The sequence below is a fragment of the Haliotis cracherodii genome, unplaced genomic scaffold (genome assembly GCF_022045235.1).
Source record: "Haliotis cracherodii isolate W230 unplaced genomic scaffold, xgHalCrac1.p SCAF_20, whole genome shotgun sequence".
In the NCBI taxonomy this organism is placed as follows: domain Eukaryota; kingdom Metazoa; phylum Mollusca; class Gastropoda; order Lepetellida; family Haliotidae; genus Haliotis; species Haliotis cracherodii.
This window is the reverse complement of record NW_027266276.1, coordinates 9384069-9499021: the sequence shown is the minus strand read 5'-3', so window position 1 is coordinate 9499021 and position 114953 is coordinate 9384069. Positions and strand designations below refer to the sequence as shown.

General features: G+C 41.0%; 1 protein-coding gene across 2 annotated transcripts; it reads right to left on the bottom strand.

Moving 5' to 3' along the window:
- Positions 1-9758: 9758 nt before the first annotated feature.
- LOC139470299 (excitatory amino acid transporter 1-like) lies at positions 9759-108617 on the bottom strand. 2 transcript variants are annotated; one of them, XM_071252660.1, is made up of 8 exons: positions 107839-108617; positions 45527-45569; positions 38501-38645; positions 32853-33036; positions 30541-30774; positions 27585-27779; positions 14513-14647; positions 9759-13447 (listed from the first exon to the last, which is right to left on the bottom strand). In XM_071252660.1, exons 1-8 carry the CDS (start codon positions 108357-108359, stop codon positions 13282-13284), a joined length of 1623 nt encoding a protein of 540 aa, XP_071108761.1. In that variant the 5' UTR covers positions 108360-108617; the 3' UTR covers positions 9759-13281. The 2 variants fall into 2 exon arrangements, with proteins under 2 accessions (XP_071108761.1, XP_071108762.1); XM_071252661.1 differs by having other exon boundaries at positions 38516-38645.
- Positions 108618-114953: the final 6336 nt, after the last annotated feature.

The following is a 114953-nucleotide window of genomic DNA, read 5'->3' as shown; positions in this document are numbered from 1 at the left end:
TATGAATGTTTCATTGACGTGTTGGTCGAAAATATACCGAACAAAAACAGTAAGGTATTTTGGGGGATATTTTTTTTTAAAAATTGGGGATATTCATGATCCCTAACTTTTTTGTTTAGTGTATGTGTACATGCTATTGAGATGTGTAGACATGTCCTGTCATGTAACACTCTACGGGCACTTTCCCTTGACCATCATCCCGAGGCAAGCGTGTCCACAAGCCGATATCAAAGCCCAGTTACTACCCTTGCCACATCAAGGCCACTTTTCGTGGTTCGATCCTGGCGCCACTTCGCGTAGATCACGAGTTGTTCCCCTTGTACGCGGTATCCAATCAAATTGCTGTTCTTATCTCGTATGGCTTCACAAAGATGGCGACTACCAAAGGCGACGAACTAGTCGATCCGACAACGAAAACATTCGCGATTTCATCATTTATAGGCAAAAGAGGGCTCAAAATATGAAAAAGACATTCGTGTCACAACGACTTTCGTACAAATATGTACCAGTCGTGGATGTTGATTTTGAGAAACGTTCTCTGATTGGACTATCGATATGTGCGATAGTCCAATCATATTTAGCACAGGAAAGTGGGCTTGATGTGGCAAGGGTGGAAACAAGACTTTGATAAAAAGGCTAGTGGACGCTCTTGCCTCGGGAAGATGTATCTGGACACACTATTCAATTTTTGAAAGGGATACTGATATTGCACGCTGTATGAATAACATAGGACTAATATATGGATATTTTGATTTGTTTTCTTATAGTTGATCCTCAATACTTCACGGTCATGTATACATAACATCGAGTACGTGCCGCTCCTACCCGTGAATCTATTTGACCGATAAGAGATGTAGTTGTGATGTGTGTTGTGAATGATGCTGTTCATAATAGAATCACCTAAACCCTTTCCATATTCATCAGAAATGTCTACTGAAAGCTAAATCGGTTGTACGATTCCGACCCTATCATGAGCAGGTATTTATGAATCACTATCAAATAGTGATGATACCAAGTGTTCTCGAAAAGGTGGCATCCGCCACAAACACATGCAATCAAAGTCATTTATTCCTCTGAAAAACAAAGCAACATATGGTACACGTCAAAATCGGGAATTGCATCGGACAGCATTTTTGTCACTGATGCGTCAAATTCTGAAATATCTTCAACATGACTAACCCGAAACTTTTCAAAAGCCTTACAGAGGCCATGACTGTTGTAACCTTGATCAAACAACCTTGGAATAAACGACGTGTGACTCACGTAGAAAGAGCATGCTCGATTGTACCTGGAAAGTGGAGACCCCAAAGTCTGGAGCTGTTGGAATATTGCTGGACCATCTTCCCAAGGCAAGCGTGTCCACTAGCCTATATCAATGCCTAGTTTCTACCCTTGCCACATCAAGGCCACTTTTCGTGATTCGATCCTGGCACCGCTTCGCGTAGATTGGACTGATCATTCAGACTCCCTCTTGCTGGAACCAGGACGTGTTCGTTGGTTACAAATAGCGGCTGCACCGCAAATCGGTCGTATGTATTCACGGGTGACGGAAGAACATTCCTGGAACCAGGCTGTGGTTCGTTGGTTACAAATAGCGGCTGCACCGCAAATCGGTCGTATGTATTCACGGGTGACGGAAGAACATTCCTGGAACCAGGCTGTGGTTCGTTGGTTACAAATAGCGGCTGCATCGCAAATCGGTCGTATGTATTCACGGGTGTTAGAAGAACATTGCTGGAACCAGGCTGTGGTTCGTTGGTTATAAATAGCGGCTGCACCGCAAATCGGTCGTATGTATTCACGGGTGTTAGAAGAACATTGCTGGAACCAGGCTGTGGTTCGTTGGTTACAAATAGCGGCTGCACCGCAAATCGGTCGTATGTATTCACGGGTGTTAGAAGAACATTGCTGGAACCAGGCTGTGGTTCGTTGGTTATAAATAGCGGCTGCACCGCAAATCGGTCGTATGTATTCACGGGTGTTAGAAGAACATTGCTGGAACCAGGCTGTGGTTCGTTGGTTACAAATAGCGGCTGCACCGCAAATCGGTCGTATGTATTCACGGGTGTTAGAAGAACATTGCTGGAACCAGGCTGTGGTTCGTTGGTTATAAATAGCGGCTGCACCGCAAATCGGTCGTATGTATTCACGGGTGTTAGAAGAACATTGCTGGAACCAGGCTGTGGTTCGTTGGTTACAAATAGCGGCTGCACCGCAAATCGGTCGTATGTATTCACGGGTGTTAGAAGAACATTGCTGGAACCAGGCTGTGGTTCGTTGGTTACAAATAGCGGCTGCACCGCAAATCGCCCGCATGTATGGAGGAACGTAGTGTATACAAGACCGTGAAATATGGGTGTGATTCTGGTGAACCTCTTTAGGTCAGCTACACCAATCAATTAGTCACATTTACCTAAGCACCGGTAACATCCATATCGTAATTGGAGTGTTATACATTCTGCAGGTGAATATGTCTTGAATAGTCAGTTGAGTGATAGATGTAGTACACCAAGCTGTGTTCGTTGGATGTTATAGTCATGAGGTCGAATATCTTACCAAAATAACCTTTTGTGTGTAGAAAAGGTTATGTAGATTGAAAACATTTCATGGGGCCTTATTATAATTCCTTGGCATAACCTGTCTACAACGTACCAGACAGGCACGGTAAATTACTTTAGTCCATTAAGGTAAAGTGTGTTCGTCAGTTTTAAGGAGTCAGGCTCTTGGCTCCTACAACAAGATGATTCAGCACTAGATGGAGGGTGTTCTTTTGTGCAAATGAATCCTAACAAAGGATCGTTCAATAATGGATGAGGGTATCGATGATCGATCTGTTTTGAATAAGTGAGTCATTATGCGTCAAGAAGATAACATTTTGATACCTAGATTATTAAATAATGGTTAGTATTGAAGGTATTCTATATAACGAAAATATAATCATATCATACCATGTGATCTGAGGCAGCGCAATTCTCTGTACAGAGTTGTCTCCCTTAGCCGTACCAAGATCCGCTGATCAAGGGTTCGAATCCTGGATTTGTCCTTTATATGATCCTTGGTCCATCAGCAGAATGTAAGTACTCGTGGTTTTACCAAAGAGGTAAACGTCTCCGACCTGTGCCACTTGCAGGTTTCCTCAAGACAAACACGTTGTAAGATAACCGAACCTCTATTCCAAGGAACGAATGAGAATCATTCTCGCTTCATTCCCATGTGGCCTAGTCGTCTAAGGCGCCGCAATTCGATGTTCAGAGTTGCGTCCCTTGGGGAAACCTATGATTGTGGGTTCGAATCTCGGTTCACCCCGATTATGTTTCTAGGTTTGTCAGCACCATACCCGTGCTCGTGGGTTTCACCGAAGTGGTAAACGTCTGAGACATGCATCACTTCGGGCTTTCCTCCCACATGCCTTCATATAACTGGAATACTGTTCAAAGCGGCGTTAAACCCAACTCACTCACTCACTCAATCACTCATTCCCATGTAGGGCACGGGTGGCCTAGTCGTCTAGGGCGTCGCAATTTCCTGTGCACACCAGGAACCTATGATCGGGGTTCGTATCCAGCTGAGCCCTGATTATGTTTCTAGGTATGTCAGCACCATAGGCTCGCGGGTTTCACATAGGGCTTCCCACCCATATTTGGCTGACACGCCGTGATATAACTGGAATACTGTTCAAAGCGGCGTAAAACGCAACTCATTCATGCTTATTCCAATATCTCTCTGTGGTGGAGGCCTCCGTGGTCTAGTGGTAGAGCGTCCGCCCGGAGATCGGAAGGTCCGGGGTTCGATCCCCGGCCGCGTCATACCAAAAGACGTTAAAAGATGGTACTTGTTGTTACCCTGTCTGGCGCTCGGCATTAAGGGGCTAAAACAAGGACTGGTCGGCTCGGAGTCAGTATACCGTGTATGAGTGGGGTATTCATGTTAAACTGCGCTAGCACTATAAATCGGCATCAGTCCGGACTAGTACAAGCAGCCACACACACACACACGTGCAGGCACGTCGCTATATAAGTGCAATAATCTTGGACGCGACGTTAAACCCCATTTCACCTCACCTCACCTGTGGTGAAGGCCAGCCTTACCAAGAATGATGTGGCTTCAACGGTCATGCTTGTTAAGGATGCGAACGCATGGGGGGATGCTGCAAAATAGGCCTCACGGTTGTCGTAAAACAGACTAGATGTGTGATGGGTGTGTAACAAGTGATTGCTGTGTCTAATGGAGGTCTAGCTCATTGTGTGTAAGCGAAAGCTGACAACGTAACAGCTGACATGATACATGACTCAACGTTAACTCTCACACCCACAGTGTTTCATCAATGTTTTATGCTAAGCGAAGTCTAGAAGAACGGCGATATCATTGATATTTTACAAGGGCCTTGTGGTATTTTGTGCTGTCTTTTGTCAATTCAATGTATGAAATGAATAAATTTATTCTCTTAATATTCTGTTATTCTTCGTTACTTTTGTGAATGAGTTATTACACAGCGTAGGTTTATTGTGAGGCGAATCTCACAAATCTCACAAATCTCACAAATCTTCATACAGTAAACTACGTTTATAACGAACACGGTTATAACGAACTACGGTTATAACGAACTAAAATTAGTGGTCCCTTTGAGTTAGCTATAACCGTAGTTTACTGTATGTATATTTTATATAATCTGTGTGTGTGTGTGTGTGTGTGTGTGTGTGTGTGTGTGTGTGTGTGTGTGTGTGTGTGTGTGTGTGTGTGTGTGAGGTTCGAAACTGATCCGTGGTGGAATCCCAGATCTATTGCAGATTCCACATATGGAGCAGATATTGGCGTTTACTTAGATCTATAACAGATCTATTATGTAATATCAATAAGTGGTATTTTCTACAGCGCTAAACGTCGTATAGATTCATATATATTTGGCGGCAACCCGGTTTTCATTTTTGGATAATCTCATACCGGTTTCGGAAATAACAAACATGCCTACTGCCTACTACTACATGTACTAACACCGCACTCAACAATATTCCAACTTTATGATGGCGGACGTCAAGTCTGGGCCAGACTATCCAGTGATTGACATCATGCACATCGATCCACGCAATAGAGATACGATGACATGCATCAACCAAGTCAGCGAGTCTGACCACCCGATCCCGTTAGTCGCCTCTTACGGCAAGCATGGGTTGCTGAAGACCTATTTACCCCCGAATCTTCACGGGTGTGTCTACTGCATAAGACGTTTTAGACCCAAGGTCCAAGTTCAGGTACCAACTGATGCATTAACACTTACTTAACACAGTACTTCCGGTCGGATTTATCCACTTCCGGTTTCAGAAAATACATACGTTTATTGTCCTGTTGGATCAAATCAGACACTATCATGGTCAATAGGAGGGACATTGAAGGGACGTAACTCTGGTGGCGCTACGATCCAGCCACGAAATTCCAGCAAAGTTCGGCAAGGGTGGAAACCTGACTTCTGGAGTCAGTTAATACCCTTGCTACAGGAAGATGTTCTGGTGATGACTTCTTCACTTTCCAATGACTATGAAAGACACAGGCTTACCCCGATTGGTCTGGTGCACAGGAAACCTCCGTAGATGTACAGGCAGTGAATGGGATTTATTTACACATTTTACACACGCTTCTTTCAATATCCTCCCCGATATCTCCGTTGAACTAAAAACTACCCAATTCATAAGGGATGGGGGGGGGGTGGGGGTGGGGGGGGGGGGGGGGGGGGGGGGGTGGGGGATTTATTTGTACTAGTCGTTTTTACATTTCTGTAAATGTTGGTAAATCAGTGGCTATTTGACTAATATTGAACCATATCAGATCATCAATATACCTGAAACTTGTACCTGCTAATCCGAGCAGGACCCGTGAAGATCTTTAGCAACCCATGTTTGCCGTAAAAGGCGACTATGCTTGTCGTAAGAGGTGACTAACGGGATAGGGTGGTCGCTAACTTGGTTGATGCATGTCATTGTATCCCAATTGCGTAGATCCAGACTCGAGAATTTATAGACCGCCGTCATATAGCTGGAATATTGTTGAGTGCGGCCTCAAACATCAAACAAACAACAATCCGAGAAGAAATTCGGACTCACAGATTCAGATCTCCAAGGAGGAGACACCAAATGGTGTCAAACGGGATGCCTACTCCTTGCCTTCGTGCTCTAACCACAAACGTCACATACTATATGTTAACTAGGAGGAAGTGCAATATTTAACAGTACAGTTCAGACATGTCATTTGCTATTTTCATTGCTATTGTTGCCCATGTTCCCAAGAAACTGCCATTGTGTAATAAGTATATACTTAGCAGTAGTAGTAGAATGATCCTTAAGGTATGACACGCATGAATACATACATCACCCTCGTGTCTTTTGATATCAAATATATCCAAATGAGTTGATAAAAGTGGAAAAACTCCGAGGCTTGTCTGGGAATCATTACAACAAACAAACATCTGGGGATCGTTAGTACTATTACATGTGGTGTACAAATAGGTTGAAAGATGTTTGAAAGGACTTGTTCACGTTGTTTTTGTACATTCTAGCTAAATGTTCACTCACCTAATTCAAGGTATTTGAAATGTGTGCGTTCGTGATCAGTTTCGACACATTATTTCAAACATATCGTCGAAATATATGACAATGCATAAGGGCTGGTTCATCTGTCGATATGTCGTGAACCTCATGCAAGAGCTTCATCGAATTCATAGGAGTTGTCTCCCCTGGTACGGCCGAGCACGTTGACCCCGATCATAATGCAATGCACTCATCTAAGATCTCGAGTTTTGTTGAAAATACAATAATGAGACCACAATGCGGTGATAACCTTTTGTTGAATACATATGAAAAGCGAAAAAAAACCATTACCATAATCATAGGAAATATTTACTTAAAGTTAAATCTCGCTGAAAGATTCCGACTATACCATGAGCATGTGATCAATAGTCACTTTTAAATAGTGATGACATCAGGTGTTCGCGAAACTTTAGGTGAGCGTATCCTCACAGGTGGTACCCGTCACAAACACTTGCAAAGGCAAATCAATTGTTCATCTGGATGTTCGCCAAAATGTGAATGGATCCTTCTCCACCATCTGGGACCATGTTATGTTTCATTTAGGAGCAATTTTGAAAATCAGATTCATACAAAACTGAATTTTGTAGTTTATTATTTTTTTCATGCGTTTAATGTCACGTGACCTATAGGGTACAATCCGTATTGTGCACACGCGTATGATATAACTGAATACTATTAAAAGCAGCGTTGAAAACTATTTTAGGGAGCGAACATTTAGCATGGAGGGAAGGTGTGTGTGTGCTGATTCTTGTTAAAGACGGAATATCTTCTCGGTCACTGTTTCACGATCGTCCTACTATTATCTATTTTCTGTATATTTAATGGAGGTGCCAACAAATTGTTTTCCATCCTCCGCATATGTTTACGTCCTAAACAGCTCGAAAATGATTAAATTTGTTAAACCAGACACCCAGAACATCAGAAGGTCGCCTTCCTCTGTCACGTACTTTCAGGGAACAATTGACATGCCTTTGCATGTGTTTGTGACGGGTGCTACCGGTGGGACAGGATACGCTCACCTTTTCGCAAACACCTGGTATCAAAATTATTAATTGATAGTGATTCATAAACGCATGCTCATGAAATAGACGGAATCGTACTGTCGACTTTGCTTTATGCAGATATTTCTATTGGATATGGAAAGGGTTTTGTAGCTTTATTTAATAATGTTATTATTGTTGATCCCATGCTAGTTTGATCCCGATGCCTTCATCGAGCTAGATGTTAAATGTTTCACAGTGGAATAGAAAATTAATAGCTTTATCATTTGCCGCTTGTCACGCAGAAATCACACATATATAACTACGTTTGTAACGAACACGCTTATAACGAACAGACGGATATTACGAACTTAACTTTTGGCCCCGGCCATTTGCTGTATAGATGTTGTATATATGCATATAACGAACTACGGTTATAACGAACTAAAATTGTGGTCCATTTGAATTCGTAATAACCGTAGTTTACTGTATAATATTCGATGGCTATTCTCAGTAAATCGCCTTTGCTTTTCCACCACTGAACAGGTTAGTGTTCCTACTGCTAGTCCTGGTTTATACCGTGGGGATTCCTGATAGAATTGGTGCCAGCAACCTATATGCTGGTACCCCGATGTGATTCCGGGCTACACTTTGTCCCCTGCAATCTATGCTGGTCGTACGATGCAAAAAAAACTAACTGATTATTTCATCAAGCTCGGTGACTTGGTCGATAGTGTGCCCGCGTACCCCGACAGCGTGGCTCTACGCTCAAAATATCGATCACTGGATTGTCAGATCCCTACTCGCTTATTTACTTGCAGCCGTCATATAACTGGCGGGCAGCGTCAAACAACGTTTGGATTGAATGAGTGAGTTGGGTTTAACGCCGCTTTTAACAGTTTTCCAGTTTTATCACGGCGTGTCAGCTTAATGTGGGAGGAAAGCCCGAAGTGATGCAGGTCTTAGACGTTTACCACTTCGGTGAAACCCACAAGCACGGGTATGGTGCACGTACTGACAAACCTGGACACATAATCAAACCCACAATCATAGGTTTCTGGCGTGCTCAAGGGACGAAACTCTGCACAGCGAATCGTGGCGCCTTTGACGACTGGGCCATTCATGCCCCCTCTGTGTTTGGAAGAGAACTGGCGCTAAATCAACCAACGCCATACTGATGCAGTACCATAGAAACGTGCTTTTCTTATATACCAGCTGGCGCAACTTTCCCTGGTTGTGCTGGAAATATACACCTAGTATAATGTCCACAGAAGATCATGTTCCAAAATTAATGTCCTCGACTGTTTCAAAACAGGATAATTGGTTTAACGTCGAGTCCAAGATTATTGCACTTATAAAGCACGTGTGTGTACGTGTGTGTGACTGCTTGTACTCGTCCGGACTGATGCCGATTTATAGTGCCAGCTCACTGAGATACCATGCCGTACTTTAACATGAATACTCCATAACGTTGTTGAGTGGCATTTAGAAGATTGAGTATTAAGTAAGGATAAGATATATGGATGAACAACTCCTTTATTACAATTAGGTGCGACGTTTCGGTGTAGGTTCTAACACTTGCTTGATAACGGTGTTAGAACCTACACCGGAACGTCGCTCCTAATTGTAATAAAGTTGTTCATCCATTTTTCTTATCTTTACTTAATGAATACCCCACTCAGACACAGTATACTGACTCCGAGCCGACCAGTCCTTGTTTTAGCCCCTTGTCGAGCGCAGACAAGGTAACAAGAAGTACCATCTTTTAACGTATTTTGAATCGAACCCCGAACCTTCCGCTCTCCGGGCGGACGCTCTACCACTAGACCACGGAGGCGGTCCTATCAAATACATGTAGTTATGACACCAAATGTTCGCGAAGAAGTGAGCATATCTTGCCCCACCGGTTCAATTGGACAAAAAACACCTGAACATTATGATAAAAGTCAAAATATTGATTGCATCCTACATAATGTTTTTCACTGATGCATCATGGTATCTCAGTGAGCTTGAACTATAATTCGGCATCGGTCCGGACTAGTACAAGCAGCCACACAAACACACACACGTACATGCACGTCGCTATATAAGTGCAATAATCTTGGACGCGACGTTAAACCCCATTTCACCTCACCTCACTGATGCATCAAATTTGACGACAGTTAATGAATAATAACTAAAGAAAGCAAGGTACGTTTTAATACTTTAATGCACTCTACAGAGTCCTACATAATCTAGAACAGGATGAAGGAGACACAACACCATGGGAAATGCGCATACTAAACCATTGATACTATCATATCTATTCACTGCAATGACAAGCTCCATTCACATTATATGTTAACTGACAGTTCCTTTTATCGCAAGCTGAACACTTTATATTTTAAGTTCTGCTGATAAATCGGGCATATTATAGAAGGACAACCTACGCTTTGTATTACCGTCTCATTTAAGAGAAATATTTCAGTTTTTAATTTCATAATTTTATGATGGTTAGCGATGTCATATGATCTGCAATGTCATTCAAGTGTCTGGATATTATTGGTATCGGTTAGGTCAAATTATCATTACAAAATTGATTTGAAATAACACTTACAAATATAATGTGCAGTAAACGTAACATTCATATGAAAATATATATACAAATGTAAACTAGTTGTTGCTCATTAAATGGAATGAAGAGAGTGATCTAAAAATAAACAACAATTCTAAGTAGCACCAATCTAATAATCTAAAAGAGAAATAAACATGAAACATGTGCAGTTAGTTCTGTAGATAATAATTACTCTAAGCATAAGATTTGTGAATTGCTGTTTCATTACACATCAAGGACATTCTTGAATGCAGAGAAGACACATACAATCCGACTTGGTATTCGACGTATTTCAGTGATGAATCTAACAAGAACAAATGACAAATTGCGAAGCTATTGACATTTTGATGATTGACACAAACTAGACGGCCTATCGTACTTGCCATCACGTGATCACATGTATGTATAAGCAACGCTCTTGTCACACAAAAAGTGCAGGGTTTCATGTTGTTTGCAACAATACAGGATATCAGTATATGGGTCCTTTGTTTATGTGTTCATTGAACACAAAGTCCCAAATTAATTCCTTACGACATAAAGGCAAACACAATATTATGAAACATCTGAAGTAATACTATCAGGAGAAGTTTGCGTGAAACAAGGGTGGTCTTAGAACAGCACCCTGACAACGTCCTTTTAAGTAATTTGAGGAAATGTACCACACAATGCATACGATGTATGTAATTTGTATTAAATGTTGTTTGTTTGTTTTGTGCTACTTCAAATCATAACAAGATAAAAGGGTATATGTTTACTCATACAACAAACATAGTGTATGACATAACAAAAAATGACAAACAATGCTTATATACAGTAAATACACCCCCGACAATGAGGGTGGTGATCCTGAATTGCGTCAACATATCAAAATATAACATGGGTGATAACTCAATAACGTATCTTAAAAACTCTAAATAACAAGGTTTAATATCAATAGTGCAACTGTAACGGCAAACACCATATAAACGTATAAATTCTAATGTTTGAGAGAATGCTGGTAATTCCACTGAATATTCCGAGTACAAATATATGTACAATTATTAATAATTATTAATAACGGATTTCTGTAATAACACGCACAACAAGAAAAAATAGAAACAACACGTGACCTATTGGAACATGATTCAATGTGTTTTCCAATGAAACATTTTTTAAAAACTGCCAAAGTAAACTTCAATTTTGTGTTTGGAAAATGTGAAATTTCTTTGAGTTAAGGTTTGATTGTCTAAACATAAGAAGGCATCGCTTCATTACATACATTTAATCATTAATTAACTTTAATCAAATGAATGATCCAAACAAACACATTGCGAACTGTTTCCGTCATGAAACCCTCAAGAAGAGATCATGTATAACGATATTATGACAATAGAATAGATGGTGACGTGCTCTGGAGCGACATATATTCCGAAATATTAACATTTGGTGACTTTTCATAAAGAAGAACCTTTTGAAATGGATTTTTGTTTATTGTTTATTTTTTTATTTTTCAAACTGTCCATCGGAAGGACCTTTATCTGTCTACATTATCTTCATGTAACAAGTGTTCTAACGACAGCAATATGACATATGGAAACTGATGGAGACAGTATTCTATTTCGTTATCGTTAAGGTATATGAAATGGCCTTAAGACATTCTAAATGTGTATGATTCATCTAAACTCGACGTTAACAAAGCCAAGGAGGATGTTCCAGAAAACAAAGCTATGGGGTGATTTAATGGTCTTTGATGAGTATATAGCTACTTCCAATAATATTTTCACAACCTTTTTGCCAATGGAAGAATTTCAATCTTCGAAAAATATCAGGGGAAAATATAATTGGTTTACTTTTGCAAGTATGATATTACAACTACATATACGCATATAAATATTGAAGAAATGATAGTAAAATTCATATATCTAAAATATCAACAATGAAAACTTCCATTGAAAGCAGATAAAAATATCATAGAAATAATATTCATATGTTCCGTGGCATCTACGTCGTTGTGTATGACGTCACAACCATATCTATTATTGAGTACAACCGTATTGAGTACAACCGTATTGAAGGTGTTCAGTACAACCGTATTTGACATTTCTCCCAATCCATGACCATTTGGCATACAAAGTTTGCCGTATTTCAAAATGTGCATTCAGTTCGCCTCGAAAAACACTATATTCTTTAGAAGGTTTTCATAGCCCCATTTTCTTAGACAAATGCAGTGAAAATGAACGCGTCTGCATCTAAAAGCATGCTTATCCAACTCTCTTTTAATTGAAACAAACGGAGCCTAGCATATGTAGATATGGTAACAAGAACTGAGCAGTAAATGAAAAGACAGGTTTTACATGCAGATGCAGTCTCCATATCACTGCCAGACAAAATCTTTAAAACTTTACACAGGCGTCCTAGGCCGTGTGTCCTAGACATTATGATACATGTTTGAATTTAGTTTTGCAGCTAGAATAAGAAAGTTGAAATTAGTAAACGATATTACGAAAAATCAATAAAACACAAAAAAGCAATACCTCCAGAAGTCATTACCTGATGCCCTTGGCGGTTTATACAAATGGTTATCAATATAATTGCAAAATGCAGCTTTGATATTACAGTGTAAATTCCCTGAGGTGCCCTGGGAAGTTTCATGTTAAGACCCTCTTTGCGTGCAACAGTCGACTCTCGCTATCTCGAACATTCACATTTCAAATTAATTCTCATCTCGAAATGACCTCATGTCCATGCCTCATCTGATTGCTCGATGTATTTATTTTCCCGATTTCGAGAAAACGAGAGTTCAATGTGTATAGCCTTTGTGGGAAATGACAGACTGTTATCAAAACCTGGACTGAACCTAGACTAGCCTTGCCTAGATGCATAGAAAACTAGTTGGCTTTCTCTTCTACCTCCCTGCATGATTGAGGGGATCTGGCAACAAATCATTCCGTTTACCTATCATTTAACATCGATATCCTTCGAGGGGCACTTCTTTCTGACTTTCGGCACCGCGAATAAGCAATATGTGTACGCACATGCGCACAGCAATCATCTTTCGTTTTTCGCTGCTTTCGTTTTGACAGAAGGTCAACATGGCAGTTGGAGACATTGCATATTGTTTATACGCATGCGGTGCGTGACGTCACTTCCTTTACACAGCAGTCATGGCGTTGCCCTCGTGGCCGTTGGGAACCTTCTCGGGGTTGGTGTCGAACATCTCGTGCTCTAAGGGAGGTAACTCGTCTTTGGATAGATGGTAGACCAGGCCCGCACCAAGACTGTCTCCCATTACGTTGATCATTGTCCTAAACCGGTCCCTGTAAGATTAACACAGACACTTATCAAAATGCTTGTTCTTCTTTTGAAAGGACACTGTCTTAGGATGCAGACGCGACGAGGTAGACTGTTTTCATTAATCGATTAATATTCCAGTTGGTAAAAGAATACATAATTTAAAAACATAATAAAAATCCAGTTGGTAATTTGATTCCAGACCAGACCTTCTGCAACATAAACCTTACTTCTATAGGTAGGTATTACAAGCATGTTGTCACTGAACACGAAGTTGAAAAGTTTATTCATTCAGCATTATTTCAGCTAGGCATTATCATAGACTTGCAGACAGTCCCTGGACCAGGCGAATATGTGACTGACAACATGAAGGCGGATCACCACCAAAGACACAACAATCAATCCGATCCCTGTATTAGGTCGTTTGTTTTGTTTTGTTTGTTGGTTGGTTAACGACGCTCACAGCAATATTACAGATATAAAATGTCTGTACATAATCGAGTCTGGACCAGACAATCCAGGCATTAAAACCCAAGGCATCGGCCTACGCAATTGGGATCGATGATATGCATCAACCAAGACAGGGAGCTTTACCACCGATCCCGTTAGACGCCTCTTACGACAAGCATAGTTCCCTTTTACGGAAAGCATGGGTTCTGAAGACCTATTCTACCCCGGATCTTCAAGGTGTGCGGGACGATGTAAATTGAATGAAAATATGTGCTTAAATCTTATTGGTTGAAATTGCTTGATGGGATCCCCTTTCACTGCGTATCAATACTAGGCATCCCCAAAATACAAAATACAAATAAGCCTGGTCCTGTAACACGGAATCCCGTGATGTCATCCACCTTATCATGATGTCATCGTATTCCAGAGTGACACCATGGCATTCCAGAGTCAAGCGAGAGAAAATTGTTAACAATTGAAACCTTCGGGTGTCACTGGCATTCCGAATAAACTGTCCAGTACTCAAAATCTGAACACATAATGTGTTTATCTCCTAAGTGAGGAATTTGCATTTTTCTAAATTGACATCAGCATTTGACTTGAAAATCTAAATACGTTCAGTCGGAAGTATAGTTACTCACAAGAACCAATCAACGACAAGAATAAGAGTGATATCGTCGACAGGGAGTCCCACTGCTGATAACACAATCACCATGGTAACCAAGCCAGCCTGAGGGACCCCCGCGGCTCCAATGGATGCTGCCGTGGCTGTGATACTAAAAAAGAAAAGGACTGATATTACAACGTGTAATCAACGTGTTTCAAACTATGAATTTAAATGCATATCAACGTGATTCAAACTTTGACTTTAAATGCATATCAACGTGTCTTAAACTATGAATTTTAATGCATACAAACATGTTTAAAAAAAGAAGAATTTGATTGCATATCAACGTGTTTTCAACTATGAATCTGAATGCATATCAACGTGTTTCAAACTATGAATTTGAATGTTTATCAGCGTGTTTCAAACTATGCATTTGAATGCATATCAGCGTGTTTCAAACTATGAATTAAATGCACATCTTCGTGATTTCAACTATGAATCTGAATGCATTTTAACGTGTTTCAAACTATGAATTTGAATGTATATCAACGTGATTCAAACTTTGACTTTAAATGCATATCAACGTGTCTTAAACTATGAATTTTAATGCATACAAACATGTTTAAAAAAAGAATTTGATTGCATATCAACGTGTTTCACACTATAAATTTGTGAACGCATATCAACGTGTTTCAAATTATGAATTTGTAAACGCATATCAACGTGTTTCAAACTATGAATTTGTAAACGCATATCAACGTGTTTCAAACTATGAATTTGTGAACGCATATCCACGTGTTTCAAACTATGAATTTGTGAACGCATAACCACGTGTTTCAAACTATGAATTTGAACGCATATCAACGTGTTTCAAACTATGAATTTGTAAACGCATATCAACGTGTTTCAAACTATGAATTTGTAAACGCATATCAACGTGTTTCAAACTATGAATTTGAACGCATATCAACGTGTTTCACACTATGAATATATGAACGCATATCAACGTGTTTCAATATATAAATTTGAAAACATGTCGAGTTTGAAACCATCTCGCACGTCCAAAATACGATCATTGTTATGTGAAACCGGATGCAACTTTAATCCTCGAACATTCAGTGTTACAATTCATTTTGATACAGACCCTGGACCACACTCTCTTCATTGCGGAAGTGACGTCACCACCTCTACAGCACCCTTAACAAAGCCCCGAATTACACTCGTTTGTGAGAGTAATTTGATAAGACGGTTATTTTCAGTGTCGTGCTAATCGAATCAGCTCAAAACCCCGCTAACGCATACCAATAGGCTGATCCTTGTTAAATGACATGTTTATCTAAGCAATGTGGCATTCATGAAAATATCAACTTTTTCCTGTCCTGAATTGAGAATAACATGCTATTTGACAAGACAAAGACAATGTTCTGAGAAATCTGCGTGATCTATCTTGAAGTGAGGTGAGGTGATATTGGGTTTAACGTCGCGTCCAAGATTATTGCACGTATATAGCGACGTGCATGTACGTGTGTGTGTTTATGTGGGGCTTGTACTAGTCCGGACTGATGCCGATTTATAGTGCTAGCCCACTGAGATACCATGCCGCAGTTTTAACATTAATACCCCTCAGACACAGTATATTGACTCCGAGCCGACCAGTCCTTGTTTTAACCCCTTAATGCCGAGCGCCAGACAGGGTTACAACAAGTACCATCTTTTAACGTCTTTTGGTATGAGGCGGCTGGGGATCGAACCCGGACCTTCCGCTCTCCGGGCGGAAGCTCTACCACTAGACCACGGAGGCGGTCGATCTATCTTGAAAGCCATAGTGGCATGACTGTTGTGTTTCACTTCCACAGTCCCCCACGCCTGACGCATAGTGATATTGAGTCACCCCCTTGGAAGAACCACAGGACTACTAGTTCCCTTGACTACCTGTTAGATGACTGAGTGATTGACTATTGTTTTGTTAACTTTCATCAATACTATCCAAATTAAAAAGAGTAAAACTTTCCATATTTATTGATAAAAAGTCAATTTTTCGGTTCATAAAATGTTCATACTACACAAAAGTGTTTTATTTGATGTTATTTTTTCCATACTAAAGTATGTGCAGTTCATAACTTTGAAAACCTGCAAATAAGTCCATACAACATTCACGTATAAAATATATATTTTTGTAAAATGAATATCTGTAGCATACAAATAATGACAACAAAGGCGATAAAACCCTTTCCACAGTCCTAAGAAATATCCTCTAAAAGCAGAGACGATTGTACGAGACTGACTATGTCATGAGCATGTGTTTACGAATCAGTATCAAATAGTGATACCAGGTGTTCGCGAAACTGAGCGTATCCTGCCCCATCGGTGGCACCTGTTACAACCACACGCAAAGGCAAGTCAATTATTCACGTGGGAAAAAAACGCGGGACACATGGTACAAATCAAAATAGGACATCAGACATATTTTTTATCACCGATGCGTCAAACTGGGAATATATCGTTTCAAAACCTTTACTGATGCCTTTGATTATAGTTATTCTCATAACGTTTTAAGAAAATATCTAATGACACTTTTTGAAATTTTCGAAGAAAGAGTGTCCTCAATTGTACCTCGACAGTTGTCTTTTGGGGAGAATTGTATCACTCGGAATCTATATATCAATTTGAAACAGATGGGGCCGTTTCAGGGCTCACGTGATCAGATGAGTTAATAAGTTGAAGGGATCAGTTATTTTGACAATGTCAGATCTCTGATATACTTAGAGCTTAAGCGTCTTCGACAAATTTACTTATTTTGATTTTGGCAATCCGAGCAGAGCTTCTGACCCGTGTGCATAAGGAAACAGATCAGCCATACTGGTAATAGGGCAGAATGAAACACCAAGGGTTAACGTTACACTTATAACCCACATTGAAAGCACTAGAGACAGTTGACCTGAAATAACATCAATTTAAAGAAACAAACAGTGTATATGTTGATTTCACATATGAAATTTGTAGCGGAAATATATCATTCATTTTCAGTTATGAGGTGAGGTGAAATGGGGTTTAACGTCGCGTCCAAGATTATTGCACTTATATAGCGACGTGCATGTACGTGTGTGTGTTTGTGTGGCTGCTTGTACTAGTCCGGACTGATGCCGATTTATCGTGCTAGCTCACTGAGATACCATGCCGCAGTTTAACATGAATACCCCACTCAGACACAGTATACTGACTCTGAGCAGACCAGTCCTTGTTTTAGACCCTTAATGCCGAGTGCCAGACAGGGTAACAACAAGTACCATCTTTTAACGTCTTTTGGTATGAGGCAGCCGGGGATAGAAACCCGGACCTTCCGCTCTCCGGGCGGACGCTCTACCACTAGACCACGGAGGCGGTCGCTTTTCAGTTATATTCACCCATCAAACATTTAATTTTACAAGATAAACGTTTTCATCAAAAGGTCTAAAGTGTCACTGAAATAATTTCTTATACTAAATATTCTGATGAATCGTATGACCTATTCATAAACCTCACATGGATATTCATGTTTTCTCTTGCATATATTCTTTCAGGGATTCGTGTAAATTGAAACTATCAAATACAAATGTTAAAATTTGGCAATGAAAGATTTGAGAGTTTTTGTTTCTTTTTATCCTGAACCATACCCTTTCTTTTCAGAGCTGATACCTGACGCAGATGCATTGTAATACATGCTTAAACTCACTGATTAACAAAATCTAATGCCTTTTTGGAAGGTAGGTTTTGAAATTCACATTTTAAATGGCATTTATTCTTATCACGTTACTGTATGCTCAATTCATCTATTACATCTTGACAACGAGAACGGAATATTGATATTGATTTCTCACATGAGGTGGACAAAAAACCCAGGAAGGAGTAACCAGCATAAGCTCTGAATTCCAATGAGATAAATCTAATTTATCTTCTTCAACACAAAAGCAACCTCTGTCTCTGCGGAGTATAAACTGTTTATTGTATAAGGTGTACAGACCGTTAAAGCTAGAACGTAGGAAATTAGCTGCTGCCACCATCATCATGTTATCACTATCATATTTTTTTCATCATCATGTTATGATTAATACTCAAAACAAAACGTTAACGTTAATTCCTGTATATTCGTGGGTAAATAGCCGTGTTCTTGGAGACTTACATGAAAAATAATTTTAATAAATTAACAATTTTGGAAACAAACAAGATACATATGACGGATTACACCCAGAACTGACTGGATCTTCGTGTGATATGCAGCTGCAATGTTTCATGTATTTAGATAAACTTTTATTCTAAAAAACATGTTTCAGTACGTTCACCCGTTTCTCTGTCATTAAATTGTTTTTATTAAAAGTCAAAAATCGATTTTTAAACAGATTCCAGCTTACAAGATTGCCAGATATTGCCTTAATGAATAGATTTTATGGCTTTCATATTAGAAGTAGCAAATGGTGAACAGATTTAATAAACGGAATAACGATAATGTGAGGTTGGGTAAGGCTCAATATTCACTCGTTACGTGAGTGAGTGAGTGAGCATGGTTTTACGCCGCTTTTAGCAATATTCATGCAATATCACAGAGGGGGACACCAGAAATGGGCTTCACACATTGTACCCATGTCGGGAATCGACACTCGTTACGCGTGTACATTTTACTGATTATGATTATCATCACGACAGGCTGCTTACACCTCCCCAATGACTCAATTATTCAAGACCCATGAAGGTCAGGGGTAGAATAGGTCTTCAGCAGCCCATACTTGCTGTAAAAGACGACTAACAGGATCGGGTGGTAAGGCTCGCTCACTTGGTTGATGTATGTCATCGTATCCCATTTGCCTGGATCCATGTGTATGATGTCAATCACTGGATTGTCTGGTCCGGGCTAGATTATTAACAGACCGCCGTCATATAGCTGGAATATTGCTGAGTGCGGCGTTAAACAACAAATAAACAAACAAACAAACAAACAATTACTCAATACCAAAACTACGTTGATACAATATCTGTTACTGAATGCTCATTTCAAGAACCAGGCTTTGGAATACAATGGCAAGCTTGCAATTTATTTACAAATTATATCATTGACCTGGTTCTGAACCTCAGTGGTCCTATGTCTTCGTGAACTGCAAATGACGTTATTAGATCGGAGGAGCTATTGCAGATAGATGCTCAGGTATACCCCAACGCATCATCTCAAATACATAGCAACAAATGACCATTTAGTCTTTTCATGTTAATAATATGACATTTTATGCAGAATTGATACTTTTTGGAGTTAAAGAGAACATAAAAACAGATAAAGTGTTTAATGTACTGTTACTTATTGCAAAATTCTATTCATAGATGCAAATTCAAAAATACAAAACCTTATTTTCATGTATATAAAAAGGAAGCTTTTTCACGATACAACATTGAAAAAGATATTGCTTTCAAGACAGGTAATCAACAGAAATTCTATGGTGCTTGGATGCTGTATCATCAACTTTTCGAAAAAGAAGAGCAGCTTTCATCCTTATGTTAGTTTTATACTTCAGACTTTAATGTTTTAGACCATGTACCTTCCTACACTGCAATATGATATATGAACTTTAAAAGTTTATGCTTACTTGATATATGCAGTATGTTTGTATTACTACAGTGAATGTGTGAGTGAGAAGTGTGTTATGTTCTGTAAAAAAGTAAGATGTACTGATAAGTTGTGCTGTGTGTCATGGGCTTTCTGCTGCCCTGGGCGGAAGCACATTTTAAGTAACAGGTACATCTTTTCAAAAACAATAAAATAAAAAAGGAATTTGAAACAAAAGTTCGTATCTTGGATAATTTATGTACGTGTATGTGTATACTTTTAACTGAATCTCTGAAACTGTAGTTGAAATAGAATACAATCGAACTGAATAATTGGGATACAGTCCCCCCCCCCCCCCCCCCCCCCACACACACACACACACCCCACACACACCCCGCCCCACCCCATCACCCCCAACCTACACACAGAGACATATAATTTACTCTAACAATATAAAGCGTCATTTATTGGTGAAGGCATCTTACAAGAGCACTGTTAACATCCACTTCAAACAGTTCCGCAAACCTATGACGTCGTCCCCCTTGGTACAGTAAACTACGTTTATAACGAACACGCTTATAACGAACTGACCGATATAACGAACTTATTTTTTAGTCCCGACCATTTGTTGTATAAATGCTGTATATATGCTTATAACGAACTACGGTTATTACGAACTAAAATTAGTGGTCCCTTTGAGTTCGTTATAACCGAATATATATAGGATACATATGAGGAGGGTTTGCAGTCACGTTGATACTTCTCTGCATGGGATGGTTACACGTTGCGTTGATGGGTTGATTACATTGATTGTACCCACTCCTACCAAAGAGAGACCGCCTCCGTGGTCTTGTGGTAGAGCGTCCGCCCGGAGAGCGGAAGGTCCAGGGTTCGATCCCGGGCCGCGTCATACAAAAAGACGTTAAAAGATTGTACTTGTTGTTACCCTGTCTGGCGCTCGGCATTAAGGGGCTAAAACAAGGACTGGTCGGCTCGGAGTCAGTATACTGTGTCTGAGTGGGGTATTCATGTTAAACTGCGGCATGGTATCTCAGTGAGCTGGCACTATAAATCGGCATCAGTCCGGACTAGTACAAGCAGCCACACAGACACACGTACATGCACGTCGCTATATAAGTGCAATAATCTTGGACGCGACGTTAAACCCCATTTCACCTCACCTCACCTACCAAAGAGAGAGTTGAAAGATTTCGAAGTTTAGAGGTCATCATATCTGCACACGGCATGTTCATGAGTTGGAATAAGGACATATGTTAGAAAGGAGTACTTTGACCACAATAAAATACTAATGACATCTTTATGATGTTATCCCGTCATTTCCTTGTTAATCTAAATTTTAAATTATTCTTTTTCTATATCTTTTGAAGTGAAGACATTTCTTTGTTGGCCTATATGACATTACATCGCAGACCATAATAAATGTTTTGTCATCAAATTCTCCTGACAAAGTTATCTCATTCAAACATAATGATGCCTCTTACAAAGAAAAGCCATCCTCTGGTACCGTTATAATCACAGGTCGCCTTCTCCGTGTGAATATATATTTATACGTTTATGATGATTCCTTTATGGGACTTCACCAGCATAATTGGTTATTAACTCAGCATGAGGTTTGTATAAAAACCATTATCCACCTTTACCGTACCTCGCAACAGTGATTAGATGTAGTCGAAACAACAGAAGTAACTATAGCCATTAACAACCACAAATAGCACCCCTCAGCAGGAAGACGACCAACAAACATTGATAAATGTGACCTTTAAGAAACAAGAGACCAGTAATAGAAATCTCCTCTAAAAGGCAATTCTGAGTATCCTACACAAGCGAACATCCGGGGAAGAGCTAATGGTTTCTTTGTTCTTTGTGCTAACGACAGCGCTGGAACCACCATGATGAGTGGTGCCAGTAAAATGCAAATCATTAAACATAACGATCACTACCTAGGTTCCAAGCATCGATGACCCGATGACTACGTGGAACAAAGGCATTCTATTTACCAGTTTATATGTTTTCTTTTTAACGCAAGCCTTATTCCTTATCGTAAATTTTCCAGCGATGTATCTATTTGAAATATTCATGTAATGTAGTGACTACTTAACAAAAATGGTTTATTTGAAGTTTATTTATCAACACACAAGAACTTGCAGTTCAAAAGTTTCAATTCCTGCAAATATATGTTTATACAAAGTCTGCACAGCATTCATGTATAAAATATCTATTTTTGTAAATCAATATTTGAGGTAAAAACAACAACAATGATAATAGAAGCGACAAAACCCTTTTCACGTTCAGAAGTGATATACGCTAAAACAGATGATTGTGCCATCCGACTTCCCCATGAGCATGTGTTTAAGAATCATTATCAAATATATCAGCAATGATGGCAGGTGTTCACGAAAATGCACGTGTAACTGCGAGAAAATGTGTGAATTATATACGAATGCATTGAGAGCTACCTCCAACACGAATCAATACTCCTAGCTCCACATGGCTTTTGTACTCCAAGGGACTTAACTCCACCTCGCTGTAGATGAACGACGGAACGGTAAACACGGCGCTTCTCTCGTAAAGTTTCGCAGACACTATCCCTTATTGGATTGATTTTAGACCAATCACCATTATTCTTCAAACTAGGATCTGCAAATACTGTTTGCCCAACGAACTATCATAGCGTCCAGATTGATCGTATCGGGGCGGGGGGTTTCAGTGATAGCCCAAGGTTCTCTGGGTCTGTTCCTATCCCTGCAGATAATGGGATTTTCTGTGTAAGAGACCCAGAATGCATGTGACAGTGCTGAAATAATTGATTGTCTTTGGCATGAGTAAAACTCGACTTTTTCCCCAAGACAAGGAAAGCTTGATGATAAATGAAGTAAAACTAGTTGACAGTTTACCCTATTAGCCAAGCAAGCCCTACTCTGCAAAGGGAGATAATTGAATTTTCATGATTTGCTTTTATCGATTTTAGGAGATATCTTTCTTAATAGGCATGCAGTTCGTGAAGAAAAAAACATGCATTTTGGTGCTTTGTACAATACAAGACCAGACGAATGTGCACGTGTGATAGTATTGATTTTTCTTTTTCCAGAAACTTGAATAGACAGAGAACGGGTATAAATATTACATAGCTACGTTTATAATCTAAATGCACAATCTCAACAATCCTCACTTATTTTTGCAACTTAGAAATCAGTCACCTTTGAGAAACACCAATCGATGCTAACAGTGGTAGGATGTCTCTAATATGTGTAGCAATTCTGGTAATATTGATTTTCGTACAAAAATACAACGTACCCTCTATAACAAATCAACTTTCATGAATAAATTATCCTTAACGTCAGCACCTTCTAAAACTGTTCGCCACCAGAGAATCACTTGATAATGAGAATGCTATGAGTATGTAAACCAACACTCAAAATGATTGTTTTTGTTCATTTCCATTACGAGTGTTCCTTACACACAATAACCCGTCATATTTGGTTGTTCTTGTCACTTAAGCATAGAATAGATTACTTCTTTTTATAGATCGACTGCCTCCGTGGAAGAGTGGATTGAGCGTCTGCCCGGAGAGCGGAAGGTTGCAATTGGTGGTTCGATCCAAGGCAGCGTCATACTAAAAGACGTATGGTACTTGTTGTTACCCTGCCTGGCGCTCTGCATTAAAGGGATAAAATAAGAACTGGTCGGCTCGGAGTCAGTATGCTGTGTCAGTATTTGAGTGGAATATCCGCTAGCGCTATTGGAAACGTTTGGGATAGCACAAGAAGCCACACACACAGACACATGCATGCACGTTGCTCCTGGGGTGCAATACTATTGAACCCGGCGTTACACCCATCCACCTCCCCACCGCAAACTTTTGTAGATGAACCAACTTCATCTTGTTTTTATATATGATAATGTTATTCGTGTTGTTTTATTGTTTAACGCCGCACGCAGCATTATTTCAGGTGTATAAAGGTGGTCTGAAAATAATAGAGTCTGAACCTGACAATCCACAGTTGATATTGTGAGCGATCCACGTCGTAGGGGCTCGATGCCACCTTATAAACCAAGTCACCAAGCCTGACCACCTGATTCACTTGGTCGCCTCTTACGATATCAAAATGTTCCTTTTTATGAAAGATGAATATGGTTCTTTGTACATACTATCAACACCGCCGAACACAAAAAAATTTGCGGACTATTTTATCCAATTCTCTATGCTAAATTATACACTTTGAATTATCTGAATGTTTAACTGATCATAGAGACTAGATAATTAGATTTTTAAAGAAGAGCCAACTCCAACACTTGCAAAAACAACAAAAAGACGTCTTATGGGACACCTGGCATTAAAGGTAGATGCGTCATTGTAAGACCCGATTAATATAAGATGTAAAATGTTGTTCGTGAATAACGTTACTGTGCCTTATTAAACCCTCGGGGGATTCCCTACGCCGCGTTGGAAACCCGAATGGTTTTCACTATCACGGAGAAACCATAAGCGTCCCAAGACTCGTCCAGGCATAATGAACGTCCGCGCTTCGCCATTTTAACACCGCTTTGATAAGTACCTGGAGAGTTAGACTTCTAAGGCCAACCGAGGCATTAATCCGATCATTATTACCTTGGGGTGTCGTTATGTTGTCCATGTGATCACGGCTCGTGACTACCTTATGATAAAGAATTGGTATACACGCGATGCCATAGTTGGCGGCTTCGATAGGACTCCAACGACAGTTTGTCACATTGTCGTCACGTGATCTCTTTACCGACCCCCTGCAGATTAATAATGTTCAAAGTTGGCTAATCATGGACCATTCCAGTACCGTTAGTGAGCAATTTTTAATTAAATAGCATCTATGTCGGAGTGTCCAGCTGGGATCACACTACCTGTGACCATTAATCTGTCTCTAGGTCATTGTCCTGGCACAAATTATTTATGTGTCTCCAATATCCTTGACAGGGACGTCAGTCTCCGTACCACCGCTCTGCTGAGGAATGGCAATAAAATACAAGCACTCCATCCCGTCATTTATCTAGGGGATTGCATTTAATGTGATTGTCTTTCATGCTGAACCTCCCTAACCGCCTCAGTGGTCTAGAGGTAGAGCGTTCGCCCGGAGAGCGGAAGGTACGGGGTTCGATCCCAAATCTGCACCCAGTTCCATCTTATTTGTTTGTGTGTTGTCTAACGCCGCACTCAGCAATATTCCAGCTATATGACGGCGGTCTGTTAAATAATCGAGTCTAGACCAGACAATCCAGTGATTGACATCATGAGCATCGATCCACGCAATTGAGTGAGTGAGTGAGTGAGTGAGTGGGTTTAACGCCGCTTTTAACAGTATTCCAGTTATATCACGGCGTGTCAGCTTAATGTGGGAGGAAAGCCCGAAGTGATGCAGGTCTCAGATCCAAGCAATTGAGATCTATGACATGCACTAAACAAGTCAGCGAGCCTGACCACCCGATCCCGTTAGTCGCTTTTCACGGCAAGCATGGGTTGCTGAAGACCTATTCTACCCCGGATCTAGACCTATTCTACCCCGGATCTTCACGGATCCGTGAAGATTCCGGGGTAGAATAGGTCTTCAGCAACCCATACTTGTCGTTAGAGGCGACTAACGGGATCGGGTGGTAAGGCTCGCTGACTTGGTTTATGCACGTCATCGTATCCCAATTGCGTGGATTGATGCTCATGATGTCAATCACTGGATTGTCTGGTCCAGACTCGATTATTTACAGACCGCCGTCATATAGCTAGAATATGGCTAAGTGCGGCGTTAAACGACAAACCAACCAACCCATCTTCACGGGTCGCATCCCTTTCCATTTTGGATGGAGTACAAAACATAATGAAACAAAAACACTCAAAATGGGAGACGTCTGTAGATACAAAACGTCAATGACAGAGGACAACCAGTCTCGAGTATCTGCCGAAACAGAACAGGGAACACTGTAATGATATGTATGCATGAATCACAGAAATCAGTGCTAACACCATGTGTTCCCGACGTCATGTCGGTTGGGTCCATACTTAACATCCTCCATAAAGAATAATCTCTTCACTGCCAGATCTAGAAGAGAATACTTGTTACGTTTTCCATAGTATCCCGACTTCAAAGGTAGAAACTAAACCGCTTCTATTCAATCGATCCAAACTAATCTATTCGAAATAAAATCCGTAAACCATCCCAAAAGAAAAATGCAGAACATGACATGTTTTCAAAGTGGAAGAGTGATGCTGATGCGTGTTTCAATCCCTCTTAATACAACTAGTTGTATCTGGTAGTATCACTTGTCTCGCACTGTGAGGAAATTAGTCTGAGGAGCTTACGTTGAAAATGATGGATGTAACTAAACTTGTTTGTTCCCATTGTTATCAGATCACTGCCAAGGCTTGTTCCACGCACCTGTTTATTATATGGAACTGGTTCAAAAGCCACAGTACCCACTGACAATTGCCAGCTCAGAGAGGAAATTTCCTGCCCGACTTGTATTTAGCCACCGACCCGCAGGAAGAAATGATGGGCAAATATGATTAATATTTTAGTGTCTGTGGACAAGTGGAATATTCATAAGAATGGAATAACGTTCTCCAGATCGGTGTTATGTCAGTAACCACACTTCTTATTCCCGTGTTTATCATGCTGTGAAAGACGTCCCGGATGAGACTGTGAATGAATTATTATCTATTAAGACGGGAGGATGGAGACTTGGTCCAGATTGGACCGATTTCTGATAAATATGAAACATCAACGCCGGAGAATAATAACCACTCTCGATCTGCGGCCGATACAGATTGCGTTGGTGTAAAAGGGCAGATATCAGTGACAATTATATGACTGGGCAACCACAAATCAACGATGACACATCCTCCACGCAATGCACGGACCTATCACGGTTGTTATTGTATAGCATGGACGTGTGGCCAAATACATGTTGTTGTTTACTCCTAAACAAGAGATCATTTAAACATTCAACATTTATGTCAGTTGACTGTATGGGACGAACCTATACATGTATGCCGTGCCCCCCCCCCACCCCCACCCCCCCCTCCCATCCCTTCCCTGCCCTCCCTAACACCCATCCCCCTTGGTGTCGTAGGTTGGATGGCCTAGGCTTTGACATTTCCGTCTATGACAGTTGACATTTCTGTCTTTGACAGTTGACATTTCTATCTTTGACAGTTGACATTTCTATCTTTGACAGTTGACTTTTCTGTCCATGACAGTTGACATTTCTGTCCATGACAGTTGACATTTCTGTCTATGACAGTTGACGTGCCTTTGCGTGTGTTTGTGACGGGTGCCGTCGGCGAGGCAGGATACATTCACCATTTGGCGAACACCTGGTATCATCACTATGTGATTATGAATCATGAACGGATGTTTAGGATACAGTCGGAATTGTAAATCGACTCCGTTTTTGGCAAAGATTTCTCATAAATATGGAAAGGGATCAATCGTTCATATTAACAAATTGGAAGGGCAGCTGAAATAAGAATAATCCCATGCCCATAATAATTTACCTGATAGTGACAACCTTTCCAAAGTCCATAGACATGTGGTTGACTTGGGCAATGAAGAGTGCAGCTACAGCCTCGTAGAGCGCGGTACCATCCATGTTTATCGTGGCACCGACTGGGATGACGAAGCTGCTGACTCGAGGGTCCACGTGGTTATTGTGCTCTAAACAGTGTAATGTCACGGGCATGGTTGCCGAGCTGAAACATAAGGACAGTGTTAAGCTATGGGTGATGAGTTATAAGCTGGTTCTGAGTCATTCGGGCAGTTAGTACGTGGGTAATCAAGCGGTTCTCTAACCAGTGTAGGGCGGTCGGGTAGCCTAGTGGTTAAAGCGTTCGCTCGTCACACCGAATACCCGGGTTCGAATCCTGACATGGGTACAATGTGTGAAGCCCATTTCTGGTGTCCGCCGCCGTGATATTGCTCGAATATTGCTAAAAGCGGCGTAAAACCATACTCACTCACTCTAACCAGTGTAAGGCTAGCACCTTCTTTTGAGGTGAGGTAAGGTGAAATGGGGTTTAACGTCGCGTCCTACATTATTGCATCTATATAGCGACGTCCATGTACGTGTGTGTGTTTGTGTGGCTGCTTGTACTAGTCCGGACTGATGTTGATTTATAGTGCAAGCCCACTGAGATACCATGCCGCAGTTTAAAATGAATACCCCACTCAGACTCCCACGCGACCAGGCCTCGTTTTAGCCACTTAATGCCGAGCGCCAGACAGGGTAACATTAAGTACCATCTTTTAACGGCTTTTGGTATGACGCGGCCGGGTGTCAAGCTGGTGATCTACTGACTTACATGATCACATGGTCTGCCCTAGACTATTACTAAGTCACTGAAACTATGTCGTTAAAATATTTCTTCGAAAGAACCTTTCCTCTTCTGCTGTGTTAAGCAAACTAGACTTGGTTAGTTTGATCTAGACTTGCAGAGGCTTTTAGTAAAATAAAATACCTAAAATCATACAGGTACAGGAGTGGGTCTGCCCCTCTGGTGTAACCCTTGACTTATTTGCCTATAGTATTAGTCGCTGATATTAATTCACGTGGTCTTATTGTTTTATTTATTCGCGTGATCTGAATGCTTTTCCGTTACCGTGAACGGTCAAATGTATTGGTACTAATTTGATAAGATGAACACTTTCAATCTCAAATTGAAGTTCCCATATTGCAAATATTACACAGGAAAAGGCACCAGATATTTTTTGCGGAGCAAACTAGGGTACCAAATAGTTTTTGGTGGCGTAGGAGCACTGAACTGATTCACGATGTAATCAAACACCTACATGTATCACATGCCGACTGGCAGGCCCATTAAAAACACGAGGTAAAAATATCCTTATATCAAAGCTGATGTAAGCAGCTCATGGTATTGTCCATGTGAATTTGATTTTACGCCGCTTTTAGCAATATTCCAGCAATATCACGGCGGGGGACACCACAAATGGGCTTCACACATTGTACCCATGTCGGGAATCGAACCCGGTCGTCGGCGTGACGAGCGAACGCTTTAACCACTAGGCTACCCGGCCGCCCCTTCATTGCACAGTGTAATAACAGAAATAGTTACACGGCTTGACAGAATGGGTAACGAACAAATAGGAAGCCCTTGTCCCCAGTACCAGCTCGGAACTAAATAGAAATATACTCCATGCCATCCAAACAATCATCGGATGTCACAGCTACAAGTATTTTGCATTAGCTCGTCGTGAGGAAGTTGTTCCCTGGCAATGTCGGATCGGACATAACCATTATACTCAGTCCTTCCTATCAGAATGAGAAAACACTCCACAGGGAACACCCTGAGATAGACTACTTTCTTGAAAACATACATGAATGTTGGGGCTTTGCGTTTGTTAAATGATTTATTTGTAAAAAAAAATTGCCATTTTTTCTCTTTCTAACTTTCTGGTTGTAACTTTGTACAAGAACGTACTCAGTAAAGACAGATATGAAATATGTGATTATGCTATATGAAAAAACTTCAACATGTTGTTGTTCATTTACATAAAAATATTCTGGAATTATGTTGCAGTACTTTACAAAAGGTGATGGATGGTCGGATAGCCTAGTGGTTAAAGCGTTGGCTCGTCACGCAGAAGACTTGGCTTCGAATTCTGACATGGGTACAATATATTAATGTGTGAAACCCATTTTTGGTGTCCCCGGCCCTGATATTGCTGGAATATTGCTAAAAGTGGCGTAAAACCATACTATCTCACTTGGTAAAATTCCAAGATACTCAGTCCTTTGTGTATACAATAGCAGTGAGTGAGTATATTTTTACGCCGCTTTTAGCAATATTCCAATTATGTCACGGCGGGTGACACCAGAAATGAGCTTCACATATTGTTCCCATGTGGGAATCGAACCCGCTTCAAGCTTCTATAGACATAATTTACAATAAATAAACATTATTGTTCTCAAATCAGTACATGTGTTATATTGTAATATGAATTTTTAGTTTTCCCAGCTTTGTTTAACAAATAGTGAGTGAGTGAGTTGTGTTTAACGCCGCTTTTAACAGTATTCCAGTTATATCACGGCGTGTCAGCTTAATGTGGGAGGAAAGCCCGAAGAGATGCAGGTCTCAGACGTTTACCACTTCGGTGAAACCCACGAGGACGGGTATGGTGCACGGGTATGGATTCGAACCCACAATCATAGGTTTCTGGCGTGCCCAAGGGACGCAACTCTTCACAGCGAATCACGGCGCCTTAGACGACTGGGACACCCGTGCCCCCTGCATACCGAATAAACCATGGGCTACTTTAGAAAGGGTAAAAGCAGCTTGGCACGTGGGGCACGACAAGAAGCTATAGTATGGATGTACACTAACGGTAATCTAACGGTAAACAAGAAGGCATGTCATACATGTATAACAACAGGGCCGAACTGTCATCAAGCCTGGCCCTAAAAGAGTATAACAAAGTGCCCCTATCAGCACGCACCTCGATGATGTCCCGAATGCAGTGGCCATAGCTTGAGATATGCCGTAAATGAACCTGTATGGGTTTTGCCGCGTACAGAGGACGTAGAGCCCAGGCAGCACCACGACGCCATGCACGGCCAGACCACACAGCACTGTGATAAAGTACAGCCCGACCTTTCCAAGCAGAACCCCGAAATCTTCCATCTCAACGATCTTAGCTGCGATGAGGAAGGCGATACCCACGGGAGAATACCTGTCCAAACATTTCAATATATATCTCTCATCCTGGTTTTAATATAAGGGTAAAGGAGAATTCTTACGGAAACCTTTTAGGACCATTTGTTTTTTCTTTTTTTCTTGAAATTTCAAGATACTAAGTTGAAATTTCAAGATACTAAGTTGAAATGTCAAGATACTAAGTTGAAATTTTAACTTAGTATCTTGAAATTTCAAGATAGTATCGAAAAAAAAAATAGAAAAAAAAAAATGGCCCTTAAAGGCTTCCGTAAATTCTAGTCAAGAAGTACAGTTATAGAAAAAAAGCCATAAAATCGCATTACTTTACCTTCCTTAGTAGGAAATAGACAATGTATACAAGGTACCCAAAGAAATGACGTGTGACGCAGCGAAAATAATAGCTATAGACTTTAGCAACATTTTGCTGTTGTACCTCGGCAGATTTGGAATTTTGAAGCAAACAAGTAAAAGTCATCATTGATTTTTCACTTTTTGTACCTTTTGGTTTAAGTTTTGAAACTGGCAATTATTTGTTATGATATCATAGCATCATCGAACAGTTAATGCCTTATTTGGTCTTCTTGCAATAATGCACCAGCATAAATTATCATGAGGTCACCAGGTGTTCACGAAACGGATGCAGACGTCCCAGTTTACCACGAGCACCTGTTTTTGCAGACTGCCAATGATGTACTCATTGTTCCTGATGCTATAGCAGATGTTGCCATTTGATGTGAACCTGCTCCTATTTCAGCAATGTTACTAAGGACCGAACATTTGATTTTATAGCGCGGAATGGCATTGAATTTTTAAATGTACAAGAAACACTACAAAAACAGCATTTTTGTTTTTCAGTGGTGAATTGTCTTTTAAATGTACAAGAAAAACTTCAAAAAACTCATTTTTGTTTTTCAGTGGTGAATTGTCTTTTAAATGTACAAGAACACTACAAAAACAGTATTTTTGTTTTTCAGTAGTATTTTTGTTTTTCAGTGGTGAATTGTCTTTTAAATGCACAAGAAACACAACAAAAACAGTATTTTTGTTTTTCAGTAGTGAATTGTCTTTTAAATGCACAAGAAACACTACAAAAACAGCATTTTTGTTTTTCAGTGGTGAATTGTCTTTTAAATGTTCAAGAAACACTACAAAAACAGCATTTTTGTTTTTCAGTGGTGAATTGTCTTTTAAATGTTCAAGAAACACTACAAAAACAGTATTTTTGTTTTTCAGTGGTGAATTGTCTTTTAAATGCACAAGAAACTCTACAAAAACAGTATTTTTGTTTTTCAGTGGTGAATTGTCTTTTAAATGTTCAAGAAACACTACAAAAACAGTATTTTTGTTTTTCAGTAGTATTTTTGTTTTTCAGTGGTGAACTGTCTTTTAAATGTTCAAGAAACACTACAAAAACAGTATTTTTGTTTTTCAGTAGTGAATTGTCTTTTAAATGCACAAGAAACACTACAAAAACAGCATTTTTGTTTTTCAGTGGTGAATTGTCTTTTAAATGTTCAAGAAACACTACAAAAACAGTATTTTTGTTTTTCAGTGGTGAATTATCTTTTAAATGTACAAGAAACACTACAAAAACAGTATTTTTGTTTTTCAGTGGTGAATTGTCTTTTAAATGTTCAAGAAACACTACAAAAACAGTATTTTTGTTTTTCAGTGGTGAATTGTCTTTTAAATGTACAAGAAACACTACAAAAACAGTATTTGTTTTTCAGTGGTGAATTGTCTTTTAAATTTACAAGAAACACTACAAAACAGCATTTTTGTTTTTCAGTGGTGAATTGTCTTTTAAATGCACAAGAAACACTACAAAAACAGTATTTTTGTTTTTTAGTGGTGAATTGTCTTTTCAATGTACAAGAAACACAACAAAAACAGCATTTTTGTTTTTTAGTGGTGACAAATATTATTCCGTCTAAAACAAACAGAACATCCTTCCCAAACCCCCAAAGTATGACACTGCCCGGGCATGGGTTAACGTTCCAGCGATTGTATCTTTCATGTGTGATATATTGGAATACAATTTTTTACAAAAATACATTCATACTTTGCACACACCATACTGACAATATTGCATACCATATAAAGATGACAAACAGCTTCATCGTGACCTCTACGAGCGTGTTGCAGAAGTCCAGGATGGGCTTCCCCCGACCCTCCATCCGTCCCAGCATCACTCCGAACAGGATGGAGAACATGACAATCCCCAACACGTTCGTCTGGCCTGTACTCCCTGGCGCCGGGACCCATTCTGTTTCTGGTTCTGGGAGCAGAAATAATGCCATTATGGTCGGAATAAACAGATCGTCCCAACTGTGTGATTGTTAATCAGTGTCAGCACAACCACTTTAAGTCACATCTGCGTCTACCAGATGTTTACCTACTTTTTACAGTCTTGTATATTTGATATTTCAGATAGGTCCCCATATCGACAAATTTCTTCTAATGCTTACGCTACTCCCACAGAATCTAATATTTGTTACTAATGTACGACTAATTTTACATTGTTAGACATTTTATATCCCTTGACAACGTGGCATCAAGTCTTTGAAAGGCATTGAGAAGTGATACACATAAGAAAGATAAATCATGGATGTCAACTCCTTTATTATGAGGAACACATTGTTTCGGAGTATAAATGTGCTTACTCCTTCACCTGATGAAGGAGTAAGCATATACTCCGAAACGTTGTGATGAAGGAGTAAGCATATACTCCGAAACGTTGTGATGAAGGAATAAGCATATACTCCGAAACGTCGTGATGAAGGAGTAAGCATATAGTCCGAAACGTTGTGATGAAGGAGTAAGTATATACTCCGAAATGTTGTGTTCCTCATGATAAAGAAGTTGACATCCATAAATTCACTTCCTGACGAGGCATTGTATCAGTGTATAGTCGAGAAATACACAAGATGACCCATTAATGTACAAAATACTTATTATCTCCCTATTCCCTTTTGAACTAATGACGGTACTAAACAATTAATACTAGAATGGACAGCATATCTCTAAATAAATGTGTACGTCATGCCGTATATATGTACTGTTGGAGACGAATTCATGGCTATTTGTCCGCCTTTGAACAACTTGTTCTACAGACAGATACATTACTAACTATACACAACTCATGCATATATATTAAAGCTGTACACGTGAACGACTCGAGTCATGTGCAATGCTCCCTCTGGATTGGCAATGCCTTTAACACTGCGACCCATTGTTAATCAGTTTGATCAAGTTGAATAATACGAAACAGGGTAGCAATGCATTTCAACATTTATTCAAGATTATATGGAATTGGTTATCCAGATGGCATTCCGTTTTTGTACAGGACTGAAAGAATGTTGAATTACTGAAACCCAACGCTTTAGCTGATATTGCTATTTTTCGAAGGACCAAGCATTAGATGTTATCGTGAGAAAGGATCTGGATTATATTTTTGAAAGGTACCAGAAAACACCAGCATTGTTTCAGTCCTGTACAATACACATAACTGTCCTCTGGATCATTAATTCTGTAGAAATTTTGAATTATCAGTTCTTTGAATTACTGCATGGTGGCATCCATTTTGATCCAAACTGACTAAATTGGTACTTTCTGGAAATGGATATGGTAAAAGAGTAGCATAGCATTCCCAGAGGATCTTGGACTAATGGTGCCATAACCTGGCAACAGGCAGACCGCCAGGGAAAGTCAAGGTCACGATATTGCATCACATTCATAGGATGTGAGTGAGTAAGTGAGTTGGTTTTAACGCCGCTTTTCGTGTCATGTGAGTATAGTTTGAGAGAAAGGTGCAGCTGGTTGTACATGTTTACCTGGGGAAATAAACAAGAATGCGACGGTGCTGACAGATTAAGTATAATGATGGAACCAAATCAATGATACATGTACGTAGGTCCTAACAAAGTAAGAGGGCGCATAGGAAATCGTGGCACCTTTATCTGTATGGTAATCTCACACACACACACACACACACACACACACACACACACACATATATATATATATATATATATATATATATTATTTCTCTACAAATGATGAAAGGTATATTTTGATTTCTAACCTCACATCCAATCGATAATGCTTGTATGTAACAGACTAATGTCCAGTAAAGCATAGGCGTACACTAAGCATTAAAATCGTTATCTCATCTTGAACCAATCATTATCTCATCTTGAACCAATCATTTTCTCATCTTGAACCAATCGCGATCTCTTCTTGAATCAATCGCGATCTCGTCTTGAACCAATGGTTATCTCATCAACCAATCACGATCTCATCTTGAACGATTCACGGTCTCATCTTGAACCAATCGTTATCTCATCTTGAACCAATCACGATCTCATCTTGAACCACTCACGATCTCATCTTCAACCAATCGTTACCTCATCAACCAATCACGATCTCATCTTGAACCAATCACGATCTCATCTTCAACCAATCGTTACCTTATCAACCAATCGCGATCTCATCTTGAACCAATCACGATCTCATCTTCAACCACTCACGATCTCATCTTGAACCAAAAGTCACGATCTCATCTTGAACCATTCACGATCTCATCTTGAACCAATCATTATCTAATCAACCAATCACGATCTCATCTTGAACCAATCGTTATCTCATCAATCAATCGCGATCTCATCTTGAACCGTCCACGATCTCATCTTGAACCAATCGTTATCTCATCAACCAATCCCGATCTCGTCTTGAACCAATCACGATCTCATCTTGAACTAATCACGATCTCGTCTTGAACCAATCACGATCTCATCTTGAACTAATCACGATCTCGTCTTGAACCAATCACGATCTCATCTTGAACCAATCGTTATCTCATCAACCAATCGCGATCTCATCTTGAACCATTCACGATCTCGGAGGTGTACACGAGACGAACACAACTAACGTTTCCCATCACGATCACGATTTTATCCTGAAACAATAGCCATTGGGTATATAGTTCTACTTACTAATGGGCTCTTGCGGTGGACATCACTATAATCAGCGACGGTATGAGTATCGTACAAGGTAATATTCTATGAATAGTTTTCGCAGCGAATCCAAATATTGCTCGTGTCTAAATAATATAACATAGAATCTGATGTTGACGAAATAACACACTCTAATCATGATTAGTTGATGGGTGCAAATACGGTAAAGTCATAATCATAAGATGTGTGTTTCCATGTCTATGAAACGCTGTAGTCCTAAAATAACCATCAATGAACCGTTGTTTGTTTGTTTGTTGTTTAATGCCGCACTCAGCAATATTCCAGCTATATGACGGCGGTCTATAAATAATCGAGTCTGGACCAGACAATCCAGTGATTGATATCACGAGAATCTATCCACACAGTTAGGATACGATGACATGCATCAACCAAGACAGCGAGTCTGACCACCCGATCCCGTTGGTCGCCTCTTACTCGCATAAATGCCTTTTATGGCAAGCATGGGTTGCTGAAGACCTATTCTACCGCGGATCTTCACGAGTCCAATAAATCGTTGAGTTTTTTAGCTAAATATTTTCACATTTAGTTCTTGTGATTACATAGTAATAGAGGCTGTAGTGGGTCGAAACATAATCATTATTATATTTTATCAGTTTGTCGGACACAAATAAACCACGCATCCTAATACAAATTAATCAACACCATCCCTGAAGGCCCAAAGCAGACAGTTAATGGAAAATAATTGCGATGAACCTCAGTAATGCATCTTTTTTTCAGCATATACAACGTCAATACACAATATGTGCGTCGTGTATTAAAAAGCCGGACTCTAATATTCACAGTATAATAATCATTTATGATGCGCAGGATTGAGAGGCGATTAACGGGATCGGGTGGTCAGCCTGGCTGAACTTGTTTGATGCATGTCATCGATCCCAAATGTGCGGATCGATGTCCATGTCGTCAATCACTGGATTTTCTGGTCCAGAGCGATTATTTACAGACCGCCGTCATATAGCTGGAATATTGCTGGTGTTAAACAACAAACAAACAAACAAAGTGAAAGATCATGATAACATTATCATTATCTCGGTCTTCGGATAAATGTGCACAATAATTGCAATCTCAGCACCCTGAGGAGTATACAAATATCTGGTCCTGAAGTGTTTGTCCTGTGCTAAATGTCAAAGCAATATGATGTGTGTTTTGTAACAGAGCTTCACAAACAAAATAATGCACTTTGTGTCTTTTATATTTTCGATAACCCGTTGAAATTCCGGATTAGAAAGGGCGTCAGGCAACAGATACTTATCTGATGAATCGGGTGGCCGACTAATGGGTTCGGGTGTTAAGGGGTCCGACTAATCGTTCTGGTGGTCTAATGGCCGACTAATCGTGTCGGGTTGTAAGATGGTCGACTAATCGGGTCGTATAGTCTGTTGGCCGACAAATAATGTAGGCTGGTCAGATGGTCGACTAATCGGGTCGGATGGTCGGGTGTTAAGGTGGCCGACAATTCGGGTCGGGTACAACGACGACGTGTAACACTGCTCGTTGGATAAACTCAAGTAGTTCCAAGCAACCGGGGCGGTCGGGTAGCCCAGTGATTAAAGCGTTCGCTCGACACGCCGAAGACCCGGGTTCGATTCCCGACATGGGAATAATGTGTGAGCCCATTTCTGGTGTCCCCAGCCGTGATATTACTGGAATATTGCTAAAAGCGGGGTAAAAGTTTACTCATTCACTCACTCCAAGCAACCGTCATATAGCTTGAAAATTGTTGAAGGTTGTATTAAACATTAAACACAATATAAACCGCACGTTTACTTATGATTGACTTTATATGCTTGTACTATATTGTACAAGTGACATTGAGGTTCGCACCGAGATGTCCCGCCATACAGGGCGAATGTAGAACATATGTATAGTGGGTAACAAACTCCATCTATAAACAGGTAGTAGTGAGTTAATATGGCCATACGCTGCTTTTAGCAACATTCCAGCATCACAACGGGCCACACCTAAAAAAAGGATATCACACATCATATCGATGTTGGATTAAACCCCGGTGCTTCAGGATGACGAGCGAATGCTTCAGCAACTGCTGATAAAGCCCAACCCGTTAGTATGTTCCGGTTCGTTTGTTTGTTTGTTGTTTAACGCTGCACTCAGCAATATTCCAACTCTATGACTCGGTCTGTAAATAATCTGGACCAGACAATCATGTGATTGACATCATGAGCATCGATCCACGCAATTGGGATACGGTGACATGCATCAACCAAGTCAGCAAGCCTGACTACCCGATCCCGTTAGTCGCCTCTTACGACAAGCATAGTCGCCTTTTACGGCAAGCATTGTTTGCTAAAGACATATTCTACCCGGATCTTCACGGGTCCGCCTTTACAGCAAGTGAATACATGTCAGTTCACTCAACAAATTACTTGCTATTAGTCGTGTGATCTAGCAGACCCCCTAAAAACTCAAACAGAAAGCTTCCGGACCCAGTTTGACACTGACATCGTTTCAGCACTTTCTGCACTTCTTTATTATTAGTATATAATTCCTCTGATGTAGATATGTTAGTATGTGCGTTAGTGCAAAAGTCTACATGTGATATAAATTGTGAGCTGGGAAGCTGTGTGATATATATATATTCTAGTCTAGAAGCTCTGGGAAAACTATGGGCACATTCTGGCCCCAACTAAATCTAAGTCCTACCTTGCTAAAGGGTCCTATTGTAATTATATTAAATTGAGACATTACCAGTTTCATTTGTACCGTTCAAAGCAGCAGAGATCTCCGTTACTACATTGTATGCCGTCGACGCCTCCGTCGTCCCCGTGATGTTGGTGATGTTGATGCTGAGGACTTTCTTCTCGATGGGAACCTCAACCTCTTTTGTCCGGTACTGTAAAGAAACAGAAATCTTACTAAATAGTGCAAAGGTCATTTGTTTGTTTAAAACACCGCACTCAGCAATATGACACCAGCTTGTAATATTCGATCTTGGATCATTCAAACCAGTGCTTGATATTATGAGCAATCAATCGTGTTCCAGAAGCGACCAATTTAATCATCTCGTATGACTAGCATTCCAGTCCGCAATCCACACATAATTATATCTTTCAACACATGACAGAGGTCAACAGAAGTGTATTGAATTAAAAAAAAACATGTTAGATTTCTCTTGAACTCTGCAGGGGCAGTCGGGTAGCCTAGTGGTTAAAGCGTTCGCTCGTCACGCCGAAGACCAGGGTTCGATCCCAACATCGTACAATTTGTGAAGCCCCTGTCTTTATTTATAATTTTCCCCATTTGATTTTCGAACACAAATGAAAAACTTGCATAGAAGTGTGTCCAGTTCGTGTGGGGGTATTTCATGCTTTTTTGCGAATTTCATTTTGGGACTTTTCAAACAGTTGAAAATCGTACAAAGTTTTCTTGGCAGTGTTTTTGATTTGATTGTCTAGGATCAAACCATCGATCATGCCGTCCTCAACAGCCACAAATCTACCTTGGGCATCTTTAGGCTTTGTGTTCGTCGTCTGCTTCGCCGTGCTCGACGATGGTGTTTCGATGATGAAACTTTAGTCACAGTTAATTTTGATAATCTGCCCTCATCACTGTCAAATTTAAATTCGGTACCATCAACCTGTAACCTGTAATATACATTTGTCAACACGGATATCACTGTAGCACTTCCCTTTGATCTATTAAACCATTGTCTCCAACATCAAAGGTATCCATGTTGTTTGTAAACACCCACTCACGTGCAAAGGCGAAAAACGTCCCACTTCTGGTTATCTAATTTGCATATCTCATTTGCATACTTATGTCATTGGGGTATGACATACATGTTTGTATGTCAAAAGTTTATGTCATGGACAAATGCTTCAGTTAAATGATAAACGATTTTATTGAACAGTATTTCAATTATTCCACGGGGTGGCAGGTTGGTGTGACAGGTAGGTTCGAAATGGTTCCGGTCTTAGAGGCTTACCACTTTGGTAAAACCCATCACTGATAAACCCAGAAACACAATCTGGGCGAGTCTGGATAACGTCATTAGTCCGGTGGTTTTCATCACTTCAAGCATTCCTTCCACATTAGTGATTGAGTGAGTGAGTATAGTTTTACGTCGTTTCAGCAATATTCCAGCAATATCACGGCGGGGGACACCAGAAATGGGCTTCACACATTGTACCCATGTCGGGATTCGAACCCGGGAAACGCGTGACGAGCGAACGCTTTAACCACTAGGCTATATGCCTTACACATTAAGCTGACACGCCGTAATCTAACTGAAATACTGTTCAAAGCGGTGTAAAATCCAACTCACTCACTCACTTCAAGCGGTACAAGTCTACGACTTGCGTTAAATCCTATACCATGTGTTGACATTATAGTAGCAGACAGACCTAAGATCAGTCGGCCCCGCATCTGGGAGTGTTGTACTCTGTGAAGGAGAATGTCTATAACATTCTTCCTGCTTGCCAAAATAGCGCAATACCCTATCATGGCTTTGATATCTTGCCTCCGGCTCGCAGCTTATTTGAAAGAATGTCGATGTAAGACGTGGTGTTAGAAATGTTAACATATCTTTCTTTCAAACGGCTGTGAATCCACAACCAACGTCTTGAAGAACAAAATTTAACATTACATTTAACAATTATTTTCATTAATATATTTCATGGTGTCCATGATTTTCGGGGGTGGATGTTGTTTAACGCTTACAACTCCAATATTCCAGCTCTATCACTGCGGTTTGCAAAACATCAGGATTGAACCCGGAAAACCAATGGACGATAGCATCAACACCGGTCCATGCCGGGGTACGAAGTCACGTGGTGTTGGCTCTGGGGACAGGCATGACGTGCTTGGGATCACGATTGACTCGGTTTAGATAGTATAAGCAGTGCTGTTTGTATGACAAGATTGATGACTCTGTTTCCCTACATGTCGAGAAATATTCTAGCAGCTCCAGCCAATGGCGTCTACATTTCACAACTTGTGAGGTACAATCGAGCATTCTCTTTCAGCGAAGATTTTCTCTTGATAAAAAACTGCTTCATCAGTTTTAAAAGAAACAAGGCCTCAGTAAATTTTTTTAAGTTTAATGTTTGTTTGTTTGTTTGTTTGTTTGTTGTTTAACACCCCACCCAACAATATTGCAGCCATATGACGACGGTCTGTAAATAATCTAGTCTGACTAACGGGATCGGGTGGTCAGGCTCGCTGACTTGGTTGATGCATGTCATCGATCCCAATTGCGTAGATCGTTGCTCATGATGTCAATCACTGAATCGTCTGGTCCAGACTCGATTATTTACAGACCGCCGTCATATAGCTGGAATATTGCTGAGTGCGGCGTTAAACAACAAACAAACAAATAAACTTATATGTGACAAGCCTTAATACCATACTAAAACCAGCAATAGAGACAATGTGCATTAGCATGTATGCGTTTGGTGTAGGTTTGAATGCCGGGAATAATGCATGTAATGAATCGTGTATCCATTTCTGAAATACACATGATTAGTATAATACACAACGAAAGTTTGGGAGCTGGACACCGGATAGTTGTGTAGTTAGACAGGTCGCGCTGACCACCAGATGTAGATCGCATCTCATGCTTGTTCATCCCAGGAGGGGGCACGGGTGGCTCAGTCGTCTAAGGCGCCGCGTTTCGCTGTGCGCCCCTTGGGCACGCCATCAACCCATCTTTTGGGGTTCGAATCCCGGTTCGCCCCGATTATTTTTCTGGGTCTGTCAGCACCATACCCGTGATCGTGGGTTTCACAGAAGTGGTAAACGTCTGAGACCTGCATGACATTGGGTTTTCCTCCCGAATTAAGTTGACACGCCGTGATATAACTGGAATACAGTTAAAAACGGCGTTAAACCCAACTCTCTCACTCATATCAGGAAGTACTCATTCTCTAAGAGTCACCCATTCCTGGAAGTATTGCCAATGTCCAAAGTGTAGGATGCACGTTTTACCCTACTACAGGTGAGGTGAAATTGGGTTTAACGTCGCGTCCAAGATTATTGCACTTATATAGCGACGGCAATGCACGTGTTTGCGTGGCTGCTTGTACTAGTCCGGACTGATGCCGATTTATAGTGCTAGCTCACTCAGATACCATGCCGCAGTTTAACATAAATACCCCACTCAGACACAGTATACTTACTCCGAGCCGACCAGTCCTTGTTTTAGCCCCTTAATGCCGAGCGCCAGACAAGGCAACAACGTTTACCGCCTTTTGGTATGACGCGGTCGGTGATCGAACCCCGGACCTTCCGCTCTCCGGGCGGACGCTCTACCACTAGACCACGGAGGCGGTTTACCCTCGTACAAGACAGAGGGCCGGGGAAACATACACCTTCACAACGTGGGAGTAGAGCTAGCATCGCACCGGGCTCTGTGATTCCACGATCCTATTTCCAGAACTAATTATCCATTGCAGCACGCCGCACATTGTCCTGGCCATCACGACCGTTTTATGAGTGTTGAGTTCCTGTTTATGACGACATTCGGTGTTGTGAGACATTTGTAGTACTGGAGCATGTAGGTTGATGGGGCAGAAGGAACAGAAGTCAGATGATCGGGTCTTGGTGTGTGTGTGTGTGTGTGTGTGTGTTTGTGCGTGCGTGCGTGTGTGTGCGTGTGTGTGTGCGCGTGTGTGTGTTCGTGCGTGTGTGTGTTTGTGTGTGTGTGCGTGTGTGTGTGTTTGTGTGTGTGTTTGTGTGTGTGTGTGCGTGCGTGCGTGCGTGTGTATGTGTGTGTTTGTGGGTGTGTGCGTGCGTGTCTGTGTGTGTGTGTGTGTGTGTGTGTGTGTGTGTGTGCGTGATTGTTGTAATAGACGACAAAATGAGGATTGGTTGGACGAGAGAGAGTATATCTACAAATGCAGTTAGAGTGAGTGAGTTGGGTTCAACGCCGGCTTTTGACGGTATTCCTGTTATATCACGGCGTGTCAGCTAAATATGGGAGTGATGCAGGTCTCGAGCACGGGTATGGTGCTGACAAAACTAGAAATATAATCGGGGCGACCCGGGATTCGAACCCACAATCACAGGTTTCTGGCGTGCCAAAGAGACGCAACTCTGCACAGCGAATCACAACGACTGGACCACCCGTGCCCCCAATAAGTGCAAAGATTACAACAGATATCCATTTACACGCTTTCAGTAATTTCCCCCTAATGCGGTTAGTTATGACATGTTATTGCGGTTAGAAAAATTGGTCTTTCTTTTCTTAAAACACGAGTGTGGGAAATGAGAGTATATGTACACGAATTTTGAAAATAAATATTCTGTGGTTACTTCTCTTTCAGACCTTCTTGATGAAACATTTGAAAAAAAAGAACTCACTTCAGAAAGATGTGAAATAAGAGTTTGATAATATCTATGACATGTTTAGAACTGTCATGTTATTTTTGTTAACTTATAAATTAATGATTAGATATTAAGATTATAAAACCCCCGAATCATTGCTATATATTGAAGTAGAGCTGATTTTCTACTTAAGAAAGTAGCGTCATTGCGTTTTTTTGTGTATTTACACAGAAGAATATTTTTGTTTTTTTATTTGTCGAACGAAATATGTTTAGTTTCGTTAACACACTGCGTTTGCAATACTTGAGATTTTGACGGATCATATCAAAAAAGACTCGTCAGAATTTGCCAATATGAGTCCATTGTACGATTCTGACTACACCATAAGAATGTGTTTGTGAATTGTCATCAAATAGTGATGATACCAGGTGTCGGAGGAATGATGCACGTATCCTGCTCCATCGGTGGTTACGTCATGATGAAATCGGTACTTGTTCAAGAAGACTGACGGAATTCTGCTGCGGGATAGCATGACGTTTCGCATCTCGTGCGCCATAAGCGACATATCACATCTGTAATGAGCCTCTGATCCCTCACCTCAAGGCAACACTTGACCGGCAGTCAAGGATTATGTCTCTGGCATCAATGCATGCCAAGAGTTTAGACCCTAAAGGAAAATAAGGTTCTAACGATACTGTCAGATTAAACAACAGAGAGAGAGAGAGAGAGAGAGAGAGAGAGAGAGAGAGAGAGAGAGCGAGAGAGAGAGAGAGATGTGTGTGTGGGGGGGGAGAAAGGACGAGAGACAGAGAGAAAGAGAGAGACTGAGAGATAGAGAGACAGATTGACACAGAGAGGGAGAGAGGGGAAGGGAAAGAGAGAGAGAGAAAGAGAGAGACTGAGAGATAGAGAGACAGATTGACACAGAGAGGGAGAGAGGGGAAGGGAAAGAGAGAGAAAGGGCGTGAGAGAGAGAAAGAGAGAGACTGAGATATAGAGAGACGGATTGCCAGAGAGAGGGGAAGGGAAAGAGAGAGGAAGGCAGAGAGACAGAGAGAAAAAGAGAGATAGAGAGACAGACTGACACACAGAGAGACAGGGGAAGGGAAAAAGAGAGAAAGGGCGAGAGACAGAGAGAAAGAGTGAGACAGAGATAGATAGACAGATTGAGAGAGAGAGAGAGAGAGAGAGAGAGAGAGAGAGAGAGAGAGAGAGAGAGAGAGAGAGAGAGAGAGATTGTATTTTTCATTTGGCCGTCTGTAAAAAATCGAATCTGGTGCAGACACCATGAACATCGATCTGCGCAGTTTGGATATGATAACATGCATCAACCAAGTCAGCGAGCCTGACCACCCGATCCCGTTAGTTGCCTCCGACAGCCATGGGTAGAAGGCCAATTATAACCCGGACCTTCACGGGTACGAGCGTAACACAATAATATCAAGTACAAACGACAAAGATAGTCTTTATATTGTTTGGCTTGGACAAACATTACGCAAACTGTGCACATGTCAACAATCAGTGAACGTATCACATTACTATATTATAACATGCTTTACAGCGCTGGAAAGGTCACTTGAAAACGCATGTACACGTATACGGTTTCAATGAGAAGAGCAAGCATCTTTCACGCATCTTATGCCTGCATCTTCACTTGATACAGCTCCGTCCGAAATGTTTGTTGCACAATATATTCACTTATTAGAATCTAACTCAGCATGAGAGTGTAGAAACTCATAACAAAAAATATATATTTGATAATTCAAATTCACTCTACTCATCACTGTGGGCTGTGACGTCATGTGCACGTCACCTGTTGTGAAGTACTCATTGATGTGATGCATGTAATATCGCCTGTGATACCCGTATCAAATACATTCCCATCGAGTAACCTTTTCCTCTTTGTTTCATTTTAGCCACAATCAAACATGGGTGCACACTTTTTTATCTTATATTGACATATGAGTGAGTTAGTTGGGTTAAGAGTTGCGTCCCTTAGGTACGCCAGAAACCTATGATTGTGGGTTCGAATCCCGGTTCGCCCCAATTATCTTTCTAGGTTTGTCAGCACCATACCTGTGCTCGTGGGTTTCACCGAAGTGGTAAACGTCTGAGACCTGCAATACTTCGGACTTTCCTCCCACATTAAGCTGACACGCCGCGATATAACAGGAATAGTGTTAAAAGCGGCGTTAAACCCAACTCACTCACTCACACTCATATATATCTGGAACTGATGTGTCCGTATTGTAAATGGATGTGTGAGTGAATCATGTTTTACGCCGCAGTTTGGAATAACCCAGCAATATCCCGCGGGAGATAAAACAAATGAGCTTCACAAATGGTACCGATGTGGGGTTCGAACCCAGCCTTCGAGCAATCGCTTTAACCACTTGGCTACTTGACCGCCCCGTAGTGTAAATGAAACAATGGGATATCATGTATACATACCGCATTATAGCAGGCAGTGATCAGGTTATCCGGGAAAAGATTCCTGAAAAGAGAAGGATATTGTGATTATGATGTCACGAGGAAGGAGTATGTAATTGAAAAATATGTCTTACGTGCTACTGATATCGCATCTCTAAATTACAAGACAATAATGTCACATTATACGTACGACTATTCCCGCACATATATTATTAGTTGTATTATTATTATTATCATTATTATTATTATTATTATTATTAGTAGTAGTAGTAGTAGTAGTAGTTGTAGTATTGTTAATATTATTATTGATCTTCATCATCATTGTCATCATCATCATCTAAAAATCCACACAATTCCCTAAACACCACCGCCATCATCATCATTCTCGTCATCATCAGAAATATATTTAATTGATAAATGCAGACAAATAGCTGACACGTTACTTCGTATGACAAAAGACGTACTGGTATCTGAAATGAATCCCTGCCTTAGAATCCGTATAAATATACATGTATGTATAAATAAAAAAACAACTAAAATATCGATACGGACCATAAGAGTCTGAGCACAATATATCTAGCACAGATTAAGGCAGAATTTGCCAAATATCCCAGTATTGAATGAGTACTGCCGTGCCTAAATATACCATCAAATAAGACAGCAATTTACATTTGCTTTGCCGTTTCAAAAGGGTTCAGTCATATAGGGCACGTTCAATTAATCCCTTCTTTCATAGCAGCTTACATAATGATACATAAGACTTAATTCAATTTAGAGACACTTAAGGCGATTGAGGAGACACACAAGGTCAATCAGCTGCCACACGTGGTCAACCCGGGGCTTTAAGTCCGCATGACCAAACCAGAATGTTGCACTGTAAGTTTCCAAAGTCGACGACTAAAGTTTGTTTCCATGGACAATAAATGACAACGAGAAAGTTGTGATAACACCCTTCAAATGCCATCTCTGGCAAACTCCGAACAGAATACATAATTGCAAAGAGTGGACATAAACCCGATCTAATTCAAAATCAATTACACGTTGTGTATAAGTAGGACTAGGAGATTGCTGGCGTGCTCAGAACCACAGTGTATAATCCTCTTATTGCTGTATAGCGTGAACGATGGGGCTTTTGTCTCTATCCCCTGTAATCATTGCGGGACATGCACGTAGCTGACGTCTTTTGCAGACCCGTTGTCCAAACTTGCCCGGATTGATCCTTCGCCGACGGTGCACCGTTCTTGAAGGACAGTGATAGGTTGGTAAGCGGTTGCCTTAGTATGAAGTGTATCTGTCTTATTTCTTCTGCCTCGCTACCCACAGCAAAGGGGGGCATACAGCTTCGCAAACCGTACGCAGGAGATTATCGTTATCTCGAACTACAGTAAATCGACATAATGATTCAGAATATGGCACTGTACTTCAATAACTCGACATATTGAGAAGACTGTACTTCAGTAACTCGACATATTGAGAAGACTGTACTTCAATACCTCGACTTATTGAGAAGACTGTACTTCAATACCTCGACATATTGAGAAGACTGTACTTCAATACCTCGACATATTGAGAAGACTGTACTTCAGTGACTCGACATATTGAGAAGACTGTACTTCAGTGACTCGACATATTGAGAAGACTGTACTTCAATACCTCGACTTATTGAGAAGACTGTACTTCAGTGACTCGACATATTGAGAAGACTGTACTTCAGTGACTCGACATATTGAGAAGACTGTACTTCAGTGACACGACATATTGAGAAGACAGTATTTCAATAACTCGACATATTGAGAAGACTGTACTTCAGTGACTCGACTTATTGAGAAGACTGTACTTCAATACCTCGACATATTGAGAAGACTGTACTTCAGTGACTCGACATATTGAGAAGACTGTACTTCAGTGACTCGACATATTGAGAGGACTGTACTTCAGTAACTCGACATATTGAGAAGACTGTACTTCAGTAACTCGACATATTGAGAAGACTGTACTTCAATACCTCGACATATTCAGAAGACTGTACTTCAATACCTCGACATATTCAGAAGATGTTACTTCAATAACTCGAAATATTGAGATGTTACTTCAATAACTCGCAAAAGACGCAGGAGATTCTCGTTATCTCGAGCTACAGTGAATCGACATACCGATTCAGAAGATGTAAGTTCAATACCTCGACATATTGAGAAGATGGTACTTCAATGACGCGAGATATTAAGAGAAGATGGCTCTTGAATAACTCGACATATTGAGATGTTACTTCAATAACCCGAAATATTGAGATGTTACTTCAATAACTCGAATATTGAGATGGTGGTATACGTACTGCAATAACTCGACATATCATGACAAGATGGTACTTCAAAACCTAGCATCTGGCTTAACGCTATGTTACCATAGGCACTGTGTGTCCGTATGCATCGATGTCATCTTAAGAAATCGAGAAGTGGTTCCGGCGTATATTTATAAAATCGCTTTTCGTTTGTCCTCCAGAAACACAAGCTGGTTGTCTCGGCGTATTGCCACACAACTGACGTTGCAATTTATGTTTTCGGCATTATCAGAATATTCTTATAAATTATTTGCCTTCTTAACTCGAGGCCGAATGTGTCCATATATCATTAAAAGTAATGTTATTTGAGTATGTCTACCATCACAATAAACCTCTTGTGTAGAAGGCTTGAGATATTCAGTGATTCATTCAGATAATTTTGCACACTGCTATTTTGTACTCACACCCAGTGGAATCTGTTTCGGCGGATAATCGAGACTGGTTATTCTCTGGCGTTTACGTTTTCTATTTGTTGATAGGAGTTGTTTTACATTCGAGCAAGTGTCAATATTTATTATATAAAATGCATATGTTAAAAGCCACATCATGCCGAACAGTAAAAGAGAGATTCTTGGCAGGTGAACCAATGGTTGATAACAAGAACGTTTATCCACGTCATCGAAGCGTGGTGACATGTAAAACACCATCATACATCGTGCCAATAATAATAATTAATAATTTTAATCGTCTCTAAGGATTTTAAAACTATTTTTTGTTTAACGCCGCACTCAGCAATATCCTAGCTATATGAAGGCGGTCGGTAAATAATCGAGTCTGGACCAGACAGTCAAGTGACTGACATCATGAGCATCGGTCCACGCAATTGGGATACGATGACATACACCAACCAAGTCAGCGAGCCTGACCACCCGATCCAGTTAGTCGTTTCTTACGACAAGCACAGTCACCTTTTACGGCAAGCATGAGTTGCTGAAGGCCTATTCTACCCCGGATCTTCACGGATCCATCTCTGAGCACATTCCAAGCATACCGAGATAACCATTGTCACTTGGTAAACAGAATCAACCTTGCAATCCACCAAAAGAGACATCATCTATGTACCTTTCTATACAGAGGACAGTGTATACTGTCAGTGCACGAAGTGCAAACAAATCGTTATATGTTCCACAGCATTTGATCGCTATAACTTTTAGTTGATGAGGTTCCAATAAATGTTTGCCACAGACTGAACTCTATACCATCACATCAAAAGAGCTGTGCAGAGTTTAGTCCCTTCGTCGAGGTAGGATTCGATGATCACGGCTTCGAATCTCAGATTTACTTTGGTTGTGATTGTTGACTGAGTGGGTTTTACCAAAGGGTAACGTCTAAAAGCTGCGACTCTTTTCGCTTTCTTCAAACAGTCATGCCTTTAAACACTGATCACAGCGGCGTACAACCCAATTCACTAACTATGAGAGTGTTACGTCCACGATGAAACAAATGCACACCGAAAATCCAATCCTCTGTTAATAAATCATAAACTTGTACAACGTGCTCATTATATAACATAATGAAGAGCTTAGAGCTTAAAAGCACTTTGGCCCTTTTTGCTTATTATTCCATAAATAACATCGATGAGTTATTGTCTACCTGTAGAAAACATATTGTATGTTTTCATTGATGCGTTTTTGAAATATAGCTACTTAAAATTCTATAACAAGGCCAAAGTCAAGTTCCGAAAGGGCCAAAGTCACTTTGCTAGATTATGGCCCTTTTAGCTCTCATTTCCGCGTGTGGTTGAGACTGGTTGTCTGAGAGAGATTTTGAAAGTTTGGACACCTTATCATTATATTTCAACTATTACAACAAAGTTGGCAACATTAGTTTAAATCGTTTAAAAGTACTTCAATAGTATGTGTTTGTACTTTCAGTAGTAGTTTATCAATCTCACATGTTAAATCCCATGCAAATGCCTGAGGGTCAAAAAGGGCCAAAATACAGCCATTGGCCTTTTCACCCTTACACAAATTAAAAACGTAACTTTATTTCCTTTTTTGAAAGTTTTTTGTAACAATTTTTATATCTCTGCTGTCAGAATGCGTTAATGTCTAGGAATTTATCGGTAGCAAAAAAGTTCATTAACATGCATAATATTATGCGTTTTCATCACTTTTCTCAAAACAGACTCCACATGACATTGGCCCTTATGGCTCTAAGCTCTTCATATTGTTCTTTTTGAAAACTGGAGTTAAGTTGCGTAATCAGTGAGATTGACACTCCTTATTTCAAGATTAGATCAAATATATATTTTTTTAGTATTACCAGACGGAACTGGGATTAAAACAAGAAAAACAACGCACAAATGAAGCAGATTCAGTAATAAAGTCAAAACAGGCACCAATGCTAAGTATGGACATGTTTACAATTCTGAGTTGGTCTCTGCGAGTCTTTACGTCTTTTACAGTCTAACCATTCTGCCCTACGCACGACACTTCATGCCAAAATTTGACCAGAGAATGAAAAACGCGTTAAACGCATGTGTTTCTTGCAGGGTGCTTTTGGCACCTATTGGAGACTTTGTGGGGATGAACCAAAGTGAACTAAGCTAAGAAGAGCGACCTCATTGCTTCTCTTGATTTGGGATCAAAACACTTGCTGGCACTGTCATGGAACATACGGACTTGGGTGTATTTATTTAAGAGTATGTCGTATTGATCATGTTGTCGTGATGGTTTACTGATTCAGAGAACAAATATCCCAAACACTGTTCAAATATTTGGTTACATTAACACGGGAAAGTCAACTGTTCTTGTGGTAATTGTTTAGTCAATAGAACCGTTCTCCTCATTCCGCCCTGTCGGGCCATTATCTACTATTGATGGCTATGAAAGCATCGGTACAGCATAGCTGTGTTTGTATTATAAAGACCTGCACCGCCCCGTCAGTTGTATTTTGTCAATAACCTGAGTTATAGTTTAGTTTCTTGTAGTATATGATTCACTGACTAGGGCTGTCGTGTAGCCTAGTGATTAACGCGTGCCCCCCCCCCCCCCCCCCTCTCGTTCTCTCTCTCCCCTCCCCTCCGTTTCTCTCTTTCTCTCTCTGTCACTCGCTCCCTCTGTCAGTCTTTCTCTCTCCCTCCCTCTGTCAGTATCTCTCTCTCTCTCTCTCTCTCTCTCTCTCTCTCTCTCTCCGTGATATTCCTGATAAATGCCGCGTAAAACCATGCTCAGGCAGGTAAAACCATGCTCAGTCACTCACTCACTCACTGACTATGCTCTCCCAAGTTTGCTACCTGTGAGCATTTGTGAATAATAAATATATATCAGTAAATATTCTTCTTTTTTATCAATTCTACACTTAAAATAATAGGAAATAATTCAATTCGATTGCAAAATATCAAACAATCCTTTGTGCAGGTCCCAATAGTTCGATTTGATCACATTTGTATTCATTTTTTTTATAAAAAATCCACTTTAAGATATATTACAATCAAGTTAGCGCCTCAATAAATATTCAAGAGATTCTAATATGGTATAAACGGTTTTATAAGAGTTGTGTAAATCAACGCCGATAAATCACTTTGATAATGCTATATTTCAATATTGTGTGGTATGACCCTGCTTGCTCCAGACTCAGTTATTTCGTACAAAGAAATGCAAATATATCTCCTCGGTTCGCGACGCTGTATATGCGATGGAACAACGTCTTGATGCACTGTCATATATCACAAGGAGGATTCCAATAAATCAACAATATATGTGAGAAATAAACACAATAAAGAAGTCATCGTTTCAGGGCGAGGTTTCAGTAACACCGACATCAGACGCTGAATCCATTTATTGCCTGCGCTAACCGAGGAAGCAGAAATGCTGAATATGACAATATGAAAATTACAATACCTAATGTACTTATCGTAAATATGTACTATCACCATCAGTTAAAATAAGACTGCGTTATGTTTAGCTTGGATAAAAAAAGCGACACTTTTTCATCGGCACTATCAAAACGAACCATCAGAATACCGACCATCAATATCCTAAGGGCAGTCGTAGAACCGCTTGTGTAATGACGCATTCGCCCATAGATCAGAGATTGCGCGGTGGCGACCCTTTCTCACGATACGACACTTCGCGAGAATCGATGAGAACTCATGAGATCCCGTGAGCCAAAGCTACAGCGCCCCCTGTCTGTCAGGCCCCGAACTATCGAGCTCTACCAACGAGACCAGATCGTCAGAGCGATCGACTGGGTAATTTAGTCGCCGAGCGGAAAGGGGGGTTTTAGTGAATTAAACAAGTGAAAGCGATAATGGTAACAAAATGAAGTGTGGGTCTGCCAAGGTCCGATTCAGTCTGCCTGTCGATATATTTAAGAGGTCGAGGTTTCGCAATGGTCGACTCTTGCATTTTGAGGAGCACCGTTAACATACGATCGCCTATCTCCTGTCAGGGAGAGAGTGAGTTTGGATTAACACCGCTTTGATCACTATTTCATTTACAGTTGACTCACGCGAAGACCGTTATCACTTTAGTGGCACCATCGAACACGAGCACACGCTCACAAACCAAGGATCCTAATAAGGTTTGAGTGAGTGAGTGTTTGAATGTTAACGCAGACAACCAGCGAAGCTACTGGGGGCCTTTTCTTCCTGAATTCGGACCAAGGATCCTGCCATGGCTAAGGGACGTAACTCTGCACAGAGAATTGCGGCGCCTTTGGCCATGGTGGACTTGTGTCCCTATCTAGTGTCAACTAGGACTGAGAATAATGACATGAATGTGATAGGATAGTCTTATTGTAATTTCTTTAACTTTATAAGAAGTATTTCTCCATACACACATTCATAAATGATGGCATGAAATGCGTTCTTCGCCTATTAACATTTATGAATGTAGAAACACATTCTAAGAGTGAGTGAGTGAGTTGGGTTTAACGCCTCTTTTAACAGTATTCCAGTTATATCACGGTGCGTCAGCTTAATGTGGGAGGAAAGCCCGAAGTGATGCAGGTCTTAGACGTTTACCACTTCGGTGAAACCCACGAGCACGGGTATGGTGCTGATAAACCTAGAACACATTCTAAGAAATATATATGAGAAATATGAAGTAATTCTCCATTGTGTATTTCATTATCAGATAATTATATTTAAGACATATTTTCCCCAAGCTGATGCTTCTCCATCAACATAACAGTCAAGTGTATAGCGTTTGAGTTGAATGCACTCGTGGCGTGGTATCGCCTTAGAAATGTGAATTTGGTTTTTATCACCTTGCAGCGAATGGGTACCCGGTAGGGTGAGGATGAGCTGCAAGTGCCAAACCTTCTTGCGCCTAAAAGGTAGCTTGGACAGTCAAACACTGGCAGGTAAACATAAACACTAACTTTTGTAAACAAATTATGTGAGTGAAGGGTGAGTTGAGGTGAAATGGGGTTTAACGTCGGGTCAAGATTATTGCACTTATATAGCGACGTGCATGCATGTGTGTGTGTGGCTGCTTGTACTAGACCGGACTGATGCCGATTTATAGTGCTGGCTCACTGAGATACCATGCCGCAGTTGAACATGAATACCCCACTCAGACACAGTATACTGACTCCGAGCCGACCAGTCCTTGTTTAAGCCCCTTAATGCCGAGCGCCAGACAGGGTAACAACAAGTACCATCTTTTAACGTCTTTTGGTATGACGCGGCCGGAGATCGAACTCCGGACCTTCCGCTCTCCGGGCGGACGCTCTACCATTAGACCACGGAGGCGGTCCTATCGATAGGGCAGAACATGCATACTCTTTTCGCGAACACCTGGTGTCATCGCTGAGTTTCAGTAATCCATTCTTAACATTTTTACCACTATTTTGCTTTTGCGCTTAGTAGAATATGTTGCGGCAGATAATCGAGACTGGTGGATGTTTTGTACTTCTCAGGGAGCTGAGAATGACATTGGAATACACACTGTCCGAGTTCAGATGCTATGCGCTTTGCACATACGCAGAGTAGCGCCTTTCATGCCTTTCAGGACACTTCTGGAGTATATTCACCTTAAGAAGGAAACGGCTCGTATGGTAGCATCTGTGGTTACAGAGGTGAAGATTGCCGACCCAATCTGCTTTATGATGAGAACACAACGTTTAGGAGTATATACTTACTCCTTCATCAGGTGAGTAAATGCTATGAAGCAGAGAACATATATATGTACATGTGAGAACAACAAAAGTATTTTTTTAAGATAACAAAAGTGGAAACATAACAAGGGAAGCCAACAGTTAGATGGCGATGATAGGGATTATTTCATGGTGGTCTGTAGATGGTCCAGATCAGACCAGTGACAGAAAGCATGAGAACCACGTCTTCGAGGTTGCCACGCTTTCAGCAAGTCGCATGACCACTCGACTCGATTGTTGTCCTCTTGTATCACAAGGATGGGATACTAAGGACCTGTGCTCGCCAGACTGATTAAAATGGGATAGTATATCATGTTTTAAACTATAACTAGTTGTAAAACTTAGTAATAATCCTGTAAATATCGATGATGTGAAGAATAGAAATACTCTAAAACAAAACTGTACCTCTGCCCCAACGGTAAGCGTGTGCTTTTTGTTCGTGTGTCGAACACTATTTCTTCGCTTGTATTGACAGTTAACGTTGTCATGAAAACTATTATTTCGCACTACATTAACCCTTGATGTATTTACCCTTGGCAAATAGTTATTGTTTTAATGTACAATATACGTCACTTCATCATCATAAATAGCTGCCACCAGTTGTCAAACCAAACAGAACAATCACATTTACATGCCTCTATCAATAAAGCCAAACTTGCAGTTTCTTTTTGTATAAAACAAACCATTCAAGGATCGTATAAGAACAATCGACAAACGCATCTCGCAAAAGAAGAAGCTGAAAGGATGGATGTCATGCGAACGGAAAAGCGATTCTGTAAACAATTCAGCAAAGGTGTGACTCTTCATGTCTAACAAGAAAACAACATTGGTTAAACAATACCTGAACACAGAGTCTATATGATTGCAAACCGCTACATGCTGCTCTATAAATATAAAACCTTCAGTAAACAAACAACGCTTCACACTCAAAGCGGTTATAGGCAGTGATCAATCCTATACATAACACAGAATCTCAACAAATGCAAATACCTTCAGAGAATGGTCATGAAACCCCTCTTAAGCTCTTGTCAACGGCCATCTATTTTCGGTGCTCTTTAACCATCATTGATAAAGACAGTCATTCAAAAAGCAAAGCTCTCCTTCCACGGACGTCAAAGACGAACGGAATCCAATGCACGATATCATGTTTGCACAACGCAGCGATCGGCAGATTTGCTTGTCTATTGCGTCATTTCCGGCGTTCAATTTCCGGTGGCTATATCGTCTTTTTAACCAGAAAACCGACGTCTAGGAACAGGCAGATACGAGCCTTGAGTAGAGAGACAAACAGTGGAATCATGTTGGGAGAGGTTGACCCTTGAATCAAAGCTAGAGCTGAGTAAACGGGAGTATTGAACGGGAGTGCAAGGTTTTAAAACTGTGTCAACGAAATACAAATGTGTCTTTTTCACCTCTGTACTGTTGAACGCTTCAGCATGACTTTCTGGTTCTCTATATGAATTGATGTACGTTCAGTATGTAATTATCGGATATTTCTGGGTAAATTATTACTTGTTCCTAGTATTAGTGCCATTTAACTACCAAGCATAATGATTAATCAATTCAGGTTACTGTTCCCGAGTCTTTATTAAGAATATATGTTATATATTAATATAAATTAATTTGTTCGTTACTTTTTTCATGTGGAGTTTATTCACCTGTCCCAATTTGTTTACAGAGTATCCCTATGTAAACAAATAGTTATACGAGTTAGATTCTTCTAGTTATTCATTACCAGATGGTTCATGCTTACTGAAAGTGTGTAAACGGATATCTGTTTTCATCTTTGCACATATTGGGGACACGGGTGGCCCAGTCGCCATGATTCGCTGTGCTGAGTTGCGTCCCTTGGGCATGCAAGAAACCTATGATTGTGGATTCGAATCCCGGTTTGCCCTGATTATGTTTCTAGGTTTGTCAGCACCATACCCGTGCTCGTGGGTTTCACCGAAGTGGTAAACGTCTGAGACCTGCATCACCTCGGTCTTTCCTCCCACATTAAGCTGACACGCCGTGATATAACTGGAATACTGACAGTTAAAAAGCGGCGTTAATCCCAACTCACTCACTCTTTGCACTTATTGGTTATTCCAACAAATGCATTAATAACGTTCTTCAATGGGTTGTTACACATGCACAAGGAAGCCATTTCAACATGGATACTTATGCCACAGTAATAAATGCAAGGTAGGCTATCAACCGATGCTGAGAGAGTATTGTCACCAACCGGTCTTTCGGTATCCACGGACGATATTATGTGCGGAGTGGCTCTCGAAGTCACGGTCACACACTGTGGTCGCAAGTACCACGACCATGATAATCACTATCACCATCCTTGTCAATTCATGCAAGAATGTTTTCATTAAAATTCACAAATCACATTGGCTTATTTCTGAACCAAGTTGTACTACAAGAGGGATGATTTCGATTTTCCAATCGTGAATTTCCCCTTCACGGTACACAATCAGCTTCAAAATATTGCGTCGTTATTCACTATTGTCATTGTACTTTAGAGCATGTCCATGATATTTAAATGCCACGGGGAAAAGTTTTGCTTACAAATAAGCCTTCAACCAAGGCTTCACGAGCAAGATATTCGAAGAAGTTACTAAATATGAACAGTCGTGATGCCATACCATGCCATGCTTGCTCACTTTCTTTGTACAAATTGTGTGGGATGAGGATGCTACAGACTCTTTGCGACACCTCATGTCATCTCTGATCATCAGTGATCCATTCATATAATTTCCATCACTATTGTTCCTTTTACGCACTACAGAATCAGCATCGGTATAACGGAGGCTGGTTCTCCTCTGGCTTTGATGTTTTGAATTCAAGATGTCAATGTCCGCTCAGGAGACTTGGCAATTAACCTAGATTCTTTTTTATTCACAAAGATCGAGTTTTCGTATACCATTGTAAGGCCACCTGTTTTCGGATAACTAGATAGCAATTGATATCATTGTCTCGAGGAGGATGTCATTAGTAGGTGAATCGTGTTACAGTCATGCCTTAAGCAAGATCTCCTGAAATGTTTTCATCAAAGAAAGGTCGAATTTCGATGGACAATGATAAGCCTAAATGCTTAATCACTTAATACAAGTACTTTAATGCACGTCCGTCAGTACAATTCACTTAATACAACTAGTGTGCAACTCAGAGATCTCAGAGGCAAACGCTTGGTTAAAGTATTGTAAGAGTAGAATATTTAAATATGATCGATGCTGCAAAATGATATAATGGATTATGAAATGCAAAAATGTCACGAAGCCTTAAATTTAGATCCCCTATTTCGTGTCTTATACTTGGACTATTAGTTAACCAAAAACAGGAATTATTTGTTGACTAAGCTCTCCAATCACGTCATTTCTTTGGCTTTGAACAAACAAAGCATCAGGAAGATCAGCGTATATTTTCATCAAGGGGAACCACTGATAAAATATAATTACGACATACAGTGATTAATACTAACCTACGGACGAAGAGCGTTACACATTTACGTCAACGTAGAGATGCAGGTATGTTGTTGGTAATGCTTAGTCATCCGTGTCAGTGAGTGAGTGAGTGTGTGAGTGAGTGAGTGAGTTAGGTTTAACGACGCTTGTAACAGTATTCCAGTTATATCGGGGCGTGTCAGCTTAATGTGGGAGGAAAGCCCGAAGTGATGCAGGTCAACTTCGGTGAAACCCACGAGAACGGGTATGGTGCTGACAAACCTAGAAACATAATCGGCGAACCGGGATTCGAACCCACAATAATCATAGTTTTCCCCGTGCCCCCCCCCCCCCCCCCATCATTCGTTTCAACACAATATGAGCACACCAAATTTGGGTACCAATATTCATATACATAAAGACTGTCTCTATATCTCCCACATTGTAACTCGTCAAAAATGTAAAAAATGTATATACGTGTGGGATTAAATTCAAACAACCATTACTTTCAACCCTTATTATTTACGGTAGCAGTAGTTAATATTTGTGATAATGAAGAGAATTTGTCATAGTTGCAGTGATATTGGCATCGTGTGGTCACGGAAGGATAAGATTAGTAGCAGAAGCTATAGTTATTGAAACGGTAATCGCGTAGTAAGCACTGTTAATAACAACACCCGATCCTGGTAGTCGCCTCTTATGGGTTGCTGAAGACCTATTCTACCCCGGATCTTCACAGGTCAAGATGGTCATAACAAAGAGGATGACTATTTACTATTATGCAACAGTAACCTTCTTAGAAAATGAAATCAAATGCCATCTGAAGTTTATTGAGAAAACAATATGTCAAATGCTGGACTTCCCATTGGTGACATATGTAAAATGTGGGGTAAGACATTTAGGCAAGACGCCGACATCCCCATGGGCACCAAACGTGCTCCCATCTTTGCGGATTGTTACAGTCAAAACAATGCATTTTGGCCAAGAAGTTTAACTTAAGCTGTAGGTATATCGATGATCTGATAACGTTCAATAACCATCAAACTGCTAATTCCCTTCTACTGATTTACCCATCTGAACTAGACATAAAGGAGGCCAGTGACACCGCCTCATCTGTTTCATATTTAGATCTATGCATAAAAACACTCTCCACAGGCCTGCATGAGTGAGTAAGTGAGTGTGGTTTTACGCCGCTCTTAGCAATATTCCAGCAATATCACGGCGGGGGACACCAGAAATGGGCTTCACACATTGTACCCATGTCGGGAATCGAACCCGGGTCTTCGGCGTGACGAGCGAACGCTTTAACCACTTGGCTACCCGACCGCATGACAAGAGGGATGACTTTAACTTTCCAATAGTCAACTATTATCTTTATATCGAGTATTATCCCTGCATCTCCTGTCATTGGTGTGTACACTTAATAACTTTTGAGATACAATCGAGCATGATCTTTCTACGACGATTTCAAAGAGCGTCAGTTGTTTAATCAAGGTTGCAGCACTCAAAGCCTCACTAAAGCTTTCAATAATTTCAAAATTTCAATAATTTGTAGACACGTGGAGGACATTTCCAAATTTGACCGTGATAAAAATGATGTCTGATGCAATTCCATATTTTGACATGTAACATATGTTTCCGTCTTTTTTAGGTGAACAATTGACTTGCCTTTGCATGTGTTTGTGACGGGTGCCACCGATGGGTCATGATACGATCACCTTTTCGCGAAACCCTGGTATCATGACTGTTTGATGGTGATTCATAAACACATGCTCATGATATAGTCGGAATCGTATAATCGACTCTGCTTTCAGAAGCGAATTCTTACTAATACGAGAATAGCTGATATTTGATGAGAAAGTTTAATGACGTTATCAAAGTAACTTCGGTCTCTTGGGCGTTCAGCAAAAATATTCAAACTTCGATATTGAGGTGGTGAGTGACGTTTTTTGGGGTGCGGTAAATGTCGGTAAGTTTGGCATAACTGAATATTCGTTACATTACGTTGTACTTTATTGTTACCTGAACAATGCCGTGCAAACCGATAAGTTTCAAACAAGTTCGTATCGACTGACATTGGTTTTGGGAAATGAGTAGTTTCGGCATTGTCAAAGACCCCTTTTAACATCTTTCGGTGAGGTGAGGTGAAATGGCGTTTAACGTCGCGTCAAAGATTATTGCACTTATATAGCGATGTGCATGCACGCGTGCGCGCGCGCGCGCGCGCGCGTGTGTGTGTGTGTGTGTGTGAGGCTGCTTGTACTACTCCGGACTGATGCCTATTTATAGTGCTAGCCCTCTGAGATATCATGCCGCAGTTTCACATAAATAAATAAACACAGTATACAGTCTCAGAGTCGACCACTCCTTGTTTTAGTCCCTTAATGCCGATCGCCAGACAGGGTAACAACAAATACCACCTATTAACGTATCTAGGTATGACGCGGCCGGGAATCGAACCCCGGACCTTCCGCTCTCCAGACGGACGCTCTACCACTAGACCACGGCGGTCGTAACATCTTGAAGGGACGTTCTTACAGGCTATAATAACCCCATTACAGTCATACCTTGAGTGTTCATCCAGCGCCACAGTCTGGTGTACATGATAAATTTCTCTAGATCCCTTGTGTATATCGATAATGGTATTCCAGTCGAGACTGCATTGCCCTGGCATTGTGGGCCTACATTTGACAAGGTACAGAGGACTGGGCGCCATCGGTTACACAGATGTCTCTGACACGACATCAATCTTAACTATCAAATCCCACACTCGCTATTGAAAGGTTCTCTGGGGCAATTGGAAATGGTAACAGTTTCTGGAAGCTTAGGCAGTGGTGTTAACATAACGTATGCGGGTCTTGAACAGAGGCCACCAAGATTCAAATAATATACATTGAAACCTGATTAGTAGACAATGAAGAGCCTCGAGTGAGTGAGTGAGGTTTAACGCCGCCTTTAACAGTATTCCAGTTATATCACGGCGTGTCAGCTTCATTTGGGAGACAAGCCCGAAGTGATGCAGGTCTCAGACGTTTACCACTTCGGTGAAACCCACCAGCACGGGTATAGACTGACAAACCTAGAAACATAATCCGGGCGAACCGGGATTCGAACCCACAATCATAGGTTTATGGCGTGCCCAAGGGACGTAACTCTGCACTGACAAACCCAGGAAGGGACCTGGAAGAAATTTCTACTTCCTAGGTTTTCTGTTTAACCAACTACGACTTGACCGCCATTATTGAATCATCTGCCGCACCTGTTCTAATCATTATGCATTTAATATTGTTACATGCACAATCGCCAAAAGCTTCTTCCCTTACCGCTTTGACATACGAAACTATAGTAGAGTATATCAAGCATCGGTATACATCTTACATGCATGTAATAAACAGAATATCACGCTAATTTGAATTTTCGGAGCAACTGCTGTCAACACAGATTTTTAGCGATCAATTCATATAAGTTCCACCGCCCTTTTGACTTTTACACCCAATGGAATTCGTTTCGGTTGGTAATCCAGACTGGTTATCTTCTGGAGTTGACGTTTTCTTACACATCGGCTAACATTGGGATGACATACTGGAACCGGGGTCACTAGTTTCACTTGTTCACGTGACTATAGCTATAAGCTACACACCCTGAAGGCAGTCCCGGCTGTAAATGTTGTTCTATATCATATTGAATACCTTGTTTCTGTTCATCAGGAAAAGGCTGCCCAATGAACCGGTCGTCATTTTGCACGGCTTATCGATAACTTCGTTGTCATCGTATCTCAATTGCATCGATCGGTGCTCATGATGTTAATCACTGGATAGTCTGGTTCGATTATTTCGAAACAGCCGGCATATAGCTCGAATACTGCTGAGTGTGGCGTTAAACAACAAATGAATAGACAAACATGTATCGTTCGGGATACAGCTTACAGTTAAAGATGCAGGATCAAAACCCAGCTGCTAAGGAATTACGTAAGTAACGGAAGACGCCGACTGGTCACGAATAACGGTTAATCATTAAATCAGACAGCTCTCTTCAACCCATGGGCGGAGAGTTCCCGTCTCCCTGCCTTCCACAAAAATGGCTCAAGGCAGATTTACATCGACAAGGCTGTTCATAGGGAACGGGACTTTTTATTACCCTTCCATCTGCCCCTCAGGAAGGAGATTAAAGCATGTCCCCAATCTGTAGTCCTAGTAACAGTCTGTCGCATCCTTCGACACTTCATTAGCACTGGGGGCACGTGCAAAGAGTGCTGCCCTCTCGTGGAGAAGCCTTTTCCGCAGTCTTTCGACTGTGAACAATGGCCGGAGCTATCTGCTTACTAAATCGATGCAAGGCTGCAGGTAATGAGGCACTGACGGAGTTCATTAATTGCCACCCTGGACCAAGAACTCGCCATGATTACCATAGTACAAATTTAATTACAAGCAATTTGGCCGCCCCTTCCTAGGATGTTGGCTCGTGTTCGGAATACCAATGGTCAATGATCACTACACTTCTGTAATTGGCCACATCGGAACACACGAGGGGAAGGAAAACAATTCATGCAAGCCAAATGTTATGACATCATAGACAGGCCTACGAGCTTTCTTTGAAAACAGCTTCTGATGTCTATCAAAACAGAATTGCTGTTATTGCTTCTGAAAGGGGGATGAGCACTGATTGTCTGGGCGATATGATTTGCTTTCTTCCACCGAACTGTAGACGGAGGACTAAATCGAAGATGTTAGGAAATCGATGTTAGGCAATACGATTATGACTTTTCGCTTCCTTGATAAATATGGATGGTAATATTTTGAATGATTATAAATATGAATATGATATAACGTTAGGCGACTGTGCGCATTGGAAAAAACTTTTCACTATTCAGCTGTCACACATCAGGTGAATGTTTTTCACGTAAATCGTCAAGCTGACTATTTCTGATAATCTGATGAGCGAAACAATGAATATTTAATTCGAAATCAACGTTTGTAGAGGGACGATAACGAAAGTTTATTTGATATAAAATATGTGTAATCTTTTTATTCAAATTTCATAATTCTGTGCCCCATAAGTGTAAATATATACTATAACTACCAGCTCTAATGCTTCACGTAGTATATGCTTGTGTGCCATGTTCTTTGACCGGCGTGTAGGAGTTGGAACTGGTTGGAGTGAGTGAGTATAGTTTTATGCCACTTTTAGCAATATTCCAGCAATATCATTTCGGGGGACACCACAAATTGGCATCAAAATGGGCATTCTGCCATCAAGCACTATGGCATTCGGCATTCTGGCATCAGGCACTCTGGCATCCGGCATTCTGGCATCCGGCACTGTTCATCCGGGCACTCTGACATCCGGCATTCTGCAGTCTGGCATCCGGCAATCTGGCATCAGGGCACTCTGGCATCCGACCCCCTGCATCCGGGCACGCAGGCATCCGGCACCCTGGCATCCGTCTCTGACATCCAGCACTCTGGCATTCGGCACACTGGCATCCGGCACTCTGGCAGATGACTCTCTGACATCCAGCACTCTGGCATTCGGCACGCAGGCATCCAGCACTCTGGCATCCGACTCTCTGACACCCAGCACTCTGGCATCCGGCACTCTGACATCCAGCACTCTGACATCCAGCACTCTGGCATCCGGCACTCTGACATCAGGCACTCTGACATCAGGCACACTGGCATCCGGCACTCTGGCATCCGACTCTCTGACATCAAGCACTCTGGCATCCGGCATTCTGGCATCAGGCACTCTGACATCAGACGCTCTTCATCCGGGCACTCTGGCATCCGGCACACTGGCATTCGGCACGCTGACATCCAGCACTCTGGCATCCGGCACTCTGACATCCAGCATTCTGGCATCAGACTGTCTGGCATCAGGCACTCTGACATCCAGCATTCTGGCATCAGACACTCTGGCATCAGGCTCTCTGACATCCAGCATTCTGGCATGAGACACTCTGGCATCAGGCACTCTGACATCCAGCATTCTGGCATCAGACGCTCTGACATCCAGCACTAAGTCACCCATTCGGGATGCACATACTGTTCCCCTCAAGATTCTACCATAGTTACCAGTGTTGTTGTCCAGATTCGTAAACATCATCGACCGAATACTAAATTAACCATTTTCAATATCGGTCAGGTCATAAGCGAACAGTCACCACGTGTAACCAGGTCAGCCTGTAAGAAGATAACTTCATTGCCATCAGCATAATCCGATACACAACTAATCGTTTTCTGTTTGATGTATGACAAATCACCTTCTCATGTCACGCTGTAATTTCATCTGTTTAAAAAGACGCAGCACAATGTGTAAATCTAATCAAGCAAATGAAGAAAGCCTACATTTCTATGATATCGAAGAAGAAATTAGATAGTGCATCATTATTCCCTCACCATTGTTTTATAATTAGGTTTCGATTGGAACCGGTTGACACAGAAGCGTCAAGGCAAAGACGAGAAAATTACGTTTTAACTGCTGCAGACGCATCTGGAAGTGATTAGTAATGGGTTTTTTCTCCATGTCAAATTTCTATTGATTAGGCACTGAGCATTTCTTGCTTATTGCGTGACACAAAATGACAAGAATTGATCAAGTTTACGTGACCACCCCGAAAAAAATTCTCTGGAGCCTAGACTGTTACAGTAGCATTTTTGAGAAATGCGTTTTTTCGGGAAATGTCTCTCAAAAAGGAAATGACTGCCATGCGGGTTGAAATTTGAGTGAAATAAAACGTGCCATAATTATTTTCAGCGACTTGGCTTGTTTCCATTGTCTTAAGAACCATGAAGTCGATGTGTATTGAGCGGCGTGTATTTTTATGAATATGTTCTAGATAAACCGTTTGAAACATTGCAACGTCAAATTATAACTGTATTTAGGTGCGCACTGCCTATTGCTTTATAAGGTTTAGCTGGTGAATCACCATAATAAAAAAACTTTAAAATGATACATGTTGTCGAGGCGGACAGACGCGCCAGCCAAAACCCAGATGGTTAGTTTCATCTCTATAATGGTGAGTGAGTGAGTGAGTTGGGTTTAACGCCGCTTTTAACAGTATTCCAGTTATATCACGGCGTGTCAGCTTAATGAGGGAGGAAAGCCCGAAGTGATGCAGGTCTCAGACGTTTACCACTTCGCTGAAACCCATGAGCACGGGTATGGTGCTGACAAACCTAGAAACATAATCGGGGCGAACCGGGATTCGAACCCACAATCATAGCTTTCTGGCGTACCGAAGGGACGCAATTCTGCACAGCGAATCGCGGCGTCTGATGCGACTGGGCCACCCGTGCCCCCAGTACCGGTATAAATGATTAAAATATATGTTTATACGATTGTTGGTGTGTTAGAGTGGTGTAGTGGTGGTGGACGGTGCATTGGTGGTATGGTGATGGTAGTACCCCCCCCCCCCCCCCCCCCCCCCCCAACCAAAGACAATGAACTAGCTGTAGTTTGGATGGGTGGATGGATGGATGGTTGGGTCAGGTTTGCGGAATAGCTATGGGGTACTGGGTGAGTGAATGTTGTTCAACGCCGCATTATTCATTTATCTTGTCTGGACAGATAAACCACGTTCTGGCAGTACAGCCAACGATCTACAACATCGATGCAGGATCTGTCATACATTCAACAGCCCTATCATCCGATCCCTAATCTGATGTACCCAACATGTACGAGGTACTAGACACCAATCTGACCACCTGATCCATGTCTTATGCACCCAACATGTACGAGGTACTAGACACCAATCTGACCACCTGATCCATGTCTTATGTACCCAACATCATGTACGAGGTACTAGGTACCAATCTGACCACCCGATCCATGTCTGATATACCCAACAACATGTACGAGGAACTAGGTACCAATCTGACCACCTGATCCCAGTCTGATGTACCCAACATGTACGAGGTACCAGGTACCAATCTGACCACCTGATCCATGTCTGATGTACCCAACATGTACGAGGTACCAGGTACCAATCTGACCACCTGATCCATGTCTTATGTACCCAACATGTACGAGGTACTAGACACCAATCTGTCCACCTGATCCATGTCTGATGCACCCAACATGTACGAGGTACTAGGTACCAATCTGACCACCTGATCCATGTCTGATGTACCCAACATCATGTACGAGGTACTAGGTACCAATCTGACCACCTGATCCATGTCTGATGTACCCAACATCATGTACGAGGTTCTAGGTACCAATCTGACCACCTGATCCATGTCTGATGTACCCAACGTGTACAAGGTACTAGGTACCAATCTTACCACCTGATCCATGTCTGATGTACCCAACGTGTACAAGGTACTAGGTACCATTCTGACCACCTGATCCATGTCTGATGTACCCAACGTGTACAAGGTACTAGGTACCAACCTGACCACCTGATCCATGTCTGATGTACCCAACATGTACGAGGTTCTAGGTACCAATCTGACCAAATACTGACAATGGTAAGGCTAACCCTACTTGCCTAGGCGTTGTGACGCGGGTACAACTGGTTGATATATGGAGCTTAAAATCATCTTGACTGACATATAATCACTTCCTCTAATAGTTATAGAATCTGTCAATTTATTCCCATAGCCAAAAACTACCGAAGAAAATCCCCTTGATATGAAATGTTCATCTCTCCGTCGCATCTTGTTATATTTCTCAACATGAATGCATACCCTCCCGATGAGAGTGATGATATTGGCAAACCCATCACTTTGAAAAGAAATGGTCCTTAAATCCTTTTTCAGATGCAGACGTTTGACAGTAATATCCAAATGAGATGAGGTAAATCCCCGACTTTCGTGACACGACGTCTCCCTCCCTGGTCGAACTAAATCGGGATCGACATCTAATTCAAAAGCTCTCATCAAAGTTTTCCAAGCCTGCGCGCGGATGTCTCTGACAACTGCTTACCAATAAAACAATGCCATCTGCCCATCTGGGAATTCTTTACACTTCAATTCTTGATCGCTCAGGTGTCAAAACTTGCCTGCTCTCTTAAACCAAAGACTATCATTTCCTTTGTCGGAATTCCACCGCAAGGTTGTTTTAGAGAGGCCATAAACCCCTCGTTAAGTCTGCTGAGGCAATCATAATTGGGTTGATCGGGAAATTACATTTTGCTCCTGATTTAAGTCGGAGTAGATGCGCTGATGGAAGTGTTGTTGTGCGATTACTGCCAAACATGTTGCCGTTGTCCTCCTTGTACGGCAGGTCTATTGTGTGAACGCCATTTTTTAAAAGCGCCCCTTAAAAGACACTGGTAAATGTGCTCTTAGGGGTAGGTGAAATGATTCAGGCTAAAGTCACTTGACTTAGTGTTTCTAGTCAGCATTTTTTCAGCTGTCGATTTGTATCAGTAACTTTGAGGCTGAAGAAGCACACCACAATAACTGTTCGCTAAAACATTATGCGGCAAGGCAAAGATTATAACTAAATGGCAACATGCATGGGTTGGTTGTTTGTTTGTTTGTAAGAGAGAGTTGGGTTTAATGCCGCTTTTAACAGTATTCCAGTTATATCACGGCGTGGGAGGAAAGCCAGAAGTGATGCAGGTCTCAGACGTTTACCACTTCGCTGAAACCCACGAGCACGGGCATGGTGCTGACAAACCTAGACACATAATTGGTGCGAACCGGGATTCGAACCCACAATCATAGGTTTCTGACGTGCCCAAGGGACGCAACTCTGCACAGCGATTCGCGGCGCCTCAGACGACTGGGCCACCCGTTCGAGTGTGGACCAGACAATAATCGAGTGTGGACCAGACAATCCAGTGGTTGATATCATGAGCATCGACCCAGGCTACTGGGATCAACATGCATGGGTATTGGGAAGTCCAACCACAATGGACAACCGCATTGAATGGCCAATAGCATCGGATCTCAGCTGTTGATCCGAACTGGGACCAACTTTCAAAGATAATTGGTAGTTATGAAGGAAGGAGTAACCTTTGCTAAATGGACTTATTTGGTTCTGTTTGGTTTGTTGTTTAATGCCGCACTCAGCAATATTCCAGCAATATGTCGGCGGTCTGTAAATAATCGAGTCTGGACCAGACATCCCAGTGATTGATATAATGAGCATCGATCCACGCAATTGGATTGATGACATGCATCAACCAAGTCAGCGGGCCTGACCACCCGAACCCGCTAGTCGCCTTTTACGACAAGCATAGTCGCCTTTAACGGCAAGTATGGGTTGCTGAAGACCTATTCTACCCCGGATCTTCAGGGGTCAATTGGACTAGGCATATGCAATTAGGCCAAATCTAAGACCAGTTGGCTAGTGGCTTGTGAACATCTGAGTTAGAATTGGTTTTCAGCAACCCATGTTTCTCGTAAGACGCGACTAAAGACATCGGGTTGCCAGGCTTGTCTTGGTTGATCCCAAATGCGTAGGTCGATGTTTATGATGTCAATCACTGGATTGTCTGGTCATGATTTAATTGTTTACAGACCGCCGTCATATAACTGGAATATTGCTGATAGCGGATGGAAAAACAAACCACCTTACTTGGGACAATTAGAAGACGAATTTAGCAGTGTGCAGTTAGGCTCAAACTAGGGCCAAATAGCATCAATGTTGGAGCGACAGAAGACGACTTTGACATTATTCAGCTAGACCCAAAATGAAACCAAATGGTAAGTGGTATTACACGGGAGACGCCGTTGGCAATAAAAAGTCTTTCTACGACTTAGCCTAAATGTCAAATACCTGTGGACAATGATCACAATGTCCTGTCGTTGCGAAATATGCCAGCCGATTTTAACAAGAAAACTTTGCCACTAAAATCTCGTCTATTTGATGAGCTTGTGGAGTGACCATCTAATCCGGGCATTTGCGGTGATCATCCGGGTGATCACCTTCTGGTAATGTCTACTGTTCCCCAGTGGCAGTTTAAAACTTTTCTTGGTCTTAAGGACTACTTAATGTCCAAATACCCAAATTTAGAGGTCTGTCCTTTAAACTAAAAGACTTACAACATTCAGAAAGGTCGAGATCTCCAAATAACTCTCAAGTAGAAATTATTACCGAGTCGAAAACTTCTTCAAGGAAGAAATGTATTGCGAAATCTTTTAGTTTGGTAGTTTGTTTGTGGTTCAACGCCGCAACTCAGTGATATTCCAGTTGTATGACGGCGGTCTCCAAATGATGGATTCTGAGGCAGACAACCCATTAACATCAACATCTTTTAGTACCAAAGAATAGTATTATATTGGCAGATTATTCACTTCTTTAGGCTTTAAGTGTTGACGTGTTAAAGGTATGCACACGGTGATTTTGTTTTAGACGCAATTAGTGCCTATTGCACAGATACTGTTTTAACCCGTGAAGATCCGGGGTAAAATAGGTCTTCAGCAACCCATGCTTGCTGTAAAAGGCGACTATGCTTGTCGTAAGAGGCGACTAACGAGATCGGTGGTCAGGTCAGCTTGGTTGATGCATGTCATCTTATCCAAATTGCCAGGATCGATGCTCATGATGTCCATCACTGAATTGTCTGGTCCCGACTCGATTATTTACAGAACGCTGCCATATTGCTAAGTGCGGGGTTAAACAACAAATAAACAAACAAACAGACACAGTAATCACGTATTATCACTCTTATATTTCTAGGTGTAAGTGAAGGTCTTCTTGTGAACATTAATAATAACCGAGTGTTCGAAAGTGCTAATAAGCACAGTTTAGTCCCGTGAAGTAGGCACACTTGTGACATCACAATGTTCGCATCAGTGCAATTCCTTCGATTGTCACACTCACCAATATTCCTGCTATATGACTACAGCCTGTAAATAACCAGACAATCTGGTGATTAAAGCACGAGGTTCGAAGACATGTAATGCACCAAGTCACCGAGCCTGACCACCTGTTCCACAAAGTCGACTCGTACAACCACAGTGAGTGAGTTCGGATTAACGCCACTTTTAACAGTATTCCAGTTATATCGCGGCTTAATGTGGGAGGAAAGTCTGAAGTGATGCAGGCCCCAGACGTTTACCACTTCGGTGAAACCCACGATCACGGGCATGGTGCTGACATACCTAGAAAAATAATCGGGGAGAACCGGGATTCGAACCCACAATCATAGGTTTCTTTCGTGCCCAAGGGACGCAACTCTGCACAGCGAATCGCGGTGCCTCAGACGACTGGGCCACCCGCGCCCTCCGTACAACCACAGGATGATGGAGGGTCTCTTCTAACAAGGAATCGCCACGTGGTATGCCGAGCGAACAACCTATACGGACACACTCCACTATAACGTGAAGTCCCAGACACATTTAAGTTCACATACCGTTATAAAACATTGCCAAAAATGCATGCTCGAAACGGTCAATGCATCAGCGTACAATGGATTTTCATTCTCAGCTCCCTGGAGAGTATACAACAATGCTGTCTTATGAGGCGCTAGTTTAAGTTACCATCATTACCATCTCAATCTACCGGGTACCCATGCACTGCTGGATGACGAGAGACATTTTTTGAACACTGCCCTTGCTTAAGGACACCCCACATGTAACATGTGTTTCTGTGTGGACCAGGAACGATACCCTAGAAACTCTCAGTTGTCAAGCTGGCAAATACGGTCACTCATCAATCTACACTCCGCGACCAGCAGTGCCTAATTCCGTCTGGTTTTCGGTCCGTACACTGCACCAATGTGATTCGAAGGTATAGTAATATGGTTCCTTCTGTTGATGAAGGGGGCGCGGATGGCCCAGTCGTCTAAGGCGCCGCGATTCGCTGTGCAGAGTTGCCTCCCTCCAGAAACCTTTGATTGTGGGTTCGAATCCCGGTTCGCCCCGATTATGTTTCTGGGTTTGTCAGCACCATACCCGTGCTGGTGGGTTTGACCGAAGTGGTAAACGTCTGAGACCTGCATCCCTTCGGGCTTTCCTACCACATTAAGCGTTAAGCTGCCACGCCGCAATATAACTGGAATACTGTTAAAAGCGGCGTTAAACACAACTCACTCACTCTGTTGATGAAAGACAATGTTCCTGCCAAGAAGGCAAAGTCCCATCACGCTGACGACTAGGGCTCGATACGTCACAGTGTCCGATGATCACCCAGGGACGTCAGGGTTATCATGCTACTCACTCACTCACTCACTCACACTACACGATGGAGGCCATGGTTTAATTCCCCACCTGGGTACAATGTGCCCCCCCCCCCCCCCCCCCCCCACACACACACACACTCCCCCCGTCGTGGTATTGCTGGAATATTGCTAAAAGCGGCGTAAAACCACTCACATTTAACTTTGAATGACATCATGTTGTATTTAAACTTCCTCATGAATAATAAACGTAGTTCATAAAGAAAGGTCGTGTTGGGGACGAAATGAGTGAATTTGGATTAACACACATTGAACACTACTGAATAACAGAACAGCCAGGAAAATGAATACACCAATGTTTGATAATGGCTAAAATGAAACAAACAAAACATTAATTGTCAAAGCTAAAGAATATCCGCCGATACATATTCCATTGAGCGTAAAGGGCGAATAGCTGTGAAAAATACATGAATTGACCACTGCTAATCAGTAATGACACAAGGTCTTCGTGAAACGAAATAGGTATCCGATGGCGGTTTGTTTCATACGGGTAACAGAATTGTTTTGGACCTTCGTGTGCAATGTTTCGGCGACTGATTTAGCCTTGTAACGTTTCGATAACATTTGCAATGTGTTTGTAAAATCAAACTTTCAAGTTTATACTTTTTTTGTCCAGTAGTTTTGCAAACACGTATCTGGTAGGTAGTGTTTGTTCTCGCTTCTATCTATGTTCAGCATACGCTTTCCTTGCGCATATGAGCATCAAGTTAGATCGATTAGGTGGTACGCAATTTTCAAAACTACAGGTTAATATGGACCATAAGCTGTGAAACCATGTTTGATTGTATGTTAAGTCGAAGCAACCATCTAGCCCACGAGTCTAGCAGCCATCCTTCTTAATTGTTAGGTGTGTACCTTAAGTTCAAATCTACAATGATATTTCGTCTTTCGCATTACTAAGAATAACTAGCGACACAAGAGTGAGTGAGTATGGTTTTAAGCCGCTTTTAGCAATATGCCAGCAATATCACGGCGCGGACCCCAGAAATGTGTTTCACACATTGTACCCATGTCGGGAATCGAACCGGGTTTTCGGCGTGATGAGCGAACGCTTTACCCACTATAGCCTACCCGACCGCCCAAGATAAACGTTGTAGCATAGGCTGTCCTGTTATGAGCCGAAGCAAGCTTTTCGTATAAACCACTTCAGTAAATGTAGATGACCTGATAAAGTGTGTTGTTTCTCAATTACAGATAAATCATCTGAAGCCCAGCCATACGGAAACAAAGGAAATTAAAAGAGCATCCACGTGTTAATAATTGAATATTAAAAATCAATTTTACCGAAGCAATAATTTTAACACGCAATTGGTCCGACGTTGTCACGGGTAGAAATGATCAGTTCTTCCGAGACAGTGATCGAAGACTGTCAACAGACGGAAAGAACAAATCAAAAATGTCAACCTTTCTACTGGGATTAACACAAGAGTAAAGGCTGTCTTTGAAAGCAGTTAAGTGGTACGCTACAGAGACACCGCGGACTTCAGCTCTGCATCTTAGAAAATCCCCCGTAAGCTTCTTAGCCGAAAGAAGTGCCAGCTCGCATGGGTTTGGTCTGCCTGCTGCGATTTCTTAGGTCCATCAAAAGGTCCAGAGAAGCGGCACAATCAATTGTTTCCCATGCAGTCGTTTCCCTGAGTTCGTGTGCTGCAAACTGACGGAGAATGACAATCCAATTATGTGATCCAGTAGTCAGCCAGGCTCTCTGCCCTTTTATTATTTCAACGTCGCCCGCATCGGTGGATAACATTTCTGGGTAGCGCCAGACTAGGGAACATTCACCAGCATTTTTAAATACATTTTTTACCAAAATGTCAAAGCCAGTTCACCGATGGGGCTTGACGAATGAGAAAATTATTAAAAAGTTTGCCTTTTTTTGTAGTAACGCTTTTACAGGTATTTGATTTGGCTTAGGTTCAGAGTGAAAATTTCATTTGCTTTGGACTTCTTATCGAGAAGATTTCTATCAATCAAACTAGACAGGAATTAAACCGAGATGAAATTATTTTCGCTCTCTGAGAAGATTTCAAATAGACAGCAAACTAAAAGGTTTTGTTTCACTCGTCGCTGCATGTTTGCTGTCGAGCGAAGCATGGTCGCGAAGGACGAATTCGACAGACAGCTATAGGACGTGTCAACAAGCAGGTGATGAGCCGAATGTAAACCCGCACCGTCCTCAACTAGATGACTATGAATATCAGGGTGTTATGAATCCAAACAGCAAATTAAGACTAGTTTTCATCACAACACCAGGTGTTACTATTGCTAACTACTATATCGTGTGATGAACATGAAATATATACATAATTATATATTTTCTTCATCATGTTTATACATTTGTTTGTGAAGAAGTCAACACGGTGTGTGGACCAGCATGTTCCCTGGTACACACGATATGCTTGTTAAATCCCACTAATTGGGATGTGTGTTGATTAACCTGGCTTGTTTTGGGTCATAGTGCCCTAATGGCATGGTTCTTTGTTCACACTATTATCGACTAGTTTGTGTTCTATTTTCACCTTCAAAGGAAACGGTTGTATCAAATCTCGGAATTATGTTATTTGTTTGTTATTTTACGCCGCACTTAATATATTCCAACTACAGTAAAATACGTTTATAACGAACACGTTTATAACGAACTGACGGATATAACGTTCTGTTTTCTTCCCTGGGCATTTGCTGTATATATCCTGTATATATGCTGATAATACGGTTAAAACGAACTGAAATTTGAGTTCGGTATAACCGTAGTTTACTGTATATCTAGTAGTCCGGATCACCACCAAAGCGTCCCAGACGTACCAAGGTCTAAAAGCATAAGAAACGTCTCACGCCGTCGGGAACAATGGCTCATTCAACCTTCTCCACCAAAGACACTCGATGCTCTTTGGACCGCACTTACGCTAACCCCGACCAGCCTGCCACCAACTCTGACCAGGTGTCTCCATAGAGGGAGGAGGAGCGGCTGTATGAGTATTCTCCGAATCTGACAATGCTGGGAATCGAACCCGTGTCTTCAGCCTAACTAGCCTTCGTTAAACCATTTTGCTATACAACCGTGTCTAATGGCACCTAACGCCTGTCCTTAGTGTATTTAACAGAAGCTGGACGGCTGTATTCGTCTCTGTCCAATACGAGTGGACGTCTAGACATTGCCATTAGTACCTCCTGTGCACCTGGGCTGTGGTTACTTACGAGACAGAGTAACAGTTGTTTGAAGTTGAGTGGGCAGGTATGCAAACTTTGAGACTTCAATCAAGCTTTTGTGGTGAATCAATCTTGTAAGACTGCCAATTTACATGAGCTTCATTTTTCAGTTGCAAGACGCTATTTTCAACCGTGAATATTATTACCCCGAGAGTACAACCATAACATGCAAGATATCGCAACGCTCGGTCACTAAGACATTATTCAAATGCTCAAAGGTTCATGAGAGGACGACGTTAATGTTCTGAATCCAAAGAGGTGGACTCGCTGAAGGTGACGAAAAGTCAAGAAAAATATCGCTGGCCTTCGCTTGGCTTGTCGTGCCTCTTGATGTCACGCTTCCATCGAATAAAAAGTCTGAAAAGTGGCACGTCTGGAAGTCTGTCATCCCGGGTTCATCTCGGGGGTTCTTCAGACGTGACTATGCAAGACTATCATGCTTGATAACCGAATCTGTGGCACCAACATGGTCACATCGGCAGCGGCAGTGTTATCCTGTCTCATTAACGGCATTTCCATATATAGATCTGCTCTGCACTTTCTGTTATAGGTTCTGTTCGCACACAATAGAGCCGGATTGACCATTGTCAGATGTGAGTCCTCTTCTGTACAAAAAACAATCTCTAAGGAAGCATTAGTGATCCATACCCGTTCTTTTGTAGGCAGAACAATCTTTTTTGAAAATCACAAGAATGCATTGTATTAATCTCTCTCTCTCCTTCTATCTCTCTCTCTCTCTCTCTCTAATTATCTCATGTCTCTCTCTCCCTCTGTTTCTGTTTCTCTTATTGTCTATCCTTCTTTTTCTTCTATCTCCCTCCATCCTCCCTCTCTCTATGTATATCTTTCTCTCTATCTGTTTCCCCTACTTTCTCTTTCAGAGCCCTTCTCTCACTTACTCTCGTTGTCTCATGTCTCCCTCTCTCTGTTTCTCTCATTGTCTCATGTCCCTCTCTCTGTTTTTCTCACTGTCTATCCCTCTTAATCTTCTCTCCCTCCCCGACATCCCCCCCTCTCTCTCTCTAACTCTCTCCTTCCCCTACTTTCTTTCTTAGAACCCTTCTCTCACTTACTCTCGTTGTCTCATGTCTCCCTCTCCCTCTCTCTGTTTCTCTCATTGTCTCATGTCCCTCTCTTTGTTTTTCTCACTGTCCATCCCTCTTAATCTTCTCTCTCTCCCCGACATCCCCCCTCCTCTCTCTCTAACTCTGTTTCCCCTTCTTTCTTTCTTAGAGCCCTTCTCTCACTTTCTCTCTTTGCCTCATGTCTCTCTCCCCTCTCTCTGTTTCTCCCATTGTCTAGTTCTCTTTATCTCCCCTACCCTACCCCCTCCCTCTCTTTCACTTAAGTTAGAAGGAATTGGTATTTGGTTACAAAGTGATCACTGAATTGGATGACGATCCTACTGTAACATATATTTAAAAGTCATCCTCATCTATGCATACATTGATTATGTTCAGTACCAATGGTGAGACCGATCTGAAGAATCTACGCCACCCTACACTGTCCACAAAGCTGGATAAGTGAAAGTAGGTTAGCAGGTCATCCGCATACAATCAGAAGAGTCTGCAATCCCCCATTTTCCACATGGCCAAATGGAGCATGGTGTCTTGAAGAAATCTCTCATTGGAACCGCAGTGTGCTTTCAATCTAATTAAATTACTGCACAAGAGAAATACTATTAAGTAAGAATGCTTTCGACCGCGGGCCTTTCGTACCGTATTGATCTGGGCCAAAAAACTCCAGCGAGACGCCAAGGAAAGGAGACTTAGGGTAAAATATTGTGCATTTGCGTCTCTGATTATCATTGAATAGTTTTCACAGGAAATATGAATTTTTATTCGCTTACAGCTTAAACCATTTCATTACTCAGGAGAATATGGGATTGGGAAGAATTTTCTACAGGAATTTGCTTTGGGATTACCATGTGGTTTTAAGTCCCCGTGCCAATTTATTTAATTCTGAAAATAGCTGTACTAAAATCACAATGGAACGAATTTTAAGTTCAGTTAATTCAAATATATCAAAATATGTCCTTTGAAGAATATCGCCATTTTAAGTATTTCTGTCAAATATGTCAATCACCATTGGTGTGAAAGCCTAAGTTCTGTATGTCTAAGTCATCACAGTAAAACGTAACAAATGGCGCCTTGTGACGAAATGTTATTTTTCTGACTTCATTCTGGGAATCTAATCAGACTAAGATGAATCTTAGGGTACATGTAACTCTATGCTTATGTTTTGAGTGAGTTGAGTTTAACGCCGCTTGTACAGAATTCCTGTTATGTCACAGCTTGTCGGCAAAATGTGGAATGGACGCCCGAATTGATGCAGGTATATGACCTTTACCACTTTACTGAAACCCATGAAAGCGGGTCAGGTGTAGAGGACAGAGAACCATAATCGGGGCAAAACCTATTCGGAAAAAAATTCGAACCTATAATCATAGGATTCTGGCGTGCCCAAGGGACGCAACTCTTCACATCGAATTGCGGCGCCTTAGACGACTGGGCCACTCGTGCCCCTATAGATTTAGATTACGGATCAACCGCCTGAACAATGACATGAAAACATGACATTAGAAGCAACGTTGGAAATATTGACGGTCTGTCCATTATTGTAAGTTATGAGCGTCCAGTCCAAGATCCCGTCGGCTTGGTAAGAAGATGAGTTTCTTTCAGGGCTACTTTGTATAGGCCACTATATAACAGAGACAGACCCGTGAAGATCCGGGGTAAAATATGACTTCAGCAACCCATGCTTGTCGTAAGAGGCGACAAACGGGATCAGGTGGTCAGCCTCGCTGACTTGGTTGATGCGTGTCATCGTGTACCAATTGTGCTGATCGATGCTTGTGATGTCAATCAATGGACTGTTTGGTCCAGATTCAATTATTTATGGACCGTTATATAGCTGGAATATTACAACAAATAAACAAACTAACTTTCATAAAGAAGGCGTTAGTTGGTTGCCTAACGCCGCACCCAGCCACACTCCTGTCATACGATAGCGCACGTCTTGTATAAATGACAATTATATTCAAAAGCAATTTGCCATCCACACTTTTGCATAGCAATAATATTCATAAGTGTCATAAACGTGTTAAAAACAAAGACAGGTCGACCTACAGGGAATTAGTGGGAATTCAAGCTTCACGCGCCATGCCAAAAATATTCATGACTTGTGGTCAGTACAAACCAATATCAGTAAATGCTCGGTAATTGAGTTTCGCTAAAACACTGGTTGATGGTCGTTACATTGATAATGATAGGAATTACGTGTCACACAGCATTCTAAGACCATCTGATTCTAGCAGCCATTGAAGCAGCTTTGCACAGTCACCTTTCTAATAGAGGACAATGGGGTAGCCTAGCGGTTAAAGCGTTCGCCCGTTACGCCGATGACCTGGGTTCGATTCCAATATGGGTACAATGTGTGAAGCCCTCGTCGTGATATTGCTGGAATATTGCTAAAAGCGGCGTAAAACCATACTCACTTACTTACTTCCCAATATTTGACCATCTGTAATCTCTGTACATAAAAATGAACTCATCAATTATTTTTGAACAAAAGCGTTATCAGAAGTACAGTATATCATTACATATTTACAAACCATCTTCTGAGCGATAATGGACGTACGCCTAATTGTTTCTGGTGACATTAGAGCTCAACGCGGAAAGATTTTACAGTGATACTTTTAGTATTGATTTCACTTGGGAGTAATAACCCGCACATGATATATGTGTGTGATCACAAGTACCCGTTGTCATTATCTGAAATGTAGAAGTGATCAGACCCCCTAGTGAGTCCAGGTTGAATAGGTATCCACAAACCTATGGAAATCAAGGGCGGTTCTTTGAGAGTTGGGTTTAACGCCGCTTGTAACAGTATTCCAGTTATATCACGGCGTGTCAGCTTAATATGGGAGGAAAGCCCGAAGTGATGCAGGTCTCAGACGTTTACCACTTCGGTGAAACCCACGAGCACGGGTATGGTGCTGACAGACCTAGAAACATAATCGGGGAGAACCGGGATTCGAACCCACAGCCATAGGTTTCTGACGTTTCTAAGAGAACTCTGCACAGCGAATCGCGGCGCCTTAGACGACTGGGCCACCCGTTCCCCCTGGTGATCAGGGAAAGCGACCGCATCCCTAGTATATTAATACACATCACAAAAGAATGTCCAGATTCGGATTGTGTTTAAGGTTAGGTGGGGTGAAATGGGGTTTAACGTCGCGTCCAAGATTATTGCACTTATATAGCGACGTGCATGTACGTGTGTGTGTGTGGCTGCTTGTACTAGTCCGGACTGATGCCGACTTATAGTGCTAGCCCACTGATATACCAAGCCGCAGTTTAACATGAATACCCCACTCAGACACAGTTTTCTGACTCCGAGCCCACCAGTTCTTGTTTTAGCCCCATAATGCCGAGCGTCAGGCAGGGTAACAACAAGTACCATCATTAAAAGTATTTTGGTAGGACTAGGCCGGGGATCGAACCCCGGACCTTCCGCTCCCCAGGCGAACGGTCTACCACGGAGGCGGTCTGATTGTTTTCAAAGGGGATGACAATCAAAGCTGTTTTGAAGAAAAAGTTTGAAACGCAAATAAAAAATACGCAAAAAGGGGCATCAGTGAATATGATAGATTTCACGGTGTTGTAAAAACTTATTCAGTCAGTGTGAGCAGTGTGTGAGAGGTAAACCAAGAGTCACAGAAAGTCGTTCAGCTCATGATCGTTCGATCGAATCCCAGTTTCGCTCTGATGGAGTTGCACCATACCAGTGTTCGTAGGTTTCACCAAAGTCGCTAACGTCAAAAAAACAGTCAAAAAACGCCTTCCATATTAAGCCGACATGCCCCCAAAGCATGCAATAGCAATAACATTATTATATCATAAACAACTTCGGAATACTTCACAAATAGTATTGTTGTTATTCATCCTGGCCACACGGTGGAACAATACAGGTTCAAGTAATACAGGATGGAAAATCATCTACGGATATTAACTTGCAATGTGGAATCATGTGTTTTGTTGGCAAATGGTGTCCATGACATTATTGGCAAACCACAGCCAACAAGCACATTGTAGAAATTCAGACGCAATTCATTCTGCAGTGGGCTGTTTCTCGTTACGAAATCGGGTGCATACACAGAATAGGTGATCGGCACTGTCACGCAAGTTTTATTTAGGTGGTGTTCCTTCCAGACATTGGATCGATACTGTCACCATCGCTCCCTGACTGCTTGTGCACTCCATCAACACACGTTGCCTGCAGTATGTGTGAATACATGATTTGTGAGAACTGTTTGAAGACATCCACGTGTAATTACAGTAAACTACGGTTAAAACAAACTCAAAGAGACCAGTGATTATAGTACGTTATAACCGTAGTTCATTATAAGCATATATAAGCATTTATACAGCAAATGGACGAGATCAAAAGACATTTCGTTATATCCATCACTTCGTTATAAGAGTGTTCGTTATAAAAGTAGTTTACTGTAGTTCTGAATATCATGAAGTTGTGCCAAATGGTTGAACATGACATTTGAAAACGTCAACGCCAGAGAATATTAAGCCTGGAATTTATGCTGGAACAGATTCCATAGGGCGGGAAAGGCCAATTAGTGATGTGATTAGGCAAGTACAAGGAAGCATATCGCTGTAAATAAGATTTTGTTTTGGTCTAACGCCGCACTCAGCAATATTCCAGCTATATGACGGCGGTCTGTAATAACCAAGTCTGAACCAGACTGACATCATGAACATCGATGCACGCAGCTGGGATACGATGTCATCAACAAAGTCAGCGAGTCTATAGTCGCCTCTTACGACAAGCATAGTCGCTTAAGTGGTGACACAGAGTGTTCCCGAAAAGCAACGTAGAATATTTAATAACTTCCTCTAAATGTTTGTCATAAAATACCAAGTCAAGTTGGTGAAATCACTCTCAATAAAGTTAGTTGTAAACAAACCGTCTCTTTTCGTTTAATTTGAATTCATTGGACATAGGGTAGTGTATCAAACCAATTGAAAACTGTCGAGGTAGGAAGCTGGTGCGGATGAATATTGCTCGACATGAAGGGGAAAGTCAAGATTGGAAAATCGAAATCACCCCTTTTGTCGTACAACCTTGTCATTTCATTCGTAAATAGGTTTTTTTTTTTCCAAAAGAGTAACATTAATTCTAACGCCAATGATGGTTACAAACATATAACCACGAATACACAAAAACATGTTTTTTTTAAATTTTTAACTGTACTGACAATCAAAATCACCCCTTTTGTCGTACAACGTTGTCATTTCATCAGAAAATAGTTTTTTTTCTACAAAAGAGTAACATTGATTCCAACGCCAATGATGGTTACATAAACCTATAACCACGAATACACAAAAAACATGTTTCTTAATTTTTAACTGTACTGACAAGAAGGCACCAGAAGCATCCCGGTTGTGCGTTGATGAATCAGTGAGTTAATACTGTCATCCTGCAGTCAGCAATATTCCGTAACAACGACCGGCAACTAATTGACTTTTGATTTGGTAAACCGGTGAGTGAAGCCATGAGCAACGCTCCACGCCATCAGGATACGATGAGTCAAGACACAGACCCTGACCAACTGACTCTTTCCTTAACTTATTAAGTAAAAGGTACTTGATAACTTGATCCGGAGTTTCCGCGGGACAGATAAGTCAGAAACAGCATTCATTGTATAGGGTTGTTTTCGATCACAACCCAGTATAAGTAATAATTATTCATTCAGACCGATCCTCCTCTTCCATGGCAGGTAAAAGGAGCTGTTCAGAGACATCGGCAAGCTGCACCATTCAATATATTTGCTTTCTAAACTTGAGTTAAGCTAAAATACCCCAAGGAATTTAGCCTGGCTTGCTGTGTCAAACACAACTCTTGTCATGTGTATAAAGTGAAAGTTTAAATTAACCGAAGCAAAGGCATCAGTACCTTCGCCATATACACACGTATAACGGAATCATTGGTGACATAGCAGAAACAACCTACATCGAAAAACACAAAAAAATATCTTTTTGAAAGAGCAGATTGATTTTTCAGAGTGAGGTTGGCAAAAAATGTAAAGGTTTCTCGTAAAGAATCACACAGAGAATTAAGTGCATCAGCTTTATTGTGCCTGCAGGCAATACCCAGTCGACTCTAATTTCCGGTTTCAAATCTCGCGATATTTTATTTGCTAAAGCTCCTTACTCCGACTAGTAGGTCTCGCTGTTAGGGCAATATCATGATCTCTTTGAAAACCTCTCATCTCACAGATTGACGGGGCGTCTGATAATTCTCGAAAGGTTTGAAAGCATGTATCAGAAGACAAAATTAAAAGGCTGCAATTCAAAATCCACTAATTTTCAAACACTGTTAAAACGCTGTGTTGCTGGAGTGAAATCGTCGACGTTTGTTCAGCTTACAAACAAGGGTACGGGAGATGGCACCTACGGACCACTTGTAATCGTTCACCGAGACCATACACCCTGGGGGACATTGTACACGGCGCAAACTGAAGACTTCAACTGAAATTAATCTTTAGGCAGGAGATTTGTTGTTAAAAGGGAACAGAAGACATCACCTAGTCCCCGTTGTATCATGTACTTCAATCTATGTCAGCATCATTGACCAGGACATCCCAGTCGGACAATAAAGTAAGCTAAAGTTTAACAAATACGAGCCTTAAGCAATGAGCTCAATGTGTTCAGCCTCCCGAGACTATTTAAAAGATGCAATGTGAGGTTATGGCTACGGAAATGTAAACTGGAATGCCTTTAGGGATAGACATCGAAAAGCAATCATGTCCCACACAAAATGAAAGATACATATAAATATCGTACAAGAACAACAACATTAACATGTGTCGTACAATGTCTTTCTGATGGGAAGTACTGGAAAAAGAACTTGCCCTTAGAGTCTAACCACCACTTCCAACCCCCAACCCAAGACAAAATACAAAATGAATCGTTCACTGGATATATTGTTTGTGTGCTTTTTTTTAACGCTGCACTCAGGAATATTCCAGTTATATGACGGCAATGTGTAATTAATCTAGTATGGACCAGACAATCCAGTGAGTGACGTCATGAGCCTAGATCTACGCAATTGGGACACGATGACATGCATCAACAAAGTCAGCGAGTCTGACGACCCCAACCTCTTACGACAAGCATAGGTTGCGGAAGACCAATGCTCACCAAGATCTTATCGTTCTCTGGACAAATTACTTTTTTGTGAGTCAGTCCGGGGCTTGTTACAGATATACGTATATGTATTTTTTTATACGTTTTCAAGTTTCACAAATAACCATTCTGTCTAGTACAAATATTCTGGGTCCAGGGACAAGAATATTCCATAAGTGTATGGAGATTGCTGATATTACAAACCTAAATGGCACAAGACATTATGACCAATTCCTCGTCGATCATGTAAGAAAGGTGCAATTTCTGAACGTTTTAACACATTAACCAAGGCTTCAGCTATGTTCACAGGACTTCAATTATGGACACATTTAGACACGCACTTCATCCACATGCAATGAATGTTGTTGTCAATGCCCTTTTTAGTTTCGTGGCCAGCATTCCGCTAACTGCCAGTCTGCTGTACAGTATACTAGATAATGACACACGTCGCCATCTCCGATGCATGAATCAATGTTACTCTACCGTTCTTGTTGTGAGTTTGGCCGCAGTAAGTGTCAGGTTTGGTAAGCTTTACCACCAGTTCCATACTATTCTGTCAGACTTGGAACCTAACTTCTTCATTGTGGGACTTTTGTAATATTCCCGAGGCAATAGAGTTAACTGACTATAAAATTCCAGTTTCCACCCTTGCCGAACTAGGCTGGTATTTTGTTACATTTTGGCTGGACTAACGAGTCTATGCATAGTCCAATCAAAATCGCGTAAACTGCAGTGCAGATTTCGGTCGATTGCAGGATTTGCAAAGCATGTGCACCGCCAACTCGTTTTCAACAGATATTTTCCAAATCTGTTCATGTTATTAATCAAGGTGCTCACGTGATTTGAAGCATTTCGCGATGTAAGTACCGCTTCATCACAATATAGATCTTGATTATCCATCAGATCGTCTGGGAGCCACTGTTTTGTTTGAAGCAAATGCAAGTGATACGAGAGGTGGAATCTGATTGGTCCATAGGAGAGGCTTAGAAGGGACATAACTCGTAATAGCCACTGGTGGCGCTACGATAGAGCCCAGGAATTCCAGCTTTGTTCGGCAAGGGTGGAAACTGGACTTTTAAAGTCAGTTAACTCTCTTGCCTCGGGAAGATGGACTTTTGTATGCACAAGCACATGCTGATGTGTCGTGAAGCCTTTATAACAATTCTGCATATTTACCAAAGGTAGGACACTTGTTTCCCATACCACAATCTGGGGACAGTGTCCACGTAATGACTGGAATAGACCAAGACTGTTATTTTGGATATCCCGATCCTTGAGGTCTCTGAAATCTTGTCTCTTAATGGTTAAACGAGTTTTATCAGGGGCAATGTACTAAAAAAATACCTTTTTAAAACACCTTTTTCTTGTTCTAGTTGGATAAGAATAATCTATTGTATTCCAAGCTGTGTTAAAGCATTTCATTCACCGAGTACCTTCAAACAAACTTCATTTTCACTACGATAACAACAGTTTTAGGTTTCGGTATTTTACCTCTGAACAAACTGTTTTTGTTTCACCAGTGCAAATAAAGTGTTCACGTACCTTACCTCCGCACACACACGCACGCACGCACGCACACACACACACACACACACACACAGAAATAAAATGGAAGCTCTGTTAATTTAGATTATTAGAATCTGTAGATGAACGAGAAAGTGTGTGAGAGAATAAAAAACGATTATTCCCCCAGAGAAGGTCGTGGTGAAAACGATCCCTTCTGTCATGTCCTGTTTAACGGATAAAGGATGAAGGATTCAACCTCGCACCATCATTTAAACACTGACCCAGTGACACAGTTACCTCGAGGTAATGTGTAATTATTTAATAAGTATCGATTCCAGCGTATCGGAGTTCTCAAACATTCTTTGATATCAGTGTCAGCAAAACAATGGGACGTTGTAGCATTTGTTCGGTGAAATGTTTAGACACGATCTTAAATAGGAAATTTACATTCATGTCAATTCTATTGCAAATATAGGTTTGAAATCCCTTATTAAAAGATGTTCAGCATGAATATTTGATAAACGTAGGGTTTGGAAATAAAACAACATAATGGATGATAATCAGTTCACATTGTTCTCTCAGGTGAACAATTGACTTGCCTTTGCATGTGTTTGTGATGGGTGCCACCGGTTGGGCAGGATACGATAATCTTTTCGCGAACAATGGTACCATCACTATTTGACAGTGATTCGTAAACACTTGATCATGAAGTTGACGGAATCGTACAATCGCCTATGCTTTCTTCAGAGGTTTCTATGGGATGTGGAAAGGGTTTTGACGCTTCATTTCCATACCTTGTTCACGGTATACACACCCTTTATCTTTGTGGTGGAACGTGATCGTGGGACCCGTTTTCTTCAAAGCGAACCTATCGATTACGATCGTTTAAGCTCTTGGTTCCTTCAGTCGGACTTGCCCCTGACCTGGCGTTAAGAATTGGCGCCCAAACCGTATGACCGCTAGGTACTCCATTATTTACATTAAGGGGCGTCGGGTAGCCTAGTGGATAAAGCGTTTGCTTGTCACGCCGAAGACCCGGGTTCGATTCCCGACATGGGTTAATTGTGTGAAGCCCATTCCGGGGACCTCCTCCGTGATATTGCTGGAATATTGCTAAACGCGGCGTAAAACATCACTCACTCACTCATTAGTTACATTAATATCGTCCCAGGGGAGACAATGACGCCTTGTGAAACGGATAACTGAAGATACGATAAATTTTCCGTTGACACACATTATCGTTTTTTGTCAAAGCGACCCTGTCATTATGCTAAGATGCCAGGTTCCGTTCAAATCTTATCAGCTTCCTTCATGAAGTGCACAAAGCCGTTGATCTGTCAGGTTCATTTCATACTGGTAAAAACTGTCAATGTGAATTTGACGGATTGCGATAAAATTAATATTGTGAGACAAGTGTCACCAACGAGTGATCTGTGCTTGTTTCAAGGATATGAAGACAAAGAGGTATTTGTTGTGTGTTTCGGAGACATGTCAAATTGTATGAATATCAGAATAAGCATCATAACTATGTGACTGAAACATGCCTGGATGTCAGTTCTACATTACATATCCGGCTCATTCGTCACCACTCGCCCCTTTCCGTAACTTGTCCCGGAATAACACGAGTTGGTCACGAATGATGTCCGGCTGTCGAATACTCCATAACATCCGCCATGCGAAAACACATAATTATCACCTTGATTAAATACTCCTAAAAGTGTTCAAATCCGACCATTCATTGACGGAATTCGTGGTCGAAAATTGAGGCCTTTAAAATATAGTCCACACGCCCTTTTCAATGATATTCGCATAAAGTTAACAAATCCTATATAATGTATTGCCCTTTGATTTCTATTTTTTCTAAATTTAAACCATTACGATGACGTCACGCTATTGCTTTTGCTTTTCTGAGAAAAGAATTCAGTTGCCATTCTGAACGTGTACTTTAGACAAGCTAAATTGACGCAACTGTTGGTCATTATGGAAAATGATAGAGACAGGATAATCTGTTGATTCCGGAGCTCGCTGATTCTACTGTCTGAATCAACATATGTCTTCATTCATGAGTGAGTTATGAATACATGTCAGCTAAAATAGAGGCACCGCGGCGAAAAGCCAAAGGGATAAAAATCAAAACCTTTAGCCGTTATTGGTACAAACAGAATCAGTAATATACTGACGGTCCAAGGATCATAAACGAGGTGAAGGGATTGTGAAGAGATATGAGACAAACTGTTCTTTGTTTTCATGGCTTAAAAGCGATGGTTGGTCCGACCATGGCTACACATGATGTCCTATTTAACTTGTATCCTATGTGTCTTTTTCCCAGGTCAACATTTGACTCGCCTTTGCATGTGTTTGTGTCTGGGCAGCTATTCGGCTTTTCGGGAACAGCAGTTATCACAATTTCATAGTGAATTTTAAACACATGCTCAAAAGAAAGTGGAAATCGTACAATCGACTATGGTGTTTGTACGGATTTATTATGATAATAGAGAGAAGTTTTTGGCATATATTTCCATATATAACCTTAGTAGTTTTATTAAAAATATACTGACATTATTAGCTTCTAATTGACTATCTAGATAACTATGACTTACATCGCGGGCATCACCAGTGTGTCTTATCTTTCTCATTGCTGTACAATCATCAATATTTGGACTCCTGTCGCAGTGATTTATACACCTCAAAAGATCAATACAGGCGTTTAAATAATAGATGTCCCTTCGGTTTAATTAGCAATGTTCGTTGGGAGAAGGCCAACGTTGTACATTTAGCCTGACCTACATTTTTCAAATTAGGTTTACATGAAAATTTCCTGCTTAATTATTGAAGCGCTGCTATTGATATTCCCAAATTACAACAATCGTATCTTATTCTTCTTTCAGTTTCAACGTAAGGGTGATCTCATGACAAAGGTGATCATATGACAGATGATCATATGATACGGGTGATCACATGACATGGGTGATCATGTTTCGGGTGAACTCTTTACCGAGTTAACCACGGGTGTTACATGTACATGACACTGGTTAATTAACTTAGTTCCCAATCACCTGGCCAAATCTTTTTAAAATATTTGGACATTATGTAAATTATTTAACGTCATAGACTTAAAAAAATGTTAAATATAATAAAAAAAATCAAAAGAACATTTTGCATTTCTTCCATCTAAATATACATATCGTATTTGTTTTGTATGAGTATATATTCACGAACGACGTCGTGTTTTGTTATTACGGATTTTTTTGGTTTGGTTTGTTGTTTAACACCGCACTCAGCAATATTACAGCTATATGACGGCGGTCTGTAAAGAATCGAGTCTGGACCAATCAATCCAGTAATTGATTTCAGGAGCATCGATCCACGCAATTGGGATCTGTATTTACGTAACATTGTTGATAACATGATAGAGTTGATCACATGCCACGGGTGATCACATGACATGCTTTATTGTGGGTGGACATGAGAACGATTGTTCTGCATAGGTATGTGGTGCTTTTGAGTTCCAGACTCCATGGCGCTAATTCACACGCACCTGTGCCCGTCACAACATAATTCCACTCAATTAAGTTCAGTTTACAAACAATTTCACCAAACGCACCACATTAAGTGTAACAGTGTCTGCACATCGATATATACTATCAATGTACTGCAAATGTCAAAGTAACCACTCTAAAAACACAGCACCAGCATCACTGATTCATATTCAGCAACTCCTAAACAGAGATAAAATCCTTGAAATTTTTCAACGATAAATACTTAATTCACTTATACAATTCATTTGGCATACGTGTTGTTTATAATTTAAATAATGTAAAATGAACCGTAATCAGTGTCAAGGTGGAGAATACAGATGGTGGTGGGATGAAGAGGACGCAGTTGCTTTAGGATGCAATGATATTCCACCTGTTTCAGCACCTCTTGTAAGTACTCATTTACTGGTGGGTTCGGAAGCTGGAACCCTAAGAGTTTTAGGACTTCAGTCCTGTCGAACACGGAAGCACATAGAGGATATCGACGAGGAGCTATATTTCTCATAGTCGGTACATAACGGCGGGGGACACCAGAGTGAGTGAGTTGGGTTTAACGCCGCTTTTAACAATATTCCAGTTATATCACGGCGTGTCAGCTTAATGTGGGAGGAAAGCCTGAAGTGATGCAGGTCTCAGATGTTTACCACTTCGGTGAAACCCACGAGCACGGGTATGGTGTTGACAAACCTAGAAACATAATTTGGGCGAACCGGGATTCGAACCCACAATCATAGGTTTCTGGCGTGCCCAAGGGACGCAACTCTGCACAGCGAATCGGGGCGCCTTGGACGACTGGGCCACCCGTCCCCCCGGGGGACACCAGAAATGGGCTTGACACATTGTACCCATGTCGGGAATCGAACCCGGGTCTTTGGCGTGAATGTTGCTCCAGTAAATATGTACCATATAAAAAAGCATGTATTTACCTGATAATTGTAAAACATATGATCATTAACACAGAACATATTCATCGATTCAATAATCTGTCATCCCTCATTTTCCAAATGCATCATTTTAATACTAATTTCAAAAAATATCGAATAAAATTCAAATAGTTATAAATTCTCAACAAAATAATTCCCTCTACCCTCTTCCCCAGCAGAGATTTACAATGGTTTTTTGAGTCAGCGGAGGCCTCAGAGCGTATTGTCAAATCACTGAACAAAGCTTTCATGTGTATTTAAGTCCAGTCATTGCTCGTGAGTGCTTCGATCGTCAATTTACCGTATACGAACTTGCCATAGAGCTAAGTGATCGACGCAAGCCTCCATTGGTTAAAGTGGGTCAGATGGTCGCTGAGAGCAAATAGGAGCAGAATCTCTAAAGAGACGGATTTAAGTGTTTCAGGAGCATGCGGATGAAAGTGGGGATGCTTCGGTAGTCAGCCTCAACTGTCCTTGACAGTATGTGTACGCAGGGAAGGTAATACAGAAGTATTTCACATAACAATAGAGGGGTGTTTAATTCCGGGTGCAAACAAGCCAACGGAGGAACATTGTCCTCGTACATACTCATACAATTAGAATATTACACAAAAAAGAGTAACTTACGCCATTAACACGACCGACATAATTTCCAATCGGAGGTGTTCAATCACCAATATGATTGATAATGTCGGTAACTGTTTGGGTCATGATAGGTTTTTGTCAAATTGTGTTCCTCTTAATGCACGTACCTCCTTTCAGAATGGTAAGGTTTTGATTTTTTGGAAAAAAAATTACTGTTGCTTTTTTTCTCTTTTTTTTTTTTGTGTGTGTGTGTGTGTGTGTGCGTGCGTGTGTGTGCGTGTGCATGTGCGTGCGTGCGCGTGTGTGTGCCCTATTCCAGCCGGATGTAGAGTGGGTTGGTCTGGTGTTCTTAAAGCTTCCTTGATTAACGGTAATTATATGCGGTATGTCGGTGAAAACCTACGTTTAAATGACAATTAGGTGCCGCAATGTTGCAGACAATGACTGGACAGAGATCTATTCAAACAGTTCTCGACGCTTTTTGCCTTTGGCGCTCAACTGAACCTGTTTCGGCAGCTAAATGAAAGTTGTTTTCTGGTGTTGACGTTGTATTTTGTATATTTGTAGTTAAGCGCAACAAATGTACGTAAGTGGCATAAAATACGGAATAGCAATGGTGCAATTCGAGAAAAATAGAAAACAAGTTCAGGATTGAGAGCCACAGATAAGAGTACGGTAATTCACATATTTTTGGCCTTACGCGTCCCGCATTTATAAAATACGAACAGATGGTTGGGAATTGTCGAAACTGAAGGCAATTGTTAAGCCAGGTTGATGCATAACTTATAAATAACTACATGGTGAATGGCTTGACAGATATAAATTATGATGTCTTCGAGAACCCAGGCAGGCAGCAACAGCACGTGACTACCACATATGTGTACAGTAAAATCCCGTTAATCCAGACAATAGCAAATAAGTGAAATCATATAAAACCTTACATGAATGGATAAATGAAAATCAGTGATGACACCAGGTGTTCGAGGGGCCTGCTTCTTTGCTTAACGCCGAATCCCGGTTGGCCCCGATTGTGTTTCTTGGTTTGTAAGCACCATACCCGTGCTCGTGGGTTTCACCGAAGTAGTAAACGTCTGAGACCTGCATTACTTCGGGCTGTCCTCCAACATTAAGCTTGCACGCCGCGATATAACTGGAATATTGTTAAAAACGGCGTAAAACCCAACATTTAACGTTTGTGATGTTCTTATTTATTTGCATGTGTCTTTATCAATAAGCCGAGACCTTGTGATGATGTAACCCAGATTTCCCCCGAGATAACAACGTGTTATCTTATCGTATCTTCTCACACGATGGTGTCCCATTCGAGTCACATTAGCTCATTATTGAATGGTGAGTGAATATACGTTTTATCGTCCCTATATATAATTCCGTATTATAATCTTACAGAAGGCGCAGTGTCCGGAATAACGGAGTCCGGACTAATGGAGTTTATCTGTCTGTGGTGGGTACTTACGTATATTGTCTGTGGCAGATATGGTAAGGGTGTAAAAAAGAAAATGGGAATTTTCCGCATTTTTAGCATATTCCTCTTTGTTTGTTTGTTGTTTAACGCCGCACTCAGCAATATTCCAGCACTATGACGGCGGTCTGTAAATAATCGAGTCTGGACCAGACAATCCAGTGATTGATATCATGAGCATCAATCCACGCAATTGGGATCGATGACATGCATCAGCCAAGTCAATATTCCTGTAAGATCATGGCACAAATAGGTTTCAGACATTGTTACCATGCGGGAATTTGAACTCAGGCCTTCGGCGTTGCGAGCGAACGCATTAACAACTGGGCTACCCTATTGTCTCAAGCTAACGAAGAGAGACAGGTTACATATTGATTTCTCGTACGAAATTCCCATGCTCCCAGCAACTTCAGTGTTACTTTGTTGGTCATCTCGTCACGGGAATCAATCGGGAAACTGTCCAAGACAGTATTCTAATGAATAATGTAGCACAGTTTCCAGATAATGTAGAACAGTTTTACTCTACTCTCATCCCAACCCAAGAAAGACCAGGCGGCCATTGTAGGCATGGAGTCGGGTTCATGACAAAGTATTTCTCTCGGGGGTTCTTTGTGTCTGATAGAGAAAGACTTGTCCTCGAAATCATGAAACTGTCATGATCAAGGTGATAACAAGCCTGCGTGATGGCCCATCTGGGAGAAAAACACTGTAGATTAACTACCGGAAGTGGAAGACCGGAAGTTGAGGTGAGGACGTGTCGTGATGGAATGATTCTCAGTCGATCCTGTCGCGATAGAGGCGTTAGAAAATAACATCTATCAGTCCTCCACCAACCACAATGCATGTAGTTTCTTCTTCTATTCCCTTGTTGATTGAATATCGGAATAGATAGCATAGCCCTCGGCATTAGCCCAGAAAAATGAAATTCTCGGTTTTTTCGACCCTCCCGCTGTCAATCCAAAGTGATTGTGATGCCTCGTTTCCATGCAAAATTCACAGTCGTTTAGATAACCGAAAAAGGTTTTAACAAAATGTAAAGTCCATCCAACGACAATTTAATATCTTTTTTTCTTGTCAATGAAGCGGCGTGGCATTTGTTTTGTTGCGTTTCTTTGTAAACGTATTTATGAAAATTCTCATTGCAGATGTAAGCTAAGGATAATAAGACTTCTCTAGCGTCAGTTTGTTTATGCAGAGTTCGAATCTAAGTTGGTTGGTTGGTTTGTTGCTTTACGCCGCATTAAGCAATATTCCAGCTATATTACGGTGGTCTGTAAATAATCGAGTCTGGACCACACAATCCAGTGATTGACATCATGAGCATCGATCCACTCAATTGGGATCGATGACATTCTTCAACCAAGTCAGCGAGCCTGACCACCCGATCCCGTCAGTCGCCTCTTACGACAAGCATAGTCGCCTTTTACAGCAAGCATGGGTTTCTGAAGACCTATTCTACCCCGGACCTTCACGGTAGATACTGACGCACCTAGAAACACCAAACAAACAAACAAACAAACGGAAGCATATCACAATCCGAAAGCTGCCTCACGTGGGCTATCCAACACCAAGCTGACACGCCTTGGTATAACTGAAACACTGTTCAGGGCAGCGTTATACCAAACTCACTCTAAACATTCGGGGAACGGTTGAGTGAGTGAGTGAGTATGATTTTACGCCGCTTTTAGCAATATTCCAGCAATATCACGGCGGGGGACACCAGAAGTGGGCTTCACACATTGTACTCGTGTCGGGAATCGAACCCGGGTCTTCGGCGTGACGAGCGAACGCTTTAACCACTAGGCTACCCTACCGCCCCGGGGGACGGTTGAGCAGTTTAAAGTGTTCGCACGTTATGCCAAAACTCAGGCTCGTTTTTCACAATACGTGTGTTCTGCCATGATATGGCGGTAGAAGTGTACAACTTGTACCCTCGAGTATCCAGTGTATAGTATCTCTATTCTATTATGATAGTCAGCTTGGATATACTTCTCGGGGAGCTGATAATGAAAATCGAAAATCGAATAATAATGTAGCGCCACGAGCATTCACTTGGAATTTGTGATAATAAAATGACTTATTATTTATGAAAAATACCACGGGTCAATTCGCTGCCATTGCTTCGTTTAAAAAGTGACGTCACCATCCTTGTTATCAGTAACTTCGCACAAAATGTCTCTGAGCCCTGTGATTGGACGACGGGTTTTGTTAAGCTATGGTAGCGAAGAGGTCCAAGACCCTTAATAACAGAATACAGCGGAGAATCGAAGATGCCTCAAACAGCATCACTCACGTCCTGTATGACAGTCTCAAGGCTAACACGATAAACCAAACATATTTCTTAAGTGGGATTACAGGAGCTACGCGAGGAATAGTTAATAAAAATCCGCTCAACTCATTTTAAAGGAATCGATGAATTAGATGAGTTTCCATCGACCTTTCGGCTCAGATTCCAGTGTAAGAGTAGATTCCAGGTAGATCAACATGATCATTTAAATCTATATTTAATGTACTCTGTCCAACTAACGATCCCCCGTTCTCCAGTGTGAGCCGTCTTATTCAGTTGACCAAAATGTTCATTTGAAAGGTAAATATCTCGATTAGATTGCAACTTCATATATCGGTCGTCTGTTTTGTTTGTTTGTTGGTTTGGTTGTTGTTTAACGCCGCACTCAGCAATATTCCAGCTTTATGACGGCGGTCTGTACATATTCGAGTCTGGACCACACAATCCAGTGATTGACATCATGAGCATCGATCCACGCAATTGGGGTCGATGACATGCATCAACCAACTCAGCGAGCCTGACAAGCATGGGTGGCTGAAGACCTATTCTACCCCGGAATCTTCGCGGCTCAAATGAATTTACGAGTGCCATTATATGATAGATAGGTTATCACGCTTGTGTACTTTGGGAAGGTGAATATCCTGTATTCGGAATAAACGACATATATTTAACTCGCCAAGTCTAACAATGTTTATTCTTGACACCGTACTATTTCCAAAACATCTAAAACATCGTTATTCTGACATGCAGACAATCTGAAATCATAATTAATATTCATGCGTTCGGAATAATATGCAAACGCAAATGATAGTTGTGACACTCACATTTGACCAGGCAGTACACAACTGGCCCAAGAAACCAAAACAATTTAGAAATAGATTAACCAAGACACTGTCTATCTTCAGGGACATGATGCATTTAAAGTTTTCATATTACATTCGTGTGTGAATAATTTCTTGGTCTCAAGTCAATATCGGTTTATTCACGGAAGCTTGAATGACTACATGAAATATCAGTTTGATTAAAAACGTCTTACTGTGAAATCCTAACCGATACGGATATCCCAGTAGCAATCAAAACATAATGAGCTCAACGCCTATCATAATATAATAATGTTTTGTTGCCCAGGGAATGGTGGAAATATGATAAAGATAGCTATGATATTCTGAAGCCATTTCCCAGGAGTACGCAGACAGAAAAACAATTTAATCAATGGAAATAAAAGGCATTTTTGTTTCTTTGAGGCTTCCAATTATTAAATGCCTATCAAAATACAAAGCTATCCAGGCCTTATGAATGATATATGCCAACAGTCAATAATTAACATAGACTTTTACAAAGAGCATTGTGTCAGTGAGAAGTTATTTTGTATAACATGTTTGAATTTTAGTTTGGAATATATACATGAGTGAGTGAGTGAGTGAGTGAGTGAGTATGGTTTTACGCCGCTTTTAGCAATATTACAGCAATATCACGGCGGGGGACACCAGAAATGGGCTTCACACATTGTACCCATGTCGGGAATCGAACCCGGGTCTTCGGCGTGACGAGCGAACGCTTTAACCACTAGGCTACCCGACCGCCCCGAATATATACATGAGACTTGACAGTTACTTATACTTTGTTGGAAACATTCCTGAGTGAAAGATAATTTAATATTCTATGGGAAAGAAGGATGCGTCTGGGATGTGTGTTTCAGACAAATTATGCATGCAGCTCTTCAAGAAAGACATTTTGGTGGAATACACAATATTTTTCGGAAGCTACAGCATGTCCATTGAACGATTGCTTTTTGAGGGCAAAACATCCATCCCTAAGAGGTCGGCCCTTAACGAGAACAGCTCTCTTGAGCAGTGAGCTATATGGATAAAATGCGCTATATAATCAATAATTTTTTAATTATATATTTGTCACAAAACAAAGAACAGATTCGTAACAGAGGAAACTCCCGGACCCTTCAATGAAGAATCAGTGGAAAAGGTCAAACTGATGTGGCACTGTTGCTATAGAACTGAAGAATGTATACACTTGCATATTGGATTTGATCAAATATAACAAACGTTAAGACGTTACTTGGCTGATCTGTTGTGAGATACTCATTGATGCCATGCATGTAACATCGCCTATTATACCCGTATCAAATACATCTCCGTCGAATAACCATCTCTTGTTTGTTTCATTTTTAGCTACCATCAAACATGGATGTATATTTTCTTTTGTGCGGTAGTGTAGCTTGATGTTACATCATTAATTAATGTTTAACTGATATGATCGAAACTAATGTGATGCTTTCAAAAAGAGGTCGACAATCCTTACAAATATGTTTACTGCTCAGACATGATGTCATTATAAGGGATAGTTAGTGTACACTCTCAGAGTACTGGTGAAGTGTAATATCACCCAGGCAAATAAGTACCATTTTAATGGACGCGCCCACCGTATCAGGTGAACACTGCAAACATGGCGATTTTTAGGTCGCTCTGGGGATGTTCCATGGATGGTAGTGCAATTATTAGCAGGGACAAAAAATCCCCTCACTTCAAAGCAAAACCGGACAGAGAGCTTGAGAGCACGTGTCAAAACATCAAAGACGGCATATCTGCTCACGACCATAATTATTGATGACGAATAGTTTCGTGGATTGATTTGGACAAACTAGGACCAAGGCGCCATCTATTGGGAATAAATCCCTACAACATGGAGGACGTAAAGTGGTGTTCGTGGCCAGGGCATGACTTACATTGTGGGAACAATGTTTCCCAAGGAAGTGTAGCATTATGTTGCTATTATACTTCCATTTTGACTGGCAGAAGAGCCTTACGGTAATGAGGGACTGCCTGTTTTGACTTGACTGCGTGGTCAACGGTATTGATGGTCATCTGTGCGGTCAAGAACGTGTATGACTATTTGTAGTATCGTGCAAGAATAACAATCAGACATCTTTCAGGACATTGACATCAGAACCACGATAAACATCAATTTTGAAAATGTGTCTTATAGACCAGACATATAAATATTTACGTGTTTGTTTTTGTGACAAGAAGAATACATTTTATTTTCTAAAACAGGAAACAATGGTTACTTTATTATTTACACGACACGTGTTCATCATTTTCCACGTTTAATTGTAAACGTACATCGATAAGTGACTTCACATCAGTAATATGATCCTAAACATGTTTAAGAAAACACGTTGCATTGCTACTCTTTAAACAGAAACTAGACCTAAGTAGGCACTGATGCTCACCTGTGGTTTTTTTAACATTGCTTGAGTGAGTTTAAATTAACGCTCTTATTGGCAATATTCCTGGATATTATGTTCGTCTTCACACATTGTACCGTGGGGAATCGGTTCTTTGGCTCTCTCACCGCCCATTCCTAACTATTGGCAATTTTAGATTATAGGGTGCATTATAACAGTAAATTAGAAAAGTGTAAAGACGAGATAGAGAACTTTGGATACAGCAACACAACACGTGAATGTCATAACTATACATGCAGGCGTGAGCGAGTAATGACATTTTCAATATGGCAGCCATGACTGCAATTGGATCGAGACCATATTCACGTAACTGAAGTATCATAAAGGGTTTGACAACAGATCAAGTGTTTTCTGTGAGTGGAAGATTTCTCTTTTTAGAAAATTTGAAAGTTAAGAGTAAATGAGAGAGTAGGGTTTAAAGTCGGTTTCACAATCAGTTAATCTATGTCATTTGATGTCAGCTGGATGTGGGATCAAAGTGAGTGAGTGAGTGAGGTCGGTTTAACGCCGCTTTTAACAGTATTCCAGTTATATCACGGCGTGTCAGCTTAATGTGGGAGGAAAGCCCGAAGTGATGCAGGTCTCAGACGTTTTACCACTTCGGTAAAACCCACGAGCACGGGTATGGCGCTGACAATCCTAGAAACATTATCGGGGCGAACCGGGACTCGAACCCACAATCATAGGTTTCTGGCGTGCCCAAGGGACGCAACTCTGCACAGCGAATCGCGGGGCCTTAGACGACTGGGCCACCCGTGCCCCCTGTGGGATCAAAACCTGATGTGATGCAGCTTGTATACTCTTTCCACCACAAACAAAGGTTCAGGGAGAATCAAGGATGCGAACCAGACTGCGAATCCTGTACAGATAAGGGACGTAACTCTACAACATATTAATTACGGCGCCCCAGTCCACTTGTCCATCCGTAACCATCAAGGTGTACGGAGTAAGCCAAGACTTAGCTAGCGAAACGACAGGTCGTCACTATTTGAATTGAAAATAATCTTGTCATTTTGAACTTATATAGCTAACTTGTTGAACTAAATTGTAATGTGACCATGAAAATAAGAATCAGTTGATGGAAACAAACAGGAGACGGTTATTCGATGATTATTTATTTGTTGTGGGTATCATAGATGTGTCTTTGAACCTTAAATTTGTGGTGTTTAAGCGATAAAAGTAACGTTTTTTTCACGTTTATAATTTCTGTTCGTGTTAAATTTTCATGTGCATACTCTTTTTCCCCGGCAGTCTATTTATAGAATTGCAGTCTGTTGTCATCAGTGTTCAAAAGCACATCCTCACGCGTGGCAGAATTGCAGTTGCATTTTTTCTGCACTTGTGCAATATTTTTAACGACCACTGCACATGCAACACGAACCCAAAACATGCAAAGAACAAGCGACGCTGTAGTGTAATTTGCAAGCCCTAAATCAGCACTGACTCTCGACGTTCGAGCTTAATAACCTTTATTCTGGATACTTGTTTCGTGCGTCAGTTCCGAGAACCCTGAACACAGGGTGCTGAAACTTGTGATTGAATGGTATTATGAAAGAAGTTGATGTTTGAATTTATTATTCAAATTTAATCCGTTTACAAATAGAAACTGAAAAATTGAAAATATTTACTTCTGTTCAGCTCAGCTACTCCACAGAGGGTTTTAACTAGTGCCTTTTTGCGAAAAAAAAATGTCTAAGTGTGTTTTCTATCCTTAACAATATGGCAATTAATAATATAATTTATAAAACGTTAAACATAACAATATTATACACATTTAATGCAAATATTTGGTTTCGGTAACCAAAGCTAGAACGTTGTAATGAAAGACCTTCGAATTGATTAAAATGAGACATGCATGTCCTTCAGTACGTGACCTACAGTAGATTACACGTCAATCATCCTGTCATACAAGTCTCACGGGGTCGTTCGTGAACTTAAGTACATTACCGTAGGAGGACGCAGTGTCCTTGCAAGGCAACCTTAGCTAAGTACAGCTACCTCATGATCTCAGACAGGCAACTGACAAGTGCAACTGCAAGTGCTACGTTGTACTAACAAGCAGCCATCAGGCAGCAAGACCGATGTTCTCAGCAATGATAGTACCTTGTAGAATATTCCCGGAACACGTCAGCCCCTTGTGACCAGCCCTTGACCAGTACATATATTTGTGACATACCGTGTACTGGTAAATATACTTGTGACTTACCCCCGACTGGTAAATACCTTTGTGGTCAACCCTCGACTGGTAAACATACTTGTGATCAACCCTCGACAGGTACATATCCTTGTGATCAAACCTCGACTGGTAAATATCCTAGTAATCAACTCTCGACTGGTAAACATACTTGTGATCAACCCTCGACTGGTAAATATCCTTGTGATCAACCCTCGACTGGTAAACATACTTGTGATCAACCTCGACTGGTAAATATCCTTGTGATCAACCCTCGACTGGTAAATATACTTGTGATCAACTCTCGACAGGTACATATCCTTGTGATCAACCCTCGACTGGTAAACATAGTAACTGTTGTGATCAACCCTATGTTGGTAAATACCTTTGTTGTCACCTTCCTTAACAAACTTGGAATGAAACTGCCAACCTTCTGTAACATGGAATACAAGCTCATTAGCTCGAAAACACTCAGCTAGAGACACATGAACAAAGTCAAGATGTATCAGAGGTACTGGGAATAGACATATACTTTTAGATCTGATTTTCTGATTGAGTTAGTCATATGGACAGCAATACAATCTATCGTGTTGTATACAACCCTCAACCGGTTAATGGACTGGTAAATATCCTTGTGATTTACCCTCGACTGGTAAATATCCTTGTGACCAACCCTCAACTGGTAAACATACTTGTGATCAACCCTCGACTGTTTAAAATACTTGTGATCAACCTCGCCTGGTAAATATCCTTGTGATCAACCCTCGACAGGTTAATATACTTGTGATCAGCTCTCGACTGGTAAATATACTTGTGATCAACCCTCGACAGGTAAATATACATGTGATCAGCTCTCGACTGGTAACTATCCTTGTGATCAACTCTCGACTGGTAAATATCCTTGTGATCAACTCTCGACTGGTAAATATACTAGTGATCAACCCTCTGTTGGTAAATACCTGGTCAGCAATACAATCTATCGTGTTGTATTCAATATATACCTCTTATGAAGCTTGTTTCACGTTGTTGTACTGTTCATTTGTATGTTGTATGATCTTTCTTCTTTTTCTTTGGTTTGTTGTTTAACTCCGCACTTAGCAATTTTCCAGCTATATGACAACGGTCTGTAAACAATCGACACTGAACCAGACTACCCAGTGACATCAACACCTTTTAGTACCAAAGATTAATATCATATTGGCACAGCCAAAACCATGATTAGTCACTTTATATAGGCCTTAAGTTACGTGTTGTCGTGTTAAAGTTACGCACACGTTGATTTTGTTTTACGCCGCAATTAGTGCCTGTTACACAGATACTGTTTCAACCAGTAAAGATCCGGGTTAGAATAGGTCTTCTGAGCCCGTAAGTCCCGTTAGTCGCCTCTTACGACAAGCATATTCGCCTTTAACGTCAAGCATGGGTTGCTAAAGACCTATTCAAACCCGGATTTTCCCGGGGAAATATTATATGATAAAATTAATACGATGACGGAATTTCGTCAATGTAATACGTCAAGCACGTCATTTCATAATATTTCAACATTATGCGGGGACGGCGTTCCATTATATACCGGGGACACGGGTGGCCCAGTTGTCTAAGGCGTCGCGATTCGCTATGCAGATTTGCGTTCCATGGGCACGCCAGAAACCTATGATTGTGTGTTCGAATCCCGGTTCGCCACGATTATGTTTCCAGGTTTGTCAGCACCATACCCGTGCTCGTGGGTTTCGCCGAAGTGGTAAACATCTGAGACCTGCATCACCTCGGGCTTTCCTCCCACATTAAGCTGACACGCCGCGATATAACTGGAATACTGTTAAAAGCGGCGTTAAACCCAACTCACTCACTCACTCACTCCTTATGGCTAGTGGAACAACATTCGTGCTATAGTACGTCCTGCTTTGTGTGTTTATATGTAATATGTTTCATTTGGAATTGACATAATGATCCAAAAATACTTATCTCTATGTTTTATTTATAGCCCTAATATAGTGTGGACCGCGGTCATATAGTTGGAATATTTTTGAGTGCGACGTTAAACAATATACAAACTGCATAGTGTGACCTTTTGGAAAATTTTACAACATATTTTGAATCACATAGTATTCCATTTGCTGTCGGTGTGTAACATAGTTCTGCAGTACAACAAATGCAACACAAGTTCAAACATTATGCAGTTTTATAAAATTGTTTGTTTGTCGCCTTTTACGGCAAGGATGGGTTCCTGAAGACCTATTCTATCCCGGGTCTTCACGGGTCCAGTGTTATAAAAATCAAATTTTCAGCTACCTTTGTTTCCATAAATACCACCGACATGCTCTGTATTGTCTCACATACACATTCATAATAATATTATGATCAACACTTGTTTCATGATGCATTAAGTGTATTACCTCACACGGCATGTAACGGTAAAACCAACACCGACCTTAACCAGTGTTTTCTCTAAGCGCACATCAACGCACATTTTAGTCCGAGATACTGCACGAGCTGCTGATCTGCATCCTGCATTGGCTGATGGATGAGGATGTTCCATAAATCATGACTAGTAATTACGTTCTGGAAGTCAAAGGCGAGTGGTCCCGTAATACTGTAAGCTATCACGCAGACTCATGCATAATGAAAACACGTACGCGCATCTTCACCGAACAATACCTGATCTTGCACGAGATGGTCTATTGATTTAAGGCAAACTAGCCACACGGCAATGCTAAATACGGTTTGATAATGTAGATCACTCATAATCATCTGGGCGGTCGGGTAGCCTAGTGGTTAAAGCGTTCGCTCGTCGCGGCGAAGACCCGGGTTCGATTCCCGACATGGGTACAATGTGTGAAGCCCATTTCTGGTGTCCCCCGCCGTGATATTGCTGAAATATTGCTAAAAGCGGCGTAAAACCATACTCACTCACTCACTCACTCACTCACTCACACATAATCATCTACACCAGTGCCACTGGGGGCAAAGCAACCGCTCACTTGATATGCTCTCCGAGGATGACGATGCATGTAAAACATAATTCGTTTCTGGTAGGAGCTGGAGGAAGTATTTTATTTGGGTAACCGAATTATAGAAAATGTGAGATCCCATCTGCTATTATTTGATGAATATTTGACACGCTCGTGTTGTGTGAGAACAACACTCCTTTTACAAATCCGTAACGGAGAATTGATTTGCAAATAGAACACTTAAATCAAATGTTGATGATAAGGAAATCCAAGATGAAACACACCCACACATGGTGTCGTGTTGGAAGCCATTGTTGCCTCCGAGGAGCAGAGGCTAAATCAGGGAAGGAATAGTTTCATGTTAAGTAAGCCATTATCTTGCTGGAATAGTCATTGTAATATAAGGGGGCACGGGTGGCCCAGTCGTCTAAGGCGCCGCGATTCGCTGTGCAGAGTTGAAACCCATGATTGTGGGTTCGAATCCCGGTTCGCCACGATTATGTTTCTAGGTTTGTCAGCACCATACCCGTGCTCGTGGGTTTCACCGAAGTGGTAAACTTCTGAGACCTGCATCACTTCGGGCTTTCCTCCCACATTAAGCTGACACGCCGCGATATAACTGGAATACTGTTAAAAGCGGCGTTAAACCCAACTCACTCACTCACTCATTGTAATATATAAGTAGGGTCTTTCGAGAGACTCCCGATAGGGTTTTATCAATCATATGTCAATGGATTTTTTCCAATATAATGGTTGGTCGTGATAATTCATTAATGGCATCTTGTTCTAGTAAGTCTTGTGAAAACCCCACTAAACTATCAGTAATAGTAATTATTTCACGAAAGGGTAATCACATATACTGCACCAGGAGGTGATTATCCTACGATTATTCGTCATTACGCTTTTATCACAACCTATTTCAGCAAATTGTGTGAAGGTTACACTTCAACATGGCAGTAATATACTTAAGGATTAATAAAAGGAGGATTATTATCATTTTCATAGCATCAGGGGTCTTTATCCATTGTAGTTAAGCTTCACTGAAGTACCAGTACCGATTCTATTTGTCACTGTAGCACAATCATGCTATATTAGGGTAATTATCAACTCACACCTATAACGTATAAGTTGTTTTGTGATTGAGTTTAGCCTTTCCATGAAGCCACGGTAGAAATGTCTTTGCATCATAGCAAGAATGGCGTGTGTTCATCTAAATGCCAAGACTATAAAAAGTTCCCTATGCACACAAAACACCTTGTGACATTGTTTATGTTATGCAGCCAATGATGGATGTTCCTTTGACGACTGAACTGGTCAATAAGTACCACAAGAACACAAACAATACGTTGTATAATACACATACTAGACCTCGGGACCACACAAGATGAAAAAGGTATCTCGACCAACTGAAAATGAAAGGTCGAAATTACAAATGAATGTATCTAGCTCGAGACATTTCCCGATTCGAAGCCCGATCGAAAGAATTATTCGGGTTGGAACACTTTAATTGCAGATGGCAAACATACACAATAACACACCTGAAATAAATATCATTTCTATTCCTGAGTGCCCCCTCTAAAGGACGTCTTCCCCGCAAGATGATCCCTCATCTTCACAGTAATATGTTTGTCAAATATGATCCGTATTAGACCTAAGGTATAAGCTAAAGTACTCACGGAAATGAAAAAACACACTGTTTTTTCGACCTCAGATCTCTAAATAAGTGCAGTTAATATACAAAATATGTAAATATTCAAACAACTAAATTAGTACTAATTGGGCCGTGGCACAAATACAGCGTATCAAATGTTTTTATGCCTTTTTATACGTAAAAGTGTGTAAAAATCTGAATAAAACAGACTATTGTGAAACAGTACATAAGCAGGTGTAAGTAGATCAAGGTGACCTATGACACCTTGACGACAGGTGAAAACAGGTGCATAATGCCTATGGTCTGTTTCTGCTATGTCAATTTGGACTTAGTTTTATTTTTGAATGTTGAAAGTTCCAACAAATTACCTCCTGTAAAGTACATTTTGTATTGTTCACTGAGATCAAACTAGCAAATCCAGACTAGTACTTTTCGAGTTGTTTTGTTATTTCGTATTTACAGCTACGTAACACTCTGTGTCGATTTTTAAATTGAGAAATAGTTTTTTTTCATTTCCGTGAGTACTTTAGTCGGTTGATACTCGGTAGATACTCGGTAGATACTCGGTAGATACTCGGCTTCTCCGAATGCCCGTTATGACATTCCACTTAGCGTGGAATATTTTTTTCTGTTGGCAGATGCATTACTGTCCATTAGGTTTCGTATTTGAAGCATGGTCATCTACAAATCAATGGATATTTTACACCGTTATCATCGTAGGCTTTGACATTCAAAGTGATACTGGTGATTAATCAAATTAGGACAGTAGAATCAACGCCATTAGCTTTGTAGTTACCTACATGGTAATACATTTGATAATATTGAACTGTTTTCTTTTTTCATTCACCCTTAATGTCAAGTTCTGGAAGAAATTTAATTTGTATTGGAAACAGATCCCAAACACATATTTAGTCTGTCTTACAGACCCTGATACAAATATATATCAAATACAGCCCATGCAAGTCTATAATGTTTGGCAAGTCTAGATTACAGCAGTATCTGAAAATGAAGAGAGTCACTGGGCTCCCTTTTATTATATTTTTATTACGATAACTGAACAACTGTTTTTTCTGTACGAAATGTTCATTTCAGAGACTAGATGTTAGTCTAACACATATTATGCACATCGTAATAATGATGACTCGGTGCGTCTGTTATGTGTCCTTTTCTGTTTGTCTGACAACATTTAATCAAGGGTATCAGCTTTATTTTGAATGGAGCCGGTGCATGTCACATGATCCTGACACACCAAAGGGACGCAACTCGAAAATGCGATTTTTTCCGGCAACTTAGACGACTGGGCCAGCCATGCCTCCATGATATATATGGGACAAGTGGCGAAGCATGAGGTTGTAAAGGAATCCGCCCGTCATTTAGCCATGCCAAGATCGGCTAATCATGAATCCGGTTCCTATCTACAGATTTGTTAAGTTAAATTTACAGCCCCTGTGACATTAGGCAGATTCTGTGTTGGTGTAGGGTAATGGCCACACCAGTGCACGAACAGAGGTACTATCTGCACTGAGAATGTGGCACACCACGTGTGTTCTGATTGATGTGTTGACAGCTTGAAACGACCGTGTTGATTAGTGAACCTCCTAATGACAATGCCAACAAACATCAGGTGTGACCTAATTACTTGTTGTTGTTTCCACGCATTCCAACAAATAATTGATCCATTCACTACAATATCACTCAAAGGAATTCCAGTCATTAATTAGTTTCCTAAATACGATGCAAATTCACGACTGTACATTTCAGAGAGTACAGAGCGTAAAATGATACACATAAATTCAATTTCACAATTTTTGTGAATAGATTACCAATAATTATATTCAAACCACACAGACTATTTTAATATTAATTAAACGTTACGTTTCCACTGTGTTTGTTTTTAAACGCCGTTCACAATATTCCAGCTTTTATTTAGGCAGAGTAATAATCGAGACAATCCAGTGATTGATATTGTGAGCACCGACCCACCCTGTCGAAGTACGATGACACACAATCAACCATTTGGCCTTACCTGATCGCCCGTACCATTTGGTCGCCACTTACGATCAGCAGAGGCTGTCGAGGACTAATTCTAACCAGTAATGCTCACACATTAACATCACTTAGTAGACTGCACAATTGTTTCAGTAATATAAGAATTTCATTCCTACGTATCTAATGATCAAGTATTCAAACATAATTTGGAGCGTTTGCACACGTTTAGGAAGATTGCTTGATGCTGCAAATATTACCACACATTGAAAACTGAACACAATGAAGTGAGACAAACACACATGATTGTCAATGATTGTATGCACTGACACATGACTCCTAACGACTGCTTGTAAACAATGATAACAATGATTGTCACATGATTGTCAACAATTACACATGATTGTTACGTGATTGCCAACAATGACACGTGACTGCTAACGACTGTTTGTAAACAATGGTACATGACTGTAATGATTGTCACATGATTGTCAACAATTACACATGATTGTCACATGATTGCCATCAATGACACATGACCGCTAACGACTGCTTGTAAACAATGATACATGACTGTAATGATTGTCAACAATTACACATGATTGTCATATGATTGCAAACAATGACACATGACTGCAAACGACTGCTTGTAAACAATGATACATGACTGTAATGATTGTCATATGACTGTCAACAATTACACATGATTGTCACATGATTGCCAACAATGACACGTGACTCCTAACGACTGCTTGTAAACAATGATACATGACTGTAATGATTGTCATATGACTGTCAACAATTACACATGATTGTCACATGATTGCCAACAATGACACATGACTCCTAACGATTACTTGTAAACAATGATACATGACTGTAATGATTGTCACACGATTGCCAGCAATTACACATGATTGTCACATGATTGCCAGCACTTACACATGATTGTCACATGATTGCCAACAATGACACATGACTGCAAACGACTGTTTGTCAACAATGATACATGACTGTTAGGATTGTCACATGATTGCCAGCAATTACACATGATTGTCACATGATTGCCAACAATGACAAATGACTGCCAATGACCGCAAAAATGGCACGTGATTGATAATAGTAAGTAAATATAAAGCTCCAAAGCCAGAATATAACCAGTCTCGATTATATGCCGAAACATTCCATTGGGCGTAAAAGGCAAAATAGCAGGTGAAAATTTGATGAAAGGATAACTGAAAATCAGCTCTGACACCAGGCGTTCGTTAACATGGCAAATATCTTCAAATGATTCTAATGCAACCAATTACTTAATTTTTCAAATGACTGCAACATTTGACACATGGTTGACATACGACTGCCATTACTTTCAAATGACATTTGAGATTTGCTCAATCATTCATATCATCTCACTGCAACTGATGCTAACTTCCTGTATTTGTCGGTGATGATCAGTTCAGTAGTTGCAAACGTGTAACATAAATGTCAATGACACTGTTACCACAAGGAACACAACAATGGAACACAATACTGGCTTGGCTGTATTCCAATATTTGCATAGAAATGGGGCAGTTGCCAAACTGAAGTCAAGTGATTCCCCTCAGTTTATCGCTTCATTCCAAAGCATGGTGAAATTGGAGAAGGTGAAGCGAGTTTTAAAACACGCCTTTTCCCTCATTGATAGTGATCTACGACTGGCACCACAACCTGATCATGTCGTAGAACCTGGTTTTAATTCTCTTGGAATTAGAACAGTTGTACAATAGCTCATCATTGTGATTTGATTTATTTATGTGAAAACAGCCACGACACACAATTGTAAAATGTTCTGTATTTCCTTTTGTACTTGAATCGTTTTACCTTGTATAGACAAACCACTAAGTTGAACGATTAACGGGAGTATATATATATATATATATATATATATATATATATATATATATATATATATATATATATATATATACGGGTGTACGTACGAATACATTAAATTACTATTAATCTTTACTGTTCATATATAATCCATTTTAACATTTTAGTCATTTGAATCAGTCAATTTAAGATAGGTTTTGATGCTGGGAGACATGGGACAAAATTGATATTTGTCCCTTAACACAATCCGTGAATAAAATATTGATGTTCGCCTATAGTTTGAATGTTGACGTCACAGATGAATATATGACGTAGAGATTGTAATAGAGCCATATTTGGAAAACTATTTAAATAGACTTTATGTGGTCCCTAATGACGTAAACAAAGTGGCCTGGTAAAATCATGACCTGTCCCCATATTTTCTTACCCTCACTTGATTCAGACAAGCTTCAGGTTTGAGAAAATCTTTTTATAAAGATCGCATGTTGGGCAACAGAGAATGTCAGTGTCGTCTCATACAGTCAGACTGAACCAACTGTCATTCAGATTGTATGAACTAATACAATCAGATTGAACCAGTTCTCTATTTGACTGTATGAACAATAGTTAGACTTAACATTTTGTCAATTAGATTGTAAGAAGCAAACCAGACTGAACCAACTGTCATTCAGATTAAACGAATTTATTTAATCGGACTGAACAAATTGAATCGGACTGAACAAATTGTCACCCCTATTTCCGCCCACATGTCAGACTAAAAAAAGCTGTTATTTAGATCAAACGAATCTTTACAGTCCGACTCAACAAACTCGCATTTAGATTGTATTATCCAATGCACTCAATTTAAACAAAATATCTTTCAGGTTGTATTATATAATTAATTCAAACTGAATAAATCGTCATTTAGATTGCATTAACCAATAATCAAACTGAACAAAGTGCCATTAAGTCTTATCCAATGAACTCAGACCGAACGAAATTGTCTTCAGGTATATTAAAAACATGTTGACATTCAGGATTTATAAACAAATTCACGTCCAGGTAATACAAGATCCGATTGTATCCCAAATTGACAACCAACAAAGCTGGTCGACTTGCTCTGTATGCAGAATGAACGATGTAATATTCCGGCTATTTGTGCAATTTGATATTTAGGCTGATTAACAGAAATATTCAAGCAGTAATATCAAATTGTCGTTCAGACAATGCAACAAAGTTGCATTTTGACCGTTAAATGAAACTGGTTTTAAGAAACAATATCATTTGACAAATACATACAGACTGAACAAATTTTAATTCAGACTGTGAACAAACAGTAACTTAGACTACTTGAATAAATTGTCGGTCGGACATTGAAAAATGTAAATGCATCAACAATAAAGAATTCAGGTGCAAAAATAAGTGAGAATTAGAAAATTCAAACGAATTGAGAAACACATTAATTTAACTTCATGTCAGATGGTAGGAGTGGAGCGTTCGGAAAACAGGAACCAATACAGTTTAGCGTTTCACAAAACGTGTATCATTTCCTTGTCGGCCCCACAATAAATATTGTGATTACACCGTGTTGGGTGTTCTTCGTTGTAATTGCAGCATGCACGTACCAAGGTTGCTTCGTGAGCAAGGTATGGATGTATTCAGAGAAAACTGAATTGGTGAAAGAATATATATACTTGATGGAAAAAGTTGAACAGATCTTACCTCACGAGGTCCAGGAAGGTGTCGACGGAGTTCACCTTGGCCGCTGTACCATACCTCTTAAGTTTGGCCCGGTTGGCCCCGCCTCCTGGTCTTATGGCAATGGCCATAATAATACCCATAATAACGGATATGACTGTAGTTGTAGCGAAATATGCAATGGTACGAAGACCCATTTTCCCGCATGTTTTGGCGTCCAATCCAGCAATTCCGGCAATCAAACTGGAGATGATTAGCGGCAAAATCAACATTCGTAACATTCGCATTAAAATTTCACCAGGGAACATCAAATACATAATTTCTCTTTTCGTGAAATCGGGTCTTGCACTTCGAACTGCAAACCCGATCCCCACTCCGAGGAGCACGGAACACAGTAGCAAAATTAAAAGTAAATTTTCCTTGGAGCCCCTCAAGCATTTCAAGCCGCATCTTTTCACGTTCCCCAAAAGTCCAGTGGTTCCTTCAGGTTGGGGCGATACACTTACGTGAGTGTTCACTTTGGCTGTCTCTTCAGGGAAATCCATGTCGTCTGGTAAATCAAACGTTCCAAGCAGACGACAATGTGCGCGTGCACGACACAGCTAACACAAGCAGACGAATAAACCCCGTGTGAAGCAGCGATACGCCAACCCAAGCAATATGAAACCGAATGCCGACCCAAATGGAGACTGTGCCAAGACCTTCGCTGATATTTCCCGCGCTAGCTTCCTTCTCAAGCGGTGGGCCTTCCGCGGAAAAAGCATGTATAAACTGATGAACGCGATGTAGTGACGTCACAAAGGTCAAAGGTTGTCCAGAGTTTTCAAGCTTTGTAGCTTCTGTAGATATAATTCGCTATCATCCAAGCTGAGAATATGGATACGTACACTGTAAATGAACACTAAAATGTTAATGTCTTTCGTAGGCGAAATAATAGATCGATACATTATCATTACAGGCCTTCTCTTGTTTTTCCGACGAGAAGGTAGTGCACTCGCCACATCATTAACTTGTAATTAGCCAACGTTTGTGAAGAGCCCGATTGGTTTGTGAAAACACAAGGACAGTTTTGCATGCAAGAGTAAATAATACTGAAATCCTTCTCTTGAAGCGATTCACTTGGAACTCAACACTGCCAAATGCAAATATAGCACATTGATTAAATATTTAACTTCATTCATTCCGGCCTCTGTTCGCCGTTTCATCGATACTGTGTATATATGTGTGAATCGAATTGAATGTCTCATCTCTTCATATTAGCCAGTGTCATCAAGCATTGAGAGAGTTATTAGTGTAAGGGATATGGTAACGGATTCTGTTACAGATATTAATGTGACAATATGGCTACGGGGCTTATTGCTTGGATTCAAGGTATAAAAGCGGACCATGTGCTTCTGGACACAAACGACCAAGTCAAGTAGAAAGATGGCTGTCACAAATGGAAAATGAAATCCATCTGAAGCAATATCGTTGAGCAAAACTCGGCCAGTCGTGAACAATGAGTGGCGGCATTTCTGGGAACAATCACGCTTGGCTATCATTGACAACAATAGTAACGGTAAAGGCTGCAACTGCTGATGCGCTATGCGTTCGATAAATTCTATCTATTCGGATCGGCTTATCATCTGTGTTCCTGTCGTCTCTCTATTGGCGCGCCGCCTGGTGCCAACACTCTGCGACTGTTCCCTAACAAATCCTTCTAAGGGGTTAAGTGATTGTTTTCAAACCTTGACGCCATAACAAGGTTCTCGACACACGAGGCACTATTTTATTGCCTTTACATGAAAAAGTAGTTTTGGCTCAAGGCGAATGACAAAAATAATTTGACATGCTTCTGTATAAAAGAGTCAATATTTTGACATTTACATCTCTCTCTTCCGACTATATATGGTGAGTCAGATATGCAATAAAACCGTCCATTGCGGGTACTGACGTTACGGCTTTTTAATCGGGAAACGTCGAAGATACAATTTTACAATTTTAGTCTGTATTTTTTAAAATCTTTCTACTCTTTGTGTACCCAATCTTACGAGTGAGTGTGTAAGTATGGTTTTACGACGTTTTTAGCAATAATCCATCAATATCACGATGTCGGACACCAGAAATGGGCTTCACACAATGTTTTGGTTTGGTTTGGTTTGGTTAGTTGTTTAACACCGCGCCCGGTAATATTCCAGCTATATGACGGCAAATAATGTCTGTAAATAATCGAGTCTGGACCAGACAATCCAGTGATTGACGTCATGAGCATCGATCCACGCAATTGGGATCGATGACATGCATCAACCAAGTCAGCGAACCTGACCACCCGACCCCGTTAGTCGCCCCTTACGACAAGCATAGTCGCTTTTTATGACAAGCATTGGTTGCTGAAGACCTATTCTACCCAATGTACCCGTGTGAGGAATGGAACCCTCGCCTTCCCGTGACAAGTGAACGCGTTAACCATGTGGCTACCCAACGCCCCCAACCTTGCGAGTAACAAACATAATTGTTTTTATTAAAAAAACATCTTTCGTATCGTACGCAGCAATGTAAAATGTCATTTCTCCTATAGATATCTCCTACACGCCTATTAAATTTACATGTATACACTTATTTTTGTATTAATAAATAATTCATATTTTATTCACAGCTGATCATGGAAATGTCAAACAAAACCAGTAGGTACTGTTTCTATTTACTATCGGTATGCGCACAAAATGACAATGAATATTGCTAAGCAAACTATAGCGTCATTCCTTGGTGTTTTTTTGCTGTCCTGCTGTTTGCCTTGAACTTTTGAGCTAAGTTATCGCAGGAATTTTGTTCTTGAAAATCAAAGGTTTTTCTGTAACGAGATGACTATATCTCATGACCCTGTTTAAATCACTTCAACACTCTTGACACAACGAGGAATTCATGATTCCATGAATAAAATATGCCATCGGCGTGCCACTGAAAGTCCCGCTAGACTATGTTCCTGCAAACAAGCGCTACATGTACTCGCCGTCATTGTCACAATGTCAGGTTATATAAATATCACCGCGGGACAATCAATACAAACAGAGGTCCCCTTTACACTAGCATCATCCGTGCTGTGGTTGTAGAATTCTGATTGTCAACACATGCAGAAGAACGTTTTCATGTTGAATAATATTCAGGAATAGGGTCAAGCAGGCTCTCCGTTTATAATGACGAGTCCAACCACTCAAAGATTATGTTCTTCGTTCTGTTTCATGTGTTAGCGTGTGTCGACAATTCAATAGCATCCTTCAGTATAAAAGGCACAGTGTTATCATTGGGATTGATATATTCCTTCCACAGTGTTTGTTTGTTTGTTTGTTGTTTAACGCCGGACTCAGCAATATTCCACCCATATGACGACGATCTGTAAATAATCGAGTCTGGACCCGAAAATCCAGTGATTCTCATCATGATAGATCCACGCAAATGGGATACGATGCCATGCATCAACCAAGTCAGCGAGCCTGACCACCCGATCCCGTTGGTCGCCTTTTACGGCAAACATGGGATGCTGAAGACCGAGTCTACCCCGGATATTTACGGGTACCTTCCACAGTGATGACACCAGCAGTGTTTGTGGTGAGGTGAAATGGGGTGTGGCGTTGCGTCCGAGAATATTTCGTTTATATATCAACGTGTAAGCACGTGTGTGTTGTTGATTATTTTAGTCGGGACTTATAGTGCTATCGACTTAACACGTATACTGACTTCGAGCTGACCAGCACTTGTCTTTATCCACTTAATGACGAGCGCAAGGCGGGGTAACAACAAGTTCCATATTTTGGTACAACGCGTACAGGGGGGTCGAACCCCCGACCGTCCCCTCCCCGGCTCTTTGTCCGCTGCACTCACAAAATGGGTCTCAGAAACAGAAATTCAGATATCTCAAGATCAGGATATCTCAGTTCAAACCATTAGACGGAAATTATCTTTTGGTATGACGGGACCAGGAGATCGAACCCACCATTTGCTCTCCGGACGGATGCTTTATCCACTTCACCACAAGGGCGTTAGTGTCGTAACAACATTCCTAGTTAGTGTAATGCGATTTTATACATGCGTTGTTTCTATGACTATAAATAAAGTATCTATTGATTTCTCTTCAGATTAGTGTCCTAATCTTGTTGTTCGTCATTTCACGTGCATTCAACACTGGGAAAAGGCTTTAATACCATACTTCAGCACACTTTCTACCCTTGCCAGGTACGTTATTTCCGAAAGGACGTTCCTCCCAGTTCCTGATATTCAGTAAGAACATGTACAAAACATGCAACATGGAATAATTCAATCCAATCCAACACAATCCAAATGTATAGAATGGCATTTGACTGCTGGACATTTTTTAGTTAGTTCTCAATCAGCACATGGAAAGATGAGAATGTAATGTAAAATAGAATGTAGACCTTCTATCCCGGGGTAGAATAGGTCTTCAGCAACCAATGCTTGACGAAGGCGACTTTGCTTGTCGTAAGAGGCGACTAACGGGATCGGGTGGTCAGGCTTGCTGACTTAGTTGATGCATGTCATTGATCCCAATTGCGTAGATCGATGCTCATGATGTCAATCACTGGATTGTCCGGTCCAGACACTATTATTTACAGATCGCCGTCATATAGGTTGAATATCCTTGGTGCGGCGTTTAGCAACAAACAAACAAACAAAACCTTCTATACCTGCATATATTTTGACGCCTATTTGCTACATGTTCTTTCAAGCGGGTTTCCGCTGTTCCAATACGTAAGGATACACTGTAAAAATACACCGAGGTTTCACCTGCATGTGAGTAAGTGAGTTGGGTTTAACCCTGTTCTTAACATTTATCCAGTTATATCACGGCGCTGCAGGTTTAATATGGGAGAAAAGCCCGAAGTGATGCAGGTCTCAGACGTTTACCACTTCGGTGAACCCCACGAGCACGGGTATGATGCTGACAAAACTAGAAACCTTATCGGGACGAACAGGGATTCGAATCCAAAATCATAGGTTTCTGGCGTGCCAAAGGGACGAAACTCTGCACAGCAAATCGCGGCGCCTTAGACGACTGGGCCACACGTGCCCCCTTCACCTGCACGTGGGATACATTGTGGCCTCTGTGCTACACAAAATGACTGTCTGAACTCGACACCGACGGAGATCTGGTTCTGATAGCTATGTCATCTCCCATCCGTGATGTACTTTGAGTTAAACTATTGAGTCATATAGCAACGGCGCTTTGTCCAATAGGTGTAGTCAACACTCCCGTGAAGATTCCGGGGTAGAATAGGTCTTTAGCAACCCATGCTCGCCGTAAAAGGCGACTTTGCTTGTCGTAAAAGGCGACTAACGGGATCGGATGGTCAGGCTCGCTGACTTGGTTGATGCATGTCATCGATCCCAATTGCGTTGATCGATGCTCATGATATTAGTCACTGGATTGTCTGGCCCAGACTCGATTATTTTACAGACTGCCGTCATATAGCTGGAATATTGCTGCGTGCGGCGTTAAACAAACATAAAAAAACAAAAAAATATAAATCATGGTCTCACTATGAATGTATGAACAAAAGAGTGACCATGATAAGCGATTAATGTATCACGGCAATATTATGCACGTAATTGAATATCGACCTTGAATTAACGTTGAAATATACGAATCTTGGTACTGCCAAATGAAATATCTGGTTGAAGGAAACACTCGCTTTCAGTTTACAGTCTTATAATAATACAAAACATCTCACGAGACACGCGAACCACCCTAGCGAGTACCCGAGGTCTTGCTGAAAACACCCCACTCTAGGTATCTGTGACCCATATTGCAATGGGAACTGCTAGAACACGTGTTGAGAATCAATAACGATCACTGACGAAAAGTACCGAGTGAAACTTTACGTTCATAAACCGGTCCAGCACTGTGAGCACAATCATGCGTCCACACAAAGCCGGAAATACGACCATTTGCATGTTTGTAAAAATGTTTTCCGTATCGATTCCATGCTATCAATAGGGCCTATCGCCGTAGGGACACAGCCTCGGTCGTGCTAAGGCGTTGTGCATCGTCCACTTAACCCACCAGCTTTCCCGGGTGTCACGGAACGATGACGTCTAAATACAACAACGCCATCGGGGTTAACGACTGTTCTCCTTCACACCGAATGATAACGGTATTCAAACACCATCGGCCTTGTCAGAATCACTAATTCATCCAGACACCCGGTGTCAGTACATTGTCATTAAGTTACCCTGTCATATAAGTAACTGATAGTAAATAGATGCAAAAAAAACCATCCGACGTCACGTTAGTGCATGTGATTGAAGACACCCGGCGTTGTTGCAGACACCCTGTGTAGTTGCAGACACCCGGTGTTGTTCCAGTACATGAAAACCAAGACACCCGGTGTCATGATGGTGAACCCCCATGTCTTTTCGGTCCCCGGACACAAAGATATTTGAGTATGGCGTACATTTTGCGACTTGTTTTTTTGGAGGTACGGTGGTCTTAAAGCCTCAAGTCTCTGTGTAGAGTTGCGTCCCTTGGCGTTCCAGGATCAGCTGGTCGTACAATTGTATTTGTCGGTTTATCGACACCATTCCACGTCCTGTGTACATTTTGGATTTCCTCTCATATTAAACTGACTACCTTGATAGAACTGAGCTATGTTTATTGATTGAAAAATGCATTAAACCTTACGTACTCTTTTAGACTTGGGATACATCATTTGAGAATATAGCCTCATTTATCATGTAAGTTCCTCCTGAGCAACTGTCAGCAGCTGAAAGAGTACATGCACAGTCACTCAGGATTTCAGAAATACATTTGAAGAAATTAAATATCAATTATTTAAATAAACGTGGGTTCTATATATGCAGACGTCTCACATGTCTAAAAACATGGTGCTGCGTTGAATAAAACATTTTGCTTCCCTACAAGTATATAAATCCAGTTCCTTGAGAGGGAAACGCATACTGACAACGTCATAGCCATGACTCCGGGCGTAATCGGATAAGGGGGCACTGGTGGCCCAGTCGTCTAAGGCCCCGCGATTCGCTATGCAGAGTTCTCTTAGAAACGTCAGAAACCTATGATTGTGTGTTCGAATCCCGGTTCGCCCCGATTATGTATCTAGGTTTGTCAGCACCATACCCGTGCTCGTTGG

Excerpts from the sequence above, each read along its gene's own strand:
- LOC139470299 (XM_071252660.1), bottom strand. The coding sequence starts at position 108,359 with ATGGATTTCCCTGAAGAGACAGCCAAAGTGAACACTCACGTAAGTGTA. Across the intron at positions 33,037-38,500 it reads GAACGGTACAAATGAAACTG|AACCAGAAACAGAATGGGTC; the intron begins GTAATGTCTCAA and ends TTCTGCTCCCAG. Across the intron at positions 13,448-14,512 it reads CTTGTCGTTGATTGGTTCTT|GGACCGGTTTAGGACAATGA; the intron begins GTGAGTAACTAT and ends TTAATCTTACAG.